The sequence below is a fragment of the Solanum lycopersicum genome, chromosome 1 (assembly GCF_036512215.1).
Source record: "Solanum lycopersicum chromosome 1, SLM_r2.1".
NCBI lineage: Eukaryota > Viridiplantae > Streptophyta > Magnoliopsida > Solanales > Solanaceae > Solanum > Solanum lycopersicum.
The window spans coordinates 85897220-86028716 of NC_090800.1; the positions used below are offsets into that span (position 1 = coordinate 85897220).

Consider the following 131497-nt stretch of genomic DNA (forward strand, 5'->3'; position numbering starts at 1 on the left):
TCCTAACCGAACGCACCCTTAATGTAAATAGCTTTAAAACTAATTGCTAGTATTTGATAGTAGGTATTAAAAATAGCTACAATTAGAACTAAAATTCGATTAAAAGACGAATTGCTTTGCCTAGAACACGTGCTGCTAATACTGTTTTATGGATTTTGTGTTTAATTTGATGGCGTTTTAATCTAACAAGGAAATTAAGTTGGTTTTGAATTATTCCATTGTTGACTAATAACTAAATTGGCAGACAGAAAGTAACCTAACATCACAAAAGACAGCAGTTTGTAGTTTAAAACATTCTCTAAAGTTAATAAAGTTGAACTACCTTATCTTTAGGTCTATGCCATATAAAATCATGATATTGTTATTTACTTATTTTGTTTTTGTGCAACTTAAGATTTATATTTGCTACACGATGAATCATGTCTTATACAAACTATTTATATTGGACATCATAAGAACATCATGAATTGAGTTTTAGATCATTTAATTAATAATTATTATTTTGTTAAATCATATTTTTATTTAGAAGTTTCAAAATCTTTTACCAAATGTTCGAACGGCTATATATATTTTGCTATGTTCGGTAACAACTAAAAATCATGTCTGATATCTCTTCATGGTTTAATAAAATAGGAAAAATTGTATATAATAACAAACTATCAATTCAAATTAAATCCAATAAACATAATTTGATTTAATTGTACTCCATGACAAGCTGTTACTATTTCGCCTTTTTTGGTGAATCTCACTTGTCACTCTCGTTCTCTCCCTCGCCTCTCTCGCTTTTATACAAATGCAAATGTATAAAATATGTTGGTGTTTGTATAAAGCGAGAAAAAATCATATATATATAGTTCCCCTCTCCCAGATCTCGTTCACCAATCTGTCTCTCGCCTCTCTCGCTTATACAACATAGATGTATAAATTGTGTTTATCTTTATATAAAGTGAGAGAAAATTGTATATACACATGCAAATACATATATCTTCGTCACACACTTATAATTTTACAATGCAAATATTCCCATGCCGAGTTCTCTTTTTTCTCTTTTTCTATCTCTCTTTATACAAACACAAAATTATACAATTGATCTTTGTATATGTATACCGAAATAGAAACATTATATACAATTGCTTTCTTTTATATATGTATAGCGAAATATACATATCTATGTCTTCTATGGTGCACAATTATGCAAAGTATAGCTATAACATAAAAATATAATTTTTGTATTTGCTATATATGAAAGTTGCTCAATAAAATAAGATGAGTATTTATGTAAAAACAAAAAGGTGATACTCTATTTTATGAAATAGTCCACTAATCCGACTTTGGGCCAATAAAACCCAAGAAAACAGGCCCATTTGTTTTGAAAACAAGTCCTTCTCTTTTCCTTGCCCGTTTGGTAATGGCTAAAAAAAAAATAGTTTTTAAATAAAAATTAAAAAGTGAAAATGATTTTTACACCAAAAAATTTAAAAGCAGGAGATATCTACTTTTGGTTTTCACTTATTTTAAATCATTTTAAATTTATGTGAAATCATTTTTTTTTTCTGTCAAAACACTTTTTTAATTTATTTTAAATTATTTTATTATAATTATTAAACACTTTTACATGTAAAAAAACTGATTTAAAAGTAGATTTGACCAATTATTACGCCAAACCAAACAACCTCTTCGTTCTCTTTGATGGACCAAACACGAAGCCAATTTTTGAATGATTGAATTCCATTGTGAGTCGTTATCCAAATCACCTATTTGAACATTCATTACTATTAAATAAATTAAAAGATTAAATTAATTAAGTTTTATCATCCTTATGGAACCAAAAAAAGCAGAGTGTGATCCAGATTGCTCATTGAATAAGAGATTTTCCATTATTTGCTTAAAACTAGAACACTTTGATAATGTTGTGCTTCTATTCTTCGTATTATTGCTGCACCCATCCTCAACCATTTCTACTGATGTGTTCAACACTTGTGAAGGTTATTTCTTATATATTATGTAAATAATTAGCTGTGCTGACTCTGACACTAATCCAACCACATTTGGCACCTGATTTTCAAAAAATTTAAACAACCACAGCACTTTTAAATATGACTTTTAAATTTTTAAATAAATATTGAAGATCTAAGATTTTTTTAAGAGGTTAATTAATTAAAATGAATAAATTGCTAAATAATAAAATTGATGAATCTATCAACGATTTCTTAATAAATATGCATCTACTAGGACATGAAAATAGTATTTAATTTATACTTGGTATTTTCTTTTGACAAATTTATTCATTTCGAACCCAAAGTCAAACATATATAATAAACATTTTTATCTGATGTTTGGTAATTGGAATGATTCACAAAGAACAATTTTACACATTTTTAAAAATCAAAAGGTATGGACTAGACAAGGCTAAACTTTGTTAAGTATAGATGTCTAAATGATTCTTGAAAAAGTTAAGGTATCTAAACTGATAAACTTTATCAAGTTTAAAGGGGTATTTGGGCAAAAAATGATTAAAGAGTCGGAGAACTCAGAATCTGAGATACGTTAGCTTTCTTACAACGCGGTACACAGGGACGGGAGCTGTCAATAAAATTGAAAACTCAATTTCCAAATTTGTTAATTCATCGCTTAAACCCTAACCCCCCCTCTCTCTCTCGCTCATCGTCAGCCCGTGAAAATGTTCAAGAAGTAAAGTGCATTTGCCCTTTTTTCTACTCTCTTTCTTAATTTAAGGTTCAATTCGCCATATTTTATTCTCTTACATTGATAGTACCTTCGAAGCCTGATTAGTGTTTTGTTTTTTCTATACTATTATCTGCAACTGATTTTGTAATTAGGTTTGTCTTTTCGATCGCAATGGAGAAATTGATTTTTGTTCTTGTACTAAATTTCGTTAGTTTTGGGAAAAAAAGTTGTTTAATTTGGCTGTTTGAATTGAGAAATTTTATCCTATTCTATCCACTAATTGACTTCCCAATCCCCTAATTTTCATCCGATTAGGGAATTGAGCAATGGGTGATTTATTCTGAACTTATATACCCTTTTTACCTTGTTGGAGTGATTAAGATTTAAGTATGTTTGCTGTAAGCAGGCTCTAGGTTATGTATGTTAAAAGTATAATAAAAACATTGATGTTAGTCAAGTAGTGTTGGCATAGGTATTTCTTGCAAAGGGAATCGAGCAATGGATAGATGTGTACTTAAGCAGATTCTTATCTATAGAGGTGGGCGAAAGAATTGAACCATTCACTTGTTTGATTTAAATGTGCTGCCATCTTGTGACATGCTAAACTTTAGAAATTTTTGTTGATGAATGCAATTCATAGCTGGTTTATGATGGGTGTTCTTTTTCTGAGTCAGCAATGTACAAAGTGGGCGTCTCCTCGAGTTACTCAGTTAGCTTGCTCTTTCATCCTTCCTACTCACCTATGCTTTGATTCCCTTCACTAGTCGATTGACAAGTTAAAAGTCGCAAGTTATGCATGATATACATTGACAAAATGAAATTGTCACCTGGTGATTTGATCATGTTTTGTGTAGACCACCATATGGACAGGTCGTAGGTATGACCCTATGGTGATTGAAGGAAGTGTCAACTAGAAATAAGATCAATCGACCTAATTATTCGGAGAATTCATCTTAAAGAAGCTTTCATCTCTTAGAATTCATTATTCATTATGATTTAGCCAAGAATATAACATAATGAAGAAGATGACCTATATAAACAATAGCTACCAGTTATGACCCAAGCCACAGTTGTTGTTTTTACATTATGTCCGATGTTTGCGAGAGACTCTTTACTCTGGTTTAAAAACTTGCACATCCATGTCGAGAAATATGTGAGATTAAAACTAGATTTCTAGTTGTGAAGAATCTCTGAGTTTCCTTAAACATAAATTATCTAATGTTGCAATGTGATATGTTACATGCTTAAATAGAGTGGAATGGATATGGAAGATTCATACAGCCGACCTATTTTTGATTGAGGCCTACTTGATCAGTTGTTGTATGATTGATTGTCTTGTTAGCCTATGTCTTTGGTAGTATGCATTTCATCCCCGTGGTAGTTGATCCCATAACCTACATGTTCAGGGGCAAAGAACTGCCTTTGGCCCCTCAGACTTACTTGTGGAAGCTTTCAGCAGTCCAGTTACTTGATTGACATAAACCACATTTAATTATCCAGAATGAACATATACTTTCATTTGGTATTGCAACCAATCAATTGACAAATATTATGTAATTGATTTAATCAGGTAAAATCATTCAAAATAAGTAGGCCCTTAACCTTGAATATCATTAAGTCATATTTCTCTAAAGGAGAATGTGTTTGTCATTGGTCTTATATCTTGAGTTCTCTTGCTCAAATTTATCAAGTTTGCAGTGGCCCACTGCAGTTTTTGTAACTGAGCTATATTAATTTGTGCAACTCAATCTTGTTAATAATGTAGGTTTTCAACTGAAGAAGTGTCTGGACAAAATCAAGTCAAGGCATCTGTGCAGCGTAGAATTCGTCAAAGCATTGCAGAAGAGGTCCTGACTATGCAACAAACCACTTACTTTGTTTCTTCCACTCTCTATTCCAGCTAAAGGATTTCCCTCATTCTACGCGGTTATAATGTGTTAATAATGCTAACATAATTTCTGTTTTGCAGTACCCACTACTAGAGCCAGTGTTGGAAGATCTGCTTCCAAAGAAGTCTCCTCTCATTGTTGCAAAATGGTTGATTTCAGCTATCTCAATGCAGTTTTTTATCTTTTTTTTTCTTTGAGTGACATTATATTTCCTTCTTTCATCTTTTCTCTGCAGTCAAAATCATCTGAATTTAGTTGTGGTAAACAATGTACCCCTGTTTTTCAACATACGTGATGGACCTTATATGCCTACTTTACGTCTTCTGCATCAATGTAAGTTATCTGATTTTTATCTTTTTTCCTCCATTGTTTTATCTTTTCCATTAAATCAAAGTTCATCCTTCCTTTCTTTTGCTAATCTTTCCGAGTGTTGTGGCATACCTTTTTCAACCTTTCGATGTTTTACTTTAATAAATCTTTTACCAGTGAAATCACTTCAAAAAATTGGGCTGGTTAGAGTGGGTCACTATTAGGACATTTTTTGTTCGCAGTATGTATTTCCCTCAATATGCAGCCATTTTGGCCCTTATGGGCTGTGAGTAAAAACGATAGCTTCATAAGAAATCTGAAGAATGTAAAGAAAGATAGTGGACTTCTCATCTATGGATTTTTTGGAGATTCTAATTGAACATGAACCAAACATGATGATATAGATCATGCTTAAATATGGAATGGCTATGGCTGATGCAACAAATAATTCACGCCAGCTGAATGCTGCTGATTAGCATATGAAAATAAATAACCAAGCAATAATTAAAAGGATATATGGTTCACATCAGGAAATTGATTAGAAGGCTCTTGATATCTTAACGCCTTATTTTTTCTTTTCCTTTGATATTCATAACAGCATAACTAGTAGTACTATTTAAAGCGTGTGTACTATACCAGTTCCCCATAACATTAATTAGTTGACTGAATACTAAATTAAAGAAGACACACCTGCTTAATTCAATAAAATTAGCTGTCACCGTCAAGTAATCAAGCATTTGTTTACTTCTATAGACTGACAGGCAATCTGGTTTAAAATTGAAGCTAGGAAAATAAGTTACCATGTTGAGGTCATTGATTTCTTGAGAGGGGGTTGGGCATAATACTAGTGGTGCATCTTCGAGGTTGAGTTTGGAGAGGATGTGGGTACTCCAAAACTCAATGGCGGTTCGTTCATTCAATTAATTGGGTCTTGGTCCTAGTAAGTACACACATCAAAGAAACGCGTAATATATAAATATGCCCTTTAACTTGGCTTCAAATCACATTTATGCCCTTGAACTTTTGGGTGTGCACAAGTAGACATTTAAACTTGTATCAAGTTGAACAAATAGACACACATGTCCTACATGACGTCCTACATGACATCCTACATGACATTTTTTGTCCTACGTGTGTTGTGCCACATATGACTCATATGTCTACGTGTTCAAGTTTATATAAGTTTAAGTGCCTACTTGTGCATACCCAAAGTTGAAGGGCATAAATGTGAAATGAGGACAAGTTAAGGGGCACATTTATGTATTGTGCCTTAAAGAAATCATACAATATTGTTTTAACTTTTAATCAAGTGAAAAAATATTCATTTTTGAGGTGGAGCGAGCAGGTTTCTGATTGACTTATCGTCATATATATATGTATGAGCACGCAAATGGTTGTGATTTGGTACTTTTCAATATATGCCATTGATGAACTTTATTTTTTTAATCTGTTGATGATTTGATTTACTCTGTGACATCAATGCTCTGTATAACCTTCTTCTTTCCAATTGTACAGATCCAAATATAATGAAAAAACTACAAGTTGACAGGGGCGCAATTAAATTTGTCCTCTCTGGAGCCAACATAATGTGTCCAGGTCTTACTTCTCCTGGGGGTGCTTTGGATGTTGAAGTGGGGGCAGAAACTCCCGTGGTATGAATAAGGGCAATCTTATGCTATAATATTTTTGTCGTTGCTACAACTTTGTTGTGTAATTTTAATGTGCGGCATTTTGTTTTTAGGCTATTATGGCTGAAGGGAAGCAACATGCTCTAGCTATTGGCTTTACAAAGATGTCGGCAAAGGATATGTGAGTTGCTATGTAAATATTTGCTCGGCTTCTGTTTCGTTTGTATGCTAAAACATGCCCCTCTGGTCCCATGTGATAGAACTGAGATGTTTACCTTTTAGGTTAAATATGTTCTGCCCTTCCTTTATCTAATTTGTTTAATGCCCCTAAATGTGAATTCTCCATAACAATTTATTGCCTCAATTGTCCTGAGCAAGATGTATCTATTTGAACTTAACATGTACCTCTTTGTGTCAAGGTAATCTGCTGAGGACACCTTCTAAAATTAAATGTATCTATTTCAACTTTCCTTGACCTTGAATAATTTAGTAAGTTTCTGTATAGTGAGTGAGTTGTTGAAAATGGCAGAAATGCCACTTTTTTTGTCATTGAATTTTCAGTTGGAAATCCTGAGGTTATGTAGTAGTCAACTTTTTCAATATTGTGAGTATTTCTGTTGGGCATCAATATAGTGTATTTGTCTCTGAATGTTTTCTTGTATGCGCATAAATTTTGTATGAGGTGAGAGACACAAATAGTATGAAAGTAAGGATGGATGCTGTAAATAGCATTCCATCTGCTTCAAGAGATGGATATCCTGGCAAGTTCTGGGTAGGGAAGATGACTGTCGTGATGGCTAAGATCAAAGGGGGATGGAAGAAATATATTTTGAGTTTTCTTTGGATATAATTAGTGGAAAATATCAGCTTAGAGTTGGTGGAAGGATCCATATTGTAACATATATCTCGATTAACAATGGGATCAAGGTAATAGTTACGGTTGAGCAGTGGGTTTCCATCAATACAAGGGAGATGGTAGATTTCCCCGTACCTTAGAGAGCTGACGCAGAGAACTAAACATCAAGAAGTATTTTATACTTTTTCTGAAGATTAGTGGCCTTTGATTTTTCAATATATTTATTTATGTAAAGATTATAAATGGCCTTTGAAGCTGATCATCATTTTTTCTCTTACAAACTGTCATTTTGGTTTTGGTATATTTACTGTGGACTGCATATTGGATTGTCCTTTTCTTGTCAGACAGACTTCTCAGAAGTATTATATTACATGTTCGGCACTGATGAGATCTTGCTTTCTTTCAACTTCTCTGATTGTTTTCTTTTTCTCAGATGTGAGAAAAGAAGTTAGTGAATATAGATTTTCTTGATTATGTTACATCTCCAACCCTATGTATGTATGGAGAAGACACTTCATGTTATGGGGAAAACAAGTTTTTCGACTTCTGTTATTTATGTTTCCCATGTTTGAGATGTATGTATCAACACCTGAAAAATCATGTCCACCTTTGCAGAAAGGCAATCAACAAAGGAATTGGTGTGGATAACATGCATTATCTTAATGATGGGCTCTGGAAGGTACTACTCACTATCCTGTCACGACTCCTATTTGAGCTGTGAACTGTTTTATAACTAGGGCATTTCGTTTGTTGATTGAACATGACTAATCTTTGCACTTGTAAGTGATGTGAAAGCTTTTTCATTATCCGTTTCTTGTTCACAGATGGAGCGTCTGGATTGAGCTTTAAATGGTATCTTTACTAGATGGACAATGTTTACCTGCTGCAAATAGCAAAGACTTGCTCATTTTTATGCAGCTGTTATTTCGTTTCTCCAGATGTTAATGAGCAAGCTGAACCAAAGTTTCTTAATTTAATGAAGGGGAGCCAAGTTTTAGGGGATTTATACAATTTATGATTATTGTTTTGGAACTACAAATTTTCTTAATCCGCTCGATCAAAGGAACATGAGTGGTGTTTGTGTCTGAATCTTAACTTTGGACAATCAAGATAATCAAAAGTTAAATATACAAAAAAAGGCCAATGAAATTTAACATAGAAACGTGTAATCTAGTTACACAGTAAATGTTTGTCAAAGGGGTGTTAATTAACTTTTCTTTTTTTACAAGAATAGCAAGCTCTGATCATGTGGTTATTATGAACTTGGAAACTGGAGGAGATCAGAAAATTTATAAAACTAAAGTGATTATTATTGGAAGAATTAAGTGTTCCTTCAAAATTCTCAGTATGACCAAGGAAAATAGGAAGAGAAAATAATTAAAATGCTTCATCACCTTCATTTTTTGTATATTAAGAACTGACAAATAAAAATGTTGGAAAATAATAAATAAAATACTACACATTGCTCATTGTCAACTTATCTTCCAAATCAAACATTGGAAAAGTAGGAAAACATAAAACATTATGGTATAAATTATAGTTCTACTATATTATACACCTAAAAAAAGTAATTTTAATATACATAAAAAAAAGTAATTTTAATATACATAAAAATAGTAATTTTAATATACATATGGTGTACTTTCTAATGAAGGAACCCTACCGCCCTTTCTAACTTTGCCCTGGCTCATTACTCAATTTGATCCACTATTTTTTTAAGTTATCTAAATTATCACTCTTTTTGTATCAAGACGTGTCAATAATTAATGAAAAAATTATATACAATAACAAACTATTAATTCAAATTTAATGTTGTAAATATAGTTTGATTTAATTTACCCTATAACTAACGATTGTTATTTTTGAATTTGGAATCTCGCTCGTCACACTCCTTTTGACACTCTTTTGCTATACAAACGCAAATAATGTATAAAATGAGAGAAAATTGTATATATTCATATATTTTCATTTCACTCTCTCTCCTCTTCCAGATATCGCTCGTCACTCTCACTCTTTATACAAAGAGAAATGTATACATTGTGTTTGTGTTTCTATAAAGCGAGAGAAATTTGTATATACAAATATAAATGCATATATTTAGCCTTATACACTTATGATTATACAAATATAATCTTCTACAACCAAGTTCTTTTTTGTCTTTCTCTCTTTCTCGCTTTATGCAATTGATCTTTCGTATATGTATAACGAATTATATATTTGCTTTCTTTGTATATATAGCGAAATGTATATATTTATATTTGCTATGAAACGCAATTATATAAATTATAACTCTAGCACGTAAATATGATTTTTATACTTGTTATATGTGAAAATTATGTTTGTGCATTACTAATTTTCTCCACCAAATCTAAGTTGGATGTTTATTAATATGAGTGTAATAATTAAATGGATAAAGGTTATTAAAAGGGGTTAAATGTTAAAATGAGGGCTATAAATCAAAACCCTAACTCGTAGAGAAGAACAAAAGATGCATCATAGTAAATGAAGACGTGTCAAACATCTAAGTAAGGTGCATAGGAGTTTATGGTAGACCTCAACCACACAAAACACAAGGGCAACACAAACCTCTCTAAAAACCCTAGCCTCCTCATTTCACTTGATATATTAATATAAGAGGCGCCTCCTGCAGCCATTTCTCCATCTCTCTCAGCAGAGTCCAGCCAGCCATGGGTATCGATCTGAAGGCCGGAGGTAAGAGTAAGAAGACTAAGCGTACCGCCCCTAAGTCTGACGATGTTTACCTCAAGCTCCTCGTCAAGGTATATTTAGATTCTCTTTGTTTTTTATATGTAATTTTCAACTTGTTTGATGGCTTTAACTTTGTTGTTTGATGTGCGTTAACAGCTTTACCGATTCTTGGCAAGGAGGACCGGAAGCAAGTTCAATGCGGTGATACTTAAGAGGCTCTTCATGAGCAAGATTAACAAGCCTCCACTTTCTCTCTCGAGGTTGATTTCTTATGCTGAAGGAAAGGTATATTGTTTAGGGCTTTTTTCGTGTTTTGTTTTGTTGATTTAGATATATTGTGTTTGTGGTTAAAGTGATGGTTTTGATACATGTTTATCAGGGCGATAAGACTGTTGTCCTTGTGGGAACTGTTACCGACGATGTTAGGGCTTATGAAGTTCCAAAATTGAAGGTGTGTGCTTTGAAGTTCACAAAGACAGCCAGGGCAAGGATTGAGAAGGCTGGGGGCGAATGCTTGACATTCGATCAGTTGGCTCTCAGGGCTCCACTTGGACAGAACACGGTATTGAATTAGATCTTTATAATAGCTTTTTGCTACTTGCATTATTTTGATTTATGCGTCTTTGTTAGCTTTGTGTGATTTGTAGCTATGTGCGATCTGTAATATATTTGCACTTTTATTGTGTTTTGTTAAGTTGGGAAGTATTTTCTCAGCTTTTTGATATTACTATTTATGTTTCGTACTTGATTTTTCGTGGATTAACTGAACAAAAAACATTTGATATCTTGATTCTCTCTACACATCTGAGTGGCTTTTATGTTATGATATAGGTGACCAACAGTTGTGTCTTTCATTGTATGGATTAATGATACTATGCCTGTGAAATAGTTTGTATAATTCAGTATGGTGGTCTAGTCTAGTAAAACATTTACCCTCTCAGTGTTAACCCATTGGCAATTTGACATTGTATTGCCATTCTTTCTCATCGGTTGTTTTAATTGGCAATTCAGCTATGTCATCTGTATTTTGAGTATTATTTTTTAATGGCATCTGCTTTACCCATTGAACCCTATGTTTTTGGTTGATCCCAGCTATCATTTGTTGCACATCGATCTTCTTGGAAATCTTCTTATGATTTCAAAGATTTTATCTGTGCGTATAGAAACCTTTTAAAGATCCTGTCTGCTTAAGCCTTTTCCCAACTGAATATATGGAGTTGTGCTTCAATGTATTGGGATTACATTTTTAAAAAAAAATTAGTATGTTGTATAATTGTTGAGGCTCTTTTCAGAATGACTGCAGATTTTAAGAACAACATATCCTCTTGTTCAACTAAATATTTTTTTTAAAAAAAAAGCACTGTAAGCTAATACAAGTCTGAAAATTTTAAGATTGACTTAGCTACTCATTTTTGCACATTACTCTTCTGTGTAATTTTCTTATGATTACAAAGATTTTTTCTGTGCGTATAGAAAACCAGAAAAGATCCCGTCTGCTTAAGCCTTTTCCCTACTAAAATATGGAGTTGTGCTTCAATGTATTGGGATTACATTTTTTCCAATTATTTGGTGTCTTTTGGTATGGTTGCATATTTCAAGATGAAAAATGCAACTCCTTGATTAGCTAGATATTTGATTTGGAAGTTAATGTAACATGAAACCGTTTACTTTCACTGGATTACTTCAAATTTTAAGAGGACCTTAGCTGTTCATGTATTGCACATAGTTCTTCTTGGAAATCTTTTTATGATTTCAAAGATTTTATCTGTGCGTATAGCAATAAAAGATCCTATCTGCTTAAGCCTTTTCCTAATTGAATCGATGGATATGTGCTTCAATGTATCAGGATTACACTTCTTTTCTTCCAAATAATTGTCCTGTAATGTATATTTTTTGAGTCTTCTGGATGGCAGCAAGTTTTAAGAGGACTAAGATACCCTCTCAACCAAACCAGATATTGGATGGAACAGAAAGCACATAAAGCCCAACGTAACAAGAAAAAGTACTATTATTTAGGAATTAGGTTTAATTTGTTCTGTGATAGTATTATTTTTTAAATACTGGCAAATATGCTATCTATCTTTTTTTATAGAGTCTATAAGAACATCTTTACTGCGTTCATTTGTATTTATTTAAGTCCCAGCTTGTTTGAATGCTGATGTTGTTGATTGATTTTGCAGCTTCTCCTCAGAGGTCCAAAGAATGCACGTGAAGCAGTGAAGCACTTTGGTCCAGCTCCAGGTGTTCCACACAGCCATACCAAACCATATGTGCGTGCCAAGGGAAGAAAGTTTGAGAGAGCTAGAGGAAAGAGGAAGAGCAGGGGTTACAAGGCTTAAGTTGATTTCTATTATTTATCTCAGAATGGTTGTTATTTGTATCGTGGCAGTACAAGTTTTGCAGACTCTAGTATGCAGTTGCTTATGTTTGCTCCCGTCTTGTTGAGAATACTTTATTTTTATCTACTTTGAAACCAACTTTTAGTTTAAAATGATTGTGGTGCATCAGTTTATTGTTGAGCAAAAATCATATAATATGACTAGTTGTTACACATTCCCCATCCTCGTGTTCTATGGATTGGGTTGTTTGGAATTGCCAGCTCAAGCGTAGGGATTCCATTTGTTTGTTTGGCTTTCTCTTCCTAAGCTATAGATCAATCCTCAAGTCTCCGTTTACAATAGTATATCTGCACTGCTTCACTTCTTGTCACTGAAATCAACGACCACTTGCCTCCGTATTTTACTTCTTGACTGAAATACTCTGCCTTTGGGTTTGTTACTGTGGTACATCCTCGCCTTTCACATTTACTGTACAATTATGTGTTAATTTGATGTTTTGATAATATTCAATTGATAAATATAATACCAATTTCAGATGAGCTGTTATATTGCTTCGAAAGTTTCATTGTTTATACTATTTAATTATTTATCATAGCTATAGTTTACTATAATTACTACTTTCGACTAACATTATACATTAATTATATGAGCTGACTTTGAGTTTGTATAATTAGTTGTGTGTGTATATGTATAATTCGCTACCATATACAAATAGATATGTAATACAATTTTTAACCTATATATATACAATTTACTTCTCTTCCACTCTTTGACCTCTCTCGCTCGCCTCTCTCCTCCCTTTCTCAATCTCGCTCGCCTCTCTTCTCCCTCTCCCATTCTCGCTCGCCTCTTTGCCTTCCTCTTCCAATCTCTTTTGCTATATACACAAATAATATATATAATATACAATTATCTAACCAATATACATATACAATTCACCTTTCTCCCACTCTTTTTCCCCTCTCTCCTCCATATAACATGTAGTTACAAATTGTAATTATCAAGCTATAGTTATGGAGAGTAATTTATTATTTTTAAGTGGCTATATGTGAATGTTTCCCAGTCATTTACCGTTGCCCATTCGTAAAATCAGGTTGTTCAATATTGGAAAAGACTTTGCAATGTAAATTTCAGTGAATAAACGTGAAACTAACACTTGGGTTGGAAACTATAGATCTTAGATTTTAGTTTACCACTTATAACTACATGTCACATTTTAGGCTAGTGTGATTAGAGTCATCGCTCATTGTTCATCTATCAAAAATTATTTAATTGAATTTTAGTTTGCATGAAGTCTCAGCAGCCGTGACGTTTATAATATGAGTTGAGCGTTCCATTTCTATCAATTATGCTGGAGAAAGGGAGTGCTCTAGTCATAACAATTAAAATTTATGAAACCACAGACGTTGAATAACAATTGTGACCAACCACTCAAATAAAACTTCAAAACCAACATTGTGCCGAACTGAGTAACCAGAAGTGATCAAAAAGCAGTACTACATCATAAGTTGAAACAAAAAAAGGAGTAACACATTTAGATCAGAACTTGTTAATGAAATCATAAATGTGAGAGTTAGTCTCTTGAGCTCTCTCTTGATTAATGAAATGGGCAGCTCCCTCCAACACAACAACACCCTCCAACATGGGCACGTCCTTCTTGAAACCTCCTCCATGCACGTACTCTTTTACTCCTGGTGTTGTGTACACCACATCCAAATCACCAACCACAAATTTCACAGGAACATTCACTTTCACCCCTGTCCATGGGGCTGTCAGCTCCCAGTTCCTGCCCAAAGAAAATTCAACATTACGGTTTAAGAAACACATAAATCACATTCAAATTAGAATAGAATTAGGGTTCAATGGAACGTACAAATCAAGAGCGCGGTAGTAGTTTAGTCCTCCAGTGAAGCCCTTTTGGTCAAATTTGGTAGAGTAGTAGTTGAGATCATCTTGAGAAAGCCATAAAGGCAACTTATCATTAGTGGAAATACCAAAGGGGTTCTCCTTGGGTAAACGAGGTGGTCCTGGTGTTCTATCTATCAATATCTTTTTCAGTATTGCTTCACTGCCGTATTTGGCTATCTCATCTTCCATCCCTGGGTCCTAATATCAAAAATCTTACATTAAGCCCTCATTACATAATCAAATCACAAAATCAAGTTTAGACTTATCACTTCGTATCAGTTTTTATAATAATAGCAGTATAATGAGATCTGATGTATTGACAAGACTGCTCCATACTTAATCAATAGTCTCAAGTGATCACCGCTCCGAGCAAACTATACCATCACCAAATTAAAATTTAGTCAAATTCCAAACGCGAAATCTAAATATAAATTGGGCAGTGGGAGTCATTAATATAGGTAGGTCTTTCAACCGCCCTAACCAACCAATTATAGCAAGATATATTCACGTGATAATTCTAACGAGGAGAGAAGCATTTATTGAGCCAGCATCAGTCACCCCACTTGGCTTATTTTCAACTTTATCTGATAAGATCTTGATCCTGGTAGGTAGAAGCATCGTTGGCGATGTACACGACAATGTAACATAGTAATTTCATATTAAGTTATCAAAATTTTTACTGACAATATAATGAGCTATCGAACATCACTCTCTATCAGACATTTTTATAAAGTCCTAATACTCTATAAGTATTTAGGACAAAATAGACACTCGTAAGTGCACTGATTTAATTCGTATATTCCGGTCCACGGACACTTACAACTTTCTCCAAATTAGTAAGTTAAACTAACAGATTAGTTTAGATGAGGTACCAAAAATACAAAAAACACTTCTACCAGAAAATCTATATGTTTGTCTATATATGTTAAACGAACAAACACTACATAAAAACTGATTGATAAGGATAGTTAATTAATAATAATTTAATTATTGTAAAAACATAATTTTAGCATCATTTAACATTCTTTGTACCTGTAAATAGTAAGTGCATATATTTATTAAAATTAAAAGCTATTTTTATTATGATCAAAATAAAATAACACCCTCAGATTAAATACTCATGCACGTTACATCATTAAAATCCACTGCACCAGCAACCAAACACTCTATGTTAGTGCTGCAAATATAATTGGACCCCATTTTGAGCCAATCTGTATAAAAATAAGAGGACTGTATTGGATAGCCAGATTTGACAATAACAGTGGTCAGTGCCAACTTTACTTTCTCTATTTAACAAGGAACTTTAATTTGGATCTACTCTGCTCTTTCTTGGAAACTACAAGTCCATAATGTACTACAAACAAATTTCTTTTAACTACTCTTTTGTCATCAGTATTTTAGAAGCTTAAAAAATCTAAAAGTTCAAAGGACGTACTAGAAAAGTATAAATCAATACTTTGGGAAAAAAATAGAAGATATAAAACATATTCTAATCAAGTAAAAGTACTTTTAACAAGATTTCTTTTTGAAAAACGGATGTGCTTAGAAATAAAGCTATTAAACAAAATATCTGTTAAACTTAAACTTTTGCTTGCAAAGCAATAAAGGTATAAAACATTATTTATTTTTAAAAAATTAGAAATAATGATCTATGGATAGTGAAATTGAGAACGTGAAAGTAAGACAAATAAGCTTCATAATTGGTTAAATTTCACTAATTGTGTAGCCCTTTATTTGTACGCACTGTCGGTTACAATCAACAACAATCACAAAAGCAACAACCGATCCAATGAAATCTCGTCATTAGAGTGCATGCAGACGTTATGTCTGCTCAATCAAATCAAAACGAGTAAGTAATAATTCAAAGAGAAACATTACTAGTAATCATACCTGAAATCTGCACATGTAGTAATCATCTCCGAGGAAAGCTCTCATAGTAGGAATAGGTTTCATTTTAGGATTCCTTGGCCTAAAAGGCACACTAAGACAAACATATGCCTTGACTAAATCAGGCCTAAACATACACAAGTACCAACCAATCATAGCACCCCAATCATGCGCCACTAAAAACACACTCTCAACACCTAACGACTCAATAAGCGCAACCAAATCACCCACTACGTGAAAATAAGTATAGCTCGTGACTTCCTTAGGTGCGTCCGTGTCCCCGTAGCCACGTAAATCGGGCGCCACCGCACGGTAGCCTTGGTCAGCCAAGGCTACAATCTGGTGGCGCCACGTGTACCATAGCTCGGGGAAGCCGTGGAGGAAGAGAACTACGGGGCCTTTGCCTTTTTCAGCTACATGCATGTTGATGCCATTAACGTTCAATGTTCTGTGCTCAATGCCTTCCATTGTTTTTTCTTTGTTGTAGACACAGTTGCTTTGTTTTTTAATGATAGGAAAAGTATATTATGTGTATATTTAAAGGGTAGTTATAAGGAAAGTAAAAGAGGAAGGCGTGATGGTGACTGATGAACGTAAATAAATGCGCCTGCCATAATATTCGTGGCTCTAAATAATGGTGCATCGGAACCAGGCGGCTTAACTATATTACTGGGTGTTTTTCAAAATATTTATCGATCCTGATTACTTTTTCTTTTTTTAAAAAAAAAAAATATTTCTAATTAATTATATTTATTTATTTTTAATTAATTATCTTTAAAAATATAAATTTATTTATTATAGAATTAATAAAAATAAAATGATAAATTTATTGTATCAATAATTATTTTTTTATTATATATTAATTTAAAAACGAACAAGTAATTAGGAACATAGTGTACGCATTTTAATTGAAAATGGTGTTTGACTACTTATCTTTTTTTTTATGTCTTAGATATTATGATCTTTCTTATATAATGAGGTGTTGATAATGTTTAAAAATTGTTTGGTCTGAACTCTGAATGTCATGTATTCTTTTTCGAGAAGTTTATATCTATGTGTTATATTATATGAATGCCACGCTAGTGCCTTGTAACGCACCCAACTATTTAGCAGGGTATGTAATTTTGGGGTGTGGAGGAATCGAGTTTTTTTTCATTTTATTTTATAGGATATATGTCCCCTAAGGGAAGGCATTATGAGTACTAATATTAATATTTGATTATATAGAAAATTTAAGAATTAAAAAATTACATGTTGAAATTTTTATACATTTATATAATTATAAAGCTATAAATTTATAAGACATGTTTTAAAATTTGAGGCGTAAATTTAATGATATATAAGCGTATGATATAATATGAGTAGTAGAAGGTCATATCATGAATAAAGAAAATACTATGAACTATTAATTTTTAGAGAATATAATGTAATTTGGAGCAAAAGAAATAATCAATAGCCCAGTAACAGACTCCCTTTATTTTCAAAAAGGAACTTTGATATAATATGAGTATTAACGATCCACTTTTTTCCCCTTTTTGTGAAAGGGGTGGTTGTATAGAGAACCAATATTAATTGAGAATGAATATAAACTTTATGTCATATAGGAGCAATTGATATAGCAATACGAATGGACTCCCATTTATGTTAATTCTTTTTTCCATGGGTAATACGTACTCATTAGTTTGATTTCTAATTATAAATTGTTGTCGTTGAAATGTTAGGCACTCTACAATAGTATATCAAAACGTGAAATAATTCTTTTTAATTGCGACTGCGTGCTTGTAGCCTGGAAACTCAAATTATTAGAATCCATTTTATGTATTTAATTGGAAGGTATCCACACCCATTTATTTCTTGGTTGGAAGTAGTTGAAAAGCTAAAATTTGTATTTTTTGTTTGACGATGCAAAGCAAACATGTGTTGAGCCATCCATCTTTTGTGGGACGGGAATTCGATGTTCTTAAATGAATTTTGAATAATTCTCGTTTTATGAGTTGATTTTTCAAATTCAATTTGATTTAGAATTCATTTCTTATTGTATCATCAGTGTTAACTATTAAAAACTCGAATTGTGACCTTAACGTAGGAGAGATTTTGGTGGGTTGGGGGAGGGATTGAGTTATCTCACATTAATTCATGTGAGATAGGAAATTAATCTATTTATAATTTTTAACGGTCATCATTTGATGAATTAGATTTGAGTTAGGCTAAACGAAATTTTTAATTACTTTTTCCTCTAACAAGTGTTAGGCAAACGTTTTTTTCTGGTGGAAATGACAGTGTGTGTCCCATGAATAGACTGCATAAATTTGTTCGTTTTGATATTTTGTGGAGGTCATTTTAGACCTTTTGCTGTTAATTTAAGTATTATATTCACATGTCCCATGAATAGACTGCATCTATCAAACTTTATACTGATTTTGTATTGATGAAGGCACGTCATCTCACCATAACAAGCTAAGTTTGACTTTTTATTTTCTGGTGGAGACAAATTTGATTTGAAAATATTGATTTACAAAAGTGATGGGCCTTTTTTAATATTTTATTTTAATTATATATTCGAAAAAAAAAAAGGAATTATATAGAAAGATGAAAGAGTGGGGTCTCCAGAGTTGATAATGGAATTATATCTTAAGAAGTACTTATTCCCGCATCATATCGCAATATTCTCGTTTATTTGATTAGGTTTGATTTGATATTTTTTAAATATAATGAACATTGGGATGATTTTATTTGAGTAGTATTTTTTATTTATTTTTGTTTGTCATATATTGACTTGTCATATTCAATAAGAAAAAAGATTATTGAATGTATTTTATAAATTATCTTTTATTAAATAATGATTTGAAAAATAAGTAATTTTGAAGGTGAAACATAACCGAAATTTTTTTGATATTTAAATAAAAAGTAAAAAATTAAGATCTATTTTAAAAATTAACAAATAAATATGAATAGAGTAAGTATAAGTCATCTAAATATTAAAAAATGAATAATCTTTAATTGTAACAGTAAATTGTAATTTGTCTCTTGATTTTTGAGATTGGCCGATAAATAAAGGTAGCAACTACTCCTTTCGTCTCATACTTTATACTCGCATTAAGATATGATGTAATTTTATCCTTCTACACTTATTTAAATTTTTTTAAGACTCAAGTTTTCAGTCAATAAATATGAATTAATTTATTTTGATTAGTTAATTAATCAATGAAAATGAATCATTTAGTTAGCTTTTCTAAGTTGGTCAAATATATATTTTCAAGGCTAATAACTTACAAGGTAAAAAAGGAAACAATATAATAACTTGTGCATTGATTTTAGGGAAAATTTACTAAATTCCTCCTGAATTTGACACGAAAACTCGCTTTAGTACTTAAACTACACGGATAATTATTTACTCCCCTAATCTCTTTTCAAGTGAATTAAAATACACCCAAATTGCTAACATGGCAAGCAAAAAAACCGAGGCGCATAAAACAGTAAGGAAAAAAAGAATGAGTGGACCCCAACTTATTTTTATTTTATCCAATAATTTTTTTGTTTCATCTTCTTCATACCCTACCACCCCCAACCTTTAGTACCACCAACCCCAACCCCACCTCCCGTCCTTTCATCCTCCTCACACACAATCCACCTCTTCCACCACTTGCACTACCCTTTCTTCTTCTTCGATACCTCCACCTCCAACGAACCCCCACTCCTACCCTATTTATTTGTCTTCCTATCTCTTATCTCTTATCTTTTTCTTTGTTATACTTTTCATATTTTTCTCCTTCTTCAAGACGGATCCATCCCATCCTCATTTCCTTTAATTTCTATCGATAAATTCAAAAAATGTGATGAACAAAGAAAAATTTGAAAAGTCATCAATTTGTTCTTGCTTCAAATTAATGTCTTTATGGCAAGATTTGAATGTGATGAACTTGAAGTTATGCTCAACGAAACTCTACAAATTTTCATTTCAAATGAAAATTTTAGTAGTTATCATTTATTTGTTTTAATTTTGTGTCTTAAAAATTGAGTGTTTCACAAATGGTTTTGAGAATTTGAATCTCTTTCAATTGATTTTTATAGATTATTTTTCTTATATTAATTCTTATTTTTTGAGTTTTTTTTTTACTTTCTAAAATTGTGAGCAGATAAAAAGAAATAAAAAAGAATTAAAAATCAAAATTTAAATATGTTGAATGGAATGTTGATGTGGCAATGACGTGATGCTAATGTGGCACTGACGTATCGATGACATGACGTGTGTGAAATGCACTTGCCATTGTGAGACTTGTATTATTATATTAGGGTGTATTTTAATTCACTTGAAAAGAAATTAGGGGGGTAAATAACTATCCGTGTAGTTTAAGTACTAAAGCGAGTTTTCGTGCCAAATTCAGGAGAAATTTGATGTATTTTATCTTGATTTTATGAAATGACAAGTAATATGAATCAACTATTTATAAAAGTAGATGATATTAAAATAAAACGAAAAAAATATATTTTTAATAATATAAACAATTAAAAATGGACGGATAGAGTAATAAAAAGATAAATTCAGTGATTAAGGACTTCGTGATAATAGAGGGAAGTAGATAAACCACCATATGCCCACCAACCTCATTATTATTGCCGTATCATTTATTATTTCTCGTCTTTTCTTAATTAATTAATCTCCTTCTTTTGGTAAAGATCATGTATCACCTTCATCAAAGAAATAAATGATAGATTTCTACAAATGTTAACCAAACTACTGAATTAATTTCAATTTCCCAAAGTTAAATATACTTATTTTCTAAAATTATGTCATTCGTTTATTTTTATTTGTCATGTTATATTTTTTAAAAATGTTTTTAACTAATATTCAAAAGTTAAATTATAGTACATTAGTTTAATATTTTGAACAAAAAATTTAAATGTTTAAAAACTAAATAAAAAGTACTACAAATTGCAATTTTTTGTATAATAACATGATTAAAAATATATGGTAAAATATTAATTAAAATTTTTATATTTTAACTAAAAATGAAAAGCATAACAATTAATAATGTACAGAGGGGTAAAATTTGATCGATACTCTTAGCTTTTAGAAAGTGTTGAACTAAATATAACATCAATACATCAATACAGTTTGTTCAACTCAAACACGTCATAATTAATTCATAACCACATGGTCCTCCTTAATGATTGCAGAAAACTGCAATTATACATGCAGCAAAAATAAATGACATTTCTGGCAAACATATGTAATTAATAAATATCATTGTGATTAATGAAATATATGGGAGCAGATATAAGAGCAGTGAGCACATTACCAAAAAAAAAAAAGATTTCACACGACGGTAAAAACAGTTTTTCTTCTTCTTGTTTAGAATATATACTTCACATGATTTTTTATATACATCGTATAATTTTTTAACGAAGGGTGTTCAAGTAAAGAGCCGTTTGTGTTGATTAAAAAGAAAATTCAAAACTAAATGGTATGGGACGAACCTATGAATGGGATTTTGGGCCGGGTTCTAAACGGGTAAGTCCATTCAATCCCATTACTTGGTCTTAGTGGGCTGGGCCTTAGTGAGACGATGATAATTGATAGTGTTATACGACTAAAGAAAGACAATTCCAAAGAAATTAAAAACTAATAGTAAGTCTTTATGCTTATGAAACAATTTATTTTCGAAATCATTTCTTCAGTGGCTAGAAACTCGGTGAAGAATGTACAATTTTCCTTTCAGTTGTGTTATGAGTGTATAAAATAAAATATACACTCATATTAATTACTAACACTTAATTTTATGGACACCATATAATTTTTTGACGAAAGGTGTATATCGGAACACCCTTCGCCTAAGGTGGCTCCCCCTGGCTTCCTTACCTTCATATTTTTGTATATTCAGAATATACACAAGTAAAATTTGGCGTGTATATCATAATATTTGTGTAATAATAGGATAATATATACCAGACAATTCTACTCAATTTTTTCTAAAAAATTACTCTATCCTTTCCTTTTTATATGTCATCTTTACTACAAATAATTGTTTCATAATACTTGTCAGTTTATAAATTCAAAATAAGGGTATAATAGTAAATTTATTTAATTTCTTAATGCATGTGAAATAAAAAATGACAAAATATAAATAGAAACGGCGAGAGTCGTAACTTCACGATTTTGATCAATAGGATTAAGACACTATGTGATTTAAATACCATTTGAAGTTCCAGTGAAATCAAAGTGTTTCATTCATAGTACTATTTACTTGTGAAAGCCCTCGGACCAACTGCACCTGGTGAATGACTAGAGAAGAGGTCCATTAATATTATCTGCACGTTTTGTTTCTACTACTATATATATCAAGTTGCTTTATTAGAGTTTTTTTTTTTTTTTAGTGAGGGAATTACACATGTATACAATCAACCATAGCATAAACAAGTGACTCTTTATAATACGAGAAATAAATGTATCTATCACATCATCAGAGAGATAATTGTGATAGATATACATATTGCGATAACGTAGATACGTGTGTGTACATATGTTGTACACATTTATTAGTAGCACAATATATAATCAACTCAATATTGAGAAGGAGGAGGAGCTGCATCAGTCACTGGATCATTGCCGGCAGGAGAATCTGCATCAGTCACCGGATCATTGCCGGCAGGAGACGCTGAACCAGTCACTGGATCATTGCCGGCAGGAGAATCTGCACCAGTCACTGGATCATTGCCGGCAGGAGACGCTGCACCAGTCGCTGGATCATCGACGGCAGGTGGATCTGCGGAAGAAACTGGACCAGCACTACCGCCATAACCGACCAGAGCAGCGGCACCTGAACTTCGGAATGCGGACTGAGACATTCCACGGCGTGGACGAGTTTTCTGAGATGCGCACATTTTGGGCAAAGATAATCCTGCACATATGTGTATCAACTAAATCAAATACCAATCATGTGAAAGATTTGAAATCATCACTAGGTCATGACTTTGCAAGTTCAAAATTTGGCCAAAAATATTTCAAATAATGAAGTAGTAATTTTCCCTCTCAAAATTTCAAACACAACTTGAATCAAATATTATCCAAACACCTTACCTTCAGCAGAAGCGACACTAGAGTAAAGATCGATAATATTGGGGCAATTGTTGTAACAGTGATGTGAACAGAGTTTGGCAACGAATTTAGAATCAACAAGGGCGTCTGATGAAAGGCCAAGAGATTGCCTATCAACACCACATGCACCAACGCATTCATCTGTCTCTATATATTCCTGCAACATTTTATTACTTGCAAATGCTTCTGAAGTCTGGCACTCCACTTCATTATTTCCTTCTTCAGACGGACGACTCTCCAGCACACACCTCTTTCCGTCCGACGAAATTGAAAGCGCACACATTTCAACTGGTAATTCCTCGCATATCAACTCACCTGAAAGATAACTCATTATATCAAGTTGATATTAACAAAACTATGCTAGTTAGTTATTACTCCATTTGGTTCATTATATCAAGCTGTCAATTTTTTTATTTTTTTTTTAAATTTTGTGGTCTTAAACTAAAAATAATGTATCAAAATATCAATTTAGAATAAAGAGTTACCAAACGAATAAATTGAAACTGATCTAGGGAGTATCAAGGATGACGAAGAAATTAAAGATATTACCAAGAGCTCCTTGAAGGAAGAGGGATAAAGCAAAGAAGAGTATGAACTTCATATTGATTGATTCCAAAAGAAGATATGAAGGAAGAGACAGTGATTGTGTTTGCATTGAAGGGAATATAATTTTGGAAAGTGAGAGTTTATATAGAACTTCCTAGGGTCAAAATAAACAATTCTTTTATCCTAACAAGTCAAAATAAACTATTTTTTTTTATGGTTGTAGTCAACTGGTTTTCCAAATAATGAGGACACATTCACCTTACAAAACTGACCATGTCCAAAAGAAAAGGTTGATCAATATTATATTTTTTTTTACTATTATAAGGTTGCATGAATAATGTGAAGTTGCTGGCAGATTGTCATTGTCTATGGAAAGTACAAAGATGAGCTTAGGTAGAGCAAGTCTTCAAGATAAGCAAACCGTAACACCGTTCTTTGCTGGCTGTTTGTCTTTTGTGCTAGGTGGAGTTGTAACACGAGAGACAGCTTACGTTTATGCAAAAAAAGAAAGAAAAGTACCCAGCTTTGTTTCTTCTACTTTTAGTAAGTTTAGTTTTTCTTCTTTAGTTGTTTGTATGTATCAAATAATATTAATGACCTCCTTTCGTCATTTCAAGTAGTGCCAATATTTGGTTGATGAGCGTTGCGCAGTCGAATTTTGGGATTTTATGTGTGTTGGGACTCTGGGTATTCATATCAACAACTATTATGTTTAGGATTAGGAAGAAAAGATAACCTTCACCTAAACTTGATTTTGGCACAATATTCATCAGAAATAAGCCAAGTTTCAGTTACAAAGATTAATGCAGCTCTTACGCAACATGTTCATCCAAAATGCGTGAAAATCCACCTAACTTTTAAATCACTACTTCCTAAAAAAATTTTAAAAACCTTTGAGAACGATCCATCAAGATTAAATCTCGAATCTTCTTTTAAATAACAAGGTGTCTCTGATAGAATGTTGTATATAGATAGATTTACCATGATTAAGAACGTCAGTAGATTTTGTCTTAGGTAGTTTACTATATCCATGTCAATAAATATATTTCCAGTATCTTCGTTCTAATTATATCCTTTATGAAATAATATGAATAGTCAGGCTAAGACTAGCAATGATACCTTCAATTCATTTTATTTCTTGTTCTGCAGTAAGTACTGTAACACATCTAAAATCTCCAGAATCCTGAGTCTTTTTCAAAGATGGACTTCATACAATAAGAACAAATGATGCTTAATATAAATAAAATCACAGGAGATAACCTACTCACTAAGCAAGGTCATATGAGTTCCTACGCTCTGCCTCAATCAATAAGGCAGAAAGATTTAGCAGCACAAATTTAATTTCAATCATCTAATCACATTGGGTAAAAAGAGGGGGTAAATTTGTACTAGTCAAATATAAGCATATATCAAAAATCGAGACATGGTTTCTGAAACTAGACGGAGCTGAGTTTGCAAGTTGGTTCTCCTCAGAAAACAACGGTGGTTTCGTCCCATAAAAGTCACCAACGATAAGCCAAAACACTTCAACAATTTAACATCACATTGTATGGTATTGTAAAACCATATATGAGAGCTTAATGCTATGGTGTTTTCACAAACTTCCCACACTGGAAGCAGCAGAAATGCAGAAGCATGGTACTGAACTACAACTGGAGGCTGAATTCAACCGAACCTATCTCACCAATAAAGGCAAAATGATCCAAGTTCTACAATGAGAACATTGATACTTGATACATTGCTTCAACATTTGCTTGGACATGTGGGGAACTTGTACCAACTTTTAGGCTTCAATAATCAATCATAACTTGCATTCAGGAATTTGAGTAATTCATTTCGTTTACTCTCTGCTTCCTTATCCTCCTTTGTCTTGTCTAGCTTCAAGAGAATCTACAAAATGAGAACATTTAACCCACTGACATTCCACAATGAGAAACAAAACCAACACAGCTTTAATGCCACCCATGTTTCAAAGTATTAACAAACACTAGTAGAAATGTTCCCCAAAAAGATGAACATACCTTTTTTCCAGAGACAGCACTGCGACGGACCCCATCATCTTTGTCACGACCTAAAAACTGGATTTGGTAGATTACACATGTGAAAAAAAGAAGGGGGAAAATTCCTAAAAGAGAACTACAATTTTAAGTATGAAATCGTAAAACCTTAGAGAGCTGCACAGGGCCATTACTTTCCACCTGCTGCTTCTGCATATGGCTCGCATTGCCACCATAATCCACAAACAAGTAACAAAACCATGCAAGTTACCGAGCATACAGTCATCATGTCCACAGCTCCAATTTTGAAGAGCCGTAAAAAACAACAGGCAGAAAAATACTATAAGCATCTCATACTGTAACCAAATGCATTTACTCCCAATAAATGAAATCTAAGAAGTTCATAACTTCATATGGACAGTGAAACTGTACACTCTTAACTTTTATATGCTCAGTGTAATTGTGTAAGACATGAGAACATAAAATGCAGAGGAAATCTGGCAGAATAGATGAAGACTGCTTGATTATGAAAACAAAAATCTACCTCTTTAATTTTATTCTTATGACGTTTTTGCCGGTGACTTTTCCCTTTCTCTTTATTCTTCTTCTAAAAAGACAACAAGCTGGTAATATATCAACTTTCAAGCAACACATGTAATTGAATTTGAATGAATAATAATCAGATCTTCTGAAGCAACCACCTTTGTGCCTCTATCTTTCTGTATGTGTCTTTTTGAACTGCTGACTGCTTCACGCTCACTGTCTGAAGAACTGTCGGCAAAAGAGTTGTAACAAGATGGTTACAAGGAAAAAGGAAGCATCCATCTAATTGATAAAGACTTGAGACCTCCCGCTAACAGCAGGCTAGAATCAATAAGCATTTTGCAGAACACAGAGACATAGCATGACATGCAGTTACTAGGATAGCAAGAGGAGCCCTCCACAATATAAAACAATCACACATTTGAAAATTGACATGTTAGTGTAAATACTAATTTAGGATAATATTCCTGGGTTAAACAGATCCCCACAATAGCAATTTACTATAGGTTTTATGCTTTCTAGTAGTAGTTTAATCTTTAAGGGTCACTTAGTTCAAAACAAAGTTGTCCCAATTATTAATCTGCAATTTTGGTATAGAGTTTTTCCTGTTTTAGCTAATACCCAAAGCCAAGCACGGAACCAATTTCATAACCCCTTATATCCTTCTACCCAAATAAATTGTAAGAGAAAAATACATTTCTAATAAAAAATATTTGTATAAGCATAATATTGCCATGAAGCATGAGATGAGTATAAAGGAGTAAAATGGTCAGTGACAATTCATATAGACGAAGCAATTAGTTTGTGCTTGATTTAAGCTAACATCACTACAAGCTGCAGTTCAGCAACTTTCTTTCCCTTGGTTGAGAAATAGATGACATTCTTTTCCAAATCGCACGCCAACTTGCTGCAAGTAGTCACCAAGCAACTTTCCTAACTTAAATAGAAAAAAATCAAGGTATCCAACATTACATAACCCTTAAAGAACACTTTGACTGATTATAACTTATTACTTGTCTGACTCTTAATATCCAGTTTTCGGCAATTAACAGTTAATTAAGGGGTATAGATAAGGTGCTACGGAACACCTCACTATCTATTTATATTGACAAGGTGACAAATATCTTCGTGAAGAACACACTGCAGCTCACGATACTTATTAGGACTACAAAACGTTTTCAAATAAGCAATCATTTGAATAACTCATATCTAGCTAGCATTGATCCTTCGAATCAATTTACACGGCTAATTAACCCTAACTTCATAAAGCAAGATCGTCAAATCCCTAAAATCATTCTCCATAAGAAAAGAATTATATATAACTAGACCTGTAATCTTCGGATGATGAGGAATAAGAATAGCTATCGGACGATGAATGACGGCTACGATGACGTTTGGTGCGAGAGCGGCTCTTCTTGCGGATCTTGAGAGAGTCCTTATCTTTGTCTTTGCGGTTGCGCCGATGACGCTTACGCTCCCTGTGACCTGAAGAAGATGAAGACTCCGACGCCGATGGGGACGAAGAGGCGGCCATGGAAATCGGCCGATGTGGTGACCGCTTTTTTTTTTCCCTTGTGAGGAGAGAAACGACAAACTCGTGCAAGTTGAATGTGCTTGGCGTTTCTTTGGATTTTACGTTTCTCGAGAGGGTAATCTTGGTATTATGCTAGTATTCCATTCGAAAAAAGTAAAATCTCTAAACTTCAAATTTATGGCTTGTTTGACAAAGGCTTTTATAGTTTTTCTTTTTATCTTAGAAAAATAAAAGTATTATTTGAGAGATTTCATAGTCTTTGGATTGACTTTTTAGATATATCTAAATATTCTAATTTATTTTATATTACTATCGTTTGAGAATTACTGTTTTAAAGCTTTTTGTTAAAAAAAAAAATTTAAGTATGGCAAAAATAGAAAAAGTTACTTAAAATAAGTTAATTCAAATATTCTGTATTTGATATTATATTTTAAAAAAATTAAGTACGATATGTAAATTCTAACTCGACAAACAAATGATCTTCGTCTAATTTATTATATAGGCCTTTTAAGACATCATATGATAGAAGTTATCCTTAATTATTAATAATGATAGTTATAGTTGAGGATAATAAATGGTGAAACATAATTGATAATGGTGGAGACAATAATTAATAAAGATAAACGATAATCCTAATAACAAGTAAATATAATTGATGAAAGTACTACTACAAATCTTGTTCACATTTATTCACTCCATTAAGAGATTTTATATAAATAACTAGATGAGTAAGAGATTTTATATAAATAACTAGATGACTATTGCATGTGCTATGCACGGGCTTAACAATATAAATTATGATGCCATTTTTTATGTGTTTAAATTGAATTATCACAAGAGATCTAAGACTTAAGTTATAATTATATTTGAAAAATGTTAGAATATATATTTCTACTGAATTATTACTTATTTATATCTTCAATTTCAAAATCACATTTTAAAAAGACTGATTAAATATAAATAAAAGTGTTTCCTAATTTGACAAAATAGGAACGGCTACAATTTCAAAAAACTTCTTTTTTTTCTAAAGAAGATTTGATGAATTTAAACTAATCAATTTTCAAAAGCTTAATCAAATAAACTTTTAAATTAGATATAATGAAAATTAAACATAAACGTCAATGAGTGATTCAGATACATTAACTAATGACGCTATTATTATTATTTTTTGACTAAATGGTATATGTTCCTTCATAGTTAAACAAATACTTTTATTTAAATCTTAAATAAATTTTTACAAATGTAAATTTAGATTAATTGAGTTCAGGGAGATGCCTCTAAACCAACAATAACGCTGGCATAATTTTTTTTGGGAAACTTACGTAAATTATATTATAATAAAATAATATTTTTTATTTATAATAATAATATTTTTTTATTTGATCACTTTTAATTTTTTTATAATATAAGTAATACATATACAAAAGAATAATTTATTATTCACAATATAATATAAATTTTAATGATAAATTTTACATTTATTATACATTTATAATACGATCTGTCAAATTTTTATCAAAGAAACACAATATATTTCAAAAAGTAATTATAATTTATATATTGCATATATAAATCACTTTTAATATATATTGTAGATTTGATATAATTTTGTCATAAACAATAATAAATAAAAAATATCACTAAAATTAGTAATTATTTATTAAAATATACCAATTCACGTAATTTTTTCATTTGTGAAATTATCAACAAAGACTTGGGAAAGAGAAAATCCAATTATCTTACTATTTTCACCTAATATCAAATATTCAAGCATTCATCACAACAAATTCCTAAATATACTCAAAGACATTAAAAATAAAGGAATATAATACAAGTCTGATTATGACAGAGAAAAATATCAAAAATATATTTTTTTTTCAACAAAAGAATTTTTTTTTGTTTTCCTATACACAGATTTTATTTGTTTGAGCGGTTAGCAACAGTTGGGTCTCCTGTATCTCCAAGTATAGTAGCAAAAATTGTTGATTGGAGAGGATTTGAACGAATGAAATTCCCAATCAAAGAAGATGAATATTCTCATCAAAAGCTTATAAGCCAATTAGGCCCCAATCACCTGATTTCTTGTTAGGAGCTGCCGTCACTCCCACTACCCTGCAGCCAAATATGTCCGCTCGGAGATTCCGCTGAGCTCGGTGCTTGTGCTGTCGCCTTATATTCATCTGTATCTGCTGCCGGAGATTCTGGTGGAGATGCTGCCGGAGACTGTGACGGGGATCCCGCTGGGGATCCTGAGGGAGATTTCTCTGGCGATTCTGACTCCGGAGCGTCTGCAGGAGCATCGGTCGGGGATTTTGCGGGAGCTGACGCCGGAGCTGCAGCTCCACCCACTGTTGCATTAATGTTCACAGGTTAAAGTCTTCATTTTTGTTTTTAATTCAATTTTACAGTTCTAAGCAATTTATCCGACTAGAAATTAAAAAAAAGAAAAACAATTTCAGCAAGTTGGAGTGCGGTAGTTCTATTATTGATTGATGGTTTTACAAATTCAATATAGTTTCTAGTTTTGTTTAGATGTATGTGTGTACATTTGCATATGGCAGATAGATATGTACGAACATTTGGTTTTATATAAAAAGATACTCTTTCTTTTTAAGAAGTTGTTTAGAAATGTTTTATGAAGCTTATAGTAATTAATTCTTAAAACTGTCTAATGCGGAGATTCATAAGAAGTTTTGAAATTTACCACTGGCGAGGTCTTTGTTTTCTTGGTCGTTCACTGGGGAGTATACGATGGAAGAATCAGATTGTGGTGGCGATAAGAGAAATCCTGAGGTATAAGGGACACCAGTAGATGGTATCCACAAATCCGCATCTAGGAAATTTGATGCTGTGAATCGTTGAACACGTTCAATAGGAAGTTCTTTAACACCTGACCATGTTACACGATCTGCTTTGGATGATCCTAACCCTTTATTGTTGAATTCAGTATAGAATAGTGTGTCAAAAGCGAATGTTTTGTTCCATTCCAACCATCCCTCTGGCTGAATCAGATCATCTATTTTAGATTCCATTATGATAGTTCTTGAATACTGTTTCCATGGACGCCCAAGATATGTCTTGGCTTCCCCCTTGACCTCATTATAAGATTCATCAGCCACAATACTGCAGTTTTGCAAGACAATTCCCGATGGCTGACGGAGATCTGTCCTGCCTTGTGCTGTCACAATGCAGTGTTGTTCTTTCATAGGCTTTCGTACCGCGAGAGTGCAGTTCTGGAACACAGCAGCAGCATCCCCAAAAACAAAATCGATGGTGCCTCTGATCGTACAATCCCGATAAAATTGTCTATAGGTGTGGGCACAGAGAGTGTCTTGGTAACCGTCCATATGGCAATTGTAGAAGATTGATTTATCTGCTGCCACTCTCAAAGCTAAGGCCTGATGTTTATCTGGACCAGCAGTGTTCTCGAAACCAATGTCCTTAGCAACGAAATAATCTCCCATTATAGCTACAATAGTCACAGTTACTCTTCTATTAAATCACAATCAAGAACAATTATGTATGTAGTGTTATGAAATAAACTCCCTCTGTTTCCTTTTTTAAGAATAGACCATAAGAGAAGAATGTCATATAAAATGAAACAGAGGGAGTAACTAACTCGTATTTAACTAATGTATAAGTAATTTGTTGTGTACCGAGACTTACCAACAGTTGAAGTTTGATAGGTTGGAACGCCACCTTTGAAGCTTTGGTTTCCGGTGATTCTGGTCTTGGTTGGACCATCCCCAATGATCACCAAATTCGACATGGTGCTAAGAATCTCCACTTTCTCATCATAAACACCCTCTTTAATGTACAAAACATAAGTCTGGTTTCTATGCTCCGGGATGTGTTTGAGAGCGTCATTGATAAACTTGTATTTGCCTGATCCATCCTTGGCAACAACCACATCGGGTTTGATTTCGTTAGACACGTTAACAGCAAGAAGTCTGCGCCTTCCCACATCAATCCAATCAGGTAATAACTCAATGCCATGACCCAAAACAGGGGTATCATCGAAAAGGAGACGACGACGATTGGATCCAGCGTTGAGGCTTGTGAAGACATCGGAAATCTCGGTGATCATTGAAAGGGCATTGCTAGTTAGCTGCATAGAAACATTCAGTGCCTTTTTCATTTTCTCCCCCGCCTCTCCGGTAGTGTCCTCAAAGCCATCCAAGCAAGATTCTTGATATGTAATTGCACCACTCAACCAAATCTTCAAATCAGCAATCCAATGACTCAGGTCATTGAACTCAAAACTTTCGAATTTGAGGTGTGTTCTATTGAGATCATTAACGGCTTGCAACGCTAGCTTCTCACAGTTCTCCAGGGCCATTTTTGCTCTTGGATCCTTCTCAAGCTTTTGCATAAATGTTGAATTGTCAATTGCTTCCTTAATTTTCTTAATTGTCACCTGAAATGACTTTTGGATAAGTTCTTTGGGATCTGAGGAGCATTCACCCGTGGACTCAAGGCTCTCAACACATGTAGTTTGATACTGTGTAGTCTGGCATATGGATTCAATAGCTTTTTTCGTACTCGTAACATCTTGAGCCTCAGCTTCTTTATCATTCCAATTCATCGTTACGACTACTGCAACTACCATAGCCACCAAGATTAATGAACACACACCAATAATGGTGAAATTCCTCTTACGATTATTTCCCGCCATTGCTTGATCTCTACTCTTAAAATGTATTTGATATTGTAAAACAAATAATTAGAAATATTACTGCTTCACGTGCAATTCACCAAATTGTAACGGAGAAGGGCCTGGAGGATTGCTCTTGACCCTCTCCTCAAAATGGCTGAAAAAAGAACGAATGAGACTAAAGACAAGTTATAGCTTTCCCCCAAACATTGTTCTGTTCTGGATAAGAAGCTTAGAGGGAAACAAGCATATTGACGGAGGATAAAATTGAAACTTGTTCATTTGTGTCTTATTATAGCTTCCAAAAAGTTAGGAGATTTTTAACACCATCCATTAACTCCTTATTTTTTGAATGATCAATATTTTAAACCTTAACTTACGGGGATAAAACAGTGATGTTTAATCATCCTCCGTTGGCAACTTTTAATCCATTCTTTCTACACGCATTAAACACACCAGTTCTATTTAACATTAACAATAACTATAAATATCATATGAACACCTTTATTTACGCGTTTACAGCCTAAATAAACCAAGAAATGAATGCATCACATATAATATTTGAGGTGAAAAAACAAATACATAATGAATTAGATAAGAGTGATCACTTGGAAAATAGCTGAAGAACACAACCAAATAAAGAAATAAAAAAATTCTTGCTTGTTATAAATATAAACCACCAGTGTAAGGGACTCCAGTCCAAGGCAGCCAATAATTCCCGAATATGAAATTAGAGACAGTGAAAGAAGATGCATCCATATAACTAATTTCACCGCGATAACCATGCCATCTGACCCTTTTACTGGTGTCTGATCCAGGACCATCGTTCTTAAATTCAGCATAATACAACGTACTCAGCGCGAAATCATTTGTCCAAATCGACCAACCATCAGGATGAATAAAACTATCCAAAAATGATCGCGTATAAACAGTTCTCGAATACTCCTTCCATGGTCTTCCTAAATATGTCCGTACTGGTTTAGTGCCACTATAGGAGGCCAACTCAATAGACGGAGTAATGGTACATTTGTGGATGGATATGCCTGTGTTCTGGTTAATATCTGTTCTGCCCTGTGCTGTAATTGCATTAAACTGACCGGGCAATGGAAGACGCGGATATATGTTACAGTTTTGGAAAACAACAGCTGAATTCCCAAAAATGAAATCTATAGTCCCGTAGATATTACAGTACTTGTAGAATTGTCTCTGAGAATGTGTGTAAAGTGTGTCTTGGTAGCCTTCAAAGCTGCAGTAGTAGAACGCAGATAGATCAGCGCTATTCCGAACGGCTACAGCTTGGAGCTTTGCTGCTCCTGCTGTGTTCTTAAATGTAATGTTCATTGCTACAAATCCTTGCCCATCTACAGCTGCATCAGTCATTATAGATTCATGCAAAAAAAAAATACTAAATGAAGTTACGTGCCTTAACAATGTTAAAAGGAATAACTACTCGTAATGAAATACGCTACTATAACAGCCTAATTGCACTAGTCTATTCACAATGTCATGTGTAACACAATTTTAAAAAAAAGTAGGCATGTTCTTTCCCTATAATTGCAGGCCTTATTAAGTAGGCTTTATCCCCATTTGTCTTCCCCCAACCAACCTTTATATCATCTCGACAGTTCAAACAAGAATGTTGTTGAATGCCTTGAATCGGACCCGCTACAAACAGAAAGGACGGGGGTCTTAATTTTCTGTTGATTCTGTATGTTGGGCCCAAGCCTGTTAGGGCGTAGCTTAGCACTATATATAGACGCTATGGGAAACCCTATTCTGTAATTCTGTTTTTGCCTCTCCATAATAAAACTGCTCCCTCTCTTCCCGTGGACGTAGCCAATTTATTGGTGAACCACGTAAACTGTTGTCTTGTTTTTTGCGTTTATATTTTCTCGTATTATCTCAAATTCCGCACAACAAATGTATTTGACTCTGCAATTATGTAAAGATATGATATTTGAGACTAGCTCAATCTCAAAAACTAATTTATAAGGGAGGATTTAGGATACCACTAATCCATTTCCCAATCAATATGAAACTTTTACCACTCTAACAAACCTCAAATATTCCTCAACCTCTTTATAAGCTTTATTGGTTATGATATATACTTTCTTTCTCCACTTTTAATTGCCACGTACGTTTTCTGAAAGTCAAAGCTGACAAATTTTCAAGCTTAAAATAAATTACATTAATTCAATATTTTAAACAAAAAATTTAGATATTCAAAAACTATATCTTAAATCTTAAAAAATTGCAATATCAATATGATGAAAAAATAAATCTTAAAATGTTGAACAAAGTTTTTAAGGTTTGACTTTGAAAAAATAAATCATGACAATTAAAAGTGAACTGACTCACTTACATTAGTTATTTAAGAAGCTTAAATAAGAGTATATGACGTCTAGGAAATATATAATCCTTAAAGAAAGGACATGGGAACTGCATGGTGTACTAAATATGCACAGAAATTTATCATGGCCGATTTTTCCTCTTCTGTAAAATCTTTAATAAATTATGCTCTAGCACTATAGTACTCAAGATCTGGTAAATATTCCAAACTTACCAAATGTGGCAGAATTAAAAGTTGTCCATCCATCAGGTACATTTCGATTCCCAGTGATTATAGTTTTGTCAATGCCATCTCCAACCATCATCAAATACTTCTTGTTTGCAGTAATGGAAACATACTCATGGTAGACACCAGCGACCACATATATCTGGTAATAGCCTTCCTCTTCTATGCTATTAATTGGCGCAGCTGCGATCGCGTCGTTGATACTAATATAATTCCCACTTCCATCTGGATTCACCACCACTTTTTGTCTAATTTTCAGCATACTCACACTTATATAATCTCCTACACCAGAACCTGAATTCCACCCTTTCTTAAAAAGTGCAAGTGACACACTACACATCATACTACCTGTTAAAGACATAATATAATTAAGTAACTTTAATCATGCTAGCTCTAAGCTTTTCAAATAAAAATGATTACAAACTTCAACACAACGTACCTTTAGAAATTAAAGGTGTAATCAGGTTAGCAACTGGTAAAACAGAAGGCGCATCTAGAAGACCTTCCAAACAAGTTTGTGTATTAGTAATAGTTGCACTAAGCCATGTTTCACCATCATTAGCTTCTGAATTCTCAAGTGAGTTATTCGTTTTCTTTGCAACATCAGCAGCATTTAATAATAAATCAGCGTTTAAGCGAAGTAGATACTGACAATCATGGAGAGCAGACACTGTGCTTTTAGGGAGTAATAGATAATTTAGATCAAGGAAATCAATAATTGAGTTAATAATCTGATTAGTTGTTGAAAAGGAAAGCTGAATGGAGAGCCTTCCTGAGTCATAGATGTCAATAGAATTGTTTGGAGGGAGTAAAGTTTTGCAAAAATTAGGAAAAGGGGTGATGCTGCAAATTCCATCAGAAGAGAGACCAAATGCATAAGAGGCAGTGAAAAAGGACTGAATTATGAAGAATACAAGAATAGAATGTGTGAATGCCATGGCAAGCAGATGGTTAGCTAGGCTTATATGAGAGACATGCATTTATATAGGAATTAAGTTTCATAAGCAAATTGTCATTTTTTTTAATAATATATATAGTTGGATTGATTGATCATGGTGCAACTTGGTATTGAAAAGTGGGCTATATTTTATATTGGTAAATATCTGATTCTCGGGGGTTGCGATACTTTTGTTATCATGCAAAATTTACACATCGATTTGCAAGCAAAATCAAGCTGTACCTAGTGAACTTTTAAACTTTCAAGCCTGAGTATTTAAATTCCATCTTGAACTAGGAAGGATTTGTTGGGTTGGAACTTTTCAAACACGATTCAAATTTAGTCGGGTTCTGTACTAAACAACTAATGAGAAACTAGGGAAAAAAAAGAGATAAGGGTAGCAAAAGACACTGAAAAAGGTTCTACACAATCACACACCATCTTCATACTCATCTCGCTAAATCATTAATTTTTGTGTGAGCTATTGAGCTAAAATAATCTAAAGAGATAGATTCTTAGCTTGATATCATACTATGTGCGAGAAGTTTTTCCTATAAAGGCACCTTACATGAGTTACATATGTAGCTAACTTTGTTTTCAGCTAGGTATATATATTTATGAAGCTTTGTCATAGACGTGCAACAGGTTCTCCGCTACGAATAAAAGGGAAAAGATTTAATAAAAGTGCATTCCACACAAAAGGTAGGAGAACAATTCTGAAAAATACAAAAAATAAAATTGCCCTTGTTTTACTGACCAGTGATGGATGGATCATGTATGAGATAGTTTTGTACTAATAAATTATTAATGTCAAGAATTGTCCTTTTATGTACAAGGTCAGGGACGAATCGGCACAACTTACAAAGACTAATTTATGTCGCCTTTATCTTGAATACGGAAGGCAAATGTGCTGGTCGCATTAAATTTGAACAGATTGAAAATTGGTCAAAGATAAAATGGATAGTAATTCAATCTGTCTATATTGATAGGAAAAATTATATATAATAACAAATTAATAATTTAAATTAAATGTTATAGTCACATTTTGATTTAATTGTGTCATGTAGTAAACTGTTTATCAGTCGTTTTTCTCCCTCAAACTCTCGCTCGTCACTCTCCCATTTGCTCCCTCTATCGCTTGTCTCTCTCACTTTATACAATCAGAAATGTATAAATTGTGTTTCTATTTATATGTAACGGTAGAAAATTGTATATACACATGCAAATACATATATCTTCGTTCTATACACTATAATTATAAGAAGACGAATATTTCCCTACAGTTCTCTTTTGCCTTTCTTTCTTTCTCACTTTATACAAACACAGATTATACAAAATACAATGTATAATTATATTTGTATAAAGCGAGAGAGAGAATAATATTTGATATAGAAACATTTTATTTTGATTCAATTATATACAAATTCAAATTTTATACAAATACACAAACACATAAAATTGAATTGAGAGGCTATCAACTATTTATACAAACGAGAGGCTGGCAACAATTTATACAAATGACTTACTAGCGAAATTATACAAATTGGAAGAGGCGCCAACGAATTATACAATTGCTTCTTTGTATATATGTATAGCAAAATAACCTAACTTCTTTTGTATATATGTATAGCGAAAATAGACATAACATGTTTGTTATGGAGCACAATTATGCAAACTACAACTATGACATACAAATATTAATTTTGTGTGTGTTATATGTGAAAGTTGTTCATTTGATATGGGTAAAAATGGATTGGGTAACCAATGGGTTAGGTTTTACTAGTTTACCCATATTTTCATGAATAAATAGTATTCTATTTAAGAATTCAACATGGTGAAATATTTTAGTCTTTTTTTTGAAAGATATAATATGTTGAAAATGCTTCATTTAATTTTATTGTATTATAAATATAAAAAAAACTTAATTTCTTTTCGGGGTTTGGGGGATTGAGAATAGGGATAAAAAAGTAAAAAAATTGAATGTAAAAATATTTTTTTTAAAATAAACTTAATCTTTTTGGAGGAGGGGTAAAGAGGTGCGTGGGTCGTTGATAGAGATGAAAAAAAAATCTTTAAATTTTTTTTAATGGGAGGGCTGGTAGGAGAGTGTGTGTGTGGGGGGGGGGGGGTGTCGAGGCAAAGGTGAAAATGTTTTCCTTTGTAACAAATAAAGGGCAAGAACATCACTATTGACAACGTTGCATTTAGCAATTGAAAAGCCTAAAAAATAATAATTGTTCGATATATATATTTCACGTGTCAAATTATGCACATGGTAAGACAAAATTAAAATAGTAATCACATGATTTTAGGAGATTGTGAACTATAAGTCATCTTTTTTGCGTTCACCAATTAGGGGTATTCCAATTCAATGAAAGTTTGATCATTTTAGATATAAAGACTAAATCATGAATTTAAATTATATATATAAATAAATATACATAAGTCAAGACCAAATTAAGACGTGCCAAGCTGTGGAGATGTCAAACATTCGATCCACCAGCGCATTCTGTTCCTCATCTATGCAATTTGACAACGTAACACAGCTAAACAAAAGTCAACTTAAAACAAATCTTCTATATCTTTTTGATCGATCAACACATACATATGAAAAATTCAAGCACACCAAAATATTTAATCATAGACAGCTGTATGATATATATTAATAAGAAGTAATGGCATGTTTCTAAAAATCAAAGCATACACATTTTGCAGTATTCCTAAACATTCAATGTAGTTTTTATTGCAGTTTAACTGCATAAAATATGTGTGGTAGGGTATAACTATTGCTCTTCAATAAAATGCCATTTTGAATAATATACAATATATTATATAAAATAATGAAAACAATTAAACTATAACTATACGTTACTGCAGCCTACTTAGTAAGACCAGCTGAGAACTGGACGCCGGTGGCCGGCAACCACGACATGCCGTCGATGAAATGTTGAACAGTGAAAAAATTAGCCGATGAAGGATCTTTGATAATGTGGTAACCGGGCCACGTAACCCGACCCGAAAGTGATGATCCAGGCCCATAATTCTTATACTCACCATACCACAAACTATTCAAAGCAAAGTTCCCATACCACTCCAACCATCCTCTGGGCTGGACCATTCCACTCATGTAAGTATTCATGTAAACAGTCCTTGAATACATTTTCCAGGGCCGGCCCAAATAAGTGGGCCTAGTGGCATAAATGTAACTATCTTGAATCGAAAATCCAGTGCTTTGATCTGGGCTTTTTCGACCTTGGGCCGTGATTGTTACCTTCTGTAAAGGAAGTGGAGGTCTAGTATAAATCTTGCAGTTTTGAAGAACTGCAGCACCATTGCCAAAAATGAAATCTATGGTGCCATAAATGTTGCATTCTCGATAGAATTGACGGAGTGAATGGGCGTAAAGCGTGTCTTGATATCCTTCCATGCTGCACCTGAAAAAGGCCGATTGGTCCGAATCCACACGAAGGGCCACACCTTGAAAGTTTTTAGGCCCGGCAGTGTTGCGAAATGTTATGTCTCTTGCAATAAATCCCTTGCCCGAAACAGCTGTTAAATAGATCAATAGAGAAAGGGAACTAGTTATCACGTAGAATGCATGTGTCTATTTATATACAGTTTGTGCATATCTAAAGTTGAAGTATATAAATGTCAGCTGAAGTCAACATAGTTGATGAGAAAGCTACGTACCGACAGTTGCAGTTCTAAAAGTTGTCCATCCTTGCATGAAATTTCTGTTACCAGTAATGACAGTGGCTCCAATGCCATCTCCCACAAGCATGATATTGGTTTTTTTCTTCTTCAAATCAATATTTTCATGGTAAATTCCCCTCTTCACATAGATCACATATCTCCTGTTACTATAGCTTGGAGCCTCATTTATAGCCTGTGCAATCGACCGATAACGGCCGCTTCCATCTAAGGATACAACAGCATCTACATGCATTCCATTTGGATTAGAAACTAGCAAATCTTTGTCACCTTTTGTCATCCACTGTGGATACTTTTGATTTTCATATGTTATGTTGTCATTTCTTGGTGGTTTAAATGGTAGGCTATGCAATTGAACATACAAAGTTAGAACATTGCTAATGAGTTGTGTTACTTGTGTTAAACTTCCCTTGATGAAATGTTCGAGGTGTCGGTCTGTGCCTTCAAATCCTTCTAAGCATGTGTCTTGATTGCTCAATGCAGCACTCAGCCATGCCTTGAGATTCCCCTCGTAATGAACATTCTTTGAACCAGCTCGGATTTTTCTCATTTCACCCAAGGACCATGCTAGTTCAGTGACTGAGAAATCGAGAAGTTCTTGGCAATCCTCGATGGCCATTTGATCCCTGGATGAAGCTGATAAGGTGCTAAATTTTGTGATGGATTGAATGGTTAACTTAGCTTGATTGAGGGAGTTTTGAATGGCTGCCTTGAGGATTGAATTGGGGTCCCTGTGGACAGGATCATCAAGATTGGATTGTATGTGTGAGAGGCATAATGCTTGGTTTTGGATGTTGCTGCAAGCTTGAATGATCATAGCATGAGGATCAAGAGTAGGGGATCTTTGATATGGATGGAAAGTTTCATATTCATATTGACAGAGAACTTGGTAGAAAGGTAAGAGAATGAGAATAAAGAGAAATTTGGTGATCCCCATATTTTTTTTAATTTTTTTGGGATGAAGATTGGAAAAAGGTTATGGTTGCAATGGCCAATTTAAAAGAAAGATTGATAGGAAGGGAATACAAACTGAGAATTGTTTGTCATGGAAGAAAAAAAATTCTAAACATGGAAATATATGCTTTTCTCTCTTTCCAACTTTCAAGTTATCCTGCATGCCTTGTATGACATGGTTGCAAAATTCCTTCCTTTTTTTACAATGAACTGTCAATTTTCTCGTGGTAGCTAACTTAAGTAGGCTATTTCTGGATACCTAAAGTGAGATTCTCCAGTGTGTGGGCTCCATTATATATACTTTTTGGTTTGTAAAAAATTGTTGGTCTCCTCCTTCCTTTCTACTTATTAGTTTTCTGGTTCACATGTAACATTAACAAGATAACATATCTAATGTAATCCGGGTATGGAGGGTAATATACTTGCAAACCATACCCCCTATTTTGGGTGGTAGAAAGATCGTTTGAGAAAGACCCTCGGCTCAAGGAGCAGGCACAAAATGGCAAAGGGATTAATAAGAAGATATTCTCTGCCGTTAACTTTAGAGATCCTTTGATATGATGTTTTATCGTTCATATAGTTGATCTCCAAACTGCAGAGGTACATGAGAAGTTTACACAAGTGAAGAGTCGCGTAAAATCTCTTCGGTGTACTTACAAAACAATATGATGGGAAATTTCTGCTTACTGATATGATGGGAGAAGTTGTAGGTTGAACAGCTCAAATGTATTGGTATTCATGTAAGTGGGGGGTATAGTAACACACATTGGCATGTACTGCTGGAATATTGTACCTTAATCCCACCTAATCCTGCAACCTCTTGCCCTCAATGTCTTAACTATGTCCGGCGTAAGATGTAGTCTTAGGGAGGCAATCAACTTAACTTTTTTCAGCCGAACACCGGAAGCCCGAAGAGCAACCTCAAAGCCATTGGTTGACACGTTGTGAAGGTTTACGAGCTTGGCATCCTGCAACCGTGTCAAGTTCCCCATCACCATGCACAGGCCCACATCCGAGATTGCACAATGACTCAGATTAATCTGCCATCAAAGATTTATTTCAGCAGTTGTAGACAAATTCATAAGCCTCTATTCCCGTTTAGTTATTCAAGGACACAACAACGGTATGAATCACACAAAATGTACTTTATTTAGGAATATACGAGGATTAACAACAAATTTCAAGAAGAAAATTTGGTGCTTATACTAATGCATGCATAACTTAACCAAGTCCGAATGCATAGTGAATTTAACCATACTTGCACAAACTGAGTCAATTCCGACTAGTAGAACTTAGTGAAATTGACATTAAAATGTCTGTATCTTTTTTTATACGGCAAAATGTTTGTATTACACTAGATGGTTATGAGTTATGACCTTCATATTGAACTCAGTCAGCTTGACCAACTTAAACAAGTATATAACCCAGTTAAACTCATAAGAGATTGTTCATTAAACCATAAAAACATAGAGCAACAGCAAGGCAATCATTAGATCTTATGAATGCTCGTTTCAATTTAAGAGACTTACTAAACAAATGCACTGTCAAGTACATCTGATTTTTGAACAGACATGAGACAAAAATAATAAAATTCAACCAAGCATGTTACAACTTTCAAGAAACAATGACATGATTCTAACTGATGATCTGATTGAAAAGTGTAGTAACCATCGTACAGATGCCTGTGAGAAAGGTGTTAAAACAGACGTCATGGTTGAACCTTATTTACAACAACGTCAACAACTAAGCCTCAATACCAAACAAGTTGGGGTTGGTTATATGAATCCTCACTGACCATGTTTCTCCATTTAAACTCAACTCATGTCATTGTCATACCAAATAATAATTTTTTTTGAAAATGAGTTAAATATATAAATAATAGTAACATTAATAATGGAAGTTCTCGATATTTTGACTGTCATATAAATTTATAAGGTAAAACCTGTTCTCAATTAGTAAATATCCCTTATTGTGGATGTTTTTCTTCCATTTTGCTCTATCAGTAGCTAAGTCTGCATAGGTTCCAAAAGAACTGTAGGTCTTTCAAGACAACTTCATTCCATGTGATTCCTTTTGTCCTTTGATTAATATTGAAAAAATATAGTTAATCCTCAGATGGTCTTAATTTGAAACCTCAGGAGTATGCAGGAAAAAAATATCAACTCAAAAGTTCAAGTACGATCACTACCAGTTCATACATCACTGATACGATGTTGCTGGTAAGAATATTAAGTGACATGACATATCTGAAGCTAATAAACCTTAAAGGGGAAATGGAGTAAGTGTATGTGTTGATTATTTCAGTTGGTAAACTCAATATCCAGTTTGACCAGTCCTAATGTTGTTGATAATTTTGCAAAAACTTTGATTGTATCCAAAAAGTAAGGGTATTCTGAACTTTTTTAGCATTACAACCAAGAATTAACCAGTTGATTAAGGTTAATGCAAAATTCTGAGTCCTTTCATTGTGGTGCATATAGTGAAATAATATTTCTCAATCCTGACGAATGGTCCACTAAGTCCGAACTCCGAAGGCAACAAAGTGGATATAGTTGCGAGAAACATAATTCTAACATATCTTATCACGGGTCCAGAAAACTATACAAAAAGAGTTACCTAGCAAATCTACAAGTGAAACTTGAACCATTATGCACCGCCGTGATTATTACGCTATTTTGAACTTCGAACAAAAAGAAACCAGGACTGCTTGATCCCAACAAACAGTCTTTTTATAAAACCTGATTCAGTTTTATGAAAGACTTGAGGCCAAAATCTGTTGAAGTATTTTAAACCTAATTTATCACGAGAAGTTTTGTTAGACTCTCAAAAGGGAGTTGAAAACATACAAGGAGCACAGACTCTTGTACCAACTAAATCAGAGTTATAGAGTTGCTGATAACTCTACAGGAAATATATTCCAGGAACTTGTATAAATGTAATTGTGGACCAAGAGAAGGGAGTTATGTTGTAAGAAATGATTATAACTCAATTACTGTTCTCAGGATTTCGAGAAATGATAAAAACTGATCAAGGGTATATAGTTATTTAACCATTACGAATCAACAGGTAATGCAGAAAGCACATGCCAAGCAGATTTAACAGCATCATACATTAAAAGAAGTAGAGAGTAGTTCAAGATTGAGAAATTATACCTGTTGCAAATTCCTAGAGTAATAAGCAAGTGCCATGAAACCTGAATCATCAATGCTAGTACAGTCTTTCACATCCAGCTCAGCAAGTTTCTTGCACCCCATAGCAAGTGCTGTTAAACCAGTGCCTGTGACATTCAAAAGACTCCGCATCTCGAGGTCAGAGAGCTCTGGTAGATGGCTGAGACACTCAAGTCCTCTATCAGTAACCTCACTGCAATAAGAAAAGTTTAACTTCTGCATTCTTTTGCAACCACTTGATAAAGCATAGAGTCCATCATCACCAATTCCATTGCACCTGCAAATGGTTTTCAAGATATAATATGAGAAAACATTTTCAAATTCACAGGATAAGTTAGATGGGGCAATCACCTTACCGGTATAGATCAAGTTCGCGAATCTCGCTGCAATTTCTAGCCACACAGTACAGTCCCTTCTCAGTAATGTTAGTACATAATCCCAACTTTAGGCATATAAGCTTTGTACATTTAGACAGGTAATAAAGTCCTGCAGAAGAGATGAGATGCAACACATATTAGCGCAGACCTAAAAAAAATAGCTGAATTCCTAGCTTGAAATGCTTAATTTAAAGGAATGTCACCAACTGCACAAGTTTTGGAGTAACCATATCATCGAAGACTTAACACGAGGAGCTTTAAGACATGAATGCACAAAGCTTCACATGTCATTAAAAGAAGAAAAAGAAAAGTAGAAAAAGAAAATCAAATGTCTTGCTCTTGAGGAATGGGAAGTTAACTCAAAATCCCAAAACTTGGAAGAATATAAAAAATGGAAAAGAATCCAGATGAGACGAGGGAAATCAGATGTCTTGCTCTGGGTCATTCAGAATAAATGGAAATTTACCTTTATCTTAATGGAGACAGAATAAATACGTTAATAAAAACAAAAGAATGATGGCTTGAGCCTCACCAGTGTCATTGACTCCAAAACAATCAGTAAGATCAAGCTCCTCAAGTAAGGAACAATGTAATCCCAGGTGATATAGGCTCTTCTCTGTGAGTAAGTTGCAGCACTCCAACTTGAGGCACAAAACACTCCGGCAAGAATCTGTTATAGCTGATATTGCATTATCTGTAAGTTCGCTACAGCATGTGAGATTCAAGATATTTAAATTAACACCCCCTGATACCAGCTGGAGAATGCCCTTGTCAGTCACTCCTTTGCATTTTCCAAGCCCTATTTCGACCAAATACTTGCAATTGAAATTAATGATCTTGAAGAATGATTCAGAAACCGGTGCTCCATCAAGTATGAGGGTTTTCAGATTCTTTAGGTCCTTCAGCCCTTGGATGACTTCAGTAGGAAACTCCTGGTGCATCAAGATTCTCAATCTAAATTGCAGAACCAACATCAAAAACTCGCCAAGGAATTATTCAAAATGTAGGTTCTAACAACAAATTTTCTCACATGGAAACAATGACTAGCGTAGACTTGTAGCATTGAAGGATGTCCATTAATCAAGAAAGCTAAGGCAGATGAGCTTAGTCTGTCACACCTTGATACATCCAGTGCCTGTAAAAATACAAGTTTCTGAATAGTTATGGCAGCCCGAGAAACTTATGTGCGCTTACTAACTGAAGAAAATTTCATGGCCAATTCTTCTAAGAGGTAAATTAGCCACATAAAATGCTAAAGCTTGAGCTAAGAATACTAATTTCAGATATTCATAGATGGAAAATTGTTTTCCACTATAAATATAACTTGAAGGAAGAAGAAATGCGAATGCAGCTGGTATGCTTAAAGATCACTAGAAAAGCTGAAATTGGGATTCATAAAAAATACAAATAGATAGATAGATAAAGAGGGGTCAGAACTAGATCATGCAGCATCAAGTCTTTGTTCGCCTACAGTCAAAATACCAGGAAATATCACCAGACATAAATCATATTTTCCAATAAGCATTTCCAGTATTCCAGATTCATGTTCATACTGCATAATCTGGTCACCAGGAAAATGTCATATGCACTAACTGTCTCAAACTCCATCCATGACACCTGAAACGAGTCATTCACTCTGTTCCTTTTCATGTGACAATATTTTCGGATTTGTCTATTCCAAAAAAATGACACATATCTATATTTGGATATAATTTTTTTAGTGACTGAGAAATCCATATGGAGCCAATATTTTGGGCCAACCACAGCCTTTGACATTCGGGAATGATGGGCCTGCCCCTCTACCCCTCTCCAATTAAATACCGGAGTTGATTCATTTGGCGCAGGGGTTGAATCTGTGACATAAGACACAAGTCCCTCAATCTTTGCCAATTGAACCAACTTTAACTTAAAACTTCTCACTCTATACTCATAGATATTTCCAAATTATGGCATGTTTAAGACAGCCGCATAGATGTTATGGCATGTTTAAGATAACCAGTTCCAAATTTTCTATAGCAACAAATATTATGGCATGATTAAGACCACAAATTTAGAAGTTCCCATTTTCTTCTTTCAATCCCGAGTAACTATGTCATATAAATTGGAACTGAGAGAGTATAATTTAAGCCCATCTTCACTTTATGATAAATAAATATAGATGCACAAGCTATAAGAAAATGAAACTACCTGTGCTTAAAATCGGCAAAAACCAGACAGCAACATGGTAAAGGTCACCTTAAGAGAGGAGAAAAGAACTCCAAAACAGCTATATGATCTCATATTTTTCTACAATTGATCAAAATAGTTTGACAAACGTGTTAATCACCTGAAGCGAAGGACACCCTTTTCCAAGATGATGTAGTCCTTCATCGTCCACAATACTGCACCCGACCATAGTCAAAAGCTTCAACTTCTCCATACTGCTTATAGAATGCAGTGACACACTAGTAACCTGAATCAACACCAAATCCACATTTTTACAAACATAGTACAGACGTATACCATAGATGCTACCATAAAAAAGAATGATAGTAAGATAAACAAACCTTTAAATATGAAATGTCAAGCTGCATCAGTTGTGTACATTTCTTGGACAAAAAATCAATCCCAAGATCAGTAATTTCAATACACCATTTTAAGCTAAGTTTCTCCAGGCATTGACACCCAATTGCTATTTTCGCCAAACCAACATCAGTAAGACCCAAGCACCTGTCCAGCTTTACATCCCTTAAAGACCCACCACAAGACAAAGCCGCAGCTTCCCTATCACCAAAACCCCAGCAGTAAGACACGTCAATAGACTCCAAAACAGGACAAGACTTCATAAACATCTCTAACCCGGCTGATTTCAACCCAGTGGTTCGACTCAGCACCAGTCTCGTCAACCTCCTACTCCAATCCGGCAATCCATAACCGAGCAGCATGGAAACAGCTCCGTCATCAATTTGGGGGCAAACGGAGAGGTCAAGGGAGTAAATACGTGGGAATTTGGAGAAAAGGGTTGTAATGAACTCAGGACGAAGGATCCGGAGATGGGTACGGTGGAAAGAGTCAACCCGGAGGAATGCTTTACAAACCAAACGGAAAGCTTTGCGGTCGGAATCATGGGTAATGAAGGAAAGAATTCTGATAAGAAGATCCTCGTTAAGAACAGAAAGTAACAGAGCAGAATCCATGAAAACTACAAGAAACAAAAACTACTTGACTAAACCTCAAATCCCAAGTTTCTTGGGTCCATTAAATGAATTTTAACTACTCCTTTCGGTCCATTTGAATCCGTTTGACATTCAATACGCTTGACATACAAATCTTGAATACTCTGCAAAAAAAAATAAAAAAAATCTCAACTATCAATACTTTCTGTTCGGATCTTCTTCTTCCCACCAAAAACTACAAGAAAAGGTTCGTAACTGTATTATGTCGGGACAAAGAGGAAGAGGAGACGAGCGTTGAGAAGGGGTTGAAGGGTGATAAAAGAAAGAGTACAAGAAAGACCGGAACGGGTCTTGCAGATAAAGATGATCATGGTGGATGCCTGATTCTCCGGCGATGTTTTTCAGGTGGGTATCGGAAATTCCGAGGTGCTATGACGACAGGTGAGCCATGGGCAAAAGAAGACAAGTTGTGTGTGAGAGAGAGAGAAAGGATTGAGAAGATAAGTGGAGTGGTGTTGGAGATGGATTCATTGATAAGTTATCTGTAAACTCTGCGATAGTTGCCTACTAATAAGTGGCCAAAAATTAAGCATCTCACGTGAGAGCCTAGTGCCCACTTGATTATTTTCACAAAAAATAATTATCTTGTAACATGGGTGTTAAAAAAGAACCATTCCACAAAATTTAAATTTTGGAAAACATATGAACAAATTGTATTAGTATAGTATATTCCCACCTTCATTTTTACAAGCGTACAAAATCGAATTAAATTATAAATCAAATTAATTTAAAGAAAAATTCAATTGATAGTTTGATTTAACTTGATTTGATATTGGGGAAAAAATTTAATTATATTTTGATTGATTTAATTTTAGCCCAAAAAAAATCAATTCGACTTTATATATATTATTTTAAAATTTATTTTATATATAAAAATATTTAATCTGACATAATTTTAAAATATTTCTTATATTATTTCATAGTTTTATTTTTTAATATATTATTTCAAATTTAAAATTTAGAATTCGAAGTGATTCAATAAAAAAAAATGGTAACAAATGTAATTATTACCATCAACAATCTAATCAATACATCTAAAGAGCATTTTTTATGTTTTATAGTGTTTCTAACTCTATCTAATCTAATAGATTCAAATGCGTATCCAGAAATTGAAAATACAAAGTATCAATCCTTTTAATATAGATACGTTAATTGTGTTTCTTGGTATGACGTAGGCACTACAAAATTTGATATGAATATGTTTGAATTTGAAACGTAAGAGAAAAAAACCAATAAAATAAAAAATTGTATATATAAATCTGTAACTAAAAAAAAATGTCACAATAATTTAAGATATTACGTAACTTATTTAATATGTGTATATATCTTTTGAAGTAACTGTGTATTGATGACCTCCTATCCAAGGTTCACCTCTATTTGAGTCAAAATAAATTGAGTTAGGTTTCCTAATTAAAATTGTAGAATTCAAATTTAAATAAGTTGATCTATTATGCTTTACTTATGAATATCAATTATTTAAAATTATTGCATTGAAGAGATAGGTCAACATGACATCCATAATAGTTCCCGTTAGTGCATACTTTCTTGGTTTAATAATATTTGTCAATTATACGTTAATTTTACATACTTTTTAAATAATTATAAATTAATATTTGAATATAATAAAGATAATATTTTTTAAAATAATTATATATAATGATAAGGTAAATGAAGAACTAGTTTCATAAAATGGACAAATATTATTTGACTTTCAAATAGTATAATGAATAAATATTACTCTCTCGATCTAACAATAATTGCCTACTTATTATTTTGGAATATTCAATAATACTTATTCATTTCAGTGGATAATTTTACGCTTATTATTAATTATAGTAATTTTTTCCTATGATTTTTTTCAAAATATTATATTTATTATATTAAAAGGGTGATTCTTTCTATTTATAGCTTTTTAAAGGAGGGTGTCAAATCAATGGTAGACAATTATTATCGAAGAGAAAAATATTAGATTGGGGGACTAATAATGTAACGATTTAATTTTGGTTATTAGTTTTGTATAATTAACACCACGGCAGTTGATTGATTATTCTTATGTATATTAAATTCCAAAGTCTATTTTTCCTCTTTTCCCGTGCCCATACCACTCGTGGTGGGTCCTTGTAATGACGCAAATTTATAGGACAATAAAAGACCGAAACGTGCAGTCACCGTACATATCTGTTAGTTACCATATCTGCACCATAAATTCAATAAAAATGGAATGATCTTATAGAGTCGACTAACGAAGTTATCTAAAGGGAAAATAATTGTATTAATCAATCATAGAAATTAAATACTATGGGAATTAGGGTGAAGAATGATAGGGATGGAAGTTTCTCGAGTAGGAATAAAGATGAGGTGTGTTAGAAATTGAGGAAAGATTATTTGAGAAAAATGATTTGAAAAGTATTGAAATTTTGATCTAAATTATTATTATAATATTAAACTTGTTACAATATTGAACTTTATGGAAAAAAAATTTAAAACTATTTAATAGTGTATTTTATAAGTTTGATTAAAATTTAAATATATTTCAAACATTTTTTCCATTAAATAAGAGTGTTTTAATAAGAATGGTGACCCAAGGTCAACTTTATCAAGAGAAGTTATTGTTTCTATTTTATACTTTTAAAAGAACAATTAACCTATAAAATTGAGTCTTATATATTTTAGTAGGCAGCGGTTTCCTCTTTATTGGCCTTTAAGTGTCTTAAAATTAAATAAATCAAAAAATTTAAAGCTAGATACTGATCACCAAATTAAAAAAAAAAAAAGGAAGCAACTTCACGTTAATATAAAACGTCATTTATGGAATTTATATTCTTTACTATATCTAGAAAAGTATTTTTCTTAAACAATATTTTTAAAAAGATTAAACTAAGGTAACATGGAAATATTTTCCTCACTAGCAAAGACACCTCTAGTTGAATAGATTAAAAAAAATTATTGTGAATCGGAGTGACCAACACTTAATCTCACTTTTATTTCAAATAGACAAAAAAAATTCCATAATTAGTGGGTCATAATGAGTAGGTAGATCCAATGAGAGGCATTTCTTTATTATAATAACAATATAAAAAACTGGATCAAAGACTTTGCATCAGAATAACGTTGTTCTTTTGACCATCCTATAAAAATTTAACACAAATTTAGAATCTAATACAAGTTGGAGATCTTAAATTATTACTTACTTGTTTTCCCCTTTTTATTCACACAATTTAGCTACATATATTAGTTAATAGGTAAATAAAAAGGATTTCTTTTAAAATTTCATACACTGGAGTTCATATTTCAAAATTTATACTACACTAAGGCACAACAACTTGACTAAAACAATGGAAGTCAAGTAATGAAGATGCTTCTCTACTAAACCCATTCACTATAAAAGTCTTTTTTCTTTATCATGTAAATGAATTACTGTTTTCTTCTATTTGTTTTTTCTTGAGCCGAGAATCTAGCTTTTCAATACAAGTCTATCCCACGTTATTCAAAACATTAATTAGTAATTCATTTACAAATTGGACCTTCCAAACAAATCACTATAAGTCTATCCTGGTCAAACCGCGCTGAGCAAACTTAATCTTAGACAAATGATTTAAGGCTTTGTTTAAATCCAAGACCGCATCTTCTGTACAAGGGTGTGCCCTCTAGCATAAAGTCTTGGTGTAGCTGGCCTAATGTACACATACATAACTAAGCCTTCTAAAATCATTTGGTATACAGGAGACATGATGATACTCGTTACCCATTTAATTAGTAACTCTGCTGGTAAGATATGCTTATACCATATAAAGAGGTGACAGAATGACTTTAGGTGAAGTGTACATACTGTTTCAGAATCTGTGCTTGATGAACTTGTTCAGTTTCATGTTATTATGAAATGGTAGTTTGTCCTAATTGATTATCCCATGCTTGTATAACTTGTCGCCACCTTCAGCTGGTGTATAAGTCAATACTGGAGCTTGTAGCCTTGGGATATTGTCTACACCTTGTGATCCCATCACTGCTTGCACATTCCAATACCAAGGCTGAAGGTGAGGTGAAGAGATCGATGGAGAATATGAAGAAGCGTGGACAACCACTGAGCCCCAATCTCTGTCACCAAGCTTTGCTTCTTTTATTCTTCTTCTAATCAACAGGCTTCCTACATCTTCCTTTTTCATTTCTGATATGCTTCTGATAATTGACATGCAAAGAAGAAGTATGAATACAGCATCTTCTTCAGGTGAAAACTCCACCACCATTAACTTCCAGTTAATAAGTGCTGTAGCTTTTCCAACCGGATTATCCTCAGAGAACCTAACTACTGTTATGAATCCATCTTCTTCTTTGTCTTCAACTTGCTTTAACTTTTCATTTGGCACATGTTCTGTCTCCTCACCTAAGCCAGATTTCTTTACTTCATACTGCATTTGTCGCCCTTCCAATAACTTTACCTGCAAGGATTGTGTTCTTAAGTATCACTCAGATGATCAACACTCTATAGAATTCCTACTGAGATCAAATCAGAGTTCATACACACAGTACCACTGAATCAGTTGATTGCTGGTTTATTACGCTGAAATTTAAGCCTGAAGTGGATCTTGATGATTCCCACTGTACTAATAGCTCATGTCCTGTTGAAAGATTCCAAAGAGCATGCCATCCTTCTGGTGGATCTTTTGGTTTTGCAATACCTACCACTTTCTCTGTACTAGATGAGAAACACGAGCAAATGACACCACAAATTAGGTAGGAAACCGAGAATAGGAGACATCCACTGGAAAGTGGTAACCAGCGTGATCTGTGAGTTGATAAATAACTAATAGACTGTTGAAATGAATGTTTGGCCAGAGAATAGATAGAGTCAAGTAGACAGAGGAATTATAACATACCAGGCGCTCTACCTATGGAACCAGCAACATAGGACCAACGACCTTCACGTATTTCTATAATACGGTCCTCCCATTTCACAGCTGAAGGAGTTTCAGCTCCTCTCCTCCAAAAACCACCTCCAACTCTAGCATTATTGTCAACAACACAAGATCAGCAGATAAAACACAAGGAGGCAGATTGTCACTTAGACAACATAAAAAAGTTCACTACCTAAAACGAATCACAAAGCATTCCCTGCCTGCATGATCCAAAACAGTCCGAGATAACCATCTACCTTCTTGGGGATGATATTGGTTCATCCTCAGAATAACATCAGATATCATAGCACCTGAATCATCTGATACTCGATCAGGCACACATTTCAACAAGTAGGAGGCTTGGACAGGAGGAGTTATTGATGTCGCTACCCTGACTTTTTGGTCAATTTCTTTTGCAAAATTGAGAGAAGGCGCACGTAACAAATCATTCCAAAGAAATGTTACACTCTCTCTCAAGCTACTTCCTTTGATGCAGCCACCACCACGTTGGCGAACCTCAAGAACCATACCTTTAGTTCCAAACTCACAATACAGATGCAAAGCTTTTTGCCACCTTTGAGACGTAAATTTACTGAATGGTCTATCTATTTTGAGCTCCCTGTGACATCTAACCATCTGAAAACGTAAGAACTCCTTAGACGCATCACAACTCAAAGGTTTCATTTTTGGTTTTAGCTTCACTGATAAACAGACCTGTAATGCAAAACATAGGACAGCCAACCTTTTAGTCATTCCTTCTAGATACTACTGCAACGCTATTCCCCCCACCTCCAAACCAAAAAAAAACATGAAGAAGCTATAGATGATAAACCTGATTGTCTGCCGATATCAAATTAACTAACTAGATTTGGCTTCTGATAGAACTATGCTTGAGCTCAACCACCACAGGATTCAACAATTGTGATGTCATACAGTTATAATCAGGCAACATAAATTAACCCCCTTTGGGTACTTCTGCCCAAGTTTTGTTCATCAAAGTTAATAAATCAGAAATCTAGGAATAATTTCTATGATCAAAGAAAAGCTCTATCATGGAACCTAGTTTCTGCCTGTGTGACAGTGACAAAGGAAATCCCTCATAGTATAATGGCTTGATTTAACTGGTCTGCTTCGTAACCATGCTTGAGGAAAACCAACTATATGTTGCAGTTTTTGGTGGATTGACCATTTACGAAACTACTTAATTGTAATTTAGGTACCCCAAATTATTTCTGTTCTTCGTTGCATCAATGATTTTATATGATTCACACAAAAATCCAGCAATAGAAAAGGCAAGAAGTTATACGATCATGCATAAAGGAGCATGAATTTTGCTGATTTGCAAGCAGCATACTAATTTTAGTTTTAGAAAAAATAAAATGAAGTAAAGAAGTCCTCATGGTATAGCAATGAATAAGCAGGATCGATGTAATATATTCCAACAAGATAAGTTCATCTATCTTCTAAAGCATGAAATCCTTAAACTTATTCTTCTTTTGCTTACCAGTTTATCGTGAAACCGTGAGAGGGAAAGTATTGAAGGTCTCAATGGGAGGAACCAAGCCATCCACTCTATATTACAAAGTTCAATTATACATTCCATATGCTATTATTTCAGATTCTTACGACAGATTTAGTTTATTTATTATTTTCAGAAATTACAGGGAGAAGCAACTTTAGTACAATTGTTTAACTTTGTTTTCCTGATTCTTAGAAAATTGTCCAGTCATATGACAAGCATCTCCGAACATTGTTTATATCTTTCAACTTTTACTTCCCACTCTAATGAAAGTGTAGGTAACAAAGTGCTTTAGCACCTCCCTCTTAAATCGGCAAGTAGGCGTGTATGAATAAGCAATTGAATTCTCAAGATGAAAGCAACACACCAGACTCATCTACTGATGCATAGATGAAGACAACTCATCCCAACCAAAAACATGAAAACATAAAATAATAGATGGAAGAAGAGAAAAGAAAGGAGAAGTAGAACTGATCCAAAAAAGAAACATCAATAATTAAATGTGACCTAATAAGATGATGATAGGACACCAACTTGGATATAAAATAATATAACTTTATAAGTCTTACTTGAGTTAGTATAACTGCAACTGTTGGAGAGAGGGAAAAGAATAATTAGTCCCTACACTCCCGTGATTACATTTTCAATAAATTCTAATTTTAATATTGTCAAGTGGAAAATTGCAAAGCGTGAAAGCATAAGAGCCAACCAACCTCAAGCAAGAACCGTGGTAACATGGATGAGTATTTCGCATTGACATCAGTATCTGTGACTTCCCAGTATATTGGTGGCTTGAGATCAACAGCCTTTCCAATGGCCAAGCCACCAGCTTTCTCATATGGCTGATCAAATATTCTTTCCCATAGTTTTTTCGTGTTCTCAACATCTGCTTCCTTCACATTCTCCCATCCTCCAACTACTTTTCTCATTTCCTCCTCCAACCCCTTTGTGTCCAAAGTGTATGCAGTAGGATAACTCTGTTAATGAAAATACACAAAAAAATAAGCGATAAAACTGCATCAGCATCAATGCACTAGTCATTATTGATCAATAGACAATACACTTATCTCAACTTGATGGAATCATTCATATGAAAGAGAAAATAAAATAATAATACTCTAATATTTAAGTAAACAGATAGTACAAATCCAAGTAGACCGATTAGACATGAATCATGGTGAACAGACACCAGGATTATGACATTAAGGTTATGACAAACACTTTGGATATTACAATAATGCTCAACACCATACTACCTAAAAGGTGAATAAAATTGGTAGTGTGCTATGCATTTGATTAAAGTATCTAAGTATTTAATTCTTAAAGCAATATTAAAATTAGAAATCTTTTACTAGCAACGTGAAGACCAACGAAAATGACCAGGAAGATGCCTAAAGGATCTTATCTTCTTGGTAAACAAATGATCTTTTTGGCTTTCTTCTTTTAGATAATGAAAAGATAAAGTATTTTGTAAGAACAACAATCAACCCAAAGTTCATTAATCCATTATATTGAATTATTTAACTTATCTTAAGTAGTCATGCTCAAGCTCCCAAAAGTAAATTGAACAGAAAATTAAAGATTTCTCCATAGACAAAAACTTTATCAGGTAAACTTCAAAGAAAGACCTTTACCTGATGAGTGATCCTCATTAGAAGGATATCTGAAGTAGGGACCAAAACAGAACAACTATCTGCTAATTTATGCATCATATACAGAAAGCCCTTATACCGTTGTCGAGCTGCTATCAGATACACAATCTCTGAATAGTAAGGCTCAGAAAATTTTGTGCATAAATAATTTCTTTGTTTGGATACTTCTTTCAGCAGTTCTTCATGAACAGTGGAAACTGGTTTCTGCAAATTGGAGTCATCAAATTCATTCTCAAAAGGCTCTGTTGGATATCTGTGAACCCAAATTTCTTTGCATCTGTTTAATGCATATTCTCCATTTTCTTCATTGAAAATAGCTGCCTTTCCAATAAGTTTAGAGAATCTTGATTCACAATATTGTCTGTAACTTACCTGAATTGAAAATCAATTAGGTATGTGTATGTAATTTTACTCTTTCATGAACTAGAAGCAAAAAAAATCATATGGTAAAAATGACACCTTTTCTTTTGTTTTCGAATATTTTCTCATAAACCAAGTAAAATTAAGTATACTATTTTCATTATTTCTTACCGAATTTAAGGTGTGACAGTACCAAACCCATTCAATATCAAAAGGAGGAAGAATCATTGGAGGGTTTGACCCATTAGAAAGATCAGATATCAATGGCATCCATAGCTGATCATACCTGCCAAAAAAAAAATCATCATCAAGATTTCCAGGACTCACAAGAACAAAGAAAACAGGAATAGCAAGACGAAAAAGTGTAATGATAAACCTTCTAATAGATTCAAGAATGGTGGGTCTTTCTTGAAGCCATTGAGACTCTGTTACAAGTCTCAAGAACCCAAGATTTCGTCTTGCAGCAGCTACAAGATCGATACTCAACCGTACAGTTTCTTCCTCAGAAATTTCACTTAGACTTCTCATGGAAGCAACATCCGAAGTTGACATTCTTGATTCTTGGAGATTTTTCAAGATTCTGCTAGACTGCTCTGTACATGAAGTTCTTTAGAGTAAGTTCTTTCTTAAGAAAAAACAAAACATGTGTTTTAGGTGAAGAAGAAGGTTAATAGTTGCTCCTCATCAATCAAACATACAAATGGAAAAATGTCTACGGTGGCAATTAGAGTACTATGTTTTTTGTTTTATGAAGAATGGGCAGCCATTTATAATGAGAAACGTGGAATGTAAGCTTTTAACTTTTCATGTTCCAAAGAACACTGTTGTTGGCTGAGACCACTAGCTACTCTTGTTGATTTGCCTGTGTTTTCATAGGACGACGAATAAAATATCTTTTAACCTTACATTACGTGTTTTGATACAAATATGGATAATGATTTGAATTAGTAATATATAGATTGTAAAATTGCTTTGATTCATTGTTTACTATTTAATCTTTTTGTTGATTTAAATTTATTTCATATTATTGGGTGAAGGTAGATAATCGTTATTAATTTTGAGGTGTCATAGATCCTTGCTGGTACGATATTTTTTAACTTTTTCTTGATCAAACATATCTTAAATTTAACAAATATTCAAGGCTATTAAAATTGTTCAATACTAAAGCTTATTTTTAAAAAAAAAAAAAAGTTCAAGTGATTAATAGACGAGCATTGAATGAAAAAATCAAAAGAAATGGAGAAAAAATATAAGTAAATTCATCAAACTACAAAAAACGAATTTAAAAAATTAAAAATAACATTTATAACTATATATTTTAAGTATGAATAAAAAGGAAATCAAATTGCAAAAGAAATATGGGATGATTTAATCATCTAGGGTCTTACCCAAAAATTATTAAAATTTGGATTAGTTATTTCTCGATTTTCTAAAGATAAAATAAGATCATGTTTGGTGTATAATCAATTTATGAATTGAATTAAATTAAATAGAGTAATCAAATAATGTATTAAATGGATTATATTTTAATATATGAACTATTCGAATTAATTATGCCTACCAAACTAGTCCTTAATACATGCTCCCTGGTTTTTCTAAAAAAAAAAATTAGTTTGATTACATTTTCTTTAAAAAAAATAATTTTATAATTTTATATTAATGTTATATCAAATTAATTAAAAATATTATTTTATTGTTATGACCTTAAACATATTGATGTGTAAAATTGAAATTAAAAAACAATTAAAAAATGATTATTTAATTAAAAACAAAAATAGATCAATTATTTTTTTAAAAAAATAAATAAAGAGAGTAATATTCAAACTTACCACGATATATACATTCGCACTAAGTCTTGTGTTTCAATTGAATACTTTATTTTTAATAAAATATTATATAATTAAATACTTTATATTATAATTAAATACTATTCTCGTCTTTTATTAGGTAGCTAATCTAATCCTCTAAAATGTGTCTCTCTTTTATTATTTATACATATTTATCTCAATAAATTGAAAATTTTAGATATTGTATACGTAAGGTTGATATGTATAATTAAAGAATATGATATATTTTATGTGGTTAACTTAATTATCTTATACATAAAAGAAATATGTGTATTTTTTTTTAAATTTAAACTAAAAATATCTCATTAAAATACTTTATTAGAAATTGAGGTGTATAATCGGAAAGTAATTATTTACTAAGCCTTTGTTTTACAGCAATCTAATATTGCACAATGGTATTTTTGGATGCCAATTTCTTATGTTAAACTCTTTGTACTTGTTTTTCCTATTAAAACATAATCTAAACTTCCAAAAGATTCAATTCCTCCACCATAATAGTTACTCCTTTGTTCCCTAAACAAAAGTAAAAATACAAAATTCTACCTAAATCCAATATTAATCTTATCTACTTATACTTATTCATTGAACTACAACTACTCCAAAAAAAAATTATAATATGGATTAATAAGCCTTTATTGTACTTTTTCTTCCTTAAGTCATTCAAGATATTATAAATCTTTAAAGAAAAATTATTTCACGTTATCTTAATCAAATAATGTCACACTAAGTAGCACATAATTAAATAATAACATGTGATATTCTCTTGACAACATAAAGTGAACTCTTGCTCCATTTTGGCATAAAATAAAGCCATAGAAATTAAATCCTCCAGAATAAGAAACAAAAGTGTGTTGGCTGAACACATGGTGTGCATTCTTTTTCAAAGCCATGATTAGGTGAACAGCAAGCACTATCTATGTATTTGTGTTGTTGCACTTTGCATGTATTAGAATGTCACATATAATTATTTTTAGTACATGTCACATTATACCTCCAATCAACTATGTGGTGGTCCATTCCACTTCGAATATAATCAAATAATGTTCCATTAAACTGGCCACGTTGATCAACACCAGTCCCATCGATCAACTTTGTTTCGTAGTCCAGTAATTTAATGACATTTTTGTGTGTTGTATAATCGATTTTCTTCTTTTAGAAAGTATCTTTCTAAGATTGGATAGAATTATAACTTTGACGTATCACAACATTATTTGGTTATACCTGGCATAAATTATTAGGCTTTCTCTTTTAGTTTAGGTATGAAATTTACAAAATAGATATTGTTCAGAGGTTCTATTAAAATAATTTTTTAACCTCACAATGTATTCATGTACATGCTTTTACTTTCTTCAAATATAAATTGTTATTTTAAAGATGTCCATTAAGTGAATAACGAAAACGAAATAATTATAGTTATATATAACTATATGCTTGTCTACTTGTTCTCAATTTATCAAAGGGATATCAATCCTACGTACGACTTTGAATCAAATTCTTTTGTTTTCCTAATTTCACTCAAGGAATATCAATCCCTAAAATTAGGGATGTAATTATATTATTTTAATGTTTTTTATTTAGAGGAAATATTAATTAAAATATTTATTTTTAATAGCGTAATTTTAGTTAAGAAAATTATACATTAAAATAATTATTCGTTATCTAGTCAAAATCCTTTAACATAATTAGCAAAAATAACTATTAAAAGTAGCAATATTTTAGTTGTATAGCAAAATGTATTATATATAATTAATTTACTTTTCTTTTATTTCTCAAATCAGTCCCACGACTCATTTTTACCTCAATACCACCCAAAAAGTTGAAAAAAAAAATTCAATACCCATGTTTCCCTAGTTCTAGTTTTGTACCTCAAATCCCTCATTTCTCTTTCTTGGCTTTTTTTCACCATTTTTCTCTTCTTACGTTGTCTAAGAAAATCATTTCTTCGAAATCCTTCTACTTTATTTAAGAAATCTATAATACATTATCACCAAGTATTTTTTGAAATTTTGCTCTTTTACGTAGTTCAAAGTTTTCATCTTTTGAACAGTAATGTTTGATTTTTCTTTGATTTGTTTTGATATTCAAAATATAGCAGATTTATGTATTATTCAAGAATTGCTCAAAAATCGAGAGGTGAAGATGCTTATGAACAAGTTAAAAGTTCAAACTAATGAAGAATGAATTTTCCGCCTGAACGCCCGTCAAAGCGACGAAGTAGAATTAAATTATGTTTCACAAAATTCTTTGAAAATATTTTGAATGTTCTCTAATTGTATTGATTTTCAAATTGAATCAGTACATTAGATATCCCAATTTAATTGTATCCATTTTTCAGAATGCATTTATATATTGATCTACCTACAAAAGCTCCACATTTTTTTCTATATATTGTTTCAAGTCTGGATAAATTTCATGATTGTTTGCTAAATAAACTTTCGAGAATGCTCCCTCAGATAAATAACTTAAAGCTTTTCTTCAGAAAAAATATTCAGAATTAGCATGGTCATTTTTACATCACAGGGAACAAACCTAATTCTCCAGATTGAAAATTTACAAAAGAAATTACTAGTAATACAAAACTTGATATTGATTTTGAATTGAGAGAATCAATAAAGAAACGGCAAAGCTCAGATGTATGTGTTGGAAACGGAGTATATTCCTAGACCTTCAACATAAGGTCTCATAATGAGCTGGGAAAAATGTATCATCATCGCAAAATTGCCTCTGATTTTAGACAACCAACAAAATATAAAACAAACAAAAAATTGACACATAATCTTGTATTGAATTCAGAACAGTAGAGAAAATGAAGGCGAAGCTCAGATATATGTGTTGGAAACAAAGTTTAATCCAAGACCTTAATTATAAGGCCTCATAGAGCTGGGATTAATGTCAGCGTCATAGCAATCGCCACTGTATTTCAACCAAAAAGAAGCCATAACATAGCAAAAGGAAAGGCAAAGCTCAGTTATATATATGTTGGAAACCAAGTTTAATCCAAGACCAAGGTCTCATAGAGCTGGGATTAAGGTAAACATCATTGCAATTGCCAAATTTAAACATAATTGACTAAACAGAATCCAAAAGGAAGCAAATAAAATAAACACATCATATTGATTTTGCATTAAGATAATCAATTAAGAAACGAAAGGCGAAGCTCAGATATATATGTTGGAAAATGAGTATATTCCCGGACCTTAAATATAAGATCTCATAATGAGCTGGGAAATGTTATCATCATTGCAATCGCCCAGTTTATGTAACGATAATAAAACAACAAAATAGACTAAAAAGAAACAAGATCTACCGGAACTATATCGGAGGGCTGCAGAGGCAGTTGTAGCGATGGAACAAGGAGGAGGCAACTGATTTAAATAGATTGGGGCTAGGGTTTCACTGAAGTTCAGCTGTGCTTTCTTGGGCCTTCTACATTTCTATACGGGCTCAAAGAGGACAAAAACCCATGTAATCCAAAGTTGGGTTGACTTGGAGCCCATTTGGATTGACTTTTAAAAAAAAAACTTTTAAAAAGTATTTTTAAAAGGAAAATTTTCATATATGACAAATGGATTTTATGAAATTACATTTCATGCGTATAGTGTAGTTTGTTAGGTGACTTTAAATTTGTATAAAATGCTTTTTTTAATTAAATTTATACAAAAAAAATATTTTTTCAATAAAGGATAACAATAGCACAAAAGATGATAATAATAAATTCATATAATTCCATGAATTAAACAAATCATTCAAAATCAAATATTTTCCCAAAAAAAAAATTCTAAAGCTATAGAATATATATATATATATATATATATATATATATATAAATAAATAAATAAATTGATTATATTGTATGTATTTGAGAAATTGTATATAATTTTTATACAATATTTGTGTGTAATTGATTTTGTGTTTTAACTGTATATGACCATCATAATATGTATTATTTTAATTTTTTTGGATAATCTGTTTATATATAATATTTTAATATGTTTGTATTATTTTTTTTGTATATATTAAGGAATTTGTATATATGTACAATAATTTTGGTATATATATTATAGTTATATTTGTGCATTTGTGATTTCATGTTTTTTTTAAAAATATATCTATTAATGATTAAACTGATTGTATAATATTCGTTTTTTAATTGTATATATAGTAAGCTTGAAATCTGTCTGTATATTTGAGTGTTTAACGTTTGTATATACAATATTTTATTATTTTCATATATCGACGAATTTGTATAATATTTTATAATTTTGTATATGTATAATAGATTGATTTTAACAAATTTATTTTATACAAAATTAAATAATTGTATACAAATAGCTATTGCCTCGTAAGACTTTGTAAGTGTTACCTTAATATACAACCCACTATATACCTAACTTTAGTAATTGGTATACAACTAATAGAATATACAATTAGGAACTGTCTCATAATACTTTTTATATGTTATCTTAATATACAACCAACTATATATATAACTTTGTAATTTTATATAAATTACACTACCTGATGTTTCCAATATTCTTCAGATTTGTCAAGTTCTGATGAGGCAGATCAAATCTCCACTGAATCAATGTTTAAGACTTTTTTCTTACTTCCATCTTCAACAATCTTAATGTCGCTAGATTTCGCATTGTTGATGACTTTATGAATTGTCGTTAGGTCATTTTTTTTCATGGATCTTAATTCTTCAATAGATTGTTCAACTTGATCTTGTTTATGTTTTGCCATAAACCTACATTGATCCCAAAATCCTGAGTTAACCCAATTAAAACGAAGGTGGATTAACAACAACGTTGACATGCAATGTCATACCTTTCATAATCCTCATAGATGGGAGAAATCAACTATTATGATTTTGAAAGACTTGTAATCTGATAAGTAATAAAGATTTTTTTAAAAATATATGAAAAAACTAACAATCATACTACATATACAATTATTGAAGAAGGAATCAAGAAAAAAAGATATTGAAAGCCATGAATTTGGCGGTTACCTGCGAAAAGTGAAAGAACATCGGAGGGAGAAGGTCAAAATTTTCCAAATCGAAATTCAAGTTTGAAGGGAAGAGTAATTTTAGGATAAAGTTATGGAATGAGAATAGGTGAAATAAATTTGATCTTGAATAAAATTATATAAAAATCTTTGATGACTATTTTTATCCTGTATCAATAGGTAGTGGATTCCATTAATTATGGTAAAAAAATTAAAACTGTATTTACTGACTGTAAATAAATTAAATTATACCATTATTAACTAATTATATAGGAATGTTTGTCATTCCATGTAAAAAAAATTGAAATTGTATTTTTATGTGTTTTTATAAAAGTATTGCAGTTTTAAAAAAAATTGTTGATGTGTTTGGCAAATAAATGTTGGTAAACATTTTTTTTTATCAAAATGTTTGAAATACCCTTAAAGTTGTTAACATGGTAAAAAGTTGATTAATTTAAGATTTTTATACTTAAAAAAATTAAATCAAAATTAATTTATATTTTACATCCATAAGTAATAATATTTTCTATTATTTACATATTTCTTTATTATCACAAATTAATAATAATAATCATTATAATAATAATAATTATAATAATAAATAATAATTACAATAATAATGATAATAATAATAATAACAACAACAGTAATAATAATAATAAAAAAATAACAATAATAATAATTAAAATAACAAAAATAACAATAATAATAACAATATTAAAAAAAAGAATTAAGAGCAAAAATGTAATATTTAGTCAACATAAAATGACTTTTAAGTTGAAAAAATAAAAACCCTCCCCTAAGTTTTTAGTGTTTGATAAGTCAATTTTTACTTAAAATAAGTCACTTTAGTAATTGTTAGACAATCCAATAAATCAAAAACTGACTTTTAAATCAGTTTAATCAGCTTTTAAGCCCATCCAAACATGCTCTTACTTATACATGTACCAATTGCACGTAGTAGCCAATTTATACTTACATTCAAAAAAAAAATTCCTACTAAATATGTAGAAAAATTGACAAACTTCTTCTTCAAAAGATCTGTTAATATAGGAGCTATTGCGATCAACCGATGTAATTGTTCTTGTTTCAATAGTTTAAGTCAATTATAATTTCTGAACGGCTAAATCAATGATAATTCGTCTATGACTTAAATAATTGTCCTTAAATTAGATATATACCCAACTTTTGGGGTTAGCTTCGATACACATAAGTGAAAAAATTTCAATAAGAGAGAAGAAACAAAGTTAGTTAATAAATTAGTTTAGGTCTTAGCTCAATGCCCTCAATAATAAGGCCTCCTTTAAGGTGTTCACCTTTAATTTCTCTAAGGCACATTGTAACTTGTTGATCATTGACTCCATCACAGTAAAATTCACCCAATTTAATCTCCAACCATCCATCATCTCTTTCACATAAAACATGCTCTTGGCCTCCTGATCTATCAACTCTTGATCTCAATGTCTCTACCCTGTGTCTCATTATCACCATTTCGAATTCCTGTTTCCTCTTGTTGTCATTGTTATGTCGTAGATATACTATTCCTTTCGATTCGTGGTCACCTACTTTGACAGAGACCTCTGATGGCAAAGAGTCTAAGCCGAAAGCACGACCAGCGAGATTGACAATGAGGTAAGCTCCATATGTTGTACGAGGAGACAACATTCGAGTGTTTATTTTTCCTTTTATTTCTAGCCAACATACCATAATAAGCTCCACCCCTTCTGGAAATCTGTTGGAACACACAGAATTGGATCAACTATTGCACGACCAAAATTGAATAGCATAAATGCCAGTTGGAGTCAAATTAACCGAAAACATATGTATTATGGCTATATTACATCGATTTGGTCCTCTAGTATACCATCAAGTCATGTTCATGTCACAACATTTTAGCTTGATCATGAAAATTAAAATGATTATTTTAATCTTGTAGCTGTAATTGTGAGAACTACTCCATATAGAATTGTTTAAGTCCTTTTCAATATCTAATAGTGATGTGAACTGATATTTTGTCAATTAAAAAAAAAACTAATATCTGGGATTGCGTAGTCATCTAGGAGTAAACTTATATCTATAATCATTTTATTAACAAATCTACTCATTAGAAATTTGCACTTTTGCAACAAATATAGAAAAGCAAAAGGAAAAAACAACTACTCCTTCCGTCTCAATCTCGATTCATGTGATGTAATTTTAATGAACAAAAAATGAATCATGGTACAAATTAGGAAGAAGGAATTCTATGATACCTTGAGTGAAGGAGGGGTTTCCAACACCAGTAAAGAGGATTGGTGGACCAAGTAATTGATAGCTCCCTTGCACTCAACATATAACACTTTTTACTTGTTCTCCTGTCTATTGAAAAGCTCTGGAAAATATATGTTTCAACACAAATAAGAAAAATGAGATCAGGACACGCTCAATATAAAAATTTGTTTTCTAAGTAAGTAAGCAGGACATATTATTCCTATAAGTCATCACGTTAGGCACATACCTTGCTACCACCATCAATGAGAAGAGGTTTAAATAGCTTAAGAAACAAGTCTTTCTTTGACGAAAAGGCAATTGGCAACACGAATCTTTCGATGATTTCGCGATAATCAAAGGGCAAGAATTTCTCCCATAACAAGTCCGATAGGGCTGCATCACGAACCATAGTCGAAACCAAAGACAATTGAGAAGCATCATGAGGAGATGTGAACAATAGGATTTGAACAATACAATCTTCTGGCAAGAGGTCTAATTTCATCTCTCTATTATCTGCCATCGTGAGAATTTTTGAGTGTATAATTTAAAACTTAGAAATTAAATAATGGAGGTACGTAATGAGAGATTATAAGTGCAAAAAATTGCTATAGCTTTCTACAAGATGACGACATGTAATTAACATATGAGGACATGGACTCCGAAAAACACACGATGACAAATTTATTATAATTCTAACTTGTCAGATTTGGCCACATGAGATTGACAAAATAAAAAATTCCATCATTTCTAGAAATTATTAAAACAAAAAAAAATTATTTAAAAAATAAATTATAGTTCAATAAACAAAATATCAGAATATCACTAGGTGTCATATTAGCAAATCACATATATATGTGTTTTGTATACAAATAAATATTTACAATTAATTACATGTTAGTTGTAAACTCATATGTGCTTTGCCCGAACATAATAAACATCGTTTTAAATTACGAAATTATTTCTCTATAATTATGAAATTTAAATTATTTTTCTATTTAATTACTGTATAAATTTGTCAAATTATATAGCCAACAGATGCCAACGTTAAATAATGAAAATTTTGTTTGTATTTCTAAGCTCTAACAAAGTTTAACAACACATAATTTGGGTTGGCAAAGTTAGTCAATTAGATACCAGTAGAGTGGGTAACCTGAGTCTTTAGGCATGGGCAAAATGCAAATCTAACTATATATACTAGATAGAATTAGCCCGTGCAAGCACGAGCCAAACAATGATCACAACATCTTTTTATTTTTATAATTAAAATTTAAATTCGAATCTTCTAAGTTCTAATTAAGAAAGAAATAATTTTATTCACTACATCACATTCTTTGATAGCATAACAAACTTTTTTCATAAAATTATATCAAAGAAACCTGAAATATTTAGTTAATATTTTTTCATCTAGGTAGAAGTCTCAATCTAAAAATTTTTATCGCATAATCTCAATTAATTCACACATGAAAATCTTTTCTTTGATGTAGTAGAAAATTAGAGCTTAGGATTAGAAAAATTAAAATTTAATATTTAGTCTTGAAATACAAATATACATTATATATGTAATATATATGAAAGATTGAAAATATCAACAAATAAAATACACATGGCATGGAATAAAAAAGAAAAACGTCAATTTTTATAATAAAAAGGAAAAATGACTTTTAAAGCAGAATTATACTATATATTTTTCACCTAAAAATTTGCTAGACCAATCTAAAAAGAAGAAAAAAGAACATCTAATCTAAAGCAAACAAAATCCAAAACTCTAACGTGATCATGTGTTTTTTTGTGGAAATACAGGTCATGTTGAATAAATTACATATACAAATTTTAAAGATAAAATATTAAAATATTGATACCATTTGTTATCTCATTCTTCTAATATAGTAGAAAAGTAGAAAAATATGTTGGTATCGTAATGCTGTATAATTAACTAATTACTCAATATTAGTTTGGTTGATTTAAAAAAGTCAACTTAATTGGTTTAATTTATTTTCAAGCAAGTCAAATCACACTTTGATTTTTTTTTTCAGCCCAAAACTGCCATATATTAATTCATGCTGGACATAAAAATTGAGAACTCAGCTACATATTCCAACCGCATCTTTAACAAGAAGGAAATTGGGTTGGCAAAACTAATGAGTAGTCAGTAATTGCTAATTAGGCACAAAGTGGTCTACCTGATTCTTTAGGCAATAAATAGTATATATTTAGAAAATAGTAAAATTTTGCAAAAGCCATGTTATTAGTCGATTACCGACGGAAGCATTCGTTATTTTGACTTAAACCGATCCAAAATTGATGGACTAAAAAAATACTTCTTAAGAAAAATAAGAGTAGAAGCCACTTGATCTTTGTAGAAAGAGATTAACTTATATCCACTCAATAGTGGACTAGAAAAATTTAGAAATATTTATTTCCTTTAATTTAATTATCATGTTTTCATATTTAAAGATTAATGATTCTTTTAACTTCTTTTTTTTTTTTAAGACCCTTGATAAATTTAAGATTGCTTTGAATTAATGTTCAAATATATTTTATACTTTTGACTTTGAGTATTACTTAAATAAATTGAAATACATATGAAGGTATATGGATCAAAGTTTATTTTCAATTAATTTTTGTATTGTCGATAAAATGAACTAAGAAGAAAAAAGTTGAAGCAATGAAAGCATCTATCCAAAAACTTTTTCATGTTAAAAAGAAGACTTAATAAGTTATGCATAATTTTTTTATGAAATCAACTAGTCTAGATTTTAAAAAGAAAAAAAAATAAAAAGTTACTATTGATGTTGATGGGAACTGGGGTAAAAATAATGAATACAAGAAAACGGTGCAAAATATCTTCTTATCTTTGGTAATCAATAATAAATCTAAACAAACTCATATAACTAATTTAGAGTTCAAGTTATTATATAATACTTTTTTTTATTATTTAAATATTAATAATAAGTAATATATTTTATAAAATAAATATTTCTAAAAATGAGTCGATAGTGTAATTTTTCGTCCACTCTCGATGAATATAAATTTTGAACTCAAATATTTACCACGAGTCATGACATTAAACAATGTTACTTCACTAAACCACACATACTACATTTGAGGATCTGCACAGAACAACTTCAAAAAAGAAATTCAAAAATATAGAATTTTATTCATTTATTATATTAAGATTAAGATGTCTGAATCTAAATACACATCTGAATATTAAGATTTAAGCGTTTTGATTTAAATACATATTTGAATATTAAGATGTGGTTTTTAAATCTTAACACTAAATAATTAATGTTGTTTATTTTCAATCTCTCAATATAAAATTTTAATTTCAACAAAATATATCACTTTTGGTTAAAAAAAAGTTTTAATAATCATGATTAGGAGTACTATTTTTCATTCAAAAATCTTGATAAACAACAATACATCAAAAATATTATTGCAACCAATGTTCTTACATACATCAATATAAGAAAATTATTAATATAAAAAAAATACTTGAAAGGATTTATGAAAACTTATCAATTGGAAAAAAAAATGGTGTTTGATTGAGAAAAAAAAAAGAAAAAAAATATTTAGTTATGACATAAAAAAGACACGTCCCAAAGTAGAGAAGCTACAGTTTTGAGATAAAAAAAACGCGCCCAAAGTAAAGAAGTTATAATTTAATTATTTGATAACTTATCAAATGAATCTAATGTTGTTAGATCTGATTCGTTCTGACCTCTTGAGACCCATTAATAAGATTTCTAAAAATTAAAACAAATAAACTTAATGGGTTGAATTTGAATAAGGCTTGAAAATCAAACGCAATTAATATGCTGTGAATCTGAATGATTAAAATTCAAATCTAAACAAATGAGGCCTAAAAGTTAAAAGTACATAAAATCTTCTTTTTCATTTATTTTATTTTATTTTTTTCGAATTTTGGTCTATGTTTTTTTTCCCCAAAGTCATTTTAATTCCAGATGGAAACTGTGCTTGTGAAGCTATTATCAGGATAGACATATTCATATACGTCCAAATACATTAACATGAAAATCAGACAGAAGACATTAAAAATTAGATACATTATCCATAAGCATATACAAGGCATTAAAAATTTAGATTTACGTTTCTGATTAAACTTTTAAATATACGATATAATTATTATATTTTTTATTGTTAAGAATCTATTTAAACTACTAAAAAAGATATCAAACATTAATCACCCCTCAAAGAAAACCAGTATATTGTAATATTTCATTATCAAATTTTTATTTTTTCTTGTATTCTCACCGACTTTTACATGAACCAAATAAATCATTACAGTGAGAAAAAAAGATCAACGAAATTTATTAGGGAACAGATAACAATGTTTGAATTTTCTTTAGTAGTGTTTAGGCCTAACTTCAACGCCTTCAATGACCAGTCCACTTTTTACATGGCATCCCTTCACCTCCTTTAAACTCACTGTAACTTCTTCATCTTCATCATCATCTCCACTGTTTAAAAATTCTCCTAACTCAATTTCCATCCATCCATCTTCCCTTTTATACGGCACTCTTTCATACCTCTGTTTTCCTTCCGGCAGATCTTTTTCGTCCTTCCGGTGATCTAGAGTCGCCGTGTGAACATCTTTCTGATTACCAATTTCTACACTAGTCTCAACCGGCACTGAACTCAGACCAAATGCACGATCTGTGATTTTCATTATGAAATAAATTCCATAATTCGTGTTTGCAGAAAGCATACTTGTCATCAGCTTTGCTTTTACTTCTAATTTGCATATCACTTTCAGTTCAGCCACTTTTGAGAACCTGTGAGAAAAAAGAAAAAGAAAAAACAGAGCATGTTAAATTTTTCAAGAATGTTAGAAAAGATTGAATTTTTTTTAATTTAGTTACTTGAATTATTGAATACCCATTATTTATAAGCTCAAATAAAAGGGAAATGAGTGATCAAAACCTTGATTCTGGCAGAGATTTCCAGGTCCAATGATCTGGTTCTTCCCCATATAAAAGGGACAATTCTCCAGCTGAGATTATAAATGATTTTTTTCCACTTGATTTCTCTAAGGCAAAGCTCTACAATTTATAACATCAAACAATTATAAGAATGAACCCTTTTAAAATGGAAGACTGAAAGATCAACTCATTTATATACATACCTTTTTACCACCATCAATGAGAATCGAATTACAGAGACGAATAAAAAGCTCTTTTTTAGAAGAATAGTTCAAGGGTATGACAGATTTGTCAATAATTTTATTATAATCAGAAGGCAATAATGTTTGCCAGACAAAATCAGATGCTGCCACTAATCGGAGAAAGGATGAAACCAAAGAGAAGCTAATTGTATCCTTAGGTGAAGTAAGAGAAAGAATTGAAGAAATACAATCTTCTGGTAATTCATTGAATACATCTTCCCCTACCATTATCTACTGTTTGCCTTTTTTGATGATTTGGGCTAATTTTTGTTGAAATTAGAGCGAGATTATTTGATAAATGTTGAATTTTGGTTGTTTTATATATATAGTGGAATAGTGTGCAACTTCGGAAAGTTACATTCATATTTGGATGAGTTGATGTTGCCTTAGTAATATGTGAAGGAGAATTATTTGTCTCTTTCAACCTCGTCAGATACACTTTTTATTATAAAATATCTACGGGCTGATATTTCAAACTTCCATCTGTTCTAGATATAGAATTTGTTTGTCCAGATATAAAATTAATATAGTTTTAAATTTGTTATTTAATTATTATTAATTTTTCTAATTGTGAATTGGTAGAGTTTAAACTTATAGTTTTAAACTAAAGAGCCGTAAAATGTAACAAAAATATTTTTTAATTTCATATGTTAAAATTTAGAAAAATAATTATTCTATTTTAAAATGGACTAAAAAATAAAGATATAAATTGAAAGATCAAGAAGTATTATTTTTAGATAGAGTTTTTTCTTTTAAAAAAAAAAATTGTTATATAAGTTGTGTCATAAGTAGTAAAATACTAACTTAGTTATCATCCTTTGTTTTCCCTTTAATTAAAGATTTGTATTTGAATTTATTGAATCTATAGGAAAGGTTTTTGATAGAATTGAAATTTGATACTTCGAATGTCCATATTTAAAAAAAATTAAATTAACGTAAAATTATATATATATATATTTGTAATTTATCTTTTTTCGTATTAATTTTGAGAAACTTCACTTTAACTTGTCCTGCATCCTTCTTGCCGCTCATTCTTAAAATCTGCCCCACTCCACTCTCCATCCTATTGCCATCTCTTCTTAAAGGCTGAATCGTAGTACATTTTCACTTTCTTTCGTAAGGCCTCATTAAAGAGTATATAACATTAAAATTAGAGGAACTTTCCTTTGAAGTATGACCAACAAAACAACAAATTAAGAGCGTAGGTACAATAATTATTAACCAAATAGCAAAACAGCACAAAAGAGAAGGGAAGTTTCTGTGAAAAGAAACCGTGTGAATCTTTAAATTGCCAGTCAATTTTGGTTTCTCTTTAATTTTCATCATTTTTATTTGACTCCTACTATTCGAGGATGTCCACAAATACTAGTAACTATTTCAAAGGATAAAATTTACACATGTGTTTTTATTTATATATTATTACAAATTATAATGGTGAACTTTGTTTGTTTCTTGTTTAAAAATTTTTATTAGAAATTTACTTTGCTTAATCTATAAAAATTAAGAGATATTGTTTTTTCTGCATATTAACAATATAGAATAATTAGGTATATTACTATATAAGTTTAAAGTTTTAAAACATCATTAAAATATAAGACAGAGCAAATTATCATCAGCCACATTCTGCCAATTTTATTTAACTTATACACTCACATTTGTTATTTTATTTTTACATTATCAATTTATTTTAATCTATTACAGCAAATTATTTGTTTTAATTTACTGTGACTAGTTTAACTTATTTTGAATAGTTATAAATAACTATTGTCTAAATGATTTGGCAGTAACCTTTTTTTTTTCCACTAGCATTGTTAAACTCTTAATTAACAACTTTTCAGTTGAAAAAGAAGGACATAAATAAAAGCATATGTTCGTTTACATACAAAAAAAAAATATACTCTGTATTTAGAAAATAATAATTTTAATCTATTCACACGACAAAAAACATTTAAAGCCACAAAATTAGTTAACTACAAAAGGTCTCATGTTTGCTTAGTGCTTAGGCCTTAACTGAATGCCTTCAATGATAAGGCCACCCTTAATATGACAGCCCTTCACCTCCATTAATTTCATTATGATCTCTTCATCACCATATCCTCCATTAAAGAACTCTCCAAGCTCTATTTCTAACCACCCATCTTCTCTTTCCCCAACCATTTTTTCCTCCCCTTTGTTCACTCTTGCTTTTAACGTTTCCACTCTGTTTCTGTAAAACAGAGACTCTAGCTTCTTGCTCCTTGGGTGCCGTAGATACACACTACTGTTGACGGGTTCTTGATCCCCGACTATAATACTGACCTCTGATGGAATTGAATCCAACCCGAATGATCGATCTGAAATCTTCATGAGTAGATAAGCTCCGTATGTTGTGTTTGGAGATAGATCCCCTGTTTTCATCTTCCCCTCTATTTCCAGTCTGCATATTGTTTTCAGTTCAGCTACCTCTGCAAACCTGTAAAACCATTAGTATTCAAAATTCCTATTTAGCATTCAATTACAATTGAAAGAAAATAAATTATCTTTGGGCTAAATTACATGTTAAAGAATGAAAATCTGAACAATTCTTTTTTTATATGGGTTAACTTTTGAGATGGAACAGATTTATCTTACCCCAAAATAAATAATTACCTATTCACCATATGATAATTACGGGACATGAGATGAGGTATTAAAAAATGATAAAAAATTTCACTTCTATGCATTTTATAGTTTTTCTAACCCTGAACATAATATAAAATCATCATAATTTATTGATAAATAATTTTTCAATGGGTAACGAATAAAAAGAAAGTGGGGTTAATAATATGACTAGTAGATAAATAGAAAAATTATGAATTATAGGTTATATGAATAACGAGGCATACCCTAAGTTAAAATAATGAGTAGATAGTTAGTTAAAAGGTAATCAGAGTTATTAAAACACCAATGACCACACTCTGTCGCAATGATGGTGAAAGATGAATATAATTAAAAGACATGACAGCACATTCAATTTTGTAATATTAGAATGCTACATTCAACAAGCATCACTAAAAAAGTATGTCTAGTGATTGCGTGGGATTCGAAGAGAATGTAGAATTAACATAAAAGCGAAAGAAAAAATATACGTAATAATAAAAGATAAAATCAAAATAAGAAAACAATTTTAAAAAAATAATATCATTTAAACCGCGCGCGATTAATATTTTACTTAGATTATCGACCTCCCTAATCTCTTATCGAACTTTTATATTTAATGACGGTAAGAGGGAAATGCTTTAAAAAGAAGGGAATTTAATTACCTTGATTCTGGAATAGCTTTCCAGTTCCAGTGAGTTAGTTCATCTCCATATAAAATAGAGAGCTCTTTTGCAGACATGAGATATGACTTTTTCCCCGTTACTTTATCCAAAGCAAAGCTCTGAAAAATGAAAATTAAATAAATAGGGATATAATTTAAGTTTTGTACACTGACGATATATAAGAATTGAGATATGATTCCTAAGTGTTACCTTGTTGCCATCGTCTATTAGAATGGAATTGCACAGGCATATAAAAAGGTGTCTTTTTGAAGAAAACTTCAAAGGCGTGACTGATTTTGTAGCAATATGTTGCCAATCAGAAGGCAAGAAAGCATCCCAAACACAATCCAACTCTGCGACTGACCGGAAAATTGAAGAAACCAGTGACAATTTTAGTGCATCAGGTGGAGAAGTGAGACATATTATGCTACTAATACAATCTTCTGGCAGATCATATAAGTGCTCCATTGTTGTAACAACCAATTGAAGTAATCAAATAAATATAGATATTTCAAAAGTGAGTATAATAAATATAGAGAGAGATAGGGGTACGAAATCACGGAGCAGGTCCTTAGGTAGAAGTTTCCTTATATAATTCACTTCACCTGGTAAGTCACATGCTTTCGTTCTCTCGTGTCTTAATTTGATTGAGTATAAAAATAAAATAAAATTTTATAATTTTAAATTAAATACGTATATCTTAAATTTGTTTAATATTGAAATTGAAAAACTAAAAAAAATGTAAAAGTAAGAAAGATTAGAACGGAGAAAGCTGGTCTACTATGGGTAGTCATAAAAAAGGCTATTCGCATGACATGTCCAAAGTGGTCAAATTCCACCGATGACTTCAACATTGCAAATTGGTCAACTTCTGTGTCATTAACAATTTTCTTTGAAATTAACAATGCAAACCCAATGTTACAGTTGGAATCTCAATTTGTTCATTAATGATGACTACTGGTAAAGATAAAATCACGTGTATACACACATCAACTAGTCTTTCTTTAATCCACATATGGAAAAAGTGTTCAATTTGGGTTGTTATAGGACTTTTCAAAATATTTAAAATTTTAACTAACTAAAAAAAGTGTAATATTATAAAAAAAATCCGTTTGTAGGACTTCTCTATCGGATTTTAAAAGAAGACAAAGCTATTTAATGCATACACAAATTGATAGATTTAGAGTCCGTTTGGATCAACTTAAAAAAGATGATTTTTTTAAATTGTTGAAAATTATTTTAAAAATAAATAGTTATGTGTTTGATTAAAAGCGTTACCATTGAAAAAAATTGTTAATGTATTTGACCAATAAGTATTGTTAACACCAATTTTTAAAATCAAATGTATGAAATACCTTTATAATTGTTAACATAATAATAAGTTGATTAATATAATATTTTTATTTCTAAGAAAAATTTAAACAAAATTGATTTATATTTTAATTCAATTTCAATAACTTAATGTTTAAATTAATTTTAAATGTACAAATTATTTTAAATTTCAAAAATATACAGTTTGAATACATCACATAAAAGAATTTTGAAAATTATTCAAAATAATTAAGGGTAATAAAATAATATATTTGATCAAATTATAACGACTTTTAATTTAAAATAAAAAGTAAAAATCACCCTACTTTTAATTTTAGGCTTATTCTAAATCACTTTAAATTTATTTTATATTATTTTTATATTATCAAACACTTTTATAAATTAAAAATTAACTTTCAAAGTCAATTTAATAAATTTAAATGTCTATTCAAAGGGACATTTAATTGGTGTGCGCTATAGGACTGCCACTTGAACCAGTTGGACAAATTACTTGCTTTCAATCTTATACTACCACTGAAAACGAAAGAAGAAGGACATGTACAATTTGACAGAGGCCCCCCCCCCCCACCCCCCAACTCTTTTTTTTTGTTTGGATCTAGCTTTTTATGTATTTCGATTAATTTTATGGAATGTATATATTTTTTTATCTCTAAAAGCTAGGATCTATGTAAAGAATTAACTAGTCCTTTTTATTTTAGCTGAATTTTGAATCTGTTACTTTTTTTTTTTTTGGAAAAGTTACCTAAACACACAACATATTTTATTGTATTTTTAAAAAAATTCTACTGTTTGAAAAAAAATATTAAAAATTCCTATTTTACATGATGTTTCATCGGATATATCACTTTACGTGATGTATAGGGATGTACGATGAATCAGTATATTACTTTATGCGATGTATTAATCAAACACATCACTTTTACGTGATTTATTTATCGAATACATCACTTTATGCTAAGTATCGGAACGTAAGCAATGACGTTGAGTAATTTTTTCAAAATCAAGACACAATATATTAGGATGTATTCAAAATCAAAATATGATGTATTAGGACGTTTTGGATGCATCCTAATTTCACCATATATTGAAACTCTTTCAAAATCATAATGGATGATTCTTCTCTATTTATAAGGTTTGCGAAATGTGTGCCATATTACACTTTCTTTTCATTTTTATGTGTATATTCATTCTCATTACACAAAGTTATTATATACGAATTTGCCTGCTTGAATTGTATATAGTATTGTTTGTACATTTGATTATTATATACTAAAGTGATCAAGGTATTTGTGTAGTTATTCATATTTTAAATTTTTTTTTTTAATTTTATATTCAACTAGTTATATATGTATATAGATAATTAGTTTTAAAAATCTTGTACAATTATTTTTATGATAATTTGTTTTAAATCATAATATTTTTGTATTTTACGTTATTATATACAAACTATTTAAGGGATTTGTGTATATACAAGTACTATTTTCATATTTTGATTTATACATATACAATTACTTGTATGTGTATATAATAATTACTTTATAATTTGATTTAAATCAAACAATTTATATTCATTTTATTTGCATTCGTATATAAACTTTATTTGTACATATACAATTTTTTGTATATTCAACTAGTTATATATGTAAATAAGTAATTACTTTTAAAAAATCTGATACAATTATTTGTTTATAGTTACATTTTTTTTGTATTTTACGTTATTATATACAAAACTGCTCGAGAGATTTGTGTATATACAAGTACTATATTCACATTTTTATTTATACATATACAATTACTTGTATATGTATATAATAATTATTTTACAATTTGGTACAAATCAAACAATTTATATTCATTTTATTTACATTCGTATATAAACTTTATATACATTAAAGAGTTTAGTTTCCTTGAACAAGTTTGTATGGTCATTCTGTCGCTATAGAATTCTTCTTTGGTAAAATATTTGATTTAACTTAAATCATGAGATTATGTAAATATTTGTTATCGTATTTAACTCTACTATTACTAGTCACTGAAAAAGTAAAATATTTTATATATATAGAAAAACTATTTTGTTTGAAAAAAAGAAACTCTTATACAAATAAAAATTTACATAACAAACTAAACTATACCATAATTATTTGGATAAATTACTTAAATACACACTTTTATTTTTTATAATTTTCATTATTCCCTACTATTTTAAAATATCTCCAAAATCCCTTATTTTCCTTTCAAATCCCATTGTTCTAGATACATTAAGTTTCACATTCAAGCACACGTTTCTATTCCTAATTTCACTTCCTTAATCCCTCCCTGTTTCACTCCCTTTAACCTCTTCCTATTTTCACTCCCTCAATCTTTACTTCTTTTATTTTTTAATTTTTAGATTTATTCTCTCTCCATGAGATTTTTCAAGAATCAAGTAAGTTTTCGTTTCACAATTTTTTCCGAAGAACTACCAGATCTCCTCCATTTTCACATTTTTACAAAATATATAAGGAAAAAGTGAAAGAGATGATGTATCCTCATTGCTCCTTGCAACATCATCGTTTCCAGTGACGTCTTTTGTTGATGAAATCATTTTCCATTGTTGACAGTGAGACAAAGATACAGAAGTTGGTATAGAGCAAAGTAAAAGTGTAGGGGGATTTCTTGGTCATTTGTATTGTTGATTTATTTTTTTGTACTTCATCCTTTATAATACATATGATTTCATATTTAATATATCTAGTTGATTTTGTTTCTTAAACTAATGTATAATGCCTTCGTTGATTTTAAATGTAACTCGTTGTTTAATCGATGTACTGATACATGTATTAGATATGTACCAAATGTTATAACGTTTAGTCAATGCACTGATACATGTAGTATATATGTATCACATGTTTTTCATGTAGTATGAATTTTCTGAAAACTGATATCATGTATCGGTAAGGTATTAGTTGTTTAGTTGATGTACTGATACATGTTTTGAAAATTGTTATAATATATCATTCACTAAGTTTAATAACTGCGTCATCAACTGTGCTTGATGATACATATAGAATCAGTGTGTATAGTGTTTTGTCGATGTACTGATACATGTATTAGATATGTACCACATGTTATAATGTTTAGTCAATGCACTGATACATGTAGTAGATATGTATCAACAACGATAGAAAACGAAATTGAATCTCCAACAACAATTCCGTCGATTTTGTAACTTTCATACTGCAATTCGTTCACCCAAATTCCGGAATGTCTCATCAAAATTGAAGTATTCAACTTGAAAAATCCACAGTAACAACAATAAAATTATTGAAGTTCGAAATTTAACAGATTGTTCATAAAAAATGTATTCAAACTAGATGATATAATCTTTGATTTTTAAAATTTGAAATTAATATCCAATTACGTGCTGAATTTATGCTGATTAATGATCTGTTACCATAAAATAAGTTGTTTTAGTAACAACATTAAATTTACCGTTTTTTCTCCATTTTTTTCTCAACAGTTTAAACTTACCATGTATCATTTACCATGTATCACTAGAGTCTAAAGTATCACGGCACAACAAATTTAAGGGATTTTTTGTAAATACTAAATTTATCGGGACAGAGTGTAATTATTGAATTACACTATGGGATTCCTTAAATTTTTACTAATTATTTTAACTATATTCATATAATATTTTTTATTAATTTCAATTTGCGGTATATGAAATTTCTACGGTATAATCGGTCCAAGTGCGCACATATCTGCTTTGAGGATCACTCTTTAAGATATAGCCATATATATGAAGTATTTAAATGTTTAGCCACTTCATATTAATCAACTTGACAAATTTTTTTCCCCTTCAACCCATGCAGATGCTAATCAGTGGTCACTTGAGCTATGTAATTTGTTCCCTATCAAGGATTCTTTTCGTCTTTTGTGTTCGAATTAACAAATAAAATTTAGACATTTAAATTTTAAAATCTCAATTATATTTTATATCACATCAATTGAGATAGAAAGAATAATTATAGGAATGATATTAACTGAAGTAATAACAACTCTGAAAGAAGAAAAGAGGATGAAAAATATTCAAAATTATAACCTTTTTATGTATTTTTGTTTATGTTTATAAGTACTAAATTTGATAGTATAAAGAGGAACAACAACACAATTGTACAAAAAATTAAGCCCAGCTAAATATTATATATCGAGGCGTGTTGTCGTAAGGAAAATAGGTATACTCACTTTTGTAAAGTTAGCATCAAATTTTAAAACATCGATATAAATTTAATCGTGTGATATTTTGCTTTATAGATCACATTAAAAATTATAATTATTTATCAAGAAATGTCAATATTTTTTATAGTATTTTAAGTAATATACCATATTAGATATTCTTATAATTTAATATTTAATATTTTAAAAAGGATTTACTTGTAATAATTTTCAAATGGCTTTGATATTATAGGTAAAAATTTGCTTATACAGATGAGACACAAAACTAAAAGTTTTCGTTTTGAATTGAATTAAAAAAAATAGCTTTAAGTGTAAAAACGAAATTGAAATGACTTTTAAGTAAAAGTTAAAAAGTAGGAAGAGATCTATTTTTGGTTTCTGATTTATTTTAAGTCATTTTTTCTTCTGTCGAACAATTTATACTTATTTTAACTTATATATTTATCAAATACTTTCAAAAATAAAAAATTAATCTAAAAGTAAATTTAATTAATTTTTAAGTCAATTTTAACGTGTAAACTCATTAAATCTTTTAATCTGGTGTGTTTCAAAGGTTCTCACTGTACTTGACGGCGACCGTTCGATTACCCAGCTAAGCAACACTGATATGAAATAAATAAATAATATTGGTCCTAACAATTGGGTCTTCATTAATCATTATATTAGGAATAATCTGTGGAATATGACGATGATACCTCTGACAAGTGTTTGGTGGCTAATTTAGCATATACTCAATTATAACTTGGATATTCCAATATGTATTCTCTCATGGGCTCTGAAATGACAATTATGTCCTCTGATTTATTTGTTTAACCAAGCTAAATCATATATTGATTCTATCTTAAACATAACAAACAACTTACAAGTGAATAAAGAATGAAAAGAAAACTGAAAGAGTTTATATTAACAAAAACAAATTATAAAATCATATGATGATTACTTAATCACATATCTAGCCTAGGGGTAATTCTGTCACTTCTTACTAAGGACTAAGAAGTAACGACCAACCTTTTTTCGTGACACCATCCGTTCCTAAACAGCACCAAAATCATTACTGCCAAACAAATGAAAAATCACCACGTGTAAAACTGATACACGTCACCATGACCTACATATACGTGTCACCATTTCATGAGTTCATTTCACGCGAAATACATGATGATATAGGAGCAATGTTTACATATAATAGTCCTAAGCCTAATAGGTAAAAAACAACTTTATGATGATATAGGAGCAATGTTTACATATAATAGTTATGAGCAGATATTGACAAAAAATTTAAAAAGTTATATAAAATATTTTTGGATTAAAATGATAAAATCATTGGTAATACAGCGATTTAGGTGGCTGGCGTTAATGGAAATCGTTGTAGTAACAATGATTTATAAAATTTATTTTATTTTAATTTTTTTTATGGTAGCGATTATACTTATTTTTTTTAATTTTGAAGTAAATAGCTGCCTTAGCAGCGGTTTTACTTAATTTCTTTTAAAAAAAATCATTTACCAAATTACTGCCTCGATAACGACGATTTATTTAAAAAGATTTAAAAATAAGTTTTTTTTTTAATTTTAAAATAAATCGCTGCTTTTTACTTATTTTTTTTTTAAAAAATCATTTACCAAATCATTGCCTTGACAGCGACGATTTATCTAAAGAAATTAAAAAAATAACTTTTGCAAATTACTGCTACCACAGCGATTTACCTTAACGACACCACCTAAATTCACTACATCACCAGCAATTTTACAATTTTAATTTAAACTTTTTTTCATTTACATTTTTAAATCTTTTATCAATACTTTTTACCAGACTCGAATTTCATTATATAATCACAAAAAATAATAGTATCATCATCGCAACACAATACGAAACAATAGGCAGACATACTGTGTTGCGCTTTTGTTTCCGTCAGAAAAAACGAAAAACTAAAATTACTTCCAAACAACAGCAACTTGAATTTCTCCATAAACTATATTTCATACAACAGAATATTCGTACATTTTTCTCTGATTCCCGGGAATGCAAAATTGGAGATATTGTTTCGACGGTAGAAGAAGATAAGTCCACTTAATTCAAGTGGTGAATTAAACAGCAGCAGCCAGCAATGTCGACGGACAAACTTATAGAAAACGCGCCGGCGTCGGCAATGTCATCGACGCATTCGCTCCGATACTACACCGAACCAGCGACTATCTTCGAGGAATTGCCAAAGGCGACTATTATTGGCGTGTCAAGACCAGATGCTAGTGACATAAGCCCTCTGCTTTTGTCATATACCATTGAAGTTCAGTACAAGCAGGTGAAAATTCTTTTTAAGTAGTCAAATTTATTTTTATGCGGAGTGCATTTTTCTTAATCACAACTTTTACTTTAAATACTACCATGTGCAGTAGCTTTGGATGTTGTGATTCAATTTGTTGTGTTTCTACTTCTCTTTTCATGATATACTAAATGATTTTATATTGGTCTGTGAAGCAGAAGAGGTTTAATTGGATTAAGAAAATTCTATATATAAGTTGGGAACACCGTTTTAGAATATGTATCTATTGGTTCAATTGAGTCGATTCAGGATTTGAACTTTATGAGTTCGAAATGAAATTGAATTCACTAGCCATTTGAGTTACTGGGTTCAGAATTTAATTTTTGTACATATGTAATATGCTTTTGACCCGGTGGTTTATGCTATATATCTGTCCCCATGTTTAAGGAGGCACATTGGAAAAATATTTATGTATAGTGATCAAGGGCAACATGTGATTAGTTTTTAGATCATTTCTAATGATGTAATTATTGGAACGGGCCTCATAAATACTGTTATGATTGGCCATTGTGGTTAGGATGAAAGGTGACAGCAAGGCTATAGATCTTTTATGGAGGAAGGGACCATGAGTGTGTATGTATAGAGTCATCAAAGAACTTCACTGAAGTCACTGAGGTGAGAATGTCTAATTGGATATGCTATGGAATGTATGGATGTAGAAAGTCATGAAGCCTATGATACTGGATGTATTGAGGTTCAACAGGTGATTATGAACAGCTCAGTTCATTTGATAAAAGAAGTACAACCTTCACATACAACACCTTTTATGTCTGGTACAGTTGACCGGGTAAAAAAGAGCATGTAAGCAGGGTTTCTTGATACTAATCTCAGGTCATCATTTTCTATTTAACATCTGACTATTGTTTTTTAGGTATTGGATTTCCCTACTTTTGACAAATGTGATGGAATTTGCTATAGTTTCTCTTCACATGGTCGTTAGTAAATCATATTTTTGTATTCTGGCTATTCCATATCATGCACTTGGCTCTTCTACCTGGTTTAAACTAAAGTTACTATCAACTTTTCCTTTCGATAATACAGTTTCAGGTGACCCTATCTAGATGCCCTTTCTGCTAGCTAAGCCTTTTCCCCTTCACTCTTTTATGCTAAAATAATGAAAAGATTGAGCATTTAGCAATTTGGATATCATTTTTGAAGTCTTATTTATTTTAGCCTCTTTTTTGGGGTAAAAAAATGTTGAATTTGTTTTTGCTTCCATTCTGATAGAAGCTAGTCAATGAACTTAAGTTTCTATAAAAAGCTCGTGTTCAAATTACATGACCATCTCCTCTTTACTTTTCCATTTAGCAGTTCAAGTGGTGCTTATTGAAGAAGGCCTCACAAGTTATTTATTTACACTTTGCATTGAGGAGACGTGCAATAATTGAGGAATTCCATGAGAAACAAGAGCAGGTTCATCTCTCTCTCTGCTTCACATATATGAGACATTTCTACGCTTTTGTTATTTCTTCATTCCACAAATTTGATAATGACCACTGTCTAAAAATTTTTCTAATCTCATCCTCAAATACTTGTCAAAAGGTTAAAGAATGGCTTCACCACATTGGTATAGGAGAACAAACAGCTGTCACACAAGACGATGATGAAGATGATGGAGCTCTGCCAATTTATAATGAAGATAGTATTAGAAATAGGTGTCAACATGTTTCTGTTTGAATCTTGTTATGCTTAGCAGGCTGGACCTTGCATAGCGTTCTGCAAATTCCAGATATGATTCTTACCTGTGGGTATATTTGCAGGTGTGTTCCATCCCGGGCTGCTTTATCTATCATTCGTCCATCATTGGGCAAGCAGCAAACCATCACTAGAAAAGCAAAAATTGCTATGCAAGAGTATCTGAATCATTTTATGGGGAATTTGGACATTGTAAATTCTCGAGAGGTGTGTATATTATTCTGTTTCAATCTCCAGCAGTTTGTTCTTAGACAGACACCTTTTGACTAGAAAGTTGTATGGGGTGGACAGTTGTTGCAGAAGTTAATTGTTGGCAGGGGTATTCACTGAGGTCTTGGACGTCATAGACAAGTTAATCGCTGAAATTTCTCCTGAATCTTGAATTAAGCATGGGAAAAGCTTGTAATATCTGTTGTAGCTCAATATTTTTCCAGTTTATTAAGTATGTGAAACATATACTTCCTTCCGATAAGGCAATTAGCTTCTGTGCTCCTATAAGTGATGTTACTTTTCTCTTTAGACTTGTACTGTTGGATACTCTTGTTTCTGATGATACTCTACCTCTCCTCATAACAAAGTTCCTTAGATACCCCAGCCAAGGGAGCAATTTCTGGTTTTAATAGTCTTGAAACGGTATATTTGATTGTTTGGGACTTTTTTCTGCTATTGTTTCTTCAGGTGTGCAAGTTTTTGGAGGTCTCCAAGTTATCATTTTCACCAGAATATGGCCCAAAGCTCAAAGAAAATTATGTAATGGTTAAGCATTTGTCGACAGTTCCCATAGAGGAGGAGAATGTGGGATGTTGCATATGTTATTGGTCTGGCTGTTGCAAGAGTAAGTGGCAAAAGGTAAATGACCAACATAGTGCATAGTCTGCCGATAACATTTGTGGAGATATTTGTATGCATAAACGTTTCTGCACATAAGGTTTTTTATCTTTCTGAAAGCTGGAAAGCCTTGTTGATTCTTCTATTACTTGACAAATTCTATCTTACAGAGATATGGTATGAGAACTGGTTTTTCTTACATGAAGACTGATATTCCTTTTTATGTTGAATTCAGATTAGAGAAATGTCATTACATGCAGAATATGCATTCCTTCTTCAGCTTCCTTTGAGATAGACATAAATATGGAAACCTGAAAATAATTTTTCCTCTTTAGTAATAAGATGAATTGACAGTTCATTTGTTATGAACAGAACTGAAAATCACTCTTGTTACTTTTGAACTCAAATAACCACAGTGAACAAGGCATGCTATGGATGAGTAGAGGTGGTCAGACACTACCAGATAGATAACCACATATGCATCATGAGAACTCATCTTAGGAACCTTCAGGTCCTGAGTTTCCACGGTTCTTACTTCCTTGGGTGTTATCATATATTATCTAAGATTCTGCATCTTCTAACATTGTCCACTTTCAATACCAGTTTGTCCATGCCCAATCTAGGCAATGCCATTAGTTGGATTTAACCAGTTATTAACGCCACGTGAATGAACATTTTTTAACTGGAAAGTGGGAGGTATAGTTTTGCTGAAAATAATTGCAAGGTAGCAGACACCTATTAGGTAAATGTTGATCTAAGGCTAAGATTACCGTTTAGCTTTTCTGCTATCCTGAACAATCAACTTGTCTGTGGAATAAGTGTTGTCTGAATATGAGCTGTCCTCCACAATGGTTTACCCTATTAAATGTTTTTGTCTTCCTTGTCTCAACTACTTGAACTATGTCATGCAGGTTTGGGCTGTTTTAAAACCTGGTTACTTGGCCTTACTAAACAATCCTTTTGATGCAAAATTACTGGACATAATTGTTTTCGATGTGCTTCCAACTTCTAATGTGAAGGGAGAGAATGCGGTATGCTTAGCTGCGGAAATAAGAGAAAGAAATCCTTTGCAATATGCATTTAAGGTCTGCCTCCAGTCAAACACTGCAGAAATTTCTTTAATGGTGTTTTTAGCATTGCTGGAACTTAAACTCAATTTTTGACCATTATGATTTCTTATTTCTTGGTTACATAATTACATGTCATTCTTTTAGTAGTCTACTACTACAGAGTGCTATTATTACTCAAGATGTATGTCAAAATAAAGTTGTGTATTTTAGTTGCTTATCATGCACACTCACCTGAATGTGCCTGAACCTGAAAATTATCTAGTTTTGAAAGCAAGACTGGGTACAAACAAGAGATTTTGTGCACATACTGAAGTAGCAGTTTAAGTTTAATCAATTAGATGTTCTATTCTTAACCTCTATGATGGCTTGTAAATGATTTTAGCTGCTGGAATGGAGGAGATGATTTAACCTTAACCGATCAGCTCTGCCCTATAACATTAAGTAATGATTGAGATTGTTTCAAGTTTACACTGTTTACTTCTTTTTCCCATAAATTCACCATTCAAGTAGCGTTGATCGGTTCTACTAATTTTAGGAAGTTTAATTTAGGAAAAGTAGACACTGACCAATAAATTTTATCAAACTAATGAATTTTTTTTAACTATGCAGCAACTTCTTGGTCAACCAAGATATGTAGGGAAGCCACTTTTTTCCTTTACGTAATATTGCAGTCTTTCGGGAATCCATTTTCTGTTTCTTCCCCCCCATAATCAAATAGTTGTTCAGTGTAACATGATGTGGAGTTGTATGTTGCAAATTTAATTAACCTCCTCATTCTTTATTTAGTAAATTATCTTATTATTGCTGGATTTGCTTCTCAAAGAGTGCATCTTGTTTTGCTTGCTTTTGCATAAAACTGACAGTTGTAATGGCTGAAAGGTTTGTTGTGGGAACCGTAGCATAAGGATTAGAACCACGAGCCATGCCAAAGTCGATGAGTGGATATGTTCAATAAATGATGCTGTTCTTAAACCTCCAGAAGGTTGGTGTAACCCTCACCGCTTTGGTTCTTTTGCTCCATTGAGGGGGACAACTGATGATGCCGCTCAAGCTCAGTGGTTTGTAGATGGGAAAGCAGCATTTGAGGCAATTGCTTCTTCAATAGAAAGTGCAAAATCTGAGGTTGATCTATCAACTTTTTACATAGCAAGCATAAAGTTTCTTACTTGCTATAGTTCCACCTAATTTAATCTTATGCAGATCTATATAACCGGATGGTGGCTTTGCCCTGAGCTGTACTTGAGACGTCCATTTCACAACCATAGCTCCTCTAGACTTGATGCATTACTTGAGACTAAAGCTAAAGAAGGGATCCAGGTGCATATGCAGCTGATCTCTACTTAACATGTTTAACTTTATAAATAATTGAGTAAAATTAGTTACCTTTACCTAAAAAAAAAAGATAAAAATTTACATGTCTAAATATTTTCTTATGCTTTAATGCCTGCCAACAGTAATAAGCCACACGTTTGTTGAAAGACATTTACTCAAGTCACGTGTGATAAAGATTAGGAACTAGGCTTTTTGTCTTGCATCTAGACATAATGAAACTAGAGCGTTTACATGTAACAAAGTGTATCCAGCAATTTTGATAACAAAGAAGTGTTTTCTATAAAGAAGTGTTTTCAATGCATTCTTCCGATGTTTTTTTTAGATCCAGTCTAACTTCTAAAAATATATGTTGATGCAGATTTATGTTCTTCTTTACAAGGAGGTTTCTATTGCTTTAAAGATTAACAGTTTATACAGCAAAAGAAGGCTACTGAAAATTCACAAAAATGTTAAAGTCCTGCGATATCCAAACCATTTCTCTGCAGGGATCTACTTGTGGTATGCAGTTAAGAATTTAATACAGCATAGTCTCTGATGTAGTCATGATTTAGAATAGATTTTCCATCTTTATCTGCACTCTATGTATATTAATTCCTTCAATTTCATAAGCTTATTAAAACTAAAACGTGGTTTCTACATGCAGGTCGCACCATGAAAAGCTTGTCATTGTGGACAACAAGATTTGTTACATTGGAGGTTTAGATTTATGTTTTGGCCGGTATGACACTAGAGAACACAAGTTGGCTGATCAGCCTCCTTTTATTTGGCCCGGGAAGGACTACTATAACCCAAGGTAAGCTAGCTATGATATGTATGTGACCCAGTCATGAACTTGAAATTTCCTTTGTCAAGTTTGTATTTATAACTTAAAGCAAATAGATATGGGCGCCACTATATTTCTTAACAGGCTTCAGTTAGTATGTGTTTGACAACAGGTCTCTATTAGCATTCAGATGATGAAACAAATATGTTTTTGAAGTTAGAAATGGAATATGTAGATTTTGAAAAGATTCCACCATAAGTAACATAGTTGAAATAGCTATTGATCTCCATGTTGAAATTGTGTTGACGGATTTAAATCAAATTTAGTTATCTATTTTTCTGCTTTGTCCAAGAAATGTAACAATTTGAGGCAAAATAATGTATTATCTTTTTTTGTAATGAGGGAAAAGAAGGGAAACTAATGGAAATTCAATCAAAGTTTCTTGTTTGGTGGGTGTTCTATTAGACTCATATTTGTCCAGCTTATTGCAAACGAATATCTAATTTAGCTTGAGATGATTCAAGTTGATATCAATTTTGTAGATGGAGAGTGAAAAGAATTAGAGCCTTCTCTTAAGTTTGACTGGTTGTAGAAATCACTCAAACCCATATGCAGCAAATGTAATATTTTTAATTATCTAAATTGTCATTATTATCCAGAGAATCCGAGCCAAATTCTTGGGAAGATGCCATGAAAGATGAACTAGAGCGGGAGAAATATCCCCGAATGCCATGGCATGATGTCCACTGTGCTCTTTGGGGACCACCTTGCCGAGATGTCGCCAGACACTTCGTTCAACGCTGGAATCATGCTAAGGTTCTTTTCTAATCCTCAGTGTACTTCTTGATGAAAGTTCAAGTTGCTAATATTTCTGACCATTGATGCAGAGAAGCAAAGCTCCAAATGAACAGACAATACCACTGCTTATGCCACAGCATCATATGGTTCTTCCACACTACATGGGCAGAAGCAGAGAAATTGAGGTCGAAAGTAAGACAACTGAGCTGCAGTGGAAAGATCTGAATGGACAAGATGCATTTCCGTCTGGGTCACCACCGGAAGACATCCCGTTACTTTTACCCCAGGAAGCTGATTGTGATGAGGTTTCCTGTGCGGACGAGAAGTGGACTGGTCTGGTCTCTAGTCTATTAGTTAAGTTTGATTTATATTTAGTTTACACTCTGTCATTAGGTCTGATGATATCTTTTCAGATGATCTTCATCACCTAGATCTCCAAAGCCAAATGAAAACTCATCAACTAGATAATTGGTGGGAGACACAAGAGCGAGTAGCAGAAGTGGTTTCAACTGATGAAATAGAAGATGTTGGTCCTCGAACCCGTTGTCACTGTCAGGTTAGCTAAACAAATATAGTACAGTGAGGATGTCATTTGGTGGTGTGTTGCGTAGTTTTTACATTCTGCTTATAAAAGTATAATGATTATTGACATTGTTTAGTATCTAGGCTTTATTGCTCAAGGATAGAAACAAGGAGAAAATTAATGTTAATTTGAGTTGGTATTAGAACCTTTAAAGTAGACAACTTGAAAAAATTCTAAATATAAATCTGGAGGAGAAAGTATCGGTTGGACCCCCACCCCCTTTTAGGTGCACCATTAGAGGATAAAGATATTGAACTAATGAAGGTAGGGATTAGTTGCAGCCATCCAGTCAAACAATACTTGAAACATATTATACTTTCTGCTGATATTGTTTAGGTTCATAATATTCCTTAAACGACTTCCTAGGTGACCTGAAAATTTAATTCATTTTCTTGTTTACTCAGTTTCACATATGTTTCAGTTAATTCTCTACTGCCATTGACATTTCTTAAGGTTAACTTGTCATAGGTGATTAGAAGTGTCAGCCAGTGGTCTGCTGGAACAACTCAAACTGAAGACAGCATTCACAAAGCTTATTGTTCTCTTATTGAGGAAGCAGAACATTTTGTGTTCATTGAGGTGTGCACTAATTACAATTGATTGTCAGAGCTTTGTGTTCATTGACTGCCACCAGTGGCTCAGCGGGTTTATTGTTGCTAATGTCCAGTTACAAGTGTACTTTTCTTGTTCTGAATTTCTGAATGTTTTCTGTTTTTTTTTAGTTCTGATTTGTTTTATGATGGATATGAGCAAAAATATAGTAAAAAAGCTCACTTATCAAATGAAAACTCATGCTTTTATTTGCAAAACTTTCAGAATCAATTTTTCATCTCGGGTCTTGCTGGAGATGAAATTATACACAATCGTGTAGCTGATGCTATATACAGACGTATAAGGCGAGCACACAAAGAAAATAAGTGTTTCAGAGTTATAATAGTCATCCCACTATTACCTGGTTTTCAGGTAGGTGTCTTCTCTTCAAGTTGGAGACTGTAAGTTGGTTTTTGAGTTTTCATGTTTCATATCTAGCTTCAAAATTACAGGGAGGCCTGGATGACATTGGGGCAGCAACTGTGAGAGCCTTAATGCACTGGCAATATCGGACTATTAGCAAGGGCAACACTTCAATACTGCACAATCTTAATGCTCTATTGGGTTCAAAAACTTGTGATTACATATCTTTCTACGGTCTCAGGACGTATGGACAGCTTTCTGATGTTGGCCCTATGTTCACGAGTCAGGTAATTTCTTGAAGATCTAACAGTACAAATCAATTATCTGAAACTCACTTAACTAGTAAGATAGGTCCATACATTGGCATGGAGCATCTTTGAATGGCTAAGAAGCAGTCAATCTAATATTTGTATGACCAACTTTATCCTCCAAGAAAATTGATGTATATACTAGGCGGAAGTTTGAAAATGAAAATTCTTTTCCCAAGCCTTGAAGAGTTAATTCATTCTATTTTTTAGTATGTAACGTTATCATCTTCTCTCAATATTTGCTCTTCTTTCTCTAACATGCAACCTGTATCTACACAAGTTCACTTGATGTTGATTAATCGAAAATTTGGTTTTCTATTGCACTAAAAGTTCTGCAATTTTAACATAGGTCTATGTACACAGTAAAGTGATGATAGTGGATGACCGTATAGCCATGATTGGATCATCTAATATAAATGACAGAAGTTTGCTTGGATCTCGCGACTCTGAGGTAAATCTGTTCTAGGCTTTTAGCATGTGAAGAACATGAAATATTACTTACTGCCTATAAGAAAGTCTCTTTCTCTTCTGAGAAGAAGAGACACAGCAATTACTTTCTGAGAATAGCTCTTTTACGTTCACATGGTAATACAAATAAATTTAGAACCGTTGTGGACTTCTGTTTTGCAAACATTCTTATGTTGTATTGCTAGAACCGTCACTCGTGAGTGTGTAGACTTTTTTGTTCTTTCAAAAACATATTAGTATAAGCAAAACTCCAAACACTGCACAAAAATTAGAAAAAGAAACACATCCAGCACTTATCTTGATAAATCTTGCTTTTGTCAGTGAATTGGTTCATCTACCACAGGAAACTGTAGATTCATACCATTTTCACCTTCAAGTTTTGTCTGTCGATTCATTTAGTTGGTTCATGTATTCCTTGCTTATACCACACTGCTGCTTGTGAATGAGAGCTGTCCCCAGTCGAAAGATAAATGTATGACTTTCTAGCTTTTCAACATCATGAGGCTTCACATTTCAGTTTCTACATTGGATATCTGCAATTGAATTCTTTCAGCTACGCATTTCCAAAAGCAGTATCTTGTTCTGCAGATACTTTTAAACAGTAAATTAAAAAAAACTACAAAATAAGAACTGACAGAAAATTGGTGGTTCCAGATTTGTGTAGTCATTGAAGATAAAGATTTCATTGATTCAACCATGGATGGAAAACCTTGGAAGGCTGGAAAGTTTGCTTTTAGCCTTCGGGTTTCTTTGTGGGCAGAGCACCTTGGTTTATGTGCTGAAGAGGTCAGTGATGCTTCGAACTTCCAATGGCATAAGATTTCCTCTCATGGATTTATACAGTATGTTTTAAAATACAGCAACTAAAGACTATCCTTTTTTTTTCCAGACTTGTCAAATCAAAGATCCAGTGGCTAACTCTACTTACAAAGATATATGGATGGCAACTGCAGAGGTGAGATTGGTGTTCTTACTTTAGTTGATTGCCTTCAAAGAAAAGCAATATGAAAGTATGATAATACTAATTCTCGAAAGAAGCACAAAATAATTCTGCCGTATGCCCATGTTTTGGTGATGATACTACACAAACATAGAAAGAAAGCTTCCACAGCAATTCCATTATCACTCTTATCTGTTTGTTTTAGTTATTTAATTGCCTTTATGTAACTGCCCATTGACAGAAATACATATCGTTTCTATTTAGTAGCCATGCCTGAAATCTTGTTCAAACTGCACAATCCGGTCACTTAGATTTTCATCTCAGAGCATCAATAACTCTTTGTATCTCTTATGTTTCAGTCAAATGCCACGATTTACCAAGACGTGTTCTCTTGCATCCCAAATGATGTTATTCACTCGAGGTACGTGACCATCACATCGACTTTCCACCATGTTTTTCTCTTTTATGGAGGCGGGGAAGAGTAGTCAGTAGCGCAAAGTTTTTGATCATGCTCAGTTGCTTATGTTATCTAATGTCATCCTGGATATGAATGCAGGTCTGAACTTCGACAATGTATGAACCATTGGAAAGATAAGCTTGGGCACACTACTATTGATCTAGGTGTTGCTCCTGATAAACTTGAATCTCAGGTTGATGGGGAAGTAGATGTAGTGAATACGAAAGAGAAGTTAAAGTCAGTCAAAGGACATCTTGTTTCTTTCCCCTTGGAGTTCATGCGTGAGGAAGATTTGAGACCGGCGTTTATGGAGACCGAGTTTTATACTTCTCCTCAAGTGTTCCATTAAGCTACAAATTAAGTTGTGATATGTATATATCTAGGCTCTGTGTTTGAGAAAGTGTACATATGTTCTTATTATGTATATATGTTGGAATGCATTTTAGGACTGAAACTTTTTGTGTTTCAGTGTTTTCAAAAATGTTTTTGGGCGAGTCCCAAGGCGAGTTTTAAAAATATTTCGAGCATAAATTAAAGATGTAGATCTATAAGACGAGATTTTTAAAATTTGAGGCATAACTCTCGAGCATAAAAACGTAAGTTTTGGGAGTAAAAACATACGCCTGGATATTTTTAATTTAGTTTTTAACCCTTTTTGCTTTATATCATATTTTTATTATTGGTGTAATGATATTTTATCATATGATAACTATAATATTTTTTTTCTTTGTTATTGATCATTAATGCTTATCTCAAATAAGAATTATAAGTTATTGAAAGGTTTACTTTTGCTTATTTTAGTTGTAACAAAACTATAAAATTGAATATACATGAGACTACGCCCGGTAGATCTATGCAGTTATGTTCATGTCTCGAGGCTTATGCCTTGCTCTGTACGGAATAAAACGTTTTGCCTCACGCTCTCGCCTTTTTTAAAACATTGTTGTGTTTGAAGATACCAAACTGCAATTCTTCCCCGAGCCTCTCGTGGGTATTTTAGAAACCAACCTTATTCTTTCAGGAACTACCTGAGTTTGTCCAAAAATATCTTTGGTGTTTCCTGAAAATAATATATTGCTGTTCAGATCTTCTATTTACCTATTTATGTTACACTAAAATTATAAGTGAGTTGAGCATAGCCTTATTACTTTCTCTCTTTTAATTTATTTGATCTACTTTTTAAAAGAATGATCATTTCCTTATTTATTTTTTTAATAGCTTTTTAATTTTGACATGATATATTCAAACAATACTATTAAAAGATATTTTGATGTCGTAGCAATTTAATGCAACCTCGGAAAGAATGAGAATTTTCCATATCCCATTTCCCAATACAGTACAAGGCGGGAATTTTTGGCGCCATTTCAGTTTTGACAGTGAAAATTCCCCTCTACATAAACCTCCCACTCACTCTACAAACCCTAACACTGTCATAAACTTGTCTTCAACATTCCTTCTTCCAAAAATGGCAGAAAATCAGATCAACTCTCCTGAGATCACAGAACCTTCTCCCAAGGTTCAGAAACTGGACCACCCTGAAAACGGCAATGTCCCCTTTTTCCGAGTGAAGAAGCTCTCTGAAAACGCTGTTTTGCCCTCAAGAGCCTCTTCTCTTGCTGCTGGTTATGATCTATCAAGGTCAGACTTTCACTAAGTTTATTTTTTTCGTTAAATCCATTTGGAAGCTCGAATTGTTTTTTCTAAATTGTTTGTTTTGGTTTGATTTACAGTGCAGCTCGAATTATTTTTCTAAATTGTTTGTTTTGGTTTGTTTTACAGTGCTGCAGAGACTAAAGTTCCCGCCAGAGGCAAGGCTCTTGTACCCACAGATCTCAGTATTGCTGTTCCTCAAGGAACCTATGCTCGTATTGGTAATTTCTTCCTTACTTTTTGAAATCACAAGATTTTTATTAGGGCATGGTCCCTATGATTTTAACTATTTTGGGGAAAATAAGTTTTTTAGAGTAAGAAAAGCAAGTTACACAAGTGTTAGTCCACATTGGTTATGTTATCTCATGATTTGCTATATTTTGGGGTGTTTTTTTCATTTGGTTATAGCACCTCGTTCTGGTTTGGCATGGAAGTATTCTATAGATGTTGGAGCTGGAGTCATAGATGCTGATTATAGAGGGCCTGTTGGGGTAGTATTGTTCAACCACTCTGAAGTTGATTTTGAAGTCAAGGTTGGTGATAGGATAGCTCAGCTTATTGTTCAGAAAATTGTGACACCAGAGGTGGAGCAAGTTGATGATCTTGACTCAACTGTCAGAGGCTCTGGTGGCTTTGGATCCACCGGAGTGTGAAGAAAAATAAATCAGTTTTAACATTGCAGTATTAAAATATTATCTAGTAGGTTTTGACTAATATATGGTATTCTGGGTAATACTAAAATCCTAGTATTTGGTTTATAGATTAAGCAGTGGGAGATTTTGGAAATGTATTTTGGATCAAATGTATATCTCACTGATCTTTAAATGCCTCAGTGCATGTTGATCTATAGTTAAGTACTTGATGAATATATTGTTCGAACTTATTGCTAGCAAAACTATGTTTTTATTTGTTACTAACTTCAGCTTATGAGGGTCATCTCCAACTTGGCTCATTTTCATGAATTGAGGATGTTGTAGATGATGCAATGTCAATCAATGAAGGTTTATTATCTGTTATGAGAAAATTATTTTCAAATGAAATTAGTTTATTGAGTTGTTGGCAAAGTCAATTACAGAGAGGCAACTCAATATGGAGAGCAAAGATAATAAAATTTAAAGAAAATATAATGATATTGTGTAATTTAGATTGTATTAGTGAACCCTCTGTTCGTGAATTTATTCGACAAAGAACAAAAATTAATTTTCTCTCCCTCCCTAATTTATTCACTTTTAAATAAATACACCTATTAATGACATAGTAAGTGGATGAAAAGTTTTATATTTTTAAAAATAATTAGTCATTTAATTGAAGATATAATAGATTAAAAAAATATTTTTTCTTGATTTATCAAAATAAATAAGAAATTAGGAATAATTATAAAAGAAAAAGTAAATAGATAGTTAGGGCTAGACGAGTAATAATAACTAAAAGAAGTCAACGATTTCATCTTCAAGACAGCTCTATTTTGATGATGATGCATTTGGAATCAACCTACAAGTAGTTATAATTTTGTAAATTATTATGTCATTTTGATTTCAGTATGTCATTGAACGTTTATGTAATGTTGTTATTGTGTTATAGCATTTTTCATTGTAGTGATATTTAGGTCTCAGTTTTCTTAATTCACAGTCATGATAATATGCATCGATATAATAATGTCTATGTTAATGGGGTAAGTCAAATACTATCACTTTCATAGCCGTTTGAAATGGCTTCTTGAGTTGTACAATAATAAGCCTTAATTTCCTTGTTGACATGTAGCAGCAAAGTGACCTTTGCTATCTTATTTTCTTGGGCTGACTTTTTAGCCACACGTACATTTAACTCATTGTTTAGTTCTGTCCTAAGTTAGGGAAACTTCTCCAGAATTTCTAGAGCAGAAAATTCAACTCTTCTTCAATTGCAGATAGGCTTCATTCATTGAACTTTACCTACTACAGTTCGTTATTTCTGCACCACTTGGAAGCATTCTCTAATGGAGAAATATTGTTAGTGACTATTCATATAGTCGATTCCTATTGTTTGGTACTTTAAAGAACACCTAGTTCTAAGACTTGTTTGATCTAATAGAATAAGTATCTAGACTAATACCAATCCATTTTGTGAATAAACTGTGAAACAATAAGCTAACTAAAATCAGGTAAGATGGAGAACATGTGACAGAAACTTGCGTTTTCTTATTTTGGAGTAGTTACAGGGTAAATATGCTGACAGAAATGCTTAGAATGAAAGAAGAGTACAATGGCTGAAATATCATCTACAGCTATCCCTCTCCTCTTACGTTTCCAAGCACGAACAGCACATTGAACAAGATGCTTGGCTGCTTTTGCCCTATCTGGAGTTTCAGATACAATTTCTACAGCCTCTTCATTCGATATAACATCCCATACCTGCATTTAAGAAACTATACTTTAGTCTCAAAAGTCTATGTAATACAATGTTGTTGTGGCCATGATGGCCTCTTCTGTTGAACCGATGAATCTTTAGTCAATTACATATGCTTATCATTTTACATGTACCTACTTTTGTTCTTATGTGCATAATTAAGAAATATCATAGAGTACTATAATCCAGAAGGCTAAACATACCCCATCTGTTGCCAGCACAACAAATTGGTCTTTGCTTGTGATATGCCTTTGTGTCACGTCAGGCACTGAAATTAGACCAAAATCTTTCACGCAATAGTCCCCGAAGGCTCTAGACATTGCCAATCCAGGGGAGGATTCGTCGGGCAGCCATAATCGGTGCACCCCAGATTCATCATCTAAGCAAAATACTCTACCATTACACTGCAGTATTCTCTCAGTTTCCTCTGCAAGAAAAAAGAAACATCAAACTAAAATACACGTATATCCATTATATTGGAGTGTCATGTACAGCGGGGAGCATAGAGAGGAAGATAGAGGTATATAACGGACTCACGAGGTAGATTAGGTTTGAAATCAACAGTGAGCTGAACTGGTACCAAGTTGCCATCATCGCACGTGGTAGCTAATACTGCACGTGAGTCACCAACATTTGCTATAAATAAAACCTCACCCTGCAACACATTTAACGTTAAGATAATAAAGCAAATTTCGATGATAAGGGAACTATGAACTTCATATTTCTGTAGAGATATAAAAGATAAACTTGCAAAAAAATTTAGGCTTCAAACTTCTACTTCACCCAAGGTTTAGTTTACTCCCTCCATTTTAAACATTCAATAATTTAGCATACTTTTCTTACATTGAGTTCTACTTATAATCTGTTAAATATTAAAATGAAGGGGACACTCAAAAGCACAATATGGCTTTACACAACAAGGTTTAGTCTACTACTCCATTTTAATTTGCTCATCTTACGTTGCATTTTTGTACATTCTACGTATTTTTAGTTTAAGATCACAGATTCAAAAAAGGAATACTTTCACAAACTCTGTGCCAAGATGAAACCACACAAACAAATTGAAACAGATACAAAGCCAAGTTGGCAAAAATTGGATGACAAGACAAGAATTACCAGATAGCTGAAGCAAATTACCTGTCTGACTATTGTCAAAGCAGTGGTTCCACTGTAAAATGTATCAATTTTGGGATGGTGTTCCAGCTCCTGATCCACAGTTGCACATGCCTTTAAGAAGGACTCCTTCCATATGTTAAACCTTTGAGCCTTTTTATCCAAATCTGGATCAGCTGAAGCCTCAGCTAAACTCTCCTGCCAAATGCAAAGCAACGATGATACTATCGATTCTCGAACCTTCTTTGACACAAAATGACCCCAAGGACCATGCCCATCAAATATACCACAGAATGTCATGTCTTCTTGGCATCCAAATTCCTGTAAGGGAACAAAGAATCCATCATCATATACAATGCTGGATCTAGGATTTTCACTCATGGGTTCCAAAAATAAAAATCATCATGAGAATCTACCCTATATATACAGTGTAAACTTTTGTCGATGGGGGCTCAGGTGAATACCAGTTCGCCGCTCTAGTTCCGTCATTGATCACATAGCTCAAAACAAAAGACTCTCACAAAGATCAACAGATTAATGACTTAGTATTGATCACAAATAGGGAAGTAACTGAAATTTACCTCCCAAACAATGAAGCAATCTTGATTTACGCCTTTTTCACCCCTCCTTGAGAATAATGAAGCGAAATTCTTAGAACCATCAACATTTACAGTCCCTGAAGACCTTAATATCAAGTCATTTCTCTTGGCTTCTTTAGCCATAGCTTCAACAGCATCTCTACCATCATATTTCCCATTTCCAGAACTATTCTTTCTTTTCTTCAAAGAAAAAGACCTTGCTAATCCATTAAACATTGAAGAAAAATGCCCCATTTCAAACTTTCTTTAATTTAAACTACCCAAATACCCTCCTGCAGAAGAAAGGCAAGATAATCTTGAGATTTATAGGTACAACAACCCCCAAAAATATGCATATCATATTTAGTAAAAAAACTGAAAAACACACACACACACCCCATGACATGAATCAAGTAATTAGATATACTTAGCTGAGGTAAAAAGGGATGTGATCCGAGTCAGAAAGTTAAGAATCAACAGATTTAAAAATTCAGAAATATCCAAAAATGATGAATCTGAAGAAGGACTAAAGAACCTTTTAACTATACAAGAAAAGCAGAGAATATACAAACTCCAACTCGGAATTCCAACAACATAAAAATGTCAGAAGAATGAACAGATACCCATTAATCCATTAACACTAGACAATTCCCACCATCTATTTTTTAAACATAAACATAGAAAGACAACTTCTTTACACTTAAAAACCTTGTCCCTTTTTTACCATTTTTCTCAATTACCAAACACAGTTTATTTAGCTGAGAACATAAAAACAAGAAAAAAAACCCAAGTAACTTTTGCAACAGATTATTCAAAAATTGAACCCTCGTCCACGGGTCGAAAGTTCAGAATAGATTCACTAAAAAGTTCAAAACTTTACTACTCCATATCTCTTTTTCTTCATTTTCTTGGTTTAAAAAAAAAGTCCCAAAAAAAGAACACAACTTGCTTAACCAAATAACACCCTTATGTTACTGAAACAGGGTAAAAAGGAAAAGACTAAATGAACCACCTTTGGTTTAACTTTACGGTGGAATATGGTCGGAGAAAATGGCCGGAGAGTTATTAACAGGTCGGAAAATCAGAAAAAGATTGCCGGCAAATGAGGAAACTCGAAGGGGGTGAGCTGAGAAATCGAGAGAAAAGAAGAGAATCCATTAAAAAGATTACGTTGGTTTATGATCCTTTAAAGGGAAAGAGAAAAGGAGACAAACAGAGTTTGGTTTTATTTTTGTACAGTGACATTACTAACATACACGGTGCGTACATTAATAAACATGTGGTGTGCAACTTCCTTTGTACCTGTATTAATTATTTTCTTAAAATATGCTCAAATGTCTATATTACCCTCCATTTCGTCGAGATATTTTTTTGGCCATGCATTAATTTGCAATTTTATTTTTTTTAACAACCAAGTTCTAAATTCGAATCTTTTAGCTGGAAATTTTGTTGATACTCAAAAGAAATAGTACAATTGCATGTACTAATAAGGGACGTCAATAAATTATTTAAAAAATTGAAGTAAAATTTATTTTATTTAATTATTTAATTTTAACCTTTTACAAAAATATTTAAAATTTTTATTTTCTTAAATTTCATTTCAAGTCAAAATCTGACAAGCAACTGAAACAAAAGGAATACATATTAGGTTTCCAAAATTTATTATTTCCTATATTTTGTTTTATATATATAATATGGTATTTAAATGTAAGATATTTAAAAAAACAAATCAACGCATAAACTGACTAAGGGCATATACATGAAACTACATATCAAAAATAACTTTAGTATGTAGTGGTTTTCAACATGTCGTATCAATTCGTATTGTAACATATATTCAATAATAAAGCAAAAATGTTAAATAAAAAGAAACTTTCAAATATATATATATAAAGTTGTGGATCTTCTCAATCAAACCAACAAAAAGCTATAAATAGAAAAAGGAGATACTCATATCATGCATCGATAGGAATAGAGGCCGAGCCAAAATTTTTAATAAAAGGGTTCAAAATGCGTAGAAAGAGATAGTCGAAAGGGATTCAACATTTATTATATATACATATAAACTTATTTTAACCATATATAAATAATATAATTTTCCGCCAAATGAGGTTCGGAAAACTTCATACAAGGTAGTTCCTCCCCTGCGTAGAGGTATGGAATTTCATTTTTTTACGTCATTAGAAACTTGGAAATTTTGTTATTAGCTAAAATGGATGTTCAAATGTATATTTTAAAAGCATAATGACAGAAAAGGTAAGATTAATCTTGGATTATGGTTACAACTTATTATAACCTATACGTTTTTAGTTCATTTTCCAAAAATTTACGTAATGAACAACTAATTTACCCCTTTTTATGATGATATATATTTGATTTAATATGGAGTATTAGATTAAAAAAGGTTATGTATATAGAAAGTTTAAATTTAAAGAGTTTAATGAATTTGAGATCTTGTGAGTTATTTAATTAATTCCAAAGAATAATAATGTCATATAATTGAATAGTTTGATTGAGTTCATAATTATGTGAGAATACTAAAAATAATTGGTTCAATCATTAGTAAAATAATTTACCCTCTTTAAATAAATTTAACGACAAAATATGACATGCATCGTGCATGTATGAACAGCTGATGCCTTTTGGAAGATTATGTTTTATTGTGTTTTACTTAACATTCTCATTTACAATAATGGAAATCTCATTTTTAAATTAATAACATAATCGAATCATGTTGGTTGTCAAATATTTTTGTGTTCAGAGAGTTAATGAATATGAATTATTTATCTAAATATCAATTAATTTGTTATTCAACTAACCATGTGAGGTAAGCTCTAAAATACAATTTCTTTGAAACATTGTAAGCTGTCAAACTATACAGTTCTTTTTTTCTCTTAATTAAAATGAAATGATATTTCTAACTAATATAATGATTAAAATATTTGAGTAAACTAAAGACGTGGATATATTTGGAAGGTTGAACAACATTGAGTTAATTAATTAAATAACTAAGCGGTCCACATCGCTGTGCGAACTTTTTATTTATATATATTATAGTTCCTAGATAACGCAATTATGTTGATATGATTAATTATTAGTTCTTGGTTTAGTAACTTTTAATTATTTAAAACACAAACGTACAGTTTGTCTCCAGATGCCATCCGTAGAGATAACTAAAATTTTAGCTAATATTATTTGATGAATTAAAGATAAAAGTTACAATAGGTAGGAGAAAAAATTCTCGACTAATCGGAGGCAGAGGTAAAATTTAACTTTTATGCAATTTTAATTTTTAAATTATAAGATTCTAAATTAAAATAATACGTATTGGATAGGATTTAAACTAAAGTTATTGAGTTCGCAAATAATGTATTTTACTAGTAAGAACTAATTTCCTTTGTGTCCAATCACAAAGACGTAATTAACTTGTATAATTTTACAACTAAGTTATTAGCAGTCAACTCTTTGGTTGGTATAGGTTTGTGATATAAGCAATACTACCGTAGGATTGGAATTCAAATGAGAAAAATATGTATTAATTAGGGAAAAGAAAATTGAATTGTGTTAATTAATGAGATGACAAAAGGATAGTATGCATTATCTTCATGTATAAACTTCCATGTTAAGTAGGATAAAATATGATTAAGACCTTAATAATCCAGCATACTTGAGCATTTTATGCCAATTTTATAGCTAAGGATAATATAAAGTGAGGTTTGACTTGTAAAATATGTAGGCATCCAATAATCAATGGCATCAAACTGTAGTTAGTTGTCGTACATTAATATCATAAGTTTCATATCCGTTACATAAGAATTAAAATAAGGATAGTATTTAAAAGAAAGTCTCTAAAATTGATCCTAATTAAATAACAGATAAAAAAGAGATTTTTAAAAGATAATATTTTACTTGACATAAATTTAAATTGGCTAAAATCTCAAAATGGATCCGAAACAGCAGCTGAGAGATTAAAAAAAAAATCTTATCCTCAAATCCCAGTTATTTGGCTGCCAAGAAAGATGGAGATAATTATTATTATATTATAGTAATAGAAAACAAAATAGGGTAAAAAAAAATTTAAAAATTATTTTTAAAAAAATAAAAACGTGACAATGGCAGTCTAAGGACTGAAATGTATTTAATCCCCACATGGTGTAGATTGAACTTTGATATGGTGTGGGGATAAGATCCAAGAATAACATATAGGACCCTCTTCTTGAATCATCTTAATTATTATTCTTTTTTCTTTTTCTAGTAATTATTGATTTGATTTTCAATGTGCTTTTATTTTGAGCATGTGATTTTGGACCAATAATGTTAGAAGATGCACCATATATAATGTTTGACAATTATTTAAATTTCATAAAAGCGATTTTGATATCAAAGATATTATAAATAACTTATAGAATTCAAAAAATGTGTATTTTTTAAGTTAAAAGTTCGTTAGTCTTAACGAGAATGGAAAATGAAAATTTGAGATCAGATTTCGTTTTTATGTTTTCATTAATACCGTCAGTCGAAAGTGTAAATTGACTACAATAATTATGCACCTCCAAATCACTATATAATAAAAAAAGATCCTAATATTTTGAACCACAAATTTATAAATCAAAGATGAATAAATAGTTTTAATCGAAGCGTGACAAAAAGGTGAGACATGTCATTTAATCTAAATTTGCACTAAGAACTCACAATTACGTATTCCCTAAATAGGATACTTCCATATACATGATTTCTTGAAGAATATAAAATAAGTAGAAAGGGACAAATATACTTTAGTTACCAAATGGGAAAATATAAAATGTGTGGCATTGAAACATTATTACTAAATTAAAATATAAAGTGTGATGCCAATCAGCTAAGAAATATGTGGAGGAAATAGAAATGTCGGAGTGAGGGTCCCCTTTATTGTGTTTACTTTACCTAAATTCTTCAATATATGTAATGTTATGTAAGTAGTAGTTATTAATTAATTAAATATTTATGTTCCTTTGACGACCAATTAAAGATTTTTTTAACTTAGAAAATTTAATTCCATTTTATTTGGGTTAGATGGTCACACTCACCGATCAATGATTTAATACTTTTATGGTGGACCCTATAATTAATTGCTCACTAGATTCTCTGGGTCGGTAACAATCCAATACAAATTATTACCCCACTTAGCTTATTATACTTTCTACTTAATCATAATGACAAGTGTTTCCAGAATAATCCTAAGAATCAATAATATGTTTCAATTGATCACATAAATACACCATGAATTGTTCCCATTAAATAAATTTGTTTTTAAATTTTATTATTATATAAATAAGTTTATCACTTTAAATTAATCTTTTATTTTGTTTATCAGCCTTAATTTGTACAAATTTGATATTTTACGGATTTTTAAGGCTAAATTAGCTATGTAACATACACTTGAGAATATAAACTAAAACTTGAATTAAAAATATTTAATAAAGGTATTTTATTAATATATAAGTGATCATGAGTGAAAACGAATTAATAATTCAGTCCATGTTGTTACTATAATAAAGCTGGTGTTTTCGTGATAGTATGGTACTCCTCTTAATTTGGTTATCATATATACAGCTTTGATTATTAAGTATTACTTTTACCAGTGTTATGACATTATTTATAAATAAACTTTAGTGGTAAATTTGATAGATGTCGGTGTAGTAAATAATAGAGTTTGAAAAGGAAAATATGAGAGTGTGAAAAGTAAATTTGCAACAATCAAATGTGGGTCGGCAGTGGCACTGAAAAGTTATTGACTTCTCTCTTTAGAAAAAAAGACTGCAAAATTGACCCTTCAATGCTTCTTCAAATAATATTTAAAAATTTATGATCAAACGCTAACTAAATATTTGATTTCATACTCTAAAACATTTTTCCTAATCTCTAGACATATTTTTGTTCATCTTTTCCTTAAAATGTCACGTATCTAATAATATAATTGAGGCCTCATTTTTCTTGGTGCAGTTAGTAACACGTGACAATTGAAAAAACTATATATATTGAATCATGAAAATACGAGAAAGGTATCAATTTCAATAATTTATTATGTTTTTCATGCATAGGCACTTTTATGAGATACTTTTTTTTATTGTAACAGATTAAGTTTCAAATCTCAAAAAATTAATTTTCACTCTACCTAGTAGGGTTACCACCTTCTTTTCTCTTTTTCATATCAATACGGTATATAATAATAAAACTAGGACAAAGTGCTAGAAATCAATTTTCGACTAAAAATTCCATTTTCTTTGTGATTATTTATTCCATGTCATGGTCTTTCCACGTCTAATATTAGGCTTTCCTCAACCGCAAATGTGCGACAATACATTGTATCCAAAAAAAAAATCTGTAATTAGTATAATTGTGCTAATTAAACACAAACTTAAGTTGATCTGTTCATAACTAGTCTGTTTGATTTTAATTAGCTTTTCATTATAATTCGTCCACATTAGGATGGCCAAATCTAAAAGAAGTAAAATCATATCTAAACCACCTCCAACATTGTTACCTAAAATCGTAATTTAGTCAAAAAGATGGCCTCATGATAAAGCAAAAAATTGGTCCAATGCAAAATGTACAACAATTTTAATTTTGTCAAGTTATATAGGAGTGATAATGATCATTATTTGGTCATCAATCACTTCCACATGAAAGGGAATTAATAAAGTGAAATATCCTAAAAGTGAAGAAGAATATATGGACACGGAATGTAGTATATAAGTTGAACTTGACTCAAAATTGAAACTAAAGGATATTATCCATACTAAGGCCATACGTCTGCAGTAATAACTCACAATATGGATCAAAGACAATTGAGACAATGACAACGTAATCTAGTACCCATACTTCCTTTTACAACACATGTAATTTTTTTAAATGTACAAAAATTCTTATATATGTAGGTTGAAGAAGGAAAAGATCGACGTCTCACATTGATTGTTGATGAGTATATATGAGTGGTCTCATTAAAAGGCTTGATCTATCCTCTTGTATTTCAATTAGTTTTTGAGATGTGAATTAAATTCTAATATTTTATTTAATTCGATTTAAATAGTATAATTACAATAAGTTACGAGTCCTTCCAAAGCAAAAAAGTTGTATTTTGTGTGTGTTGGTGGTCCTTGCATGCACCCACATTATTGGACCAAGACAAAAGTTCACACTTAATTTCTGCCACGGCGATAGGAGTTGCAATTAATTGTGCGTACTATGTGTTGGATAGTCAAAATAATGTGTGAAGCGCCTTGACGCGTGCATATAAAAACAATATACTTAAAATACATTTTGCCAACGACGTATTCCAACGCTCTTTTAGTATAATAAAATTAAAAAAAAACAATTGAAATTATTAAACTTCAATTATACAATAATTTATTTTGAGATAATACTAGTTACTTCTTTCTTTCGTCACATTTATTTATCCACTTTAGATTTTACACGTACCTAACCAATAATCAGTATGAGTATTATTTTTACCACAATATTCATGTTAGTTAATGTGAAATTAGGTCTTCAACATAACTCACATCTCAAAACTAGCCCAAAGGGGGGAGCATTGTCCATGCACCCAAATCTCATTAACCACAATTCTTAAAGAATGACAAAGTCCTGCATCGGTGGTTAATGAGATGGGTGGACTCCTTATAAGGCTTGAGCAATCCTTCTCCTTTTGAGCTAGCTTTTGGGGTGTGAATTAGGCGCAAAACCTAATTTCACATGGTATCAGAGCAGAACCCGTCTCACCCGATGTTGGGGTTCCCAAAATCAAAATTTCCCACGCACCAGATGCTAAGCACTAGGCGTGAGGTGGGGTGTTAAAGAATGACAAAAGTCTCACATCGGTGGTTAATGAGATAAGCGGACTTCTTTAAACTGCCTTTTAGGGTGTGTGTTAAGCTTAAGACCTAATTTAACATAAAAAAAATTATTAAGGACAAATAAAAATAAATTTAACATAGAAAATATAAAGAAAAAATTATTAAAGACAAATAAAAATGAATAGATAAACTATGGTTAAGCAGTGTGTTCCCAAGACGACGGAGATGGGACTTGTCCCCGTGAATTGGGCCACCAATGTAGTACCATTTATTAGAGACAACAACAATTAGTCATCGATTGATCAATTCACAACCGAAAACTTGCTGGAATTTGGACGGTGATAAATATGACTCAAAACGGAGACTAAGCCCCTTTTTTCTCTATATTTTCAATCTTCTTTGATTTGATTTTGACGAGATTAATTGAAGTTGTTATAAGCACCGCAATATAGTGCGTGTTATCAATTTAGTCTGTAAGCCCCACCTTAGATCCATCTTAATTAATTTGTTCATTCATTAAAAGTTTCTTTTTGAAATTTTATTCAAAAGAGGGTCCATTCCCTTATATATATCATTGTCAATGAGAAAAATGTAATAGAGCACATTATATGTATGAGCATGCATGAAACAATAAGTGAAATCATGGCAAGTGTGATTTAATTTGACCCTTCTATTTTACTATCATTCACCATATTATTATTAGAAAATAAGAAATTAATGACAGATAAAATTTTATATCGAAATATAAAAAAAATTTATATCTATTTCATTTAGTGATGGACTAAGAGAGGACAATCAACAAATTCCGTAGTTAATTCCATATTTTCTAGCAAGTGTCTCTCTCTATACATGGTTTTAAAATTTTCTAAGGTATATCATATATGGTTCAAAAAATTCATAGACGCCTCCACAGTTCTCACACTAATTGTCAAGAAATTATTGACTTATGAGACTACAAAAGAGGGAGTAATACAATATAATCAACAAAAAGCTACCCCTCATTTACAACCAAGTGATTATTCTTCTTCTTCAAAATTGCAAGTTGATCTAATTAAAGATGACGCTAAAAGTTGTTGAAATTATTAAATTCCTAGCTAGCTTCTAAAAACAATAACATAAATACAAATTTAGATAACTTTTGAGTAAAGTAGGAGAATTTTTAAGGGGAATCATGAATATTTTGACTCTTTAAGTTCTTGAGTCTCAACGGTGATAAAAATTCTATTATCATGAACTAGTGGACACTAAAAATTATATACCTCCACCAATTACATAATTGATTACAATGCTTAAAGATTTGGTTAGATTGGGGTGAAATCATTGCTTATAACTCACACGCAAATTTTATATGGAAAATACATAATTAAGTACTATATATGTTACTATATATGACAAAAAAATTCATCCTTTTTTTCTAATACAATTCCCTAATGGCAAGGTAATAAACTGAACAAGATAGTGTGTGGGGAACTTGGGAATCAAATAGATTAAATGAGGCATTTTTTAAATAATTATTCACTTAACTGATTAAAATAAAAATAATCAGCGGATGTATAATATATGTACGATCGTGTATAATAAGTATTATAATCTATGTATACCAATTTTGAAAAATAAAACATTAAGTCTATATCTGATTTACGTATAAAAATTAAACCCCTTTATTTTATGTACTTGACTATTCGAATACTAAAGTTTTGCTTTTTAGTCTATGCTATGGTTCACAAGGTATTTTTTTTCTTGTGGAAAAATAGCAATTAAGTTGAAGAAAAGTCAGTGATGACAAACGAGTGGAAAACGTAAAGTAACGACGATATTATTGTTATTCACTTTTAGCACATAGAATTATTATTAGGACCTAAATTATACAAAAACTCAATACAAATTGCAATGTTGTCATGTGTATTTTAGTTTGTTAATAAACAACCACTTGCAAGACTTTAAGCTACACAATCTTTAATATTTTTATGGAAAAGACAACAGTCAACAAGATCCTCCCAAAGTAACCATCGAACGTGATCTGATCTGATCGAATATCTCATAAATTAATTAATTAAAACCAAATCTTATGTTTGCAAATGTTATTATGGTTGCTTAAAATATATATACTTAATTTCACTAGCTGGAGAACAGTGTCAAAGCAACTGAAGAAAAAGGTGAATGATATGGTACACACTTTTTCTCCCATGCAATTAACCAATGATTATTTATTATTAAGAGAAAGAGAATGATATTATCATTGCTATTAAAAATGACTCACATGACCACCTACTTTCTTAGTCCTCTTGTCGCAAATTAAAGGTAGATTTCTTCACTATAACAAAACATTTCCTGGTAATAAAAAAAAATTCAGCCAAAATGTTTATTCCTATAAAAATATTTAATGATAATTGTATTAATAGAACAGATTTAAGAGGAAAAATATTAGCCAAAAAAAATTAAAAAATAACATCGGTGCAAAGTAGTGATAGAATTTTGGAATTTGGACAAATGAGACAATGACACGTAAATATTAGGTGATGGCACTTTGAATATATTTTGTCCATTACCCTCCTTTTTTTTTGGTGAAAAAAGGACTCATAGATCTCAATAATTGGAATTATCGATTCATGGTAGTGATAACTTATTGGTTAAATTACTGTATCAATAGATATATAATAAGACGCAAGAAAATAATTGAAACCCCTCATTTCATTGTAGCTGATTGGACAGGAGCCTCTGACCGGCCACCGAATATTGATTTCGCAGATAAAAAGAAGTTTCACGCAATTACCTATCGCAAAATAATAAATAAACAAATTTGAGATAGTGTAGGAGTAGGACGTGACTGACATGAACGTATATGACCCAAGCCAATGCACCTGAAACCTTTGCCATACTTTCTTAAAATGAATTAATGGGTTATGGGGGTCCCAGGACAGATCAATAGCGTACAACTTTTGAATTATCTTCTGAATTGCAGTATTAGTTTTGATTTGAATTTTGTATTTTAGGTAAGTAATCAAAATTTATTAAATATATAAAAATTAAAGTAACAAATTTGAACTGGTAAATTAAGTTGTGAGGTCGAATTTATAATGTTCAATCATCATAAATAAATTGTCCCTCGTGTGTGCACCCATATACCATGTATTATGGTCATATTGGACCAAGTCAGTCTCCAAAATTCCATTATTCCTACCTCACTATCTGTGTGCATTAGCCACCAACGACGGTCATCTCAAACTCAAAAGCGAAAATAAATTTTTCGGTTCATCTGAATTCATTATTTTGATCAATTTCTCGCATATATAATTTAGTAAATATAAATAATAAATTAAAAGTTAAAATTAAATAAATTATATGTGTAATTTTTGATATTTAAATTTTAAATTCGCATTTATATTTATCCAATCAATAGTTTAGAAAAAATTGTACTCGTTGAATTTCTCTTCCAAATGGCTGGATTAGACAAGAGCCAATACCCCTTCATTACAAGCAAGTGAATAGGAATTAATATTCTTTTCAATATCAAGTTGTATAAAGATGGTGATTTAATTTTTTCAATAAATTAAATTTTATGTAGCTTAGGCCACTATAAGATCTATAAAGTGATAGAAATTTTAATAAATCAACTCTAAATTAAATTTGACTATGCTTTAGTATTTAAGGAGATGAAATTTATAATATAACAAAATTAGTAGTGAATAATATAATCAAATCTCAATATAAATTTTCGACTGGTTAAATCTTTCTAGAAATTACAATTTTCTAGAAATATTTTATGTACATGAGAACAAAGTTTCCATTCTTTTTCTGTAAAATAATTTTGTATAATGAGTACTAAAGCACTAAATTTTATGAGATAAATAGGTGGGGACTTGGGAATCAAATAAATGGATTTAGTAACATACTACTATATTTTATTTATACTTGACATGTCACGGAATACTGAATTTTTTGTCATTGGCTGTATGTTGGCTCAAAAAGGTACTTTAAATATTTTTTTATTGTTAATGACATTCATAATAGGCTAAATAGCAACAGAACAAAGAAAGATAATGATTACAAACAAGTGCTAAAAACGTAAAACAAAGACAAAGTATTCATAAAGTTTTTTAATTGGATGATGACTAGTTGAGGAAACAATTACGATTTACGGTGGAGATTAATATGTATAGCACATATACTAATTATTTATTATTATATATTATAAGAAAGTTCGAGATGTTTGTCCTTTTTATGGAAGCTTTTTAGTTCATATACTACTATCCAATATTTCTCTCTTAAGACACATTAGCTAGAGGGAATAATTATTGGCCTACTTTGCTGGTGATGTGAAAGAAATTGAAGCAATTAAATAAGTAAAAAGTACCAAAACCATAATAATTTGGATGGTAATTACAAAAGTTTTCTGAACTATAATAATATCAAAATTGTTACAACTCGTAAATACATTGCCCCTTCACACCCAGTATATAAAAAATATATCTATAGTTATATATATCAAATACATAAATATACATCAAATTCATATTGATTTATGATTTAAATAATTGATTTATGTATCAACAATAGTATTTGTATCATATATATATATATATATATATATATATATATATATATATATATATATATATATATTATACACAAACAAAGTATAACATATCTAATAGAGTTGAAATGACTAATCCGAGAAAAAGAAAATGAACTTTCTATAATTAATTAAATATTTTTAAAAATCACGCTATCTTAAGTGGTGTAATTTTCTCGTCAAATAATTATTTGTCTTCTTTAACATTTTTCTAGCTACACTATGCAAGAGAGTGGCTAGAGATAACATTAATTGCAACAATTACCTTGTGACCAACTTATTATATACAATTTCAAACAATTGATATGAAAGGACCAATAATTATTTTATGGTATGTTATTAACAAAATAAAAAGAAACTATATAGTTTGTACATGCATAAATAAAATAAAACCTGCTAAATAAAGAATAACCATGTGGAGGTTGACTTGAATTAATATTCATATCAAACTTATAGATGTTGTCTAATCTAAGGATAAACATGGACACACAAAATTAATGTTAAGGAAGGTCAAATATAAACAAAAGTACCAATTTAAGTTATTTGTAATTAGTCGTCTCATATATGTTATATAAATAAAAAGATCTCAATAATAGATGTTATTAAACGATAACGGTAGACATACATGAACACAAGTCGCAACACATTAAGGAAAGTCAAAGAAAAACAACCAATTTAATTTATATGTATTATTCTCAATAATAGATGTTATTTAACATGGTATAATATCAATTATATATTTTCAAAGAAAAGGATAGCAATATATATTAGTCTCATGTGTTTTATAAATTATTCAATAATAGGTGTTATTTAATTTGTATATAGATGACATTCAAGGATCGAAAAGGATAACGATACTTAATTATGTATGCATAAATACATAGTATGTATTAAGGAAAGTCAAATAATAATAATAAAAACTAATTTAATTTATTTTGTAAGTAAGTCTCGTGTATAAGCTAAAATTTCGTAAAAAGTATTTGACTGGTCATTCTAAGTTATGTATGGATACACCATTGTCTAATAGGGAAAAGAAATAGAGAGAGAGTATTACACCGTAAATACATTGTTATTTTTTCTTTTTAATTATCCCGTTCTTGAATCATGTTCATAAAATCAATTTAAATTTGTGCAATAGATTTTTTCATTCTTAGAACTGAAACTTAATCAAGATAGATATTATCATGAAAAACCGCAAGCCCCGTCCATCGCACCACATCCTTTCCCCTTCCATGGTAAACGAACATTATTCACAGGTAAATAATGATTTGTCACTGAATTATTTCATTAGTCGAAGTTACTAAATGGAAGATGGACCACAATAGTATGTATGAAAATACAGTAAATAACTCTTAAAGATGAAAAGAAATAGTCGAACAAGAAATTTCAAATTGGTTTGTTTTGGTTAAGTTTTATACTTTGGGAATAAGTACAACAATCTATCATACGACGAGCCAAGATTAGGAGTTTGGGGTTCCAAATCAATTTGTTCGAGAGTTCATAAGTTAATATGCAAAAAAAAAATTATTTTTTTAATACAAATAGAATCTACTAAAAAGCTAGTGGATTCATCCGAACCCATAAACCCTACCTAACTCCGCCTCTGTTGAAAATGTTGGAGTAGAAAATGCAAAAATAGTCTTTTAAAGTTAAGCTAATCTTGGAAAGAGATGTCAACAACTAAGAAATATTGGATGATAAATTGTGATATGCTCTACTCAACTTCTCTATGGAATTTGGATATATAGTTCCTTTTTCATCCCACATCGGGAAAAGGACGAATTGGCAGTGTGAACTTTAATTATATAAATGGAGGCGTATGCATACAATTGCGACAACTCGTCCTGTCGGGGGTGCTTAGGCGATTCGCTTATGATCGTATAGAGACCGGCGGATCGTGCCAACACCCACGAAACGAACACACCACTTTCTAGGCGAGTAGGCCCGCCCTACTTTGGTGGGCTTGCCCGCCAATTTTTGGAAGCTCTCAATTTTCTTTGAGGGCTCACAAATCAAATGCAATTCTCTACTATTGCCTGAGCGGTTGGTTTGGGATCCCCCTCTGTATTGTTATAAACTGTTGTGTATATGTTAATTTAACATGTTTCAAATATAAAATACTTAGGTTTAATCTGGGTTATTAGACTTTTAATTAACTAGGTTAACAAATAAAAGATACTATAATAATTACTCTATCAAATAATAGAGCAGAACCAGCACTCCGAGTAAATGCTTAAAGATTAATTCACTTCTTGATGAACAATGGAAGTGCTTCTCCAAGAATAATTTACAAAAGAAATATTTCAATGATATAGTAAAGATCAATGACAAGGTTTTACATCCTCGGCTTTTTGGTAAAAAATTGAAGTGTCTCTTCAAGAAGCTGCGAAGGAAATATTTTAGTAACGAAATATTTTGAGGAGAACGAAATATTTTGAGGAGATATTTCAATAGTAAAAAAAGAGAAAAAAATTATCAAATAATACCGAAGAAAAATCAATATGATTGAGGATGGTTTTAAAAATCCAATTTTTGTTATACATTGATTTTAAAAAATCAAAAATTAAGATGGTATAATTTTTTGAAAACAACCACCGAACCGTCTCATTGAAACTCCTACTTATTATTATACAGATATTTCCCTACCTTATTCTTTTTTGCTTTTCTCTCTCTTTCCTCTTATACAAACTCAAATTATATAAAATTTAATGTATAACTCAATTCAATTGTATATGAATTCAAATTATATATAGATATACAAATACAATAATTAATACATATACATAGTAGTTATTTATATATACAATTATCTAACCGATATACATATGCAATTTGCTTCTCTACCTCTTTCATTCGCTTCTCTCCTCCCTCCCCCAAATATACAAATACATATGTATAATAGTAAGATGTATACAATTACTTATATATATATATATATTATACAATTCGTCTCTCTCCTCTCTATCCCAATATCTCTCGCCACTCTCCTCGTTATAACATGTAGCTACAAATCGTAATTAGCAAACTACAGTTATGAGGCATAATTAAGCTATTTTTGAGAGGCTATATGCGCAAATTCCTCTATAACTAATCAAAATCACTAACATATTTTTTTAAAAACCCATTATAGTTTAAAATAGTTGTTAAAGAGGAAAATATGTGATTTATCAAGCAAATAATATGTAACCTAATCTAATTTCTATTTGTTTCTTAACTAGGGCCATGATTGCTCGAAATTATCTATTTGAATACAAATACAAATAATATACATATTCGAATGAACATGATTGAAGAAACTATCTAGGGTTCTGAAGAATAAAAACAAATATGCTTCTTAAATAACTATAGATTCAATTGACATACTTATTAAAATAAATATAAACTCACTGAGAAATACAATTTTCATTATATAAAATATACCTGAAAGCTAGAATGGATGCCCTATGTTCCAATATATATGTTATATTTATTTGTATTCATTCTAATTTTCATACGTATTGAAATGCCAACTAAATACAAAAATTGGATGTCAATTGAATAAAACAACTATACAAATTCAATTGAAAATTCAGTTGGCAGTGAATACAAACTAATGTTCTTATAATAAAATATAATTACTCTATGAAGAAAAATAACTTCATGAACATCAAATTTGTTATTTTATAGTTATATTCTATTAAATAAGACCAAAAATAAAATACATAAATATTAAAAGTGTAGTTAAGGAATCCCTAACAAATATTGCTATTTTAAAAACTTTCCTAATCTAATCCATAAATCAGTTGCAGATAATAATCCATTTCCTATTATTCCTTAATATTTTTTCTAATTCTCTCCAGTTATTTTGTTATACGTAATATATTATTGATGAATTATACTGTATATTATTGTATATCTTGATATGCTCCCACTATGTTATATGCTGTACTAATTTTCAAAAGAAGACATTATATGCAAAGGGGTCCCAAAGATGGATGTTTTCAATGTTTCATAAGAATGAGATAACTGTGCAATGTGCATAGCAATAATTAATTGAGTCAGAAATTTGTCCTACCTTTTAGCTTTCGGCCTCTTTATTATAATTTTGTTTGTCATTTTCTTCAAGTATGAATTGTATTGTACGTGTCAATTCTATTGATGTTTTATTTTAATTTTAACTTACATTTAATAATAGTAAAATATTTGGACATAGAAATTTTTGATTGATCAATATTTTAACACCATATAACAAAGTCGATATAACCATTACTTTTTAGCTTTTTAGTTTTGGTGATGTCTCTTCATTATATATTAATATTGTGCATGGATTAGTTATTTGTGGAATTGACTGACAAGAATTTGTAATTTTTCTACATTTTGATTAATAGGCCTCTAATTTCCTCTATGGGCTTATTCATCTCGTAGATTTCAAGTCCATTGGGCTGCTTTTTAATTCCCCATCGACTGGTCCGATTCACCGGGTTATATCTGTTCTCAACAAATTACTCGATTAAAAAATATTTATATCTGCTAGTAATTTTAAAGAAGAGAAATTAGTCTGTACGTAATCTTACACCTATCTTAAGAAGGCAAAAATATTATTTCTGATTGGCCATCTGATCAAGTAAAGTATAGCAATAACTAAGTATGTAAAACAAATATAGAAGTGAAGAATTTATAATAAAAGTATAAGACTGCGAAGAAGAGAATAATAACGATAAAAAATTTGATAACTAAGGTAAGGAGACATATAAAATACAAAGAAAAAGATAGTAGGAGAGTAAAAAATAATAATGATGAAGAAACTAGACCTTGTTTGACTACCTAGCAACATTCTATCACAATATTCAACCTATATCGAAACATATCGTCAATAAGTAATAAATTTCATATACATCCTGTCACGTTGAATCGCTTCTCCTTAATACTTATTTACCTCACCTCACAACTATAGTAAATTCCTTTCACATCTCCACGCTAAAATGTTTGCTTTTGTAGAATGATGTGGTCCTTCATATTTATTGGGGCCAAAGAAGATTGATATATTTATTAAATAGGAGCAAACAAAAATAGGAAAACCACCAAACATTTCATTTTCTTATCACCTCAAAATTGATTGTCACCTTCAAATTGAGATGAAAGGCCAAAGTAGAGCCATAAATTTATTATAAACGCCTATTTTGAATAGTCTAAATCTTAAATTCCTATTCCATAATGTGACTTTATCATTCAGTAATTTTATATTTATACTACGTAGATATTTCGCACGAAATCTAAATCAAACAATATAATTTAAAAAGAAACTTTACTTTTTAACAAATGAATGATAATTCCACGTTCGATGATTTATATCCTCTCATTTTCGTAAGTTCTGTTGTGATGTGACTTAATTAGTTTGGCAAATGGGTGGGTTGGATAAAACTTTTATGAATTAAAATGAGTTGAGTTAATAAATTGATATGTTATTAGCTTGTCCAAAAATATTTTGGATTAAAATGGGTTATAATTCGATCCGCCCAATTCTTACTAAGTTTTGATTATTTAGTTTATTTATTTTTTATAATCTTTTAGTATCTAATAAAATTATTTAATTATTTTAATTGTAATTATATAAAACATATCAATAAAAAAATATTTTAATAAATATCTCATGAATTAATTTGGATTAGATGACAAATCAAAATTTAATGGACCGAAATAAATTGCGCCAAAGTTAATATATGAGAATATTCAACCCAATTTGGATGGATTGATCGGATTACAATTCCACCATCATTTGTCTAATAAAAATTCTTAATTAGATTTTAAATGATGAAGTAGAACTTTTGTTGTGACACCTCACATGACCAACATGGATTGTGTTGTATTGGTGGGAATGTTTCATCCTTAATCAGAAGTCTCGAGTTTTTTGAGTTTTGAATATGGAGAAAATCATGTTGGGAGCGCCACCCCCGAATGATTCTTGTAGTGCGTGATTCAAATTTAATTGGAGCTTCAATGTGAATTCCGAATACCGAATTGAAAAAAAAACTAACAAGTCTATGCAAATAATTATACTTAAAAGGACAAAAAGGATAGTGATTATAAACTACAAGTCAAAACCAATTTGGCTAATGTTGTATTATTAAATCAAAAATCCCATGACATTATCAAACTAGAATTTAGGACTGAATCTACAAATATATCATTTCAATCTCAACTCATAAACCCTTTTATCTTAATAGCAAGACATAAATTTTATAAGACCACAAAAGTATTTGTTTATATCTTCTTTTTCAAGAAAGACATTTTATTTTTTATAAGTAGCCTCGAATTATAATAATATTACATACGGAGTAGCATCTTTTTTTGTGCATGTCGTCTTTGCATAGGTATCATACAAGTATCGTTTCAATTTATTCCGATATCTGTAAGGAAATAAATATATAATAACATATAAAAAATTTGCGAGTAAAGATATAAAGTAAGCATTGAAATTGTTCCGGATTTTTAAAAAGACACTTTAATTTTGTAATTGTCCTATTACCCCCACTAAACAATTATAAATCAGTATTATTATACCATTTTTCGATCAGCACCAAATTTTAAGAAGCAAGTGCATTCACACACCAATCAATACATGACACGTGTTAATTTAATTAAAAATGTAATTTTTTTCTTTTAAGTTTTTCCTTTATCTTTTTTTTCTTTATTTCTCTCTCTTACTTTTTAAATTTTAATTTTGATTTATTTTAAATTTTATTTCGTCTTCCACATCTTTCCATTTTCTTTTTTATCTTCACCTCTACCTCCCCATGTCAAATTGAACTTCACTCCCTTTTTTTTCTTTTCTTTTCTTTTTCTTTCCTATCGGTCACTGAAACCACTATGGGGTCTATGTTGGCTTAATACGATGAAGACAGACGGAAGTAAAGGGCCATATACTACCAACGTAAGAAAATGACTGACTGCAAGACCAGGTATACCAATTTTGAGAAAACCTGCTTGGCGGGTAAGGCGGAAATTGAGGCATTACATGCTGTCTTACCCAGTACATTTAATAGCTTCCATGGACCTACAAAAAAAGTATTTGTTCGAGAAACCCGCCTTAACGTAACGGGAAGGACCGCAAGATGGTTACTGCTTCTGTCTGAATTCGACATCACGTATGTAACCAAAAAGGAAGGGCGATAGCAGAACACCTTGCACCCTATCAAGGAGGAACATGAGTTTAAGGATTGCTTCCCAGACGAGGAAATAGCTGTCACAGAAGAGGAGCTGAAAGCCACTTGACTGTAAGGAGAGGAGGGCATGGAAATTTGACTCAGTCAGCTGACCTTCTATTTCGGAGATTAGAGCAGAAGAACTCCGTAACAGCGGAGAGGGCTTGAAAGCCACTTGACTCTAAGGAGAGGGGCTTCGCCTCGAATCCAAATGATTACTGCCTCGAAAATTGAAAGAACTTAATTTAAATCTGGTAAAACAAAAACTATATGATACTTTCTAATTACCTCATTAATTTATCATATTTTTATATAACTTCAAAACTAGAAATGATAATTTTGAAAGAATCATAATTCTCCCAAATTTGAAAAAGTTTAATTGAAATTTGGATTAAAAAAAAACAAACTAAATAATACCTACTAATCATCTTGAAATCTAATGTGGTTATCAAATTGTTCGAATGTAATAAAATATTTAGCTACAGTTTTAAATTAAAGAGAGTGAAAAAATAGTAGTAAAAAGGGGAGATGAAAGTGTGATAAAAAGTAGGGCAACTTTCACATATAGCAAACAAAAAAATCATATTTGTATAATATAGCAAACTTTGCATAATTGCGCTCCATAGCAAACATAAAAATTGTATAATTCGCTATACATATAAAAGTTTATAATTCGCTGGCCTATTTCGCTGTAATTGTATAATTAGCTTTGCATACAGTTGAATCGAATTAAAATGTATGTATATTGCATAATTATAAGTGTATAACAAGAAGATATATGTTTTTCTCGCTTTATACAAAAACAGAAACACAATATATACACTTCTGTTGTATAAAGCTAGAAAAAATTGTATTTCACTGCAATTGTATAATTCACAATTGTATAATTCTTTGGCCTTTTTCTCTGCAATATTTGAAGTAAAATGTTTGTAAATTATATAATTAAGTGTATAACACGAAGATATACATTTTTGCATGTGTATATGCAATTTTCTCTCGCTTTATACAAAACAGAAACAGAAATTATACACTTCTGTGTATAAAGCGAGAGAGGCGAGAATGGGAGAGTGGCGAGCGAGACTTCTGGGAGAGAGACGCCTGGCAAATTTTTGTCAATGTTTGCTATGGAGCACAATTAAATCAAACCCTAGCTATTCAATTTAATTTAGGTTATTAGTTTGCTATTTTATACAATTTTCCCTAAAAAGTAACATTTAAATTGAGGAGCTTCAATGAAAATGAAAATGAATTTACGAAGGAGAACGAAGAAAGAAAAAATAATAATAAGGAGAAAAAGTTAAAATAATAAGAAAAACAAGAAAATGTATTTTATAGCAAGATACTTATAAAAATAAAATTATACTCATTTTTTTGTTTGTTCACGCTCTTTAAGAGAGTGCATACACTCTCCATGTCAGGTGGACAATAAATGATATAGTAATATCAATTCAGAATTGTTTAGGGATAATAGGACACTTGCATAGTTTAGTTGTCTTTTTAAAAATTCGAGACAACTTCAGTGTCACTTTGTGTCTTTTCTCAAAATTTACTTTAATTGAATAAATGTTTAATTTTAAATTTCTCAAAATACTTTAATTCGTACACGTAAGGAAAGAATATTCTTCTTTACATAGTTGTATGAAAAAAATAAAAATTTAAAAGTTTGTTCTTGGTCCTTCTTCCAAATTGGAATATTAAAAAATGTTGTGAGGTCTGTCTCATAAAGAATCATCAACCTAATTTTCTGAAGGAATCAAATGAACCAATTTACAATTTTATTTTGCTATGTTATTTTATTATAAACATATGCATTTTATTCTTTTCAATTGGAAAAAAAAAACAGTGTAAAATGAAAATGGCTTTGAAATCTTATCCATCAGTTATGAAAAATATATAATTGAGGATGTAACACATGACGTGATAGTTGCCAGTTTTCTTCCTTTTTTTCTATCTACGTTGGCGTACGTGTTTAGTTGCTACTTCTTTGTTTGTGTCAATCTTTATCTAATTCTACAGTAAATTAAAGTCTTAATAATGATAATAAATAGTATAGTGTAATACAATAATTTTGATGTCCATTATGACTATGGAGAAAATCGACAAATATAATTCTTTATAATTCAAACGGAAGAAAATAAATTTCTAAAAAAGAAATGTTATGTTACGTATGTTTTATTTCATTGAGAGTATTAGCAATAACCTTTGATTCTTCATTTTGCCTATACAAATTAGGAGCGATTTTTGCTTACAAAAATTAAGGCACGTGCCTTAGGCCTTCAAATTTAAAAGGCCTCAAATTCGTACTAAAAATAAATTATGTGTATTTTCAGTAAGAAAATATTTATAATAAAATTTAGAAAGTATATAAATATGTGTATTATTCTTTTAAACCTCACTCAAATAAGAGAAATCAAGAAAACATTATTTTACCTTATAACATTTTCTTTGCTAACACTCACAATATTCATTTATTTTTTAAAACTCCTTTTGCACTCTTTTTTCTTCAAATCTTTTCAAAGTTAAATATAATACTCTATCAAAAATCTGACTTATTAGTCGGACAACGTTGAACAAAGTGAATTGATAAAATTTTACCTAAATTTTTTTTTTTAAAAAAAAAAAAGTACTCAAAGAAATCATCTATAAAAAAGTCAAAATAATAATTTGCATTTAAACAATTAGAAGTAAATTTTTAAGTAAATATGTATGAAGCTTTTTAACTCTCAATTAAAATTTTACTTTAACCTCAATTATATAGAGCGACCGTTTATACAAATGAAAAATTATTATTATTATTATTATTATTATTATTATTATTATAATAGTGCACAAGTAAAAAGTTTTCCATACTTCAAATTAAAAGAACTAATAAATGATGTGATGCATATATATGTCCAAGTTGGATGACATTGATTCCCAATAAGGTCCCATATTGGTTTAAGAAATTGACAGATGTAATTGACAAAAATAACTGGCATCTCCTTTTGAATACCTTATAATTAAATTTGCGCAATTGTATTTGACAAAATTACGCGAAAAGATAAATATTTAGGGTATATTATGTAATTATAATTTTGATTATTTTTAGTTTGTGGTTGTAGTTTTGAAATTTTGCTATTATGTATTGTCATTGTATAAATTTAGAACATGTATAATTCGGCTCCTAGTTATATAAATTCAGAATTTGTATAACTTGGGTTTTTGATTGTATAAATTCAAAATATGTATATACTCACCTTACCTATTTGTACACGATTTATGAAAAAATCATAATAATTACCATATTTGTATATTGACAAGTGAAAATACAAATATAATTTGAAAAAAATCATAAATGTGTAAATACGAAATTTGTATATTCACAAATAAAATATACAAATGAGCAAGTGAAATAGACAAAACACAGTCTCCGTTTGTACATACTTATTCTGTTTATATATTTAAAAGCAAAATATACAAATCGCAGCCTCCATAACAGATAAAACTTTATCTATGAATAATTACCAAAACTTTAACAGACAAAACTATATATCTATAAAACACAATTACTAAAACTTTTAAATAGTGACAGACTTAGGATTTTCATGAAGTGGGTTCAAGATATAAAAAATAAAATTAAAATAACTCGACAGGCTGGTATAATTAAGCCCTATTCACACCATTGGGCCAAGGGTCCCACTTGTCTTAGTGGGGTCAAAAGTTAATATATACATATAAAATTTAAAAAACTGATCAAATATACATATATATATATATGTGTGTGTATGTGATGTTACTTTTCAACGAAGTGAGTTCATATAAATTCATTTGACCCTCTGTGAGTCCGCTCTTACTTTTAAATATAAGCGTTATTACATTATCACTATTATTTCTGGAATCTTCTTATTATATTTTACACATTATTTCAATAGGAAGTGGACTCTTCAATTATGTATAATGCACTACCCAAAATTTGTAAAATGAATATGGACTTCACTTACGTAAGATGATGAAAATACAAAAGCCATAAAAACTCCCTAAATTATTGGGCTTTAATCACAGCACTGTTATAAAGCACCGCGATATGGTAGGCCCTTGCCCTAATGAATTTTCATTTATCTTTTCAACGAATAATTATTGAAATACACGTTTTATATTTTTCTAATTTTTAATATTTTTTTTTATTTAGTAAAAATCTTTAGAATTTTTTATTTTTCTCCCAATTCTAAATTATTTTATAATCTATTCGAGCTAGTAATTAATGTATCCGAGCTACATATTATGTATTCGATTTATTTTATAATGTATCCGAGCTAGTTTTTAGTATATTCGATCTATATATTATATATTTGGTTTATTTTATAATGTATCCAAACATATTATGTATCTGGTTTGTTTTACTTTTGTGGGGATTAATATAATTACAAATTAAATAGGGATACATGTAATTTCATATTAAAACTACGTGATTCCTAAAATTTATACTTTTTTTCTACATTGCGATGCTACTCTAGTACGATTATTTTATATATTCAGTTTTCAAATTCGAGGACATATAATTAATAGTAAAAAAAAATACTTTATCATACCATTACAAGATTATGTTTTCACTTACTATATGGTCATAATTTTTTGTATCAAACATCAAATAATTAAGAATGGACTACTCAAACCAATAAAAACTACTTAGCAAACTTTAAGAGTTCAAATTTTCTTCTGGGTAATGACCAAATAATCCTGATAATAATAATAATAATATATTATTAAATTATTTATAATTTATATAAGATATAAAATTAAAAATTTATAATCTAGCCTGTCCCAAGAATAAAATAGAAGATTAGTAGATAATTAAGTAATTTACATTTTTCTTCTATGAGAGAGCATGATTATTATAGTTTAGAACTTGTGTAATATCATTATTATTATTCTATTATTAGTATTTTATTTTCCAACTGTATTACTAATGTTATTTCTTTTAGGTGATCATCTTTTATCATTTCTTGTTGCTTGTACTTTCTTTCCTACAAGATCTTTTTTTTTTTTTTACCATAACTTTTACTTGTGTGTTTGGCAAACCTATTTTTGATTTCTACTTTGAAATTGAAGATTAATCTATTGAAAACATTTTTATTGTCTCATAATATACAAGTGAGATGTGTATACACAGCCCCTCCTCTCTATAATCTATTTATAAAATTACACTGAATACTAATATAGTACATATTATCGTTATTGTCTCATTATTTATGCGGTCCTATATTAAGCAGAACATCTCGTCTTAAACTCTTGCATTTAAATCGATGTCTGGAAGCACATATTATTTTTTTATAAGATATAAATAAAATTATGTATATATTATTTTTTTTCTCTTCAAATTTCAATACTTTAGTTATGAAATACTATTGAACATGTTATCTTGCTCTACTAAATGGAGTGTTTAAATGAGAGATAATTAGTTGTATTATCGAAATATAATTATTAATTATTAAATATGTAATTTTAAAAACGTGAATTAAAAGTTTGGAAATGTAGTGATTATATATAATATATATAGTTTTCATTTTGTTGGGTACTTGGAACTAAAGTACAAAAGCTTGCGTCTCCATTAAATTCTCACGCGCTTTACCCAAAACAATAGATAGCGACGTCACTTTATTGCCACCACAACTTCCTTCTATTTTCCGCCACCGTTTATCTCACTCGCGATTCCAAAGAATAAAACTCTATATAATTATTATTATTTTTGTTGTTGTTGTTATTATTATTATTATTATTTATTTTCTTTGTGGAGTGTTTGATTGAAACACAAAAAAATTTAAATTTGCGATTTAGATACTAATATTCTAAATAATTGAATTTTAAATATTCTCTTTAAATTTCAATTAATTTTTTTTATATTTTGCTTTATTTATTTAATTTATATTTAAAATGTTTTGATTTTTTAAAAAATTGTGATATTTTAATTCATTTGTATGTGTCTCAGCTAATTTAATAAAATACTTATCACCTCTCCTAATAAAAATTAATGTATTAAAATTAAAACATATAAGATTTGATTATGCATAATATTTAAGAAAAAGATAAAATAAATAAACTTTTTTGTAATAAGAAATAAGTTGTAACTTTTTTTTTTTATCATTAGAGATGATCTCATAATTTGAAGTGAAATTGAAAATTATTCTTCTTAGGAATTAGGACAGACTGAAATGAAAATGCCACGTAAATGAATATAGAGACAACATGATACATTTTTTTGGGTCATACGTTATTATTTTAGAGTTTATGTTTCTTAAGAAACAAGGTAGGCTATCAATTATCAGTGTGCACTTGTTTAATGATTTTTTGAAGTCAAATTTTTAATAATTTAAATTATTTGATTAATTAAGTTGACCAATTAATATGAATTATAGTTACTTTTTCTTTATATATATCTAAGTCAAATAACTCGGTGTTAAAATTGGAAGAATAATAGTTGATTTTGTGAAATGATGAATATTAAAGAATAATTATTTTTAATAAGGTCGACATATAAATAGAAACGAATGGAGTATTTAAAGTTATTTCTCTTCACATTTTAGTTATTCATTATTGGTTTGATACACATAGAGGCGACAAATAGGTGGTTAGGTTGAAATTAGAGGTATTAAAATGAATTAAAGTGGAATTCAGTTAGGTTCTGACACACACAAGTTTATTTTGGGCCTAACGGGTGGACTAGAATGAGCTAAAAACAAATTGGATTTGGAGCTGCTCTATTTTACTCGTTTAATCTCAATAATTTTAACATATTATTATTTAAATTTTATAATCACTATTTAAATTTCAACTCAAGAATTTTTTTAAAAAAAATTACAAATTTCTAGAGGCTATAAGATTTAAAAAAAAAAAAAGATAGTGTTTTTAAAATAGGAACATGCATTGCGATCAACGTAAATAAAAAAAAGTCTTAAAACGAGTTGAAATTAGAGATTAAATTGGATTTAATTGAAATTTTTTAAAAAAATAAATTAAAAATTAAATGAGTTGAAATTGAACTCAATTCAAAATTATCTTAAGCAAACCTATAAAATTATGAACGAATTGGACATGTTACACATATTTGACGTCATTTTGTCACCTCTACACACGCAAATAGAATGACTCTTGATATTGCACAATAGACAGGGGTGTTCAATCGGTTGATTAAGTTGATTTAGCGATTTTTGGTCATTAACATTTTGATTTTCAATTTATTTAATAAGAAAATTCTCATAAATAAATATACGATTCTCATTTCTCTAACAATTTGACATGATACAATGAGAGAAGCAAATCAGGTGTAAATACTTTGATATAGTAAAACAATAAATATAATGAGAATTTGCATCAATAAGAGTAAATATAGTACGAAGACAACAATAACATGTTATAACCAAAACATAATATGAAATTTCTAATGTGAAGTAGAAGTACAATCACATATGAAGTATGTTATCCTTGTGTGGAATATTAATACAGTGTATAGTTATGTTAGATCATTAATATCGTAATATTTATGAAGGTATGTAGAAATAACTTACTATTGTTTTAATGGGTTATCGTTTTATCTAATAACCCAATATTAAAAATCGATACGAAATCAATAGCTCAATAACTCAATACTAAAACTTGATTTGAACCCAATAACCCAATAATCTATTTCTATAAATCATTAAAAAACTCGCTAAGCCAATAACTATTTTTTTTGGTTCGCTTATTGATCGACTCAATTTTGCGCACCTATAATAATAACCGAATTACGAGTAAATAATAAATTATATCTTCGTTTCATAAAAACATGTAAAATTAATCTATTCTTGATATTATTTTAATTTTTCATAGCCGCATTAATAATATACTAGTCTATACTAGCGTATTTAAGATGAATGATAAAAAATAAATAAAAATTTATATCACGGATGGAGAGAGTATTCAATAGACGAAGTAGACAGGTGGCATGAGCTTAAGATGGGCCCCACTGGATAAAGAAGCACATCTCTTCAGTCTGTTTCTTTATCTCATATCTCGTGATATTATCCGACAAGAGAAAAATACCCTTGATATGATATTTCATTCAAATCTCATTAATTTGTCTCCACAAGAAAGTCATTTATTTATTTTTTCTTTTTTATTCTTTAAAAAGAGGAAAAGTACAAGAGACGTAATATTCAAGAGAAATTATCTCCTGCGACCCGGCTTACGTTCTTATAGACTGTTACCCACTAAGGAGCTAAGAGAATTCATATCTAATGTACGAGGTTGTTCCTCTACTCTGGGGGTGCGTAGTAGACGATTCAAACGTTGAATAGCTAGAATAAATAAAAATAATATCAGAATAAAATATGAAATTACTTTATTTTAAACTTTTCATTTTATTTTATATTAAATGGTTTGATTCGACATAGAATATAATTTTTAATTTTATAGTCCAAATTGAATGATGAAAATTTGTATGGGTGTCAAATTATTTTTATTAAGGGTACTTAAAATAGATATTTATAATTAAATTATTAGTTAATATAAAAATATATTATTCTTTTTGAGTAAACTAAAAAAATAAAATAATCACATAACTTAAAATAAAAAAATGAAATTTTAAATTTGATTAAAAAAATTTCATTATTTGCACTAAAGTAATGAAATAAGCTAATCATCCAGGACCTGTCAATCTGCTGATTCCACCGATCAAACTATTCCTAAATTAGCTACTTTTTTTTTTTACTGTTTTTCACAATAAATAAAATATAAAATATTAGTAATATATTAAATAACTCCACAAGTATCCTCATCCCTCCAACTAAATTCTATAGGCATTGTTTTTCTTTTTTAATAACTATGTCTAGACACCTAATTGAAGTTTTCCTTTTATAAATATTTATTAGATGCCGAATTGTATTATTGTTAGAAAACTTCGAAACTATTAAATGTATTTTTATATATTTAGTATAATTTTATATGTGAAATTTAAATCTTATAAAATATATTTTTGATAAATTTTCACCTCAAGTGATAAAATTATCTTAAAATTTGTAACATGTGATTTTACTTCTTGTAATAGAAAAGGAAACTAGTAATTTGAAAATGTAATAAATTTAAATCGAGATGGAGCAGTAATTGACAATAATGGTCATGGGAATGAAAAGGAAAGTTGTAATATTATCATCACATCTTTGACTGAGTGGTGGTTTTCACATGGAAAAGCCAACTTTGTGAAAAGTTCCAAAGGTATAATCATCTTTAGAAAATAAATAAAATTTAATAAAATCTAAACAAGCTTTGGTAGCTTAAGGATTTTTTTTTTAATTTCATGTCAACTCCTTAAAAAAAATCATTTTTCCTGAAAAGTGGCAAAAGTAACAATACATACAAACCTTTTCCTCCCTATTTTGTTTGGTTGCTGTTAGATCATAAGACAAATTAATTTCATAGTAAGTATACACGCGTCGTATATTCTAAGAAAAAAATATTTATTTATATGAATATCATTTATATAACTTATCACATGATTATGAGATAGAGAATAAAATTTTCATTAATTTACATTCAAACTATTTAAATTAGTCGGGTCAAAAAATTCTAAAACTCAATAAGTACTCCATAGCGAAACGAAGACAAAAGACGTATTGCATTATTATTTATTGTAATAAAGAACCAAAATGGGTAAGCAGAATTCCTTTTGACTTTGTAGGCTAAAAAATGGAGTATTTAAATGTAATTAATCAACAAATTTGGAATAATATTGTGTTCATCTCGAGCTTCATGTGCCTCATAATTTAATTATATTTGTTTTAACAGGACCAATGCATTTCAGGCAAAGTGTCTCATGCACTGTGTGTGGACAGCTAGCTATCCCCATCGAGCCAACTATATATTAATAATATAAAAACTCCCAAGTCCCCATCAATCTTTATGTATTTTTTTAATTTGACATCAAAGTCAGTTATATTTGAATTCATATTCTAATAAAAAAAATTCTTCTCCCAGGCTTATACTCTCTTCGTTTTTTTTTCAAAAAAAAAATCTACTTTAATTTGAAACAAAGTTTAAAAAAAAAAGATTTTTTATATTATAATTCTAAATTAAAGTTATGACAAATGTACCAAAATATCCTTTAATTTGTGGTCTTGAATATTTCACGTAGAAAATTAAAATTTTACAAATTTTTTTTTTAAACAAACTAAAAAAAATGAGGTTAATTCATTTTTTAAACGGAGCAATATTAAAAACTTCTAATTAACAAAATGAGGAATTTTAACCATCCACTACATCTCATATATTTATGTTTCTTGTGGAATTTTTTTTGAATTAATTCAATACTAAAGTGAATGGTACATTCCTTCTTAGCCATTGAATAACTTATTTGATTTTTAGCTACCAAACGTGTTTAATTTATCATATCATATATTTTAAATATCTAATAACTAACATACATTAACAAAATAAGGCTCACGATGCACCAAAAATAGTATAGAAAGATATTGTATTTACGAATTGTTATCAAACATAAATTTCTTCTTGGCTAAAATGAAGATAAAGATTTGAATATTTTTTTTTTTGAAAAAAAAAAACTAAAACAAGAAGTATATGTGATCTTAGCGCATTGATAATCTCAGAGTTTAGAGTTTAGGAAAGGAAAGAAGATATGAATGGTGAATTGAGACGATTAATAAAGAACTTGCAACTCCTTGACTTATACTAAATTAAATATAATATTTGGTTACTTCTCTCTAATATAAATAAATATAATCGTTTGTCCCAAAAAATAATTAAACTAAGACATATAGTGTAACAATTCTAGAGACACTTTTATGATTTGACACCTATATTTTAGGTTTTAATCTATTTAATAGATTCATAATATACGAAGATATTCTTTAATTTATCTTGACTGATATTTATCTTTTGTAATTTTAAATGTGTATAAATAAAACAACCATAAAAAGACTTTAGTTATCTTCCTTGTTTATATTTATAAAAGTCAATATAACTAAAATATTTCATAGATAAAATGATCAACTTTATAAATAAATGATGTACATATATAAGAATACATGAATTATTTAAATATTTACTAAAAATTAAATAAATGATTATTTTTATGATAACTATTACTGTCATTGTCAAGCTAATATTGGATGTTGCTTCCATTATATACAGGCAATACTATCTAGTACATAATAAACTCACTAGATATATATATCTAGTCATGCACATCAAGATAAATTATTTGTATATAAAATCAATTCTCTTTATAATTGTTGTGTTTACCCAATATCTTAATTGTTAGCTTTTTTTTGAACTGTTGGAAGGATTATTCCATCTAAGTTATTTTTTTGCGTCGTTGCTTAATATGTTAAGAGTTGAAAAGACAACAAATGGGATGTTGTTTTTCAATATGAGAAATCATGTAATAACAAATAACTGGAAGTTTTGATTAAAAATAAGAAGCCAATAAATTACAAAATTATAAGAAATGAGAAAGCGATGCAACATAACAAATAATTCTGAATACTCGTGTTCAAACATATTCTTCGAAAAGCTTATAGGGTTGTGTCGCCCTTTTGCTTCTGCGTGGCCCAAACTCATCACTTGTCCCAACTATCTCAGTCTTGCGCTTGACTCCCCGTTTCAAAAAATTAAGCACAGCAGTTTTAGATCGAAATCTTTTACCAGAGTGTGGTTCAAAATAGTAATTATCAATAAGTCCAGCAGCCATACGAACTACTGATTTGAATCTCCAATCCTCCGGCAACCAGCTCGGCCTCTCTGTAGTCAGAACCGGCTCAACTGCCGGCTCTGCCATCGTTGATTCAGCGACTACCTCACTCATTATCATTACTTAGCTTGCACAAAAAGTGTGTGTGAAAGATATTAGCTATTTGAATATTTGGTTTACGTGATTATAATGCTTGAAACCTCTTATTGTTATTTATAGTTGCTGAGTGTTAACATGCATATAATAAATCTGCTCAATGCAATTGAATATTTTTCCATTTCTGGTTCAATATTTTATTTCTCCTTATTCTTTAGAACATACCATGAATTTGGTCAATCAATTGAATTTCTTACTACTTTCATTTTGTTTTATAATTTTTCCTTTTAAAAATTATCTATCTTTTTAAGAAAAATCATAATTATATAATTTGAACACTTTGAATATAGTTTTCTTATTGAATGTGTTTCTCAAAATAATAAAATAATAGTTGTCTGTTATTGGGTTAGTACATCCCTTAAAAACAATACGTAATTTGGCTAATATTATACTATTTTATCCCTTTAAAAAAGTAAATTATCTATTTATTTTGTAAATTGTATAAATATTACTTCTTTCATCCACTTTTTTTTATCAACTCTGTTTTTTGAAAATTAATTTGATTGATTTTTAAAATTAAATTAGATTATATTAATTTGATATTTTAAATAAAAAAAATTTAGATATTCAAAAACTATATGAAAAGTACTATAAATTACAATTTTTTGCATATCGATGTGATAAAAAATACACCTTAGTTTGACTCTAAAAATAGTAATAATGATAATTAAAAGTAGAAGGAGGGAGTATTGAACAACTATTTTTAGTATAGTGAACAACTATTATTGGACGAAGAGAGTAATAAATTAATTAAAGTAAATATTTTCTCCGTTTTAATTTATGTGATATTTTTTAAATTTTGAGTTTTAATTATTTTGAATTGCCAATTATTGTGACTTATAATATTTTTGTGTAGTTTACAAATATATAAATTTTATTCTAGAAAATTTAAAAAATTTATAAACAAATTTTCAATCGAACTTAAATTATTTAACTCTTAAACTATGAAAAATATCACATAAATTTGACATAAAAAACATTATTTTTCTATATTGTTATATTTTAGCACACATAAATTAAATAAAAAGACAAAAAAAAAAGGATCGAAAAAAGAGGGGACAAGTTAAGTTGATGTGGTGGTTCCTACAAGCCACATAATAATTTCAATTAACAAATTATTATGGTCACTTTAAATTGGAATTTATTTTCTTTTTTCTTCTCCGAGTAGTTTTTTATTGGAAAGAAAAACTTTAAAAGCCTTTGGGAGATCAAGCGCCTTAATTACCACTAACATCAGAACACAATAATATTTTATTAAATTATCTTAACGTATTATTAAAAAATTATTAATTTATGATATTAATGAAATCATATATATATTTATGGAGTCATCTGAAAATATATTATTTTATCGAAATTAATGATTTTTTCTATAGCCGTGGACTAGCTCACCCCATCCGGGCTAATCCATACATACTTTGACATTTTACGGGCCAAATCGGGCTAACCCATTTTTTGTGTGGGCCAGAAAATGGTCGGCCCAGCCCACAAGTACATGGTTACAGACTTGTCGGGTCAGCCCACTTTTAAAAAAAATTATATTTTTTTATAATTATTAAATTAAATTATAAATTATAATTTAAAAATATTATCATAAATATCGACAAAACAATATTACATTATGTTAGGCCTCATTAAATGTGTTTGTTTTTAAGAACTGGATCTTAATTATTCATATTCAATTAATTAAGTTCGTTTGTTTTATTTTCTTATAAGCCTCTTAATGGGTGTGGATATATCTGAATGAATCAGATATGTAACACACTCTTAACACCATTCAGACTAAAAAAATAAGACTCCTATCTTAATTCAACTAAATCACGACAACTCATAAAAATTATTTTCTTATTTAATTAATATTAATTACATGCTTGCCAGTATAATTTCCTTTATTCATATTAACTTAATATACATCTTTTACTTTCTAAATTAATAAATATATTTGAATTGATAAGCACTTACATGATATAATATTTAACACGGTTTTAAAAAATAAGAAAGTATTACTTATTTGATCGATAACAGTAAAAAATTTCTATAATAAAATAAAATAAAATATTTTCCTAAACTATATATATATAAACTATTTTAAATTGCACTAGATTAGATTCTCAAAGTATTTGAGTGCAAAAAATAGTCATATTAATGATGTAACTTAATGTTGAGTTCTTAAAAGATAAATCGTATTACCTTGTTACGGTAAAAATGTTCAAAATATTATTTTATATGAAAAAAACTATTTTACTAACAAGGTTTTTATAATATTTTATTGATATAGCGTTTAATTTTATATGTGCATTCAAATATTGAAAACAAACTATCCCAATAATTTAGTATTCAGATTCAGAGACAATATTTTAATATTAAGATGTTTATTCACAAGTACCCCCTAGACTATTTAGGGAAAATGCACAAGTACCCCCTAGACTATGATCGAAATCCCAAAGACACGCCTTACTAAGGTCGTATTACCCTCTGAACTTATTTTTTTTTTTTGTAATTTTGTGTACCTTTTTGGCTTACGTGACATTCAAATATTTCTGATGCGCCTCAATTGTGTGGAGTCACATAGAGTGCCACATAAGACAAAAGTTGTATAAAATTGCAAAAAAAAAAGTTCAGTGGTAATAGGATCTTAGTTTAGTTAAGGTGTGTCTCTGAAATTTTGGTCATAGTCTAAGGGTACTTGTGCATTTTCCTTAATATTTATTAAGTTTTTTTTTTCAATT

The 131497-nt window shown here is 30.8% G+C and overlaps 16 protein-coding genes, 1 long non-coding RNA gene and 5 other non-coding genes across 30 annotated transcripts; 4 read left to right on the plus strand and 18 right to left on the minus strand.

Annotated features, from left to right (window-relative positions):
- The first annotated feature begins 2450 nt into the window (after positions 1 to 2450).
- Positions 2451 to 8691, plus strand: LOC101244722 (uncharacterized). The gene is made up of 8 exons (XM_010314887.3): positions 2451 to 2691; positions 4454 to 4535; positions 4658 to 4725; positions 4813 to 4910; positions 6402 to 6538; positions 6628 to 6695; positions 7986 to 8049; positions 8195 to 8691. The coding sequence occupies exons 1-8, from the start codon at positions 2681 to 2683 to the stop codon at positions 8210 to 8212; spliced, it is 546 nt and encodes a 181-aa protein (XP_010313189.1). The 5' UTR covers positions 2451 to 2680; the 3' UTR covers positions 8213 to 8691.
- A 1162-nt stretch (positions 8692 to 9853) lies between these two features.
- LOC104644735 (large ribosomal subunit protein eL18y) lies at positions 9854 to 12570 on the plus strand. Its single transcript, XM_010314893.4, has 4 exons — positions 9854 to 10150; positions 10236 to 10364; positions 10459 to 10641; positions 12260 to 12570. Exons 1-4 carry the CDS (start codon positions 10058 to 10060, stop codon positions 12416 to 12418), a joined length of 564 nt encoding a protein of 187 aa, XP_010313195.1. The 5' UTR covers positions 9854 to 10057; the 3' UTR covers positions 12419 to 12570.
- Positions 12571 to 13824: 1254 nt separating this feature from the next.
- LOC101259675 (uncharacterized) lies at positions 13825 to 16871 on the minus strand. The gene is made up of 3 exons (XM_004230210.5): positions 16217 to 16871; positions 14292 to 14524; positions 13825 to 14204 (listed from the first exon to the last, which is right to left on the minus strand). The coding sequence occupies exons 1-3, from the start codon at positions 16679 to 16681 to the stop codon at positions 13958 to 13960; spliced, it is 945 nt and encodes a 314-aa protein (XP_004230258.1). The 5' UTR covers positions 16682 to 16871; the 3' UTR covers positions 13825 to 13957.
- A 5748-nt stretch (positions 16872 to 22619) lies between these two features.
- Positions 22620 to 24124, minus strand: LOC101259981 (uncharacterized). Its single transcript, XM_004230211.5, has 3 exons — positions 23859 to 24124; positions 23292 to 23624; positions 22620 to 23112 (listed from the first exon to the last, which is right to left on the minus strand). Exons 1-3 carry the CDS (start codon positions 23962 to 23964, stop codon positions 22775 to 22777), a joined length of 777 nt encoding a protein of 258 aa, XP_004230259.1. The 5' UTR covers positions 23965 to 24124; the 3' UTR covers positions 22620 to 22774.
- A 1113-nt stretch (positions 24125 to 25237) lies between these two features.
- LOC101260273 (uncharacterized) lies at positions 25238 to 28141 on the minus strand. Of its 2 annotated transcripts, none has more exons than XM_019211531.3 (6): positions 27724 to 28141; positions 26554 to 26623; positions 26397 to 26456; positions 26021 to 26062; positions 25877 to 25933; positions 25238 to 25745 (listed from the first exon to the last, which is right to left on the minus strand). In XM_019211531.3, exons 1-6 carry the CDS (start codon positions 27927 to 27929, stop codon positions 25653 to 25655), a joined length of 528 nt encoding a protein of 175 aa, XP_019067076.1. In that variant the 5' UTR covers positions 27930 to 28141; the 3' UTR covers positions 25238 to 25652. The 2 variants fall into 2 exon arrangements, with proteins under 2 accessions (XP_019067076.1, XP_004230260.1); XM_004230212.5 differs by having other exon boundaries at positions 26397 to 26459.
- Positions 28142 to 29716: 1575 nt separating this feature from the next.
- Positions 29717 to 32938, minus strand: LOC101260576 (pectinesterase). The gene is made up of 3 exons (XM_019211533.3): positions 31596 to 32938; positions 30634 to 31398; positions 29717 to 30277 (listed from the first exon to the last, which is right to left on the minus strand). Exons 1-3 carry the CDS (start codon positions 32602 to 32604, stop codon positions 30015 to 30017), a joined length of 2037 nt encoding a protein of 678 aa, XP_019067078.1. The 5' UTR covers positions 32605 to 32938; the 3' UTR covers positions 29717 to 30014.
- Positions 32939 to 33042: 104 nt separating this feature from the next.
- LOC101245007 (pectinesterase-like) lies at positions 33043 to 36289 on the minus strand. Its single transcript, XM_004231239.5, has 3 exons — positions 35598 to 36289; positions 35147 to 35506; positions 33043 to 33950 (listed from the first exon to the last, which is right to left on the minus strand). Exons 1-3 carry the CDS (start codon positions 36136 to 36138, stop codon positions 33247 to 33249), a joined length of 1605 nt encoding a protein of 534 aa, XP_004231287.2. The 5' UTR covers positions 36139 to 36289; the 3' UTR covers positions 33043 to 33246.
- A 2439-nt stretch (positions 36290 to 38728) lies between these two features.
- LOC101260871 (putative pectinesterase/pectinesterase inhibitor 22) lies at positions 38729 to 41108 on the minus strand. The gene is made up of 2 exons (XM_004230214.5): positions 39786 to 41108; positions 38729 to 39644 (listed from the first exon to the last, which is right to left on the minus strand). The coding sequence occupies exons 1-2, from the start codon at positions 40741 to 40743 to the stop codon at positions 38974 to 38976; spliced, it is 1629 nt and encodes a 542-aa protein (XP_004230262.1). The 5' UTR covers positions 40744 to 41108; the 3' UTR covers positions 38729 to 38973.
- A 149-nt stretch (positions 41109 to 41257) lies between these two features.
- LOC101261163 (F-box/LRR-repeat protein 3) lies at positions 41258 to 48006 on the minus strand. 3 transcript variants are annotated; one of them, XM_010314923.4, is made up of 8 exons: positions 47719 to 48002; positions 46854 to 47626; positions 46634 to 46759; positions 45338 to 45442; positions 44840 to 45239; positions 44287 to 44416; positions 43913 to 44207; positions 41258 to 41800 (listed from the first exon to the last, which is right to left on the minus strand). In XM_010314923.4, exons 2-8 carry the CDS (start codon positions 47481 to 47483, stop codon positions 41555 to 41557), a joined length of 1932 nt encoding a protein of 643 aa, XP_010313225.1. In that variant the 5' UTR covers positions 47484 to 47626; positions 47719 to 48002; the 3' UTR covers positions 41258 to 41554. The 3 variants fall into 3 exon arrangements, with proteins under 3 accessions (XP_010313225.1, XP_069144836.1, XP_069144843.1); XM_069288735.1 differs by having other exon boundaries at positions 46854 to 48006; XM_069288742.1 differs by having other exon boundaries at positions 41258 to 42838; positions 46854 to 48006.
- Positions 48007 to 50897: 2891 nt separating this feature from the next.
- LOC101261459 (glycine-rich domain-containing protein 2) lies at positions 50898 to 56870 on the minus strand. 5 transcript variants are annotated; one of them, XR_003248084.2, is made up of 8 exons: positions 56322 to 56868; positions 56117 to 56231; positions 55568 to 55957; positions 54647 to 54910; positions 52608 to 53128; positions 52397 to 52521; positions 52050 to 52215; positions 50898 to 51958 (listed from the first exon to the last, which is right to left on the minus strand). XR_003248084.2 is itself a non-coding variant. In XM_004230216.5 (8 exons), exons 1-8 carry the CDS (start codon positions 56495 to 56497, stop codon positions 51416 to 51418), a joined length of 2295 nt encoding a protein of 764 aa, XP_004230264.1. In that variant the 5' UTR covers positions 56498 to 56870; the 3' UTR covers positions 50898 to 51415. The 5 variants fall into 5 exon arrangements, 2 of the variants coding, with proteins under 2 accessions (XP_004230264.1, XP_010313233.1); XM_004230216.5 differs by having other exon boundaries at positions 52050 to 52210; positions 56322 to 56870; XM_010314931.3 differs by having other exon boundaries at positions 52041 to 52210.
- Positions 56871 to 60234: 3364 nt separating this feature from the next.
- On the minus strand, positions 60235 to 60317 carry LOC112940808 (small nucleolar RNA snoR53Y). The gene has a single exon (XR_003245073.1). It is a non-coding gene; the product is annotated as a small nucleolar RNA snoR53Y (small nucleolar RNA).
- A 94-nt stretch (positions 60318 to 60411) lies between these two features.
- On the minus strand, positions 60412 to 60515 carry LOC112940803 (small nucleolar RNA snoR69Y). Its single transcript, XR_003245068.1, has one exon. It is a non-coding gene; the product is annotated as a small nucleolar RNA snoR69Y (small nucleolar RNA).
- Positions 60516 to 60603: 88 nt separating this feature from the next.
- Positions 60604 to 60704, minus strand: LOC112940799 (small nucleolar RNA snoR69Y). The gene has a single exon (XR_003245064.1). It is a non-coding gene; the product is annotated as a small nucleolar RNA snoR69Y (small nucleolar RNA).
- A 44-nt stretch (positions 60705 to 60748) lies between these two features.
- LOC112940801 (small nucleolar RNA snoR69Y) lies at positions 60749 to 60843 on the minus strand. The gene has a single exon (XR_003245066.1). It is a non-coding gene; the product is annotated as a small nucleolar RNA snoR69Y (small nucleolar RNA).
- Positions 60844 to 60942: 99 nt separating this feature from the next.
- On the minus strand, positions 60943 to 61043 carry LOC112940800 (small nucleolar RNA snoR69Y). The gene has a single exon (XR_003245065.1). It is a non-coding gene; the product is annotated as a small nucleolar RNA snoR69Y (small nucleolar RNA).
- Positions 61044 to 62135: 1092 nt separating this feature from the next.
- LOC109119997 (uncharacterized) lies at positions 62136 to 62867 on the minus strand. Its single transcript, XR_002027508.2, has 3 exons — positions 62801 to 62867; positions 62620 to 62678; positions 62136 to 62539 (listed from the first exon to the last, which is right to left on the minus strand). It is a non-coding gene; the product is annotated as an uncharacterized lncRNA (long non-coding RNA).
- A 1076-nt stretch (positions 62868 to 63943) lies between these two features.
- On the minus strand, positions 63944 to 65774 carry LOC101261752 (F-box protein PP2-B15). Its single transcript, XM_004230217.5, has 3 exons — positions 65297 to 65774; positions 65052 to 65170; positions 63944 to 64531 (listed from the first exon to the last, which is right to left on the minus strand). The coding sequence occupies exons 1-3, from the start codon at positions 65567 to 65569 to the stop codon at positions 64051 to 64053; spliced, it is 873 nt and encodes a 290-aa protein (XP_004230265.1). The 5' UTR covers positions 65570 to 65774; the 3' UTR covers positions 63944 to 64050.
- A 3486-nt stretch (positions 65775 to 69260) lies between these two features.
- On the minus strand, positions 69261 to 70693 carry LOC101262052 (F-box protein PP2-B15). Its single transcript, XM_004230218.5, has 3 exons — positions 70196 to 70693; positions 69994 to 70112; positions 69261 to 69845 (listed from the first exon to the last, which is right to left on the minus strand). Exons 1-3 carry the CDS (start codon positions 70460 to 70462, stop codon positions 69416 to 69418), a joined length of 816 nt encoding a protein of 271 aa, XP_004230266.1. The 5' UTR covers positions 70463 to 70693; the 3' UTR covers positions 69261 to 69415.
- Positions 70694 to 72065: 1372 nt separating this feature from the next.
- On the minus strand, positions 72066 to 74435 carry LOC101262356 (F-box protein PP2-B15-like). The gene is made up of 3 exons (XM_004230219.5): positions 73726 to 74435; positions 73516 to 73634; positions 72066 to 72686 (listed from the first exon to the last, which is right to left on the minus strand). The coding sequence occupies exons 1-3, from the start codon at positions 73981 to 73983 to the stop codon at positions 72227 to 72229; spliced, it is 837 nt and encodes a 278-aa protein (XP_004230267.2). The 5' UTR covers positions 73984 to 74435; the 3' UTR covers positions 72066 to 72226.
- Positions 74436 to 80920: 6485 nt separating this feature from the next.
- On the plus strand, positions 80921 to 92100 carry LOC101245304 (phospholipase D zeta 1). 2 transcript variants are annotated; one of them, XM_069288751.1, is made up of 21 exons: positions 80921 to 81367; positions 82700 to 82801; positions 82931 to 83043; positions 83149 to 83290; positions 83762 to 83932; positions 84823 to 84996; positions 85861 to 86103; positions 86182 to 86298; positions 86672 to 86811; positions 86957 to 87106; positions 87736 to 87892; positions 87964 to 88207; positions 88288 to 88430; positions 88926 to 89036; positions 89274 to 89420; positions 89501 to 89698; positions 90069 to 90170; positions 90842 to 90973; positions 91077 to 91142; positions 91487 to 91548; positions 91684 to 92100. In XM_069288751.1, the coding sequence occupies exons 1-21, from the start codon at positions 81173 to 81175 to the stop codon at positions 91931 to 91933; spliced, it is 3159 nt and encodes a 1052-aa protein (XP_069144852.1). In that variant the 5' UTR covers positions 80921 to 81172; the 3' UTR covers positions 91934 to 92100. The 2 variants fall into 2 exon arrangements, with proteins under 2 accessions (XP_069144852.1, XP_069144851.1); XM_069288750.1 differs by having other exon boundaries at positions 81032 to 81367; positions 82697 to 82801.
- A 908-nt stretch (positions 92101 to 93008) lies between these two features.
- Positions 93009 to 94113, plus strand: P18 (deoxyuridine triphosphatase). The gene is made up of 3 exons (NM_001246941.2): positions 93009 to 93222; positions 93364 to 93455; positions 93643 to 94113. The coding sequence occupies exons 1-3, from the start codon at positions 93050 to 93052 to the stop codon at positions 93885 to 93887; spliced, it is 510 nt and encodes a 169-aa protein (NP_001233870.1). The 5' UTR covers positions 93009 to 93049; the 3' UTR covers positions 93888 to 94113.
- A 1278-nt stretch (positions 94114 to 95391) lies between these two features.
- Positions 95392 to 98592, minus strand: LOC101262662 (probable protein phosphatase 2C 34). The gene is made up of 6 exons (XM_004230220.5): positions 98323 to 98592; positions 97314 to 97603; positions 96757 to 97053; positions 96157 to 96274; positions 95823 to 96046; positions 95392 to 95624 (listed from the first exon to the last, which is right to left on the minus strand). Exons 2-6 carry the CDS (start codon positions 97563 to 97565, stop codon positions 95412 to 95414), a joined length of 1104 nt encoding a protein of 367 aa, XP_004230268.2. The 5' UTR covers positions 97566 to 97603; positions 98323 to 98592; the 3' UTR covers positions 95392 to 95411.
- Between the last annotated feature and the right edge of the window lie 32905 nt (positions 98593 to 131497).

Bases quoted from the DNA above. Each gene is read 5' to 3' on its own strand.
- LOC101244722 (XM_010314887.3), top strand. The intron at 4,726-4,812 runs GTTGATTTCAGC...TTTTCTCTGCAG, and splicing joins CCTCTCATTGTTGCAAAATG to TCAAAATCATCTGAATTTAG. The intron at 6,696-7,985 runs GTGAGTTGCTAT...CCACCTTTGCAG, and splicing joins AAGATGTCGGCAAAGGATAT to AAAGGCAATCAACAAAGGAA.
- LOC104644735 (XM_010314893.4), top strand. From the start codon at position 10,058: ATGGGTATCGATCTGAAGGCCGGAGGTAAGAGTAAGAAGACTAAGCGT. The intron at 10,151-10,235 runs GTATATTTAGAT...GTGCGTTAACAG, and splicing joins ACCTCAAGCTCCTCGTCAAG to CTTTACCGATTCTTGGCAAG. The intron at 10,642-12,259 runs GTATTGAATTAG...TTGATTTTGCAG, and splicing joins CTCCACTTGGACAGAACACG to CTTCTCCTCAGAGGTCCAAA.
- LOC101259675 (XM_004230210.5), bottom strand. From the start codon at position 16,681: ATGGAAGGCATTGAGCACAGAACATTGAACGTTAATGGCATCAACATG. The intron at 14,525-16,216 runs GTATGATTACTA...TTTTGATATTAG, and splicing joins ACTACATGTGCAGATTTCAG to GACCCAGGGATGGAAGATGA. The intron at 14,205-14,291 runs GTACGTTCCATT...TTCTTTGGGCAG, and splicing joins TACTACCGCGCTCTTGATTT to GAACTGGGAGCTGACAGCCC.
- LOC101259981 (XM_004230211.5), bottom strand. From the start codon at position 23,964: ATGCAAACACAATCACTGTCTCTTCCTTCATATCTTCTTTTGGAATCA. The intron at 23,625-23,858 runs GTAATATCTTTA...GTTATCTTTCAG, and splicing joins CTTCCTTCAAGGAGCTCTTG to GTGAGTTGATATGCGAGGAA. The intron at 23,113-23,291 runs GTAAGGTGTTTG...ACATATGTGCAG, and splicing joins TAGTGTCGCTTCTGCTGAAG to GATTATCTTTGCCCAAAATG.
- LOC101260273 (XM_004230212.5), bottom strand. From the start codon at position 27,929: ATGGCCGCCTCTTCGTCCCCATCGGCGTCGGAGTCTTCATCTTCTTCA. The intron at 26,624-27,723 runs GTCTAGTTATAT...TTTTGCCGACAG, and splicing joins TCATCATCCGAAGATTACAG to TTCTTCAGACAGTGAGCGTG. The intron at 25,746-25,876 runs GTATGTTCATCT...CTCATTTTGTAG, and splicing joins GTGCTGTCTCTGGAAAAAAG to ATTCTCTTGAAGCTAGACAA.
- LOC101260576 (XM_019211533.3), bottom strand. From the start codon at position 32,604: ATGGCGGGAAATAATCGTAAGAGGAATTTCACCATTATTGGTGTGTGT. The intron at 31,399-31,595 runs GTAAGTCTCGGT...TGACTATTGTAG, and splicing joins CTATCAAACTTCAACTGTTG to CTATAATGGGAGATTATTTC. The intron at 30,278-30,633 runs GTAAATTTCAAA...TTAATGCAACAG, and splicing joins AAACAAAGACCTCGCCAGTG to TGGGTGGAGCTGCAGCTCCG.
- LOC101245007 (XM_004231239.5), bottom strand. From the start codon at position 36,138: ATGCATGTCTCTCATATAAGCCTAGCTAACCATCTGCTTGCCATGGCA. The intron at 35,507-35,597 runs GTACGTTGTGTT...TGTCTTTAACAG, and splicing joins TACACCTTTAATTTCTAAAG to GTAGTATGATGTGTAGTGTG. The intron at 33,951-35,146 runs GTAAGTTTGGAA...TGACTGATGCAG, and splicing joins TTTTAATTCTGCCACATTTG to CTGTAGATGGGCAAGGATTT.
- LOC101260871 (XM_004230214.5), bottom strand. From the start codon at position 40,743: ATGGGGATCACCAAATTTCTCTTTATTCTCATTCTCTTACCTTTCTAC. The intron at 39,645-39,785 runs GTACGTAGCTTT...TCTATTTAACAG, and splicing joins TTTTAGAACTGCAACTGTCG to CTGTTTCGGGCAAGGGATTT.
- LOC101261163 (XM_069288735.1), bottom strand. From the start codon at position 47,483: ATGGATTCTGCTCTGTTACTTTCTGTTCTTAACGAGGATCTTCTTATC. The intron at 45,443-46,633 runs GTGATTAACACG...GTATTTTTACAG, and splicing joins AAGGGTGTCCTTCGCTTCAG to GCACTGGATGTATCAAGGTG. The intron at 41,801-43,912 runs GTATAATTTCTC...CTTTGATGGCAG, and splicing joins ACTCTAGGAATTTGCAACAG to ATTAATCTGAGTCATTGTGC.
- LOC101261459 (XM_010314931.3), bottom strand. From the start codon at position 56,497: ATGTCAACTTCGGATGTTGCTTCCATGAGAAGTCTAAGTGAAATTTCT. The intron at 55,958-56,116 runs GTAAGAAATAAT...TTTTCAATTCAG, and splicing joins ACTGTCACACCTTAAATTCG to GTAAGTTACAGACAATATTG. The intron at 53,129-54,646 runs GTTGGTTGGCTC...TTTGCATTACAG, and splicing joins TACCACGGTTCTTGCTTGAG to GTCTGTTTATCAGTGAAGCT.
- LOC101261752 (XM_004230217.5), bottom strand. From the start codon at position 65,569: ATGGCAGATAATAGAGAGATGAAATTAGACCTCTTGCCAGAAGATTGT. The intron at 65,171-65,296 runs GTATGTGCCTAA...TATATTTTCCAG, and splicing joins TCATTGATGGTGGTAGCAAG to AGCTTTTCAATAGACAGGAG. The intron at 64,532-65,051 runs GTATCATAGAAT...GTGTTCCAACAG, and splicing joins AAACCCCTCCTTCACTCAAG to ATTTCCAGAAGGGGTGGAGC.
- LOC101262052 (XM_004230218.5), bottom strand. From the start codon at position 70,462: ATGGTAGGGGAAGATGTATTCAATGAATTACCAGAAGATTGTATTTCT. The intron at 70,113-70,195 runs GTATGTATATAA...TATAAATTGTAG, and splicing joins TCATTGATGGTGGTAAAAAG to AGCTTTGCCTTAGAGAAATC. The intron at 69,846-69,993 runs GTTTTGATCACT...TTTTTCTCACAG, and splicing joins AAATCTCTGCCAGAATCAAG to GTTCTCAAAAGTGGCTGAAC.
- LOC101262356 (XM_004230219.5), bottom strand. From the start codon at position 73,983: ATGGAGCACTTATATGATCTGCCAGAAGATTGTATTAGTAGCATAATA. The intron at 73,635-73,725 runs GTAACACTTAGG...TTCATTTTTCAG, and splicing joins TAATAGACGATGGCAACAAG to AGCTTTGCTTTGGATAAAGT. The intron at 72,687-73,515 runs GTAATTAAATTC...ATGGTTTTACAG, and splicing joins AAAGCTATTCCAGAATCAAG to GTTTGCAGAGGTAGCTGAAC.
- LOC101245304 (XM_069288750.1), top strand. From the start codon at position 81,173: ATGTCGACGGACAAACTTATAGAAAACGCGCCGGCGTCGGCAATGTCA. The intron at 81,368-82,696 runs GTGAAAATTCTT...TTTTCCATTTAG, and splicing joins TTGAAGTTCAGTACAAGCAG to CAGTTCAAGTGGTGCTTATT. The intron at 83,044-83,148 runs GTGTCAACATGT...GTATATTTGCAG, and splicing joins GAAGATAGTATTAGAAATAG to GTGTGTTCCATCCCGGGCTG.
- P18 (NM_001246941.2), top strand. From the start codon at position 93,050: ATGGCAGAAAATCAGATCAACTCTCCTGAGATCACAGAACCTTCTCCC. The intron at 93,223-93,363 runs GTCAGACTTTCA...TTTGTTTTACAG, and splicing joins GCTGGTTATGATCTATCAAG to TGCTGCAGAGACTAAAGTTC. The intron at 93,456-93,642 runs GTAATTTCTTCC...ATTTGGTTATAG, and splicing joins AGGAACCTATGCTCGTATTG to CACCTCGTTCTGGTTTGGCA.
- LOC101262662 (XM_004230220.5), bottom strand. From the start codon at position 97,565: ATGGGGCATTTTTCTTCAATGTTTAATGGATTAGCAAGGTCTTTTTCT. The intron at 97,054-97,313 runs GTAAATTTCAGT...GTTCCCTTACAG, and splicing joins ATTGCTTCATTGTTTGGGAG to GAATTTGGATGCCAAGAAGA. The intron at 95,625-95,822 runs GTATGTTTAGCC...TCTTAAATGCAG, and splicing joins TTGTGCTGGCAACAGATGGG to GTATGGGATGTTATATCGAA.